Genomic DNA, 136,315 nt, shown 5'->3' with positions numbered 1-136,315 from the left:
GTGTGAGTGATTTTGCGTGTCCAAGCGTATATTTCTTTTATTACTGGAGATAGCAAAAAAGTGGAAGAAGCAAAAATTCTCTACTTTCAATTTCGGATAAAGCTACATATTAAAAAAAATATAAATGTCATATAAAAACAAAAGAGCATCAGAAAATAAATTAATTTTTTAAATAGAATGGTTACTTTGTTCTGTATTATCATTGAATAATAAATCTGAATCAGATTTATTATTCAATGGTATTATTCTTAAAGAGCTTGAAATTTTCTTTACAATGATATCAAATATGCTATAATTGGCTTAGAAGCAATAGCTACAGTAATGTGTTGAGAATCAATCGCGGTAGCGGTGTAAATTTAAACAAAAACCTAAATTTTACAACAGAAAGAAAAGAAAACAAATGAAAAGCAGTTACAGAAATAATTATTATAACTTACGACAAATTTAAACACATTGGACTTGCTTCCTGTGCCATTACACATTACATTACACCTCTTAACATTTATCATTTGTGTAATTATTATTTGTATTGTGATTCTTATAAGTCATATTGGTCACAACTGATTTTGTGACAGATATGACAATCGAAAAACTTTGTTTTGTTTTTTTTTTAATTTCCACAGTTACTGCGATTGGTTTTAAAAACATTACTGCAGGTAATTATAATTATAATCAAAGGTAATTACGGTTATAAATTAATCCATTTTAAGACTGTTATAAATAAATAAACCCACGCAATTAAATTTATGTTATATGGGTCCGACCCGACTCAAATGACCGCCAACTCGAGGTAGATAAATTTGTTACGAAAGTTTCTAAAAATTTTAGTACCTAATCTGCTATCCCATCAAGAGTTTAAATTTTGCTCTATTCAAAATGTTCAATCCAGAAACCCAAGAGTCTCAAAATAGGCTTTCAAAATTTCACAACCTAAACAGATTCTTTCGCGTTTTGAGAGTAACAGTTGTAAAACCAAGACCGTTTAATTAAGCTTTAAATATACTTAGTGCTCGGCTGAAATTTTGAAAATTAGAACGGCCCAACCAATGTAGGAGAAAAAAAGTTTACGCTAAAATGCCAAACTATTCCGACCACGTTGCCCTTTAGAAAACCAATTGAATATTTAAGGATGTCTGATATTTCGCCCCAACATTAATTTTCACTCAGCACTCACGTTGAAACTTGTTAACATTTAGAATTAACCTGCAAACTTTCGCCATTACGAGCCATCTATGTGGCAAATTAACATTCGACGAGAGCGTTCGTGCGTATAAGAGAACGGGAGACAACGCGAAAATAACCGAAATTGTTTTCTATTTCAGAGTTGGACCTGGATTTTCTGGAACGAAGACAGAATGCGGGTCCAGCTTCAGAGATCGTCCAAAATCCTAAAAGTCCGATTGAAATTAGTCCCGAATCGGTCGACCGCGTTAAGGTTATCGTGTTGGGAGCGCCGGCCGTTGGAAAGACGAGCATTATACAGGCGAGTGATTTATTTATATTTTTTCAACCGACCCTTTTACCTAATTCACGTCCACTTATAATCCAAATGGAGTCATTAACGTGATTAAGAAATTTCAGGGTGGCAGTTTACACACTCGCCTGTTTTCCAACCCCCAACTTTGGATTGGTGCAAATTTAACTCGCGAGGCAATTTTTTGTTTTCCCCCTATTTTACTGTGTCCACTTACTTCAACTATAAATAAAACATTTTTGTACGCATTCGATAGCGAACTAATGGAATTTTTATGTTTTATTCAAATTCCCTCTTGAATTTCAGTTATTTTCTTTTATAGGAAAGAATTTCATCAGATTCCTTTCGGGATCGGCTAATAAAAGATTACACACAAGAATAAAACCGTGAAAGTGCCTGCGAAAAAATGGTATCGTTCGTTCACTACTAGAATGAAAATCAGGGAAACAAGAGATTGTAGTAACTCGTATGGTTTAGATATGTGCGAACTAAGCATAAGTGCAAACCACGGAAAATTCCCTCGCATTTTTATAATTCCATTCACATCTATTTAGTAGTAAGCGAAACATGCCAATTTCAGCGGATATAAAAATGGTAAACAATGAAACTTTTTGCGAGTTACTCATTTAGATGTGGCAAACTCGTATTGTGTCACCATGCGTTGGAAAGCGTTGTGCATTATATTTTTTCGCATGAGCACCTTTAATTGAACTTGTCGAGACCGAAATGATGTACTACTAAATTCATTGCAATTTCCAATTAGGCGGAAGGAAAATCATTACGTTCCATCGAAAACAGGGCACTCACAGCGAATTGTCGATTTCTTTGACTCCCCGACATTTCAATCACTTTTTTAACAAAAGCTTTCCATTAAATAAACCTGATTGTCTTTTGCGCGACACCGCTGTTATTTGTTTATTTTCTCTTGCAGCAATTTGTTTGGAACGACTTTTGCGAGAACTACGTTCCGACGGACCGAAAACACACCTACTATCCGTCTGTTATTACAAACGAACGTCTGTACGAGATAAAAATATCGGATTTGCCGGTCATCCCTTATTTCCCGGTCAACTCCTACTACGAATGGACCGATTATCGCTACTACGGGCTACGCGGGGCGACCGCATACATTCTGGTGTTCGATCTTTCGAACGTCGAAACGTTCCAATATATCAAAACGCTCCGAGAGCAGATTTGCGAGAGCAGAAATATGGCCAACGTGCCCGTCTTGGTAGTGGGCAACAAGGAAGATCTCGTACTGACCGCTGAGGAATCGGCCTCGTCGAGCGGCAAGGCAGCGATTACTAGCGGGCACGATGACAAGCGACGAGACATCATCAATCTGGTGAAAAAGCATTGGAAATCTGGATACGTGGAATGCAGCGCCAAATACAATTGGAAGGTGGTCGGTGTCTTTAAGGAGTTAATGAATATGATCGATAGCATCGAGATCAGGGACCAGAGCCCGATGCTCGATAACATACAGGATGCCTTGGACCGTAATAAGTGTTCTGTGCTTTAATCAAGATGTCTGCCAACCCGATGCTCAAAAGTTACGGATGAGTGCAATAAATTAAGTTATTCGACAATCTATTGCTCATTAGATGCATACAAACCGTAATTCTTTTCCATTATATGTATTAATTGTTAAATAAAGCAATAAAATGTTTAATAATTGACCCCTTCATTTCAGGTTCTCGAATCTTTAGTGAAAAATAATATAAAGCAGGTATCGGTGTCCGAAACTGGATGGAGACCATTGGGATCTCGCAAACCGTAAGAAATACGATTAAATGGAGGCAAAGTTGCACATTTTTTGGCCGAATCTAACGCTATTTAGGAACTGAAGGAATTCTAAATACTTTCACACAAACGCTTTTTTCTGTGTGACTTTATTTGAAAAGATTTTGGAAAACGGGTCCGTTAACTTGGCCCCCGTGATGGCGCTAGCTTTAATTCAAATGACGAAATTGAGTGCATAACCAGATGTACCGAGTGGCACAAATAGTGCTTTTTTACGCGATCCGAGTGGAGTTCACGCGACATTAGTTTACCCTGAGGTTCACATACCCACGACTACAGTGACCTCTATCCGTGACCGCCCATTTTGTATTGAAACATAAATGTAATAGCAGTCCATATACTGTATGGTCTAAGTGTCAAACCCAAAGCGACATTTTGTTACTGAGACAGCCCACTAAAAAACGTCACATTCGCTTATACACGGTATGAGTTTTTTCCGATGTTTAGTATGACCAAAAAGAGCAAAATTGTAGCGTATCAAATAGTTGTATTTTAACTCATTTGAGGAATTTTCGTTTTCTTTTTTTTGAAATTGTATTGTCCGTTTAAAAGAGAGTATTTCTATAATTGAGTCCAATTTTTGTTAGTTATAAGGGTAGGTTCAGTATTTCGTAAATCCAGATTTGTTTTATGATTCAATTTTTGTGCAAATCAGTGATGTTCCTCACCTTATTTTAACAAGCTCATCACTGGTAGGTTATAATTCGATTTGATCCGCCACAGAAGTTGTCAAGGAAATCCTCATCAGTATGAATGCAGATCACGCACTGGGAACAATCATCAAAATTAGTGACTCCAATCTAATTATAAAAGACGCGTTCGTTTATGAATCAATTATAAACCAACTCGCCAATTATAACTCACCGACCTTCATTTAATAACCGTTAATCGACTGTGACGCTTCCTCATAGTTTGATTCGCAGAAATCGACTCGCTTCATAAAACCAGTAAGGCTACGAATTCATAGTCTTAACAATTAAATATGAAGTGAATTTATCGATACTGAGAAAAACACTTAGAAGAGTCATAGCAGTCAGTCTTACATCACCTATAAATGATAAAACGTTGATCTTCCTATTAGTCACTATTCACTATTCACTTTTCCCCCACTGATAAATACATGCTTAAAAAAGGAAAAATCCTACCTTAATAAGGTTGCTCATCTGAAACAGAAAAACTTAAATTAAAAGTTTCGAAATGATTTAAAATCAGTCAAAAGATTGAATGATTAGTAATTAGATTTTGAATTTCTGACAATTAAGATCTAAAACCAAAAAACTTACCCTTATAACCTTATTCACTCGGAATCGCCTGGGTTCACGATCACGGGCTACTGGAAGACGGAAAGGGAGGAGCGTTTTTTTCAAAACTCAACAAGTGCAAAATTGGCGAACACAGAATAGAGCAAAACGCAATACAAACCGTGTTATAAGCATTCAAAATATGTACGGTTTTGCAAAACTCAACAAAACCGTCAGGATTTATCAGTGGCGAAATTGACACCGGTGAATATGATAAGCATGTCCAAAGCACATCTGGAAAAGTCGTAAAAACCAAACAAAATAAACTAGGTATTTTAGTGGTCTCAATAATCCACCAATAGTTAAATGCCCTCACACAGTTTTGCAAAAAACTGGAAAAAAGAAATGCGTAGGCGACGTAGAAGGTAATTTTTCTTAGTACAAACTACAAACTGTAGTGTTATTTTTTACAGATTTTCGGCATCATTGTCTGTCACAAGCTTCTAAAGTTGATCAAGATCGTTTTCTACTGAAATACATGGATATTTCTATTCCCGTACCTACCTCGAAAAGGAAAGTAGTGTAATGACCATAAGTCAAAATCAGTAGTAGTGAAGTATAAAATACGAAAGCTCAGTGGTGTGGTGAAAAAAGCTGTGCGTGAATATTACAGAAATTTTCTACATGGTTATTGGTTAATAACACAAGTACCAAATACATTTTATGTGCAACATCTAACCGTTTAGCTATTTTGGAAAGATACTTTATGCATACTGATGAGATGCCTCAAGAACGACGAGGGGGAGATCGGTCAAAATTACAAGACAAACAAATTTAGGATTCAGTTAGAGCTCAAATCAAATCATACAAATGTCCCGAAAGTCACTCTAGAGCCAAAACATGTAGGTCATATTTACCACCAGAGTTAAATACAGGTACAGCTAATGTAGAAGCAGTTTTGTAACAAACACTCAGGCGCGCAAACATGCTCACTTGCAGAAGTTAAAAAAGTGTTTTATACAGACTTTAATCTTGAATTTGGGAATCCTCATACTGACACTTGCTCCACTTGTAACAAATTTAAAATCTCCATTAAAACTACCAAGGATGCCACCGAAAAAGGAAACCTTAGAACACAGTTCAAACTTCATGAGTTAAGTTAAGAGCAAAAAGATTTTACGACAATATGAAAAGAGAGTCTGCAGATACTACAACAAAATCGTCTTAGACAGGCAGCAGAACCAACCTCTACCAAAACTTTCTGTCGGAGTCGGAGAGGTATTTTTCACAGGTATGGATATATAATCTTACTATTATGATTCACAACCAAAAACAAGACAAAATGTACATTTTTCATTATGTGTGGCTTGAAACAAAAAGTGGAAGAGGAGCCAACGAAGTCGCAAGCTGTGTACAACATTTTTTGGACCACTTGGAAAAAACTTTGGAAATTTGCTAGGTTTTAAGCCAGCCAAAATAAAAATGTAATCCTAATGGGTACACTAACGAATTTCATTGAAAGATCTGAAAAATTTTCAAAGATCTAGCATATTTTCCCTATCAAAGGACACAGTTATATGTCAGCAGATCGTGTATTTGGTGACATGGAGAAAGAATACAGGAAACTAGAAGAAATTATATCACGTAAAGAATATTGTGACATACTTGACAAAACAGGACAGGACTGGATTGTTAAAGATTTAAAAACTCCAGCGAAGAAAATATTCAAAACAAAGTTGCCATTTAAATTATCAGAAGCCAAGGTTATTCAGTACCAACGACTTAGAGACAAGGTGGAAATTTCAGTTTCATCAACGTACTCTGGAAGTGTGGTGGAATGCGAGGTTCTAAAAGATAAAATAAAAAATTCTAGTTTAATGGAAACAGCACAAATTTTGCCAAAGTGAAACATGGTAAACGTTAAGAAAAGGGGTAATGTTAAGTCGCTCTTAGAGTGTGTCGAGATACCTGAGCATGCCAAAGCAATTCTATGACGAAGTAATGGAAGCAGAAAATTCAGGCAATGACAATAATGAAGACAACCTCAATAAACAATATGACGAAAGACGAGAAAAACGCTCCTCTATTATGTTGTCCAATTCCAATACCAGTAACTGAAAAATAGAGAAACAGATGTAAAAAATAAGTTATTAGCAATTCATATTTTGAAATTACTTGGTTAATGTTTACGATTTTTTTAAGTGTATAATCAATAATTGCTTGCTTTAATTTTTACGCCAGTTACATCAAACTTTAGGTTGATTTTTTTTACAATAATAAATTTATAATTCTCACCTCGTTCACGTGAACCGCGTTGGTGTGATTGTTCAACAGCATCGACGGTCGACGTGGACCCGATCTGATCCATCGCGGAACTGGATTCCCTGGTGGGACACGGTCAACTCGCCAAGGGCGACTCGCCACCGACCGACTAGCCAATGGGACAACTCGCCAACGCGACAACTCGCCAACGGGACAACTCGCCAACGCGACAACTCGCCAACGGGACAACTCGCCACCGCGACAACTCGCCAATGCGACAACTCGCCAACGGACGACTCGCCACTGCGACAACTCGCCAACGAAATATTTTTCCCTGTTTAATGTGTCATACAAATGCATCCCACAAATGCAATAGTCAATTTCCCTAATTTTGTAAAAAAAGTTTATCGAAAAATTGTAGACACGACACCATTAAACAAGGAAAAATATTTCGTTGGCGAGTTGTCGCAGTGGCGAGTCGTCCGTTGGCGAGTTGTCGCGGTGGCGAGTTGTCCCGTTGGCGAGTTGTCGCGTTGGCGTTGGCGAGTTGTCGCGTTGGTGAGTTGTCCCGTTGGCGAGTCAGTCGGTGGCGAGTGGTCCGGTGGCGAGTCGCCCTTGGCGAGTTGACGCGTACCGTATGATTGTCGAACATGGCCCAGACAGTCTCCGGTTTGATCTAATGCATCGCAGGGAATGTTGGGGACTTCAGCGTCTGAAACAATCGAAGAGACCAGTAAGTAAATTGGTTCAGATGTGTCTTTTCAACAATATACGAACAGCACTTACCTTCATCTCAGCGGATCTTCGTGTAGAATAATAAATTATAATATATTATAATGATATTCTAAACACGAAGGTCAGCTAAAACAGTTATTGTTGATGTTCCTTTTCGTTTCACTTCCACTATTCACTCCCCCCCCTCTTACATAATAGAACATGCCATAACACCCATGCATAAAAGAAAGATCCTACCTTTATAAAGCCGCCCTTATGTAATCTGTAACAAAAAAAAACTTACGTCAAAATGGCGAAAGAAATGCAAGAGTGGAAATTATATGCAAAATTTATCAAAATAGTATAGTAAGGCCGATTCTGACTCACTTCGACCTTCAAGGGGGCGCTCAGAACTCGCCTCCGCATTGTTGACCTTCAGTGACCTTAGTTCAACCAAGAACCCTAGTTAGTTTGGACAATCATGCGCAAAACTCAAGGTCAAAGTGAGACAGAATCGGCGTTATTGCACTACTTGGTGTCAAGGTTTTTGATGGGACAAACAAGCCTATAATAATAAACGGTCTAGATCAAATGTTGAACAATCGAGCAAAATTGATTATGTAGGTAGATTTACTGATAGAATTAATAGTTATAATTTTGGTAGGGTATTTAACTGGAGGAGGGGGCGGGATATCATCACTATTAATATGCACTGATTAAATCGTCAAAACTTACCCTTTAGCCCTATGCATTGAGGTTTTCCTAAACGGGACCGCCAGTCAATCACTGCCGACTCCTACCAAGCCTCCTCATCTTCATTGTCTCAACTGAAAAATGAAATATTAAATGTTAATGTCTAGGCTTTTTGAGTACAACGAAATTAAAATGTTACAAAATGTAATCAATCTATTCATAATAAACCATTTTGGTCTCTCCCTAATTTTGAACGTTTATTCTACATAAAATTTCTAAAACTTTAAGAAGAAAAGATTGTAAAACCCTAAAATATTTTTAACCAAAAACATTGCTGTTTCTCAAAATCCGAGAAGATACTTAAAATCTTTTTAAAAAAAGTCTAAAATCATTTGCATGGTGCCGAAGAAAGTTTTTCATAATTTCCTTGTCCGTTCTACGCTTTCGTACCAGTCAAATATTGTACAGCTTTTCGATAAACTTGTTTACATAATTAGTCCTTGATCATTATAACATACATTATACATTATACATACTGAGAAGGATAGATACATCGTTGGTTTCACTCAAGGAGTATATCTTGTAGCAGTGTGTATTGTTGGTGGTCTAACCAATTGCAATAACACTGAAATACCAATTGACTACAGAGGAGCCTAACAAAAAGGCTTGTAACAACTGTGTATTCAAAAAATCATAGTTTTATAACAAATTTGTAGGAAGACCTTTAGCTTTACAAAAGCCTTTATATGATTTCAAAAACGGTTTTTAGAAAAACCTCTAAAAAATAAGTGACTGACTTCTTCGGAAGAATATGCCTAGGAATATACACGTATATATTCAGTTTTTTTTTGTAAATTTTCGTTTAATTAATCGTTACAACGAAATTCTGGTTCATATTTGAATGGTTCTCGTTTCAAATGTGTTTCGCAATAAAGGAAAGATGCAATTCTTTATGTTGCTACCGTTTTTTTTATTGCATCTATGAACTACTTAAAAACAACTATTAAACGTACATTTTTGCAATAAAACTGTTAACTGTCAATGAGAAATTGTTATATTTTGTAAAGAAGAAGTTTTAGACTTCAATCAACATATGTGGGACTGCCGATACGTGACGCGGAAACTAATACTGGTCAGGGGGGTTTAATATAAAATTGACACCCCTGATATTTATCGCCATCAGTACGCCACTGCCGAGTTGTTCGTTTATCATACAACTCATTACTTATACTGTGACTCATATTTATCATCAATATTTACTTTGCTTTATAATAATTATCTAACCACTTGACCACAGCTTACTTACTATCTAAGTAAGCTGTGACTTGACCATTTGACTTTTAAGAAAGGGCAATGATGGAAGAACCGGCTCATAGCATTGGAATAAAAACGTGAAAGACGATTAAAAGAGAAATTGGATACCAAGCTGGATCCTCGACTGAATCAGATGGGTAAGTGGTAAGTGCTAAGCACAGATGATCTTGTAAGTCATCTTCTTATTTGACCTGTCTAGGGCCCAACCTCGCGGACTCCACTCAGTCCCAGCCAACTGCACATCCAAGAAGAAGATACAACCGATAGGTACCAAGTAAAGTCGTGTTCGTTTCTTGTGATTAGATCAGTATATCACTTTACTTCGATCGGTGATGAAAGCAGGCCTGGTTCGTGGTGGCCCTTGGCTGGATGATGGATTTGAGCCCCCCCCCGTGGGGTCCTCTCACCGTCAAATTTGTCTATTTGCTCCATGCAACCAATGTGGTTTTAAATAGTTTTAACTTTTAAATGATGTGGTTTAAGTGATTTGTTAATGCCTTCATACGAGCAGCAAATTAACATTTATTAATTGTTGTATATCTACGTGAAAGAACATGTAGTACTACTTAAGAATGACAAGAACTAAAATAGAACAATAATTCAAAAGAGAGGCCAGCTACGAACAAGACAGTGAAAATCACAATGCAAAAAAACAATGCATTACAATTATAAGCAAAACTGTCCTTTGGAGGCCCTCGGTCGCCGACCAGCCGCCCTGGTCAGACTGAACCCGGATGGAAGTGATTTGATTAGACCTTGAATCGAACAACGAAAAATAGTTACCATGGAATACCCAAACGATTGTACGCGTACTGACCTGGATGCAAAATTTACTATGTTCACTTTGAAGTGATATTTCAGTGGTGGGGGTGTACTGATTGAAGCAGAAACGAATGCTGTACGATCACATTTAGTTAGTTAAATCGATACAATGAGGAGAGACGAACACGACTAATGTAATCTAAACAACATCATGGTCACAACAACGGCCGGTATTACAGCATACCTGCTTAACTACGTTGTTCATTCTTTGCAAAAACATCCAATCACAAGCCTTAACAACATTGTTAGTTGACAACAGTTAAGTATGCATTATAATGCTGTGCGATCAAAAATGAGTTGCTGTCAAGTCACCTTTGGAATTTTTGTTTACATGAGAAATCGTACTTAACGTGAACTTCCAAAGGCGACTCCACAGCAACTCATTGTTGATCACCCGTACAGGCCGTATGTGTAGTGTAGGAAGTTTTTCTTGATTGACAACTTCGGCATAGGAATGAACAGCATGTCGACTGTTTCAAGTGCGCCAGCTATATGATCAGAACATGGCCCATCTACTCTATTTTTGCCATCGCCACAAGCTGATATTCGGAAACTGGTGCGTTACAATGATGTGTTTTTTAAAATTAAAACTTGTCGCAGTGTTTTGCAACCGATAAATCCCTAATTTTGTTGTTGCTTTCAGTAAATCTAAATACTCTTAAGCGTGTCTTTTTACTATATGACATCGCCACTGAGCTTAACGTCTGTTGGTCGCTAATGCCATCGTTACATTAATAACTACGAGGAAACTTTTAAAAGTCTACGTACTTACCTCAAGTCAAGATATCCATGAAATCTAAGAGCTCTTGATCTCAGATCGAAACAATAGCACAAAACGTTGTTTTAAACGCGACGCGTACCGCAGAAGCAAACTTATAAAATGGCCGCAATTTTCTTCTGATAAACTTTAAGGAACAGTTTAGGGTTATAGGTACTCAGCACTGAAACTAATGATGTGCTAAGATTCCCTTGTGGGTATCACTATTATTTTTAAGGGTTGAATTGAACAAGACACGTCCGAAATGCATTAAACGCGAACGCGTCCCTACTGTACCAACACGCAAACGCCGATTTAAATTCGAACTTACGTTAAGGTGAACAAAAGTTACGATTTTCCTTTTAAACACCGATTTATTAATTCACGGACTGAAACGAACGACATCGCAGAGTTTTTTCCGCCTGTTTAGTTTGTTGAAGTTTATTTTAATTTCGCACTTCGCAAATTGGAAAGAAACCGAAAAATTACATGAACGCCAGAAGTTATCGTAACGATAAAATGGTGATACTCACTACGTAAGTCGTACGTGAGTCAAATCAAATATCAAAAATTTGTTTGAATTAAATAGATAGAATTACACATACATTTTTATAATAAAATTAATTAAATTCAAATGCATCTACAGACTGCGAACTGTGAATTAAAATTTAAAATTCTCGCTTCTTTTCGTCTTTTTGGCGTACCTCGATTTTTCGCCTACTATCCCTCTGTCGCCATCTACCGGTGTATCATACGTACTACTTACCGATTGTTTTTAAAATCTTTTGTTTATTCATTTAAAACAATGATCTTTGACAAAGGTAAAATGATCAATCAGAGTACTTAGTTGAAACAAAGATTATGATCTTTGGTTCAATCAAAGTTCATAATTTTGAACATTTCCCGTTGTTTCTCACCTTCGGTTCAGGTTTTTTGTATCGAGACTCCCTTATTGTTTACGACAATGATCTTTGGGAATTGCAACAAACATGTGTCCAAAATGTAATGAAAAAATTCCTTGTTTACGGGGAACAAAAGAATTTTGTCCAATATACATATTGTTACAGTCATCCAAAAAGTAATGAGAATTAAAAAAAAAGGAAATTTTTGACTAATAGGTGTAGCGCATGGAGGTGCTTTACATTCACTACGTCTTTATGTTTGTTAGGCGTACCTTTTGAATTAAAACATAGGAAGGGCACTTTAATGAAACCAAGGTTTTATAAAATTATCACTCGCATTTACTAAGTAAATAAACCGATACAACGAAATATCGAAGGATCCTCTATTACTATCACTTTTTAACAACATTTATTTCAACCTTGACATATGGTCAACAAAAATGCTTCAAATTCATGTCTTGCATTTGAGATAATCTTTTATTTTGTAATGATATTGATAAGATCTAGGAAAACCAAAGCAAAATTAATAGAAAAATAAGTACTCTATTTTTTATGAAGCTTTATTGTCAACAACTTATTGAAAGCACTTTACAAATAAGTATATTATTTGTACAATAAAGGTGTAGCTATAAGTTAAAATTAAAAACTTTAGAGATTGCCAAAAGAGACCTTAAAAGTTTGAGAGATTTCAACAGCTCTAAAGAATTTAGAGAAGCTTAAAAGGTGACAGCAACATTAGCAGATAATTTTAAGAGGGCTCCTAGAGAATGGAATTATCGAGAAATAAGCAGGTGAGGAATTTAATGCTATGCCGATTTTTTAGGCAAAAAATGCATCTGCTACACGTAAGTTGCTGAGGCTATTCAAGGCTTGAAACTCTCTACATGTACTGCATACGTACGTAGATCACCTTGTCATTTGTTATAGTGAGTCATATACGTGTAAACTCTGAATTGAGAATTTTTAACGTTTATTTGGCAATGTGGAACTTTTTCAAATTGTTTTAAGAATACAGACTTAAGCCTCCACCTCTGCAATTCGGCATTAACATCTTTAAGCCATGTAATTTTTTTAATTAATTAAAGCTAAGGCCTAAACCCATTGGTAGGAATGTGTATCTTTGTGTCAGTACCTATATTATTTCCTTCCGTAAAACGTTGAAATCTCTGGAAAGGTGCAATGGTTCGTCTACGCCTCTGCATTTTTTTGTTATTAACTCCTCTTCTGTAAACTATGTAAGTTTCGCAAAATATTAATGACAATTGACTTTAACTTACACTCCAATGACCACCAATGGCAATAAGACAACAAATTTTACGTAAACAATTTATTTCAATAACAACAACCTCTCGACCCATAAACAAAACAAAAACGCCCCAAAATGAGATTCATGATTCCGTAAGGATGATAAATGCAAAAATCAGTCATGTGCACTTTGAACCCGTGTACAGTGAACCAAAGCACTCTAAAGTTCATCTTTCGACTTAACGGCGAAGGAATGTAAAATATTAATACGCTGCGAGAGCTCCTCCTTTTTGGTTTTATTGATCTTGCCCTCCTTGACGATCTTGTTCAACCGTAAGAGTTCTTGCTGTACAAACTGGGCACCTTCGCCAATAATCTTCTTCATCAACTTTATATAAATCATTGCAGTGGAGCCCTCCTAAAATATCCACCAAAGTGTATAGGACAGACTAATAAGTTGACTTACCTTTTCAGTCTGGAGCATAGCTTCCGCTTCTTTCAGTACCTCGGCCTTTTTTGGGGCAGCCACAAAGGTTTTTGCCAACTTGTCAAAGCTCTGAATGCAGCCCGGAAGTCCGATATAAATATCCGTGTTGTCTCTAAGGAAATGTCTAAAATCGTCTATGACCCATTCCTTCTTCGCCGGGAAGGGAATTGGATCGCGTCGCCCGTCGACGAACAACAGAACCACGGGGAAATCTTCCTTGGTAATGCCGTACTTTTTCGCCAGTACCTCGTTGTTTTTGTCGCCGTAGTCCTGCACCCCGACACGTGCCACCAACAAGTCTTTGTTCGCTGCTACATCCGAAGATAGTCGCGAGTAGACGTCTTCTTTCTCACCGTAGGGGTACGAAACGTCGAATTTGACTATTACCACTTTGAATTTTGTTATAATCTTGTCGAAATTATATTCATCTAACGATACGCATCCCTTGCACTCATCCCCAAATGCTGTGGGGGTTAAAATTAGTGTGAAAGTCAGTAAAATATAAGTAAAGTCCATTGTTGATATTTGCACTGCAAGGGAACCGGTGAATTTTGTTTTTTAAAGCACTTTTGTGAATGTGACACGTCAGTTGTCCATTTTCTGCAGAGACCTATGTCTCTGATTTTCTGTCACAATTGCATGGCGGCATGCGATTGGTTCATTTTTCGACCGTGTATGATAGGTTGGTGGCCTACCATCCGGGTGCATAACATTCTGAATCGGGAAAGTGTATTTGTATTTTCTTTTTTACTTTTCCATAATGTATTAGAATTGAATAAGCATAAGGTGCTTATTCAATGGTATTAGGTAGTTTATGATCCGTACTAAATAGATAATTTCGTTGAATTTTCGGGCACTAGTGCGCGAAAATAGATTCTCGTCGTTCGTGTTTTATTGGGAAAACAAGATTTAGAATGAAAGAGTGCAAAAAATCCTATACATCATTCCCTGTACCTTTGAATATAAAATTAGTATATTCAAAGCCTGTACCAAAGAATAATGACCATAAGAACTTTGTAGTCGCTAAAATGCTTTGAAAATAAATCAATAAATAGTTTTCCGTGTAATTTTTAACCTTATTAGCTTGACACCATCCATTATAGGTTTTTCATAACTTGACGCCGATTTTGCAGGTAATAAGCTAAATTTTTCTTATAGAACGTGGCCTGTAGAATCCATAATTTTAAACAGTTCCAAGATTGGGCTACTAGTTCAAAAGTTACAGCCCTTTGAATTTTCTTTCGAAATTGGTTTCTAGTCTATAACTTTTGATTGAGAAGTCTAATCGAAAAAGTACGAATTGTTTTGGATTCTACGCACCAAAATTAATAAGAAAAAGTGTTTTCCCGAGAAATTTTGGTGCAGTCGATTTTTGGTAAAAAAGGAAGGTTAATCACTGCCTTTTTTTGAGCCCCGAAGAAAAAATGGTCTCGGATCGACCCGGAAAACACATTTTCTTATAGAACGTGGCCTGTAGAATCCATAATTTCAAACAGTTCCAAGATTGGGCTACTAGTTCAATAGTTACAGCCCTTTGAATTTTCTTTCGAAATTGGTCTATAACTTTTGATTGAAAAGTCTGATCGAAAAAGTACGAATTGTTTTGGATTCTACGCACCAAAATTAATAAGAAAAAGTGTTTTCCCGAGAAATTTTGATGCAGTCGATTTTTGGAAAAAAGGAAGGTTATACACTGCCTTTTTTTGCCCCAAAAAAAAAATTGTCTCAGATCGTCCCGGAAAAAAATGTTTCTTATAGAACGTGGCCTGTAGAATCCATAATTTCAAACAGTTCCAAGATTGGGCTACTAGTTCAAAAGTTACAGCCCTTTGAATTTGTTTCTAGTCTATAACTTGATTGAGAAGTCTGAATAAATGGCAGTTCAAAATGTACGGAGTCTTGCAAGATCTGTAGAGCAATTGTAGTTTAAAGGCCCGGTTTTTGAATAGATAGATTAAATACAATAAGTACTAGTGCGCCATCTCCATGGCAATCGATACACTTTCTATCAATTATAGTTTTAGAAGTCTAGTTGAGATGTCGCCACGCACGCACCTTCTTTTAAAATCTTATTTTAATTTATGCCATTAATAGCAACGTTGCACTTATTATTCCTTAAATGCAGTGCCGTTTTTAAGTTTTTCGGGGCCCTGGGCCATTCGTTCGTGGAGGCCCTCCTTACCCTCAATAAAAACGGCAGATTGGGGAGATTCAAGCAAATCCCTAATTTGAATATGGGCACTCGATATTTGTGTAGCCTGGTTTGTAGGCAACACATCATGCTCAATGAACAGAAAACATTTATTTTGCAATTCGCAACTTCTTATGCATAGGAGTTTATTTAAAGCCCTTGGAAGAACAATTTCAATAACAGGTACATTAAACTGAACCGTTTTACAACAATTTTCACACGAAGATCGCACAAACAACACATTTTTTCACGATTGCAAACTGCGTAACACTTTTGCCTTATTTCGCTGCCAATTTCACTACCGTTTCTATAACCGTAGTTCTATCAAATAAACTCTAGGCTCAATTCTTTACAGAATAGCTTCGCACCATCGCCAGCTGCTGCAATCATGTAATCGTTCCGATTTTAACCTTGAGAAGTTTGAATTGCATTAGAATGGGTTTTCTGCGAGTTCTCCATGGTGTCCTCCTGTTTTGGTTACAAAGCATTTCACTTTTTAATTTGTGTTGTCTGAATTCAATGCTAACGTTTCTCGTCCATCGAGAACTACATGTCTTCGATTGCACGACCCAGAGCGGACAGTATCATATTCCGCAAAGGTTGTGTCTGCCGTTTTCCTGTCACTCCCAGTAGCCAGTTCCCTAATTTAAACCTGTAAGCGAGAAAGGAATGATAACAAAGTTTAATTTTTGACTATAAAATAAACAAACATTCATTATGCATTTGAGGTTAAAACTTCATATATCTATGGTTTTTAAAATCTGCGCTCTGACATCTAACGTTTGTTTCATAAAGTACATTACAAAATTACTGTGGCGACATCTTTGAGGTCTAAGTTCCAACTAAAATAATGTTGGTAATAAAGTGTCCTGCATTTAGCGATAAAATGTAGTCCCCAATAATAAAGACCGATGTCAGCACAATGTATTCTGCTTTGATTCCAAAAACCTCAGGCAAGGCTATAAACATTTTGGGATTTGTGCCTTTCGTTGTCAAAGGAGTAAACCACGAAACTCTAAAATTAAACACGCTCCTGTATGATAGCCTATTCCTTTGCGTCATAGCGTTTTTGGAATGCCAAAGGACAGGGCGGGTAAACGGACGGCCTTCCATATACCTCTTTGGTATACCTAAACCTAGATTTTTGACGATTTTAATAAAGTATCTGTTCGCAATACACGAGTTAAATCGCCATAATGGGCTACTAGTTCAAAAGTTACAGCCCTTTGAATTTTCTTTCGAAATTGGTCTATAACTTTTGACTGAGAAGTCTGATCGAAAAAGTACGAATTGTTTTGGATTCTACGCACCAAAATTAATAAGAAAAAGTGTTTTCCCGGGAAATTTTGGTGCAGTCGATTTTTGGTAAAAAAGGAAGGTTATACACTGCCTTTTTTTGAGCCCCGAAGAAAAAATTGTCTCAGATCGACCCGGAAAAAAATTTTTCTAATAGAATGTGGCCTGTAGAATCCATAATTTCAAACAGTTCCAAGATTGGAACTGCTGCATTTGCAGTAGCACGAACCTGTGCAGGCGTGCAGTTAATATACACGAAGATTATCGCAACCAAAAGTTTTGAACAATAATTCAAATTTCTAGATTTCTACTTTTACTTTTATATAAATACCATGCGATCTAACGAGTTTCTGTCGAGTCGCCTTTGGAATTGTTGTTTACATGAATTTCCAAAGGCGACTCGACAGCAATTAATTTTTGATCTGTGGAGCTAAAGCAACAATGTTCAAATTAATATGACAGCCAGATTTTTATTTGTTTCAAGAAGTTATTTTGGTTGCAGGCGTCTTTCGGGAGATTTTTTATCATGTAAAAGTAGACATAGGAAATCCCTATATCTACTTCTACATGAATATCACTGTAGATAAACTGTGCAAAGTTTGAACCGAATCGATCCAAGCACTTGGCAGTTATCATATTCACGAATAGGCAGACAGACGGACACCATGGAATAGCTTGCATCGCTTTGCTCTATCGCTTAATAACTGAGAAACAATTGGAAATAGAATAAAAAGCTTTATTGATAAAATGATAATACTTAAATCGAATACAGGACTAAATTACTTTAGTTCATCTGCATCTACCGGCTCATTCACTTGCAATTGATACGAAGTAGCATTTTCATACGCCTTTCGAACGGCTTTCCTATCAGTTGCTTTCTTCGATTCGTTTACTTTAGCTTCGTCACGTTCCTTGTCGATACCAAGAGCTTCCAACTTTTCAGCAGGTAACCACTGCCATGTCCTCTTAGCGTCAAAAAATAATACTAAATAAACATGCTCCGTATGATTAGAATGTAATGCGAGAACCTCAGGTGAGGGCGTCGGAATGGGAACGCCGCGATATACAAAACCTTAAAAACAAACTGCGAATCTGCTCGAGACATTTAATCAACTCACCTTTGGGAACCTCGGGATCGATAATTAGCGCAGGATACCACGGATAACCTCTGCACTTTGCCCATACCAGCTGCATAGGCTCGAGCGTCAATTTTTCGGCCGAATTTTCATTACTCTCAATGCCCGACATGTCGGTGACGCAAACTGAACTGGACGAATCCTCGTCGGAGTCTATCTCTGATGACTCACGCGAGTAGCAAGTCGACAGGCTGGAGCTGTCGCTGTTCTCGTCCCCGGAAGTTTGGTGACCGGCACGATAAATTCGGAAACTATCGGGCATTGAGGAATTACCGTTTTTTGAATCGACCAGTTGGGATTCGGGCTCGCTCGCGCCGCGACGAGGTCTGCCCTTTTTCTTCCTATAAGTTGATCATTTGTCAATTTTTTTGGCTACTGGCTGGTGACATCGTACCATTATGCTAGCTAAAGCGAAGTCTTATAGACTCGGTGTCGTTTCTCTCGATGGTTGTGAGCTAGAGAGTCTGCAAAGGATTCGCAAAAATTATAGCTTTTAGTTTCAAAGATAAGTATAACAACATCAGTTAAGGATGGGTTAAATTACATTTTTCTGTGACCAGCCTCACTTCTAATTAACCGACATTAGTGATGGGATGGAGAGGCGGTCTTCAATTTCCACTTTTTTTTTGTCTGCAAAGACAGTGAACGTCCTTAGAAAAAGTGCAAGATCTACAGGGACATGTTTCTTAGCTCACAACCATGGGGGGGCAAATAGAACCGAGATTTCTATAAGAACTTGTATTGGCTCATGAGGCAAAAAGAAAAGAGACAATGGGCCCAAACCTTTTATTTAATGGGTCGGTTACTTACGGCTTTGACTCTGTTTGCTGCGTTTCCTCCTTGTCCTCTTTCTCCTCGCTCGGTTTCTTTAAGGCAGCGAGTGCCTTCCTCGTGAAAAGAACTGCAGTTCGGCGATTAACCCCGCTGGGCGAATTGGCTAGAAGAAGCACAAACGTATACTCGCAATAACACTAAAAGATGGCGTACATGTACTGGGATTCGACGCCTTTGGGTCGATGGAGTCGTTATCGCCATCCGATTGTGAACTTAAACTGTCAGTCGTGATTAAGGTTTTTTTCACTTTCGTCAGTTCGCTTCGGATGAGCTTCACGCGTTTGGCGCGAGCTAATCCGTGCTTCAAGGCTTGGCTTTTGACGAGCAGATCTTCCAGCTTTGTAAAAACGTCCGGCCCACTCTTTCCCTGCGAAAAAAAAAGTGGTGCATTACCATCTCTGTGAAGGGAAGCCTAAAAATGTGTCTGGAACAGTTCGTTGTTGAGCGAGGCGAGAGGTGCATTTCTGTCAAATAGGTTGCAAATGTGCAATTGTCGATGGCAAAAGTATGGTAACGATCAAAAATGCTGTTTCGCTATAGGCACAAAGTAATTGTGCATTTGTAGGTATCATTATCGATATATGGGCTATATTTTTTGTTATAGAAATTATAGTTTAAAAATGGCTAAAATTTATTACCCCTTCCAACATTTTTAAAGAGGGAATCAGCACAAATGTCCAGTGGATTAATCTGTATGCGGCTTGAATGACTGAAAATAACAGCCGGTGCACCGCTGATTACGGAGAGACATCTACCAGAGAAGACTTAATAATGTGCGTGATGAAAATATATACAAAAATCGTGCGAATACGGTCCCTTAATCAATTCTCTTCATTTTCGCGTGTTTAGTTTTTTTGTTTGGTAATAGAAGAATAAAGATTATTATTTTATTATTTTCGTTTACTGATTTTTATAATTATTACATTAATTGACTTAAGATTTTATAGTTGTATCATTGGCTGTAATGTAGACTTCGTATTATCATCTTGGTATTATTATTATTAATTCAAATTTCATTTCTTTAAGACATATATCGAATTATTATTATTATTATTATTGGTCAATCCCTATACATCACGAACATGCAAGAAAAATCAACATCAACTGTAGTACATTCAACTAAGAAGTATATGGGCTCAAACGAAAGTAAACAACAACATTATTTATTAATTTCTTAAGAGTCACTACAAATGCATTCGATAAACATAACACCGCATTCCGTTGGTCCACCACAAATATACTTCTATTTATGTACAGTTAGTGTTCAAAACCTAAAAGTAGGTTAGGTGTGAAAGAAGACTAAAAAAACTACTCAAGCATTTAACAGTCCTAAATACCTGCAGATCTTCCAATTCTTTATCGATATCGGATGCCAGCGATTCCTCGTTCCCCACGGATGACGCCTGTAAATTTTCAATCGGATTAACTAGACCGGACTCCTCGAATTCCTTTTGCGCCTGCCGGAAGATAGCGCCGCACTGATCGCGCATTTTAATCGCCGCACTACAATCGCGACTGTTACCTTTGCATACAAACATACAATTCTTACCGATAGAAGACAGTGTCTCGGTTATTGTAGGCGAGGCAATTGGCGATCATCAAATCAAAATCCTTTTCCATGGCGGTCAAGTTGGGGTAGTTGCCCACGTCAAGTTTGACGCGCATCGTGCTCAAATCCATCGGATCGGATACAACCGATAGGTAGTCGGGCACCTCCTCGAGGTCCACGGGCTCACTGAAGATGTCATTCGTGTCTTTGGCCGAGATTAAATCGAGAACTTTTCGCAAGCTCGCTTGCAGTGGGCGCAGCTCGACGTTCAGACAACGCTCCGTCGCTTTTATATACTCAAGCTTGAACTTCTCGCGCTTGCGCACCAACTCGCACAGCAAACGCGCGCGCTCCAAATCTTGTCTCAGGCACTGCCAGTACTTCAATTGTCGACACAGCTCGATAATATCCACGCTGCCAGTATTCGAATCTCTCGGCCCACCTTGCGCGCTCTGCAATCGTCGCAACAGAGGCACTCCGTTGCGATATTGACGCTTTAACGTCCAATACGCGATCAGTCGCTGAATAAACTGAGACTTTTTCGTTATCGTCACCAGAGACGCAATCTCCTGGATGCGTTCCGGCGGAATCGTCGGGATAAGTATGATAGGCACGAAATTGCGCTTCTTCGCGAGAAGCTTGCGGACTTGCTTCATCTTCTGCCTCGAGTCCTCCTTCACGCAATCTAAAAAACGCGATTGTACCACGCGAAGCATTTAGGAACAGACGTTACCGGTATCTGAGGGGGCGTGCACGTCACAGTAGGCGGTTTTTTGCACCAAAACCGGCTGCGCATCGCCCGAATCTTTCACCGTGTCCATCTTCATGTACAGGCCCGCCTGCTGGGCGCAGGTCACGTGAAAGGCGGCGTAACAATTTGTCTTTTGACACTGTATGCAAGCGCCCACGCCTTTTTGCTTGCAAACGTAGCAGGAGAGCTTCCATCGGGCCGGAGGTATTGTCTCGATCGAATCTGGAAATATAAAGAGGGTGAAAAACAAACTCAAATCGACCCTCCTCTCCCTTCCTTTTGTTGTAAAAATATGTTTATTCTACTGAGAAGTGTGAATTTAGCGCTTAAAATTTTTGGGGTTTTGTTTTTCAGATTGAATTGGCTCCACTTCAACCAAGCAGCCGTTATCTGTTTGTGTGCCTAACTCAATCGATCACACACGGATCGATGGCATTGCGGTTGCCTTTTATGAGTTCAAAATGTTATCGCCAGTACTCAATCCCAATGCGATTGATTACTTCGCAATTGCTTTTGTTTTAAATCAAAATGGAGGTATACAGGGTGGTGACTTGCGTCGCGCATCATAGGGAATTCAATGTAAAATTCATAACATGCCATTATTGGCTCCCCAAATTATTTTAGAGAAAAAATGTATTAAGGTTTTTTGTAGAAAAAAATTTTTTACGTCAATCAACCGTATTAGTTTTCAATTTTTTGCATAATAAAGACGGAAAATTGGATAAATAAAACCCGCATCTTTTTCAATAATCTGTGATGCCATGGAATTTTATAATACAAAAACTACGCCAATATCCGTCATGCCATGGAATGTCTGCTATAAAACAAAATACAAATCAAATTATATCAAAAAGTATTATATTTGTAACAGCAAATTCAACATAAAGAAAGACCAAATTACTAAAAACGGTTTCCTAATATAACAATTTACAATAAATGTTCGAATAAGTCACCATTAACTGCAACCAAGTCGATCATAAAATCCATTTCGAACTGCTGATAATTGATAACTTTTGGATATCTTTTTGTTTTAGAAAATTCCATGGCATCGCAGATTATTGAAAAAGATGCGGGTTTTATTTTTTCAATTTTCCGTCTTTATATGAAAAAAATTGAAAACTAATACCGTTGATTGGCGTAAAAAAAAATTTCCTACAAAAAACCTTAATACATTTTTGCTCTAAAATAATTTGGGGAGCCAATAATCGCATGTTATGAATTTTACATTGAAATCCCTATGATGCGTTACGCAAGTCACCACCCTGTATAATCCGCCGATAAGTACGGCCGCCGAAAAGTGTTCCCGCCGAGAAGCCTCGTTCGCCGAAACGCAAAGAAATTTGCGAGCGATCGCGCGTACGCTGTTTTTGCGTTAGTTTTTCTAGTTGTATTATAAATTGTGACCCCCTCCCCCCACTTTTTTGACTGAAATACACGCTTTGAAGCACCAGGAATCCGATTCAAACACAATCTCAATGATGTCGATTGATCTGTCTGCCTGTACTCTCATTTCCGGCTAAACGGTTGAACCCAAATTTTGTACACCGAGTTGTACACCTATTCTTAGACATCAAATCTGTGTTGGCCATAGCAAATTTTGTTAATGTTGAAAGATGTAGCATTTTTAACAAGATACGAAGAATCGCATATGATTTTCAGTAGGGGAATTTGCCACTCGCCAGCTCGCATTCGGAAACCAGACTTTTAATCCGGCTCATATTCAATAGCCCTGATCCTTGAACACGTAGAAATCAATTTGCGAAAGTTTGACATAGCTATCTCTTTTATTTCTCGAGTTAGGCGAGGAACAGAAGGACAGACAGATGGACACAACCGTCACATAAGGGGAATTATTTTCTTTCGAAAAATTCCCCTTATACATAATTCTCAATTAACTATTATTATGAAAAAGTCAAAAAGAACGCAGGAAATCGTCAAACTGTGCAACATTATTAACCGGTGGTTCATATTTTTATTCTAGCCAAGCAAGAAACGTAATTAAATCGTATCAAAAATCACAGCCAAGGCTTACCTATAGGCTCTAAAAATACTGTATTGGCGAACCGAACCTCGGGTATCCACAAGGCGCACACGACGTGCGCCCAGTGTCCCCGATCGGTCTGCTTGAAGGCTCCTCCCTGATTGGGGCAGAGGACGCAGTCGACCGCTCGACTGGGCGACTGCAAGCACCGTCTACACAGCCACTGACCTTCCGGAATGTAAGGAACACCGTAGCAGTCCTGGTGGACCGCCAAGTTACACATATCACAGAAGAGTATGACGTTCGTGTTTTGACATTCTCCATCCATGCAGATGCAACACACGGCGTCATCGTCAACCACACTACCCGTCTGTCCGTTTACAGCTGCCTGAAAGTACGACTCCTTCTCCAAACGGTCCATCAGCAACTCTAACGAATCAACAGATACCGGTGCCAAACCTTGCGCCTCTCGTTTCTCGTTCATTATACTCAACCATGCTGTGTCTTCCTCGTCAACGTCGTACTCCACCTAAAATTCTCCCTGAGCATAAATTAGCGACATACAAATCTACCTCGCCGTCTAACTCCTCCGCGCTCTTCTCGATAAAACGAATGTATGCGTTCGGACGTGGGGGCGCATCGCAAATGTTATAATTGTCCAGTTTCTTAAATACTGCTTCTGGTAGCGAAATGGATGGCTCTGGTTCGAAGGCCGGTTTCACATCATCGTCCGGGAAATCCTCCTTGGAATGGACATCCAACGATTCGTTGATGTTAATACGTACAATTTCACCATTTATTTCCAACTGGATAATCTTTTGTGCCTCATCGTAAGTTAGGGGTTCGGGAGCAGTAGGAAGGGTCGGTTGAGGTATGGTCGCTGTTGTTCGTGGCCTGCCTTTCTTGTTTTTCGACGTCTGTGGTGTAAGGGCTTGTGCGTTCGGGTTGTTGTGATCGAAGCTCTTTAAGTGATATTGAAGTCCGCAAACGGACTTGTAGGTGCGACAACATTTTTCAATGGGACACGTGTAGGGTGGACCGTGATCTGCACGTACTTTTCTGCAGTGTTCTAAAATATCGAAGTCTAACCCCATGGTTTTAGAGGTTAGGTCATGATGTCTGTTTTTATTGTACTGGAAAGGTAATAAGTTTTTGAATAAATTACTAGCAATTAATCTTGAACAATGCACATTCTTCGTAAAATCACGTTTATTTGCTATTTCTAGAAAAATATAAAAGTAAACAGTAAATCAGCAAAGCCATATGAGACATCCCTACAGGACTTTACTTATACTTATTTTTGGGCGGGAAAGTTATCAACACATATATACAGTATGTGTCAAATTACAAGTGATTGTGATTTAAGTAATTGGTTTCAAAGTGGTAAACGAATTTTCCAAGCTTGGCTCGTTTACACAGCGCAGGTGGCAGTTGGGACGCTCCTACAATAAGAAAATCGTAGTAGGTGAGTACCCCAAAATCAATACTCGACTAACTTACACCGATTTTCCTTAATTTAACATTCAAAATGTCCTGAACTGAGATGATCGGTTTGGCAACTTCGAGTGTGTTCTTTTTTTCCTTTACCTCACTCTTCTGCACAGCTGCATTTGATTGTAGGGGTGGAGGCGGCGGAGGTGGAAGCGGAGGAGGTGGAGGTACCGATACGATTTTACTGTCACGTAGGTCACGCTTGACGTTCACGTTGGCCTTAAAGTTCTGCAATTCTTGATTAAGCGATTCCCAATTCTCTTTGTTCTGCTCTTTTATCGACAGTATGTCCGAGCGTAAGCTCTCAAAACTGCTTATTAAGGCTGTAGTCTGATTAAGATAAGTGGCGCAATTGCTGCAGTTGACGGGTGTGGATTTACGTGGATAAAGCGAAACCAAAACCCGTTGAATTGTATATCCGAGCCACCTGAAGAAATCGACGATTTGGGTAGGTAATTGGTCAAAGTACCTCCCATGATGGTGGTTCTTAATCTTGGAAACAACACGTGCTTTAAATGTACATACCTCGCAAGTACGCCTAACTGAAACACGTTCCAGGTGGTAAAATCTTAGGGAGGGGGGTTTGTAATAAAGCAATGCTGATGACGACGATGTGGTACAGTTACGTTTCTTAATCCTCTTCGGGAGATCAGTTTGTATACCAATAGAATGTGAAAAGGCCAGATTGGGACGGAATTCCTCATTATGGACTGAACAGGACTCCTCTTGGTGCTCATCGTCAACAGGGATCAATTCGCTTTGTGCATTTCCGTTTAAGCAACGGACATTTGTTGATGTAAATATCTTCTTTAAATCCATGTAGCTTACGCTAAAGTGTGGCTTACAAAAATACGCTTTCTGTGTAGCCAAGAAGTTGGAATCTGTAACTTTAACTTCGCTGCCCGATGAAAAGGGAACATCTTCCTCGATTGTTGATTGTTGACTTTCACGTTTTCTGCATTCCCTTTTATTTGCCATTTTATTGTTTAATCATTTAGGGCCACTGTAAAATTACATTTATCAATTAAATTGAGATTCGTGTAAAAAAGTTGTAATGACATTTTCAAATTTCAGCCCTCTATTTTGGCAAAAAAATTACTATTCCTACTAACACTAGAAGGGAAGTTTTGTTTATAACCGGGTAGGTAAAACCAAAAATTTACACACATAAAATAGATAGCGTCCCCATTTGATAAATAGGTATACATTACTAATTTATTGATTAACTTAAATACGAGCACGTTGCATTTCTTCGTTCAAGAAATACTCTTGAAGATTGTTCAATTTGTTGATGTACTCCTTTTGTAGCTCGTCGGTGGGGGGTAGCGTGCCTCCTAATTCTTTCGGTAGGTATTCTTTCGAAATATGATTCGCGTGAAATTCATCCCAACTCATCCCAGGTTTGTGACACCTCAACTTTACGATTGAAAGTTACTATACAAAGAACAATCTTAACGCACAACTTACTTTGCTGAGAAATACTTTATCGGCGAAGGGTCGCACTAAAACCAGTATCTTCTCGAAGAAAAAATTTGTGTTGAGGCAGTGAATTTCCTTGATCGCGACTGGCGTTCCACTCTGAAAATACTCAACGCTTGTCTTCAGAGTGAAGAATTTTAATTTGGCGAAGTGCCACATTCCTCCCTATAATCATGCTTGCAAATATTGCCGAGTTGGTTATACGAATCATACGTTTTCCATGTTTACAATTAGTTTTATGCCATTGATGGGTTGATGGTACACTTCAGCTTCAAACACCATAAACAGTCCTTTAAAAAACTCGTCCAAATTAAACTTTCTGTAGTCACCGTCAATCAGAGATACGTATATTATAACGCAGCCGTCTTCGGTTTTCTCGGGCATACAACAAACTTGGCTACGACAAAGATAAGAATCAGAGACAAACGGCACTAAAATGATAAATAAATTTGGGATACTATATTTTTCTAAACTTTGTACATGGTTCCACTGAAACGTGGTGAGAAAACATCAAAATCCTAGTACCTACTTGGCTTTATAATTTGAAAAACCTACCACGTACCTATACTGATATATACTCTTTTGTTTTACTCACAAGACATCGTAAAAACTTTGGTCCAATTTTCTTTTGTTGAACACTTTAGGCAGGCTCCTTTTGCAGTGGTAAGAAATCTTGATCGCTGCTTTCGCTCGTTCCACGTCTTCTTCCTCTTTAATCAGAAACAATAGAATTTGTTCACTCGTAAGAGGGGGCAGCTTTTCTTCGGGTAGCCATTTCTTCAACCGCTTCACCTTTTCATCTGTACCGCCGTATTTCTCCAATTCTTCGGTAGTAAAGCCCAGCACCATAGCGATAGTGTTCCTTGTACTTACATTTAAGTAAAAAATGATTAATCAATCAATTACTTTACTTTATCTAGACGTAATTGTAGATATACCTACATTGTACTTGTATTTATGATAATAAGTGCTCGTTATTTTTGCTATCGTATTATGACCGATACTGGAATCTAGGTGCTTAATTGGGTATTGATTTAATTCGTTGTAGGTCTTCAATTTAAATGGTTTTTGCAGATTTATTTAGATTATCTATACATGGTGCTCCAGGTTGAATAAGAGCGCATGGGAAATTTTAATACTATGAAAAGGCAAATAAAGATCTCTGCCAGTGCCAGGCCAGTTAAAAGCTGTGGCAGAAAGTTTCATATGAAACCTATCGATAACATAATCCAAAAATGATAATTATTTTTAATTCGCCTGTTGACAGCAGTATAAGTGTGTTCATGGTGGATTTCTCCTATTTGTGCTTGATACGACACTAAAATATTACTGTCGCAACTCGCAATTGCATATTTTATAGTGAACCCTCTAATCCCAAGAAAAACAATGATGCATTGTAATAATTAGAAACGTAAGCTTTCTTGAGACAGCTGCAGAATTCTCTACGTATTGTTCTAAAACATGCCTGTAAAGTAAAATACTATGTGTTAAGGTTGGTTCATACTATAATATAGCTCATATGATATTTTATATGTATGCTGTGGTATGTTGTATGAATGTTTTGTATCTGCAAAGGTTTTACTTCAAAACCCAAGGCAGCCTTGAACCAGAAAATTATTACAGAGAGGCGACATAAAGGACATGGAATCGCTACAATGCTACATAAAAATTTAAATATTAGCTAGTTTTAAAAATTGTACGTGGATGATATGCACCTTTATTTGAGAGATTATACTGTCACCACGAATGATAACCGACAGTTTTCAGTACAACAGTAAAATGTGAAAAGTAAAATAAGTCACGTCATGTCACCCAAATACAGAAACGTTTCAATGGCCCATATGAATAAAAATAAGCAAATGCTTATACTTGCAAAATTCAAAGTAAATACTCGTAACTGCCCCTTCATACTGGTCTGTTTAGCAGCGCTGCACTGCGTCCTGCCCTGCTGCTCAGCAGCGCTGCTAAGTCGCCCAGTGTGAAGGAGCACTTACGAGTATTTACTTTGAATTTTGCAAGTATAAGCATTTGCTTACTTTTATTCATACGGGCCAATTTCTCGATTTACTTAGGATTTGTCTTTTGACTGTCGTAATACAAAAAATAATATAAACACAAATCCAAACGATTGTTCCTCATCATATCACAAATTGAGAAATTGGTAGGATAGTGAAATTCATCCTTCAAAATCATTTCGGGGGACAAATTTTATACAGGCGGTGTTTATCTGTTGTAGTATTAACAGAGATGGTATGGGAACCACAGACATGCAACATTTTTAGGTTAAAATGTTTTTATCCCAAATATTTCGGATAATCTAAGTTAAATGCCCAAAAAAAGCGAACAAATGTCTGCCAGCTACTATTTCGTAATTGTAGGCCACCGAGATAATCCTATCTTCGAAGTGGAATTCACTAATGTGAAGGAGCCGAAGGTTTGTACCCATCTTCGAAACCGTTACCAAGTATACCGGCTTTTAGAAGGAAGATCATAGACATTTAAACCAATTCATCGCGCACGCCGCCCTAGATTTAATAGACGAGCACAAATGGAAGACACACAACATGTATTTGAAGTCGGTCGACAAATTCAACCAATGGTTTGTTTCAGCGTTTATAACGGCCAGCCACATACGTTTCGTGATGGTGCACGATAACAAGAACGAGGATGGCATTAAGAACTTTTTTAATGACATTTACGAATTGTATATTAAGCATTCCATGAATCCGTTTTATGAGGAAGATAAACCAATCAAGTCGAGCGTGTTTGAGAAGAAGGCACAGTTTTATGGCAAGAAATACTTGTCGTGCTAGTAGTTTTATTATTATAGTAATTGTATTGTATTGCACGTTTAGGTAAATAAATGAAAAACACTTTTTCATTCTTTAATAGGTACCCAAAGAGAAAGGCTTAGAAGTAAAATAGGTTCAAGAATTTCTCGAAATAATAAACCAGAATGAAAGCATGACAGAATTCTGGTCTTTGAAATGCTCTGTGAAACGGAACACTCGAAAGGTTTTGTTTTCAAAGCACATAGAAAGGTTTGAAGGCTGACGAAGATGTGGAGTGGTGGAAAATGCTAAAGTGTTTCTAGAAACCACCTCTGAAGGCTCTGACAGTTTTCTGGTCCAACCTTTCTATGTCTCATGGTAAAAAGTGCTCAAAGCCCCAGAAAGAGTCTTAACGGATATAGGAAAAAGTGTATAAAGAATTGTGGAAGAGCTTGTAAGTATGGTCTTTCCATTTCTCTTTAGACCCTTATTGTTACAGTGAGTTTTGTAGGCTGGCTTAGTTCTACAAAGGAGTTAAAAAAACTAGAAAGAGCACAGAAGTCTTGTAAAGCCCTAAATGCTTTATTGGAAAGTGTTCTAAGTACTAGATCCTTTCCAGTTCTGGACTGGGCCTTACAGGTCCTTTCGAGATCTAGCTTTAGGAAGGGTCACTAGCAGGCTTAAAGTTTACTGTTCGTACGTATTTAGAGCTCCCAAATCATAAAATAAGTGTAAATGACTTACTAAAACGTATAAAAGATAAAAGAAGCGGTCCAGATTAGGAGGTCAAGTTTTTGGCAGATAGGGATTATCTGTGAAAGTATTAATTATGTAAATTCAAAACCCATTCTATAAATTGCAGCTACTTTCTTTACACTAAAAAAAACAGAAATAAGTTAAAATTAAAGAATTTATAGTCACTACATAAACCAAACTTAATTGGTGAAATTTGATTTGATTACAGTTAAATCAAGCTTCATTTGTTTATCACCGCTAACTTTAAACAAAGATAGGTGAGCAATGTAATACTAAAAATAGATTAGTGAGCTATTTGTGATCCGATTTCAATTGCAAATGGAAGCAAAATTTCGATTTACAGCGACTGACTTAATCTCAAAGGGGCGCGTCGATGCTGCCAACATACAAAGCATCAAAGAATGGTTGGCGTCTGAAAATCTCCCACGACTGAGCGATGAACTGATATCGCAGTTTCTTATTTCTACCTGTCACGATGTACAAATGGCCACGGTAACAATCAAGAATTACTTCCGGATCAGACAGTCAACACCCGAGATGTTTTCGGAACGTCATGTAGAAAAAATGCTACAAGTGGGGTAAGTCCAACCAATCTGGAATTGTTCATCGGCAAGATTTCGTAGATTCTACTGCGTGTTACCGAGACGCACGGCGGATAACTGCGCGATAATTGTGGTAAAACTACGCGACGGTGACGCGCGAAAGTTCGATTTTACGGAGCATCTCCGACTGATTTGCATGGTATTGGATTTGGTCGTGTACGAGGATCCACCCGACGGTCTGATCAGCATTTTGGACTTGCAAGGGAGCAGTTTGAGGCACCTTACTTCGATTAGTTTACGATTGGCCGCCACTTTCGCCGCCTACGTGCAAGATGCGATACCGCTCAAAGTGCGAGCCGTACATCTAATTAATGGGGGCGCGGTTCTCCACACTTTGTTTACAATGTTCGCGCCGTTTCTTAAGGCACAAGTTCGAGAGATGGTAACGTCCTGCAGAGAGCTGGAAACTAGTTACTTTTTTAGTTAGCATAACAATAAAAGTAGAGGCAGGTCTCCCTTAGATAGAAATCGCATGCAAGTAAAAGCTTCTAGTTCCCAATTCACGCATAGAATTTAACTTAAAATAAGCAAGCGCAAACGGAGGAGGACTATATCCAGATACACCTGGCTATTTATGCACTTTTAAGAATGAAATTTAAAATTATAATTGCTTGTCAGTAATTCAAATACAAAATTTAACTTACAAAAGCAGTGGCGCCGCCAGAAATATTTTAATGGGTGGGCCAACCTGGGACGAATATGTTTTAGGTTGGCCCATAGGTCATTTGTGTAATGTATTCAAATTTTCTTGGAGCTTTAACACCCCTTAAATTTGTAAGTTAGCCACGCCCACGTCTGTCAGAGCACTGTTTTCTGAATGTAAATGTCTTTAATCTATTCTATTTTAAACTTCCTTGCCTTCTTTATTACAACAAATAACATTTGGAAAAATTGATTTTAAAAACATCTTACTCTATACCAATAACAATAATAATTAAAAAACAAATTGTGAAAAGTGAATTTGATTGAATATTTGGAGAAATGGGAAAAAAGTCAAACGATCCGCGTACCGATTCACGGCGCAATTCGCAATCTGCTCACGAGAGCGCTGATCATTTTTCAAAGGGGGTCGAGCAGAACTACCCCTTGGCGGCGCCATTTGTATAATAGATAAGTTTTTGAATTTATTTGCTTGAAAGAGCCGTTTTAACCACTATTCCCTAAAAAAATGTTAGATCATTCCTAGAAGTGGTGGTTCAACAGGTTTTTTTAATAAATATAGTAATTGCTAGGTCGATCACTGATGAATTACCAATTTCAGATACATTTGCAAACAATCGGAGAGGAGTTTCATACAAACTGGATTGAGAAAGAGTACCTACCGGGGGAGTACGGGGGCTACTTGGCACCTATCGAGGTTCACTCTGACGCAACAATTGGGAAATTGAGTTTAAGTCAATGCTGAATGTGTTTCAAATTCTCTAATAAATGTAAACAAAGTACGAACAACGTAATGTAATACTGTAAATCAAGAAAAGGAGGTAACACTGATTAAAATACCGCTCGTAAAGTTTTTCGTACGAAATCTGCATTGCGAGAAAGCAGCAGAGCTCGCAGCATTTTCTTTTGTTTCGTCACAGTTTCCAGCTCGGTTGCGATTTTGTGCGCGGAGGCGATTATTTCCTTAGGTAATCCCGCCAACTTCGCTGCGTTGAATCCGTACGATTTTGGACAATTTCCCTCCTTTAGTTGGTAGAGTAAGGTAACGGACATCATTGGGTCATCCTCCTCCTGCTCCTCGGTCATGCAGGCCTAAAAACAATAATGAAACACAAGAACAGGAAGCGGATACCATACCATGTGTCCCAGTTGAATGTTTTCGTAACCACTGTAAAAGTCGACGAGCGAGTGGTAGTGCGTCGAAAATATCGTGCGACATTCCATGCCGATCAGTTTTTTCACGTATGCCGTCGCGATGGCGTTTCCATCGTGCGTCGACGTTCCGCGCCCGAGTTCGTCAAGGAAGAGCACAGAATTGCGTGTCGCGTGTCGCAATATTGAGGACGCCTCTGATAATTCAACGAAAAATGTCGACTGTCCTTTTAAGATATCGTCATATGCGCCAAAACGTGTGAAAATGCGATCCACCAGTGTGAAAGTGCAACTCGCTGCCGGAATGGGACAGCCCTGAAAAGACAGTATATAACGCGATATCAACCTTCTCTTTTATTATGCGCAGACTTGAAAAAGGGGAATGTTAAAAGTCAACATGACATGACCTTAAACGGCCATTTAAGAACTCTCAAAGAAGCCATGGAGGAAATTTAGCTGTGAAAAAAGAACTGAAGAAAAAAAAGCTCTAAGCCACTTACCATTTGCGCCATTATAATTATTAAAGCGACCTGCCGCATCAGCGTGGATTTGCCACCCATATTCGGACCGGTTAGAAGCATAATTTTCGCCTTACCCTCGATGCCCAATTGAGTGCTGTTTGGAACAAAATCCTCCAGTTGAATGTTCGGATGGACGCCGTCCTTAATGTCAATGAAACCTCGCTCTTGGAACGGTAAGACGTTGGGGAAACATGTCGTTCTCGAAACGTTTTTGCCATACTCGGCGAGGCCACATAGAACGTCGAGCATCATCAGGCAATGGATGACCTGTTCCCATTTAACACGGCTGAAAGGTGTGGTAGGGAGATTACAAAATGAGAGCGGATGCGTACCTGTCGCTGAATTTCTCGAAAATTCGCCTGTTTAAGTCTTGTACGATTTTGTTCCTTTTAGTTTCGGCACGTATCATATCGACTAAGATGCCCTGAAGTTTGTTCATTTAAATATAAATACTTAAAACAAAAGTGAACAACCTTAGAAGTTGCAGTAGAATAACGTTTGAAGCCTTTCCGCGCGCCTTCCAATTGAAATTCATTGGTGACCTTATGCGTCCTGTTTTCTGGTATTTCAATTTGAAAACGTTTGTTATCTTTACCCACGTAGGATACCTAAAAGACGCAAAGAGTTGAGAAGAAATAGTACAAGATCGACAAATTAACCTCGCAACGGAACATTTGTTTGAGGTCCTCCAGATAATCAGACGACCGACTCGATATGTCGGCAATTTCTTGTTCGACCCCGTCGTAATCCTCCTCTATGCCTTTTTGGGGAATAATTTTACCTTGATTTACCGCGACGTTTTGATCGAACGCTTCCTGAAGGCAGAAGTTTAACATTGCGTAACACTCAAAGATGTGAAATACCCTGAAATACTGCAGCAGGCCAGTTACATCCACAAGCTTGCCTTCGGGCGGATGGTGCGTTAACTTCTTGATTAGCGGCTGCGTGCATCCTGTAATACAGTTTTGTATTGGCGCTCGCGCGATTTTCAGTGGTGGTTACCTTCGAAGAGACCCATAATCTCCTGGGCTTTCTCAAAACCTTGTATGGTGTTGATTAAATCCAAAATTTTGCGCTTTGAATAAGTATTGTTTTCGTACAAGATGGCGCGGCTATCGGGGTGATTAGTTAAGAATCGGTTTCCGAATGTATGAATTCTAAAATGGTAGCGCGATTTAAAAAGTGAACATTTTACAATGTACGCCCTGTATAAACAGCATGCAGTTTGAAAAAAGGGCATACTTAGAAACGAGACGTTCCAAATCGGGAAGCTTTCTGAAGATGGCGCGTACTGCCTGGCGAACTTCGTCATTTTCGCACAACTGGTGGATCGCGTTTTGTCGTTCTTGTATTTTGTGTTCTTGACATAACGGACGACAAATCCACTGCTGCAGAAGTCTACCCAAAAATATTCAGTTAGAATCAACTGCGCTGTTTAACTAAACATTATTTTGAGATGTTGATTATTTGCGTCCTGAATAGTAGGGAAAAAGCGGAGCGATCGCTAGACAAAAAACCAAATCGAAACACACAAACAAAAAGCTAAACTTACAAAAAACATAGCCGATTAAGAAAAAAGAGAAAAATCTACGGTAATATAAAGAAGGTGCAGGAGAAAAGGTTGGGAGTATTTGTGGCTTCACAGTATCGCGTCTACATGTCCAAACCGTGCATTGTGAATAGTAATTTTAAAAGCGTTTATTGAATTGGATAGAGAATAATTCGATTTCGCCATTGAATATACCTATCCAGAAGGTGCCCTTAAAAAATAATTAGAAATACCGATTTTTGCCGTCGCCTCTAATTTCCGCATGTCTATTCCTATAAATTAAATCTTCCAGAGTATCTTTTCCATTGTGACATTATCACTATCATCCTTCTTTACAATAATAATAATTAAGTAGATAGGCGCCACCTATGCCAGGCAGTCCTGTGATACATAGATAGGTGGTTTAATACGTCGGCCAGCATTCGCGCCAGGCGGGGGGGGGGGGGGCTCAAGCGTGGTCTAAACTCATTAAAGGTCATCGTGGATGTTGTCTACTCTGCAGGTCTGTTTAAAAAAACGGACCTGTTAAAAAACAGGTCTGTTTTACAGAATCCGATCGGTTAAATAAAAACAGGTCTGTTTCTAATGATTCTTTTTTATGAACAGAACCTATTTCTGCGTGAAAAGACATGTTTCTGATGAACAGACCTGTTTTTTAACAGGCCAGTATAGACGACAACCACGATGACCTTCAGTGAGTTTAGACCACGATTGAATCTCACGCCTTGCGCGTCATGTGACTGTCTCGCATAGGTGGCCCTCTATCTACTTAATTAATTAATTAATAGATACCAAAAAATGTCGCATAAATTTAATGAACGTATATAAAGTGCGCGCGCGTGGTCGCGGTGTAAGTCGGTGGTTAAGCAATCTGCGCCAATGGGACGCACGCTTTATGTATGCCTATAGTACAAGATCCCATAAGGCCAACCTTTGCTCATCTATTTACCGAGTGAAATACATTATTTGGCAATCTTAATATGTAAACAAACACATTGGAAATGGGTTGTCTAAAAAAATTAAGGCAAGACTACCCTTGATTAACTTCATGTAATTAATATTTCTGTCTGCTTCTGTCACATGGAGAGAGCGCACGCGCACTCTCTCACATCGAGGCGTACACTACGATCAGCTCTTATGCTGCGTCCTTGTCTTTCACCTGGAACAATACACGTTTCTCTCTTGTGCGCTACTTAGTACTTAGAATTGTGACAACCGAATTGGTTCGTGTGAAAGAAGGACATATCGATGTACGAGAGTGCACATGCGCTCTCTACATGTGATAAAAGCAGATAGAAATATTAATTACTGTGGTCACCGCCACGTGGCACACCACTTTTAACTACTTTCCAAGGTCATCACCAGGTGACCTTGAAATGGTCCAGGTTCGGCCCTATACAACTACTGAACAGGATACATTTTATTTACAGACAGGCCGTCGATATGTTCTCAGTCACGTTAAGCATTTAACTTAAGACTAGTTTGCAGATTAGCAGACGCGCATCCTACAGCTCATAACAAAATAATTCCACTCTAAGTACTTTTCAGGTACACATTTTCTATCCGCAACGATTAGTTGCTTACCTTTTCCCAAAGCTAGTTTCACAATAATCCAGAGTCTTCTGCAGCGTGCCTTTCTCACCTAACAAGTTCAGATTTTCGATTGTTATAAAGTCCAAAATCATAAAGGCTTGCCGATCAAGTGCCTTATCGCTTGTTTGATCGGCCGGTTTATAAATATGGAACTTCTTCATAGATAAAACTTTAATATCTAACTCCGAGTCTTTCAAATACCACACGCAGGCCCCTAACGCTTTAAGAGCCAGCTCGCAACCCAGCTTCGGTAGATGTCCGTCGACGAATTCGGCGAGAACCGTCGGCCATTCGAAGTCATTGTTTTTGTCACGAAAATAGCATTCCTTCATCAAGAGATCTATGGTCTTTTCTGGAGAGAGAAACTGTGTGCCTGAGGTTAGTACGTCTCGTTTGACACTGCTGATGGTTTTTTTCAATACTTCGAGTGTTGACCATTGAAAACCACGGCGTTCGAGTAATATCTGTAACACCATGTAAGCGAAACAAACTGCTTAACAGTGAGGGAGAAACCACAAATGAACAAGTGGTTTCCCTCTTGGCTGGCAGGTACGTACCAAAGCAGGCCGATACTGTGCGAATATTCTTAAGAGACGTGAGCAATGTTTGTCGTCTTCAAATTGTCCTAAGAAAATGTCCCCCACTGATGTGTCGACAAAGCAAACGCCGAAGGCACTCCCTCCGTTTATCGGCTGCAAAAGAATGCTAAGACTATGAATGACACTCACTTTCAGCAAACCTTCTCCGCAATCGCCAAGAGGTAGCAGGACAGCGACTGCTTCGCATCAGTCATCTGTGCCCCGTACAAACACGTCGCCTGGGTGGTTATTTCACAAATTTCACGCCGAACAACCCGATCGTATTTCGTCACCTTGTGCCCTCTGCACCGATCATTCATCATCTCCGGTGTTTCAGTCTGCTCGACTCTTGCCACCTTAAAACCTTGCTCGATCAGCGTGCTCGCCATACGTCCGTAGGCCACCTCAGGAAAACCGGAATGTGCAAACTCGCCACCCTAGTGAAACAACACTTGTAATGAAAGTGTCACGGTACAGTTAAAGCGACTCACCTTGACGAAAGAGAAGTTGAGATAATTAACGCCGATCACTGCATCCATGTGATAGAACTCATAGAATTTGCCGATTTTAAAAAATAGAACGGTATCATAATGTTTACTTTTTAAAATCCACCATTGACGCATTGCCGGCGTTTGTTTATTAAGGAACTCTTGGGGCACGTAAAGGGTTTTCTCATCGTAATCAGGATGATCGGACCGATTACCGTTGATGTCACGTATTTTGTCCGGTTTCAAAAATTCGAGACGTTCGTGAAACCACTGCGTGTCCGATGCGAGACTGTTGACATTGTCATCTCGCGACAGCGACCTGTTTGACTTTTCAAACGTGAACAACTGAAGACTGCCTTCCTCCTTTGCAATTTTAGGCTTCTTCTTTGTCTTTACTTCGGGAACCGAAGTTTCTGTGTCGGAATCGCTATCGAAAAGAGCGGTACGATTTCTTTTCCTCGCCAGAACCGGCGTATCATCTTCGTTGTCTGTATAATACGAAATGAATGGATAGCGGTTTCCAATTTCTACTTACCACTACCAGAACCCATTAGGTTAGACTCCTTTGTAGAGTTTCCATTCTGTTTTTTAGCAGATGATTTATTGCCAGGAGACTGGAAATAGTTAAAAAGGGTGTTCGACTGCCCTAGACTCGAACGTTTCGACATCTTTCTAAATTATTAATCGAAAAACGTCGTTTAACAAATAGTGCTTAAGAAAAATTTTAGCGGGCATTTACAATTGCATGAAGTTGGCTGTAATAAACCACAAAAAGTCACAGGAGAATCAACGTATGCTAGTGACAAATTAAAATAACATTTTGACTTTATATACAGGGTAATACAAGTAGGATGTATGCACGGATCTTTAAAAAAAAAAATAGGTCCGTGGATGTATGACATCTGTATTGCAAGATTGTAACAATAAATTTCTCATTTATAACGTCAGTTTAGTTTAACTAACAGATTTGAGAAACACGATTGATCAATTTTTGAAATATTAGCTAATCAAATACTGTTACTATATAATCTGAAATGTAAGCTAACATTGTACAACTGAGCCTCAGCATGCAATTTATTCGGAGAGTAAAGTTATTGAGGCTACCAGGCTTTAATGGTTTTGCCTCATATAAAAAGTAATATCTGTCTTAGGCCAATTACCAAAATCATGTTAATAAGCTATGACTGGTACATAAGACAAAAAGTAGTTTCAAACGTAATTCAAGTCAAAGTCGATATCAGTTTGACAATAATTTTTTTGTTAAGTGTACTGCACAGAGGAAATAGTAGTTATAATAAACGTTTTTCGTGGAAATAGTATGCGATATTTGTTTTGCGAGCATTTTAAAGTCTTTTGTTAAAACCTTTTTTAATTCTTTAGAATATTTCCATGGTCAACATGATTTTGCTACACGGATTTTTTGCCGAATTTTTGATAAAATAATGAGAAATTGATTGGCCTTATGTGGGATCTTAAGACTATTAAAAATGGTTGGTTGGTATAAGGTAAATGAGGGAATTGATTTTATTATAAAGTTGGAGGGAATGGAGTTTGTTTAAAATTTAGCAAATTTAATAACTTTTTTTGGGGTACATTATAATCGTCGATAATAAATAAAATCAAAGAAACGCCGTAAGTTGAAACTGTTTTTAAATTTGACAGTTTACAATGTATAAGTAAAACCTGGAAATACAATATCATATCGGATGTGATGCACAAATGTCGTATATAACTACGACATAAATTAAATAATCGTACCATATAAATGCTAGATTAACTTAAGAACACGAAAAATGTTTTAAATCTTACAATTTTTCTATTCTAATACAGATAGGTAGTAATAATGTCCACAGAGAAGGTTACAAGGATATTTCTTCAATTACTGGCAAAAATATAAAATCGTTAAGTACCCAGCCTGTAGTATCGCTACCTAAAAACATAAAACGAGGCAGTTGTATCACGGGAATGTATAGTAAAGCAATTATCTAAAAACAAAATTGCGAAAAGTATAAATAAAGTCATTCTCTGCTCTTAACGAAATAAATAATAAAATAATACTGCATTAACGTTGTCTTCTAAGAACTTGGCAAGTTAACCACGATGGCAAATTACAAGAGTTGTACTTATATACATTATTAGTACATGTGGTGTGTGCTTTAAATTGACACTATACAAGTAGGACGGTAGGTAATTCCTTCCTTTACACGACAATTTTGAAACCCAATGGCTGCAGATTCCCAAAAAAATTCATTTACAACAACATCGAATATAAAAAAAGTAATGGAGTCAATTATATCTACTATATACAATACAAATGTACACTGTCTACGTGTTGTTTCTTTAATCGTACACACACTAATGAAAATTAAGCCAAGTACCGCACAAAGATCCTTAAAATATTTGTACATAAATAATCGAGGCAGTAAACGACCTTTGTGCGGTAAGTCAATCGCGTCAGATTCAGGTATCGCTATAGTGATTTAGTTCGTTGTTTTGACGCTTGGATTTCTTAGGCTGCTCGTCCTGCAAGTGTCTAAATCTAACAAAACCCTGGTCATCGACGAGCATTGTGTCTGAGATCGGGTGGCGCGCCTCGTTACCGCCCGGCAAAGTTTGCACGCCGATGTGAGGACGCGCGTGGTTTTTCCTCGCGCGGCCCGTCGATCGCCGACCGGAAGTGTTTGAGTTTTTCGATCGGCGTTCGAAGTCGTTTCGTTCAAAATCATTACGCGCATATTGGTTATCGACCGGTTCGCTATAGACGTTACCCTCGGACTGGTAATCGTCATTGTTGTACTCCTCGTACTTCGGTTTCGCGTAGTACTTGGCGACGTCGTAAGTTTTCCGCGCTGAACTTCGCTCGTTTCGCAGAGAGTTCTGCCCGCGCTCGAAGTGTCCCGAGTTCGGTTGTCCGAAACTGTTCAAGCTGGTCTGCTCGACGCTCGGACGCACGCGATCTACTTCGAAACGCTCCGATCCCCACTTCGGCCTCTCGAATCGATCAAACTTGCCGCTCTCGTTATCGCCCCCGCGGTAACGCTCCAGCGTCGATTTTTTATCGAACGAGTCGTTCTGAAAGGTATTTTTGAGAAGATTGGGCCTTTCGATCGTTTCGCTCGGGCCGTGGTCCATTATCATTTCGTTTCTACTGTAATTCAACGCGTTCGGATTCGTGGTGCAGTTGTTCGGAAAAATATTGTCGGTGCTCGAATCACTCGTCGTACAAGGGAAGAGCGGAAAGCCGACGGTCTGCTTCTCGCGCTGTGACATTTTTAAGCTTACGACGACGGCTAAAAGAGTGATTATGCATATCTCCAAAACCCGCACCGACAACTCGAAGCCCCACAAGATCCAATGCTGTTTGATGTCCGAGCTAAAGTGATCGACCTTTATGAAGAAAAGCGCGTAAAGATGCACGAAGCCGAGCAAAATAAACAGCAACGCGACCGCGATTGTAATATGCGACGCGTAGCTGATATTTTGGGTGCACATCTCCGATAAGTTCTGCGTCTTTTTCGCGAGCACATTTTTAATTATTTTGTACAGGTAGAGATAGCTAAAGCCGAGCGCCCACGTTAGCAGTACAAAAACGGGTTTGCAAACTATTAGGCTGGCACGATCAAAATGGCCCATGATCTCGACGATACTCAAACAAAAGCACATGAAGATGTGCATTGCGGCGAACACAACGAGAAATACTGGGCGCGTCTTCACTTTTAGATGATTTAAGGTGCGCTTCAGCAGAAACAGAATTAATATCGCAAAGGTCGTCGCCAACAAGCTCAACGGGAAGTTGTGCAAAAACTCGTAGAGAAAAATATTGAAGGACTTGCCGACATTGTACGGATCGTAAGTCAGGTAGAAGATTCTCAAGACGCATATCACGGTCAGCATCAGGTGAACCGTGAGGAAGTAGCTTTTCGAGAACATGTGCGGATCATTCTCGTACCTAATCAGTTTGAAGATGGAGAAAACCGCGAGCAGTACGTACAGAAACACGACCAAGTAGACGTGAACGTTCCAGCAAACCAGCCACACCTTATCCGAGTCGACCTTTGTCACGTTGTTCTCCTTCGCCTTCACGTTTGGCAGATTTATGACGTCCGAGTTTTCGGTCGTTGTCTCGTCCTTTACTATCTCCTTGCGGCTGGTGACCCCTTCGGGTTTGTCTGGCGGACGGCTCTCCTGAGAGACTGCCGTGTCTCGCTTGTTATCGTCGACCTTTGTACTCTCCTCGAATTCCTCGCGCCGAAAATCCTGCATCTTTGTGTTGCCGCGCACGTTTTCCGTGACGGGTGCGCGCGGCTTGTTCCGCTGCTCGTTCCTGTGGTGAATTAAGGAGGTGTCGGTGACCGTTTTGAGTAGTATCTCAGGAATCTCGTCGTGCCTCCCGTTCGAGCCGCTCAAAATCCTAGTGATACTCGGTATGTACGCCTTCTCGTATTCGAAGTTTGTCTCGTTGACGTTACGATTTAGGCCGTAGAACTCGCTGTTTTGCGACGGCGTGTTTAGAGTTTTCTTACGTTCACTACGCGAGTCGTTCTGAGATTCGTACGTTTTCGTCTCGGTCTTCTCGACGTTGATGGGCTTTCGAGGTGACAAGTCGGGTCGATACGGTATTTGATCCTTGTTGGGAGTGAGCGACGGAGGTGGAATTGGCCGTCGGTTGACGAAAGTGTCAGAGTTCGTACCTCGCAGTGTCGGTTTATCCGCAAACGGATGTAGAAATTTGTCCGGGAGGGTCGGCGTGAAAAACGCCCTACTCGGCGGTACGTAGCTGGGGATGTCCTTACTGTATATCGACTTTGTAGGACGCACATTTCGAAGAACGTTGTAATTTGTGGTCGTCTTGTAAACATTTTCTGTGACCTGAAAAAATGATCAGAAATTGCAAACATGTCCTGTACAAAAAAATTGTACAAAACTACCAAAATCTCAAAAAACAAAAAAAAGCTATAATTGCAAAATCTAGATATCATAATTTGTTTTGAAGTGATTAAAAACAAAAGCTTGAATTTGTTGAAATAACAAATGAACTGTTTTCTGCCGTCACCAAAGTTTCCAGTTTTTTGTTGTAAATTAATTTATGGATTTAAGCACAGGCCATATCTATGGAACCGTTAATTACACAAAAAATGGTACGGAGAGCTAAAATCGGTTCAAAGTAGAAAACGAGGTAGTGAAGGTACTTGGAATGGTGCTATAGAGGACAAATCCTTGTACTCCCTGTGGCTTGCAACTAAGCATACCGAAGCAGCAAACAAAACTCCTTCTCCCATTCGCACAATTAAAAATCGCTTGGACATATGGAAGAAACGAGATCGCGAGCAAGAAGAGCAGGTAGTTTGTAAAGAAGCAGTTGTGGGCCATCAAAAAACAGTGCATTGTTGGAGTTCCAGCGCCACTTAAATCAACACAAGAAAATTGGGACATACATATCTCAAAAACGGAAGTTATGAGTATTATCTGCTATTCTCGAGTAATCTTTAGTATTATCGTATTACAGCCAAAATAATACCATTATTGTATTATCGTGTACAAAATTTGAGCTTGAACCCACCCATCGTGTGTACCATTTTACACTGCCGACATTTTGTTTCAGTGTGCCGCTGGCAGATGGTAAAATAAGAAATTAATTTTCTGGTTTGTTTAGGAACTTTCTCGGTCTCATGTAATTTTTTCGTATCTACGACCGTTATCGAAGAAAAAAAAACCAATTTTTGGTAGTTGGCTAAATTGAAGTAAAAAATTTAAAAACGGTCCAGTAGGCTCTGGATTTATGTGGATAACCTCTTGTTTTTATTAGTTTTGACAGTTCGCATTTGAAATTGTATCTTGTGGTTGCATATGCAATCATAGGCAATCGTGAAATTATAAAACCCCTACTGAAAATCGTATGCAATTTTTCGTGTCATGTTTTTAGCAGCTCCAGTTGATGAGCGACTACAACTTGAAATTGAAAGTCTCACTAACTCAAATTTCCCGATAAGACTCCAAGTTCTCAAAAACTGGGATTTTTACAATCTCAGACGTTCAGGTAAACAAATTGTTTGAATTTTTAGCTTAGAATGTGCAATTATTATTCATTTTTCAATCTTAAAATTAGAATTGCAATTGAAACACATAAAATTTCGAAAATTTGAAAGATTGAGCAGAATTTCAAATGTAATTTACTTACTTCCTGATGGGGTCCCCCCAAATTGTAATCGGGCCGCAGTCGATCATTGTTGTAGCGATTCGGATTATTGTAATTTCTATTGTTGTTATTTTTAAGGATGTCGGCGGCAGGAGCAGACGTCGGTAGTCCGTGATCTCTCTCCAAATCTGAACCGTACGCTGGATTACTGCGCGCCTCCTCATCATAATCGACCGATTCTCCTTCGGAATTCTTGATATCGACCCGTAACCATTCGTCGCTGCCATCACTATATCTGTACGTCGTTAGCAAGGGCGTTGCTAACGTCGTAATCAAGTAGCTATTATCTGGTATTGAACGTTTAGTCGTGCTCCCGTAGGCAACTTTGTTAAAAACGGCCGCGATGCTCTGCTCCAGATTGATTTTATCGATCAACTTATCGCTTTTGTCGTATTCGTTTGGATACGCCCACGCCGCAGCCGGGCAATAAACGAGACAACCCATAATGAATAATTTACGATTACTTAGGCATATCCGCAGAAAAACTAGCAAATATAGGCACATTCGAGTTAACAAATACATAAACAATCTTATAATTAGCCTTAAACGCGAAGTTCTAGGTCGCTCGCACAAATCACAGATTAATAAACTGCCTACACTAAAACGATCGCTAAAAAAATTATCGTCGGCACCACTTTTGCTGCACCTCCGAGCTGCCGCATCATCCTCGTTGAATATCTTCACACATTTTACTAGTTCGCCCGTATCACTTTCGAACGGAACACACATTTTATTTATGAGACATTGCGTCAACAACTGCAGATTAGAACGAGCCCAAGAACGCGACTTACCCAAACAAAATCGGAATGTAAAAACAGTCTTGTCTTGAAGGAATCTGCAAAGATAAGCATTGATTAGAATTGAAAAAAAGTAATGGGAAAAAAATCAAAAATATGGACCACACTGAATAGTGAATACATTGTAACGTATACGCCCAACAATTTAGTGGCCTACTTACAATTTAACGCTTTGGCATAATAACTCGAAGAATTAGGGTGGATTACTTACGTAAAATAATAATAAATATCACAAATTGTAGGAAATCGGTGTAAAAAGAAGAATCCAGCTGCCAAAAATGAAATCAAATCTGTTGACAACTCACGTCGTCAACACTACAGACAAAGAAATATTCACATTTTTTCGTCAAATTTTTCACGTAAAAATAATTTTTAAAACTCTAACTTTACTCGCGGCGCACTTCCGCCTTCCTGGACCGTTCATTTAAATCGAAACTGCGTCCCGCGGCGTATTTTTTAATAGAAAATTCCTCAAAAATACCCGACTACTTCGGTGACTTTCATTTGCACAGACGTGCGGCCATTTTAACACTCAAAGCCAACCTGCGTGAAGATAGCCGGAGAAAGTCGGTATACTCATTTCAAACTAGCGGAACTCAAAACGTTGTGCCGCTTTATAAAGATTGGAGCAGTGTCGCCAACTTTGGCGCGACAGCGTCACCAGGATAATTCAAAAAAATGGTGGGAGAGTTTTTTCAGGGCCCAATTTGGAAAAATCCCAAATTTGCATGAATTTCGCAATTGAATTTTTCAAGGCGCACCTTTGAAAATACGAAACAATTGTGCTAGTTTTATTGGACACCTGCCATATCATGTGAGTGAATGTCAATTGTCATGTGTCAGTGGCGGAGACGTGATCACTTCGTGCTCATACGGCGTAGCGTTCTTTTGCAGACTAGGCCCTAATCGGAAGGTAAGTCCTACAATTTTTCACGTATTTAACAGCCTAATCTTTCCAATTTCGCTAGCGACTATTTTCGAAACTTAAACTAAGTCGAATGGTAATTTCGTGGAGAGATTTGGCCGTTCAAAATGGCATTATGTAATTTTGTAAGGTTATGACGTAGATATTAAATCGATCAAGTCAAGTTTTGACCCATTATGTAACAGTAATCCCATTACAGTACGCAAGATGTTCCAGTCAATGTTACAAAGGGTGATGTGTCAAACACCGGAGGACACCAAACCGTTCGTCCCCCAACAAGGCCTAGTCAAGTCTCTGGTAGCGGGTCGTACAATAGCCGCAGCGGCTGCCGCCGGTCCTCCTAATCCGGGCGAAAGTTGCGAGTTTGGATCATTTAAGTACTTCGGTCTCTGTGGTTTAGGAGGTAAAAACCGACAACGTACAAGTAGGAAATTACTAATGGGAAATTCGCAGGTATTTTAGCATGTGGTACGACACACACATTTGTGGTACCTCTTGATTTAGTAAAATGCCGTATCCAAGTTGATCCAATCAAATACAAAAGTTTATTCAGCGGTTTGGCAGTTACACTACGCGAGGACGGCGCCAAAGGTCTGGCCAAAGGATGGGCGCCGACGTTTATCGGTTACTCCCTTCAGGGATTCTTCAAATTTGGCTTCTACGAAGTCTTCAAGGTCTTCTATACGGATCTTCTGGGTGAGGAAAACGCCTACCTCTACAGAACGTGGCTTTATTTATCTGCGAGCGCAAGCGCCGAATTCTTCGCCGATATCGCACTGTCTCCATTAGAATCGGTCAAAGTAAAGATCCAAACTACGCCCGGTTTTGCAAACACAATGCGTGAGGCGTGGCCTAAGATTATGGGTGAGGAGGGTATGAACGGATTTTACAAGAGTTTGGTTCCGTTATGGCTACGACAGATTCCGTACACAATGATGAAGTTCGCCTGCTTTGAAAAGACCGTAGAGCTATTGTACAAAAATGTCGTGCCGAAACCTAGATCCGAGTGTACAAAGGCCGAGCAGCTGGTGGTGACGTTCGCCGCCGGTTATATTGCCGGTGTGTTTTGTGCCATTGTCAGTCACCCTGCCGATACTGTCGTCTCAAAATTGAACCAAAAGAAGGGGGTGCCCATCTCGCAGATCGTTAACGAAATTGGATTTATGGGAATGTGGAAGGGATTGGCCACAAGAATTGTGATGATCGGTACACTGACTGCACTACAGTGGTTCATTTACGATGCATTTAAGGTATTCCTAACTTAACTCGGGCGCCGCTCAGTTTTTTACATTTTTTGCTGTAGGTCGCCACACGTATGCCACGTCCACCTCCGGCAGAAATGCCAGAATCGCTGAAGAAGAAGTTACAGGCGCAAGGAAAACTATAAACTCTTTCCACGAATGTAGTGAAATTATTACAGTATTTGCTTTAGGAGCAATTAATTATTATGTTTCTCTTAATGTGTCTACCATTGCGTTGTACAGAAGTTTCGTCTTAAATTAAACTGTTTTAATTAATAAATAGTTATTTTTATCAAAAATCTGTACTGAGTACTTGCGGTAACAATAGTGGCTGGTGCTTTCCGGTTATGGCAAAGCTAAACTCTACAGTCCTTAAACATTTCTACGTTGCTAAAGATTCTAATACGAGTTATTAGATCACCTCTAGTACTTCAATTTGTAGTTTATGTATACGCACAACCAAAACAAGTTGATCATATAAGACTAAAAGCTCCCAAGCCCTTAAAATTATAGATCAAAGATTATGGTATTTTGAATAATATACAGGCCGTTCCACCCAAGTTCTTGGCCCCCAATTTTACAATCCTTTAACAAAAGCAGTGAAATTTATGGATATTTCTAATTTCAAATATTGCTCTTCAATAAATTATATATATTGTATTTCAGATAAGATTGCTAAAAGCTACATTTAAGGGTAATTCGAGATTTTGTTATTCGATTACATTTACGTGGGATTTTAATACTTGTAACACATCAAAATTGTTTATCACTTTAGTCTGAATGTTTCATACAGAGGAGGTAAACTAAATCGCTTTCAATAAACCCCACATTTGATTACACTTCTCGTTGTCGTGCGTACGTTTGTGGGCGAAATAGTAATGCTCCATCACAAACTGCTTCTGACAGATCTCACATGTAAAGCTGTTCTGTTTCGAGTGTATCTTCTTATGCTTGAGCAGGTTGTCGTTGCGCGAGAAGCTTTTCTCACAGATCGTGCACGTGTAATTTTTCTGTCCACTGTGTGCGACCATATGTCGTAGTAGGTGCTCTTTCCGCAAGAAAGATTTGTTACAGTTCTCGCACACAAACGGTCTAAAACCGGTGTGCAGCTTCATGTGTTGGTAAAGATGCTCGCGCCGCTTGAACATCTTGCCGCAGATGTCACACGAGTGACGTTTCACCTCAGCCGACATTAAAAACTCTGAATTAGTGTTGATCAGCTCTGTACTGGCTTGCTTTGAACTACCTGTGTAGGCATATAGGTCACCGGGCGGCGGCTCCGGATTGATATTTGGGACGTTTTCCGCCGCCGAATTGAAATGTATTGCATCCGAGTAACTGGAAAGCTTCTGTGCGCTATGTACGTGAGTGACTGGTGTTGATTGCAACACCAGCGGTTTCGGTGGAAAATTTAGTTTCGGATCGGCTGTCAAATCAATTATTGGAATGTCAGTCTTTTCGGGCATCTTTGGCCGCTTAGTTAACTTACAAATCTTCTGACCCAGCGTTTGCTTGACTAAAGCGTTAACATCGACACACGGAGCGATTGTGACAATTTCGCCGTTCGAATTAATTGTAACATTGCCGACATGATCATTATTATCCTTTGGTAAATTGGATACGGCGGTTTTAACGGTGTTCAGATTGTAAATTATTTGTGGCTGTGTCAGTTTAGCTTCTTTGGGTGGAATCTTTGGTTCTGGTGGCTGGGAAACAACCGTAGGTAAATGCAGCGTGTAATACGGTACCGTGTCCTGCGTAACACAGCTGCCTAAATTAGTATTTGGTATCACGCTTATATTATAATTTGTCCCGACTGTGTTGCAAGCTGCAGTTTGGGATGCGCTTACTTTCGAGCTTGTGTCTTTGATATACACCTAAAGAAACAAGATATATACACGAAAGTCGACTCATTAGAGTACCTTTCCTGACTTTTTAAAGTCATCGGTGTACCTAAAATTATTGAAGTAGCTAGAAAGCATTGTCTCCGAACTGTAGCATTCTTTACGAAAGAGACAACACTCCTCCAGCGAACGTAAGCATTGAGAACACACCACTTTGGGCAGGAAGTCATTTTCGCACACCTTAAACATGAAAAGTGTTTGGCAGCAGTTCACGAATTTCGCGCAAATACCTTCAGAGACAGGCAACTTTGGATCTTGTTTTGAAGCTGAATTTTCCTACCCTCCTCTTGAAATATGTGGGTCTTATCCTTCTGCTGATTAGTTGCGCACAAACGACACAATTCGTAAAAATTAACTCGTTTATATCCGGACATTTTAGATTAATTTAAATAAATAATAAAAGTTGCCATAATATTGTTTGTTGATAGTTGTCAAATATTACAGGTTGCGACTTTACCATATTTCGTTCGACGAATGTTCGAATTTTGATTCATTCGTCGAATTTGAAGATATTTTTAATTAAATTGTGCGTGGTGTCACATAATCTTTAAATCTATGCATGTGCCTTTCGTCACATTGTTAAATTATTAAACAATTCGTCTGCATCAGAAATAAGAATTTACACCGCACTGAGTGCCAAAAAATTCTTAATACTCTGTATATTCGAATCCATGAGTACAGTTTCATCGCAGTGTAGACACAAATAGACTGTGGTTTCATCGAATACTTGGCGTGGTGCTCAAATGACAGAATTTGAGGTTAATAATGTTATTAACTTTTGTTTGTTATTTAATAATTAAATTATAATTTATTATAAGAAATGGAGGCGAATTCGTTAACGGAAGTGACGACTTTGATACGAGAATGGGAAGACACCGAAAATCAACCAGGCTATAACCCGGTACCGACACTTTTAAAGCTAGCCGAAAAGATCGAACAAGAAACGGAGAACTACTCAAAAATGGATCCAGACCCTTTTGACGAACGTCACCCTTCTCGCACCGATCCAGAATGCAAACTCGGGCAAATCCTAAAAGCATTGTTTCGCAAAGACAACTTCATGACTCGTCTAGTGAACGACTATTTACGCGACACTTACTACAGCCGTTTGGGTATAACAAATAGAAACGTAGATGAATTGAACATCGCCGCGTGCCGACTTATGCTGGACATTATGCCCGGTCTAGAAACTTCGGTAGTGTTCCAACCCGACATGGACAGCTTGATCCAACGTCTCATCAAGTGGTCAACAAACTCCATTGAGCCTCTGCAAAGCTATGCGACCGGTTTGCTCGCTGCCGCGATGGAAATACCGGAAATAGCGACGAGATATCGTGAACAGAACGGTCGACTTGTCCCGCTGATGATTCAACGTCTTCGTTCGTTCCAAACTGCTGAGCCCCATGTGGGAATCGCACGTCCTTTTGCGCATCTATCTTCGATGAAATCTCCCCCCTATGTGCATGATTTTGGCAAACAGTTCAAAACACCACCAAATGGTATGTATTGTTACCCGATAATTAGTCAAACAATTATTTGTGAAGATCAAAAAGACTATTTACTATAGTGGAATTCACATTCTGATGGCAATGCACCGGTATAGGATAACAGCATTGCCATTGTAGGTTTTGCTAATTATAGTCTATTGCACAAATAATTTAAAACATTCGGGGCCACTTTGACATCGATATGACACAAACATTTGTAATAGACTTTGGGAACTGTACATACTCTCACATAGAAAAGCATTGCGATATCTCAGTAACACTGTCATCTGAATGTGAATTGCACTATACTTTACAAATTTGTACGGTACCGATGTATCCGTGGAGGATCTTAATTTTTGACAAAAATTTCGGAAAAGTGCAGAACTTACGCAGTTTGAGATACTTAAGGATTTTTCTACAAATTTTGAAAAAAAGAAAGATTTGAAATTGCCATGTAAGGGGAAAATAATTTTGCCAATGTGCAATAGGTGGCGTATGCGTTCACTTTTAAAATCACTATACAGCATGGCAAGTTGACGGCGGGATATAGGGAAATAACATGGGAAAATACATTTTCGGGAGTTCCTGCTCCCCATTTCATCCTACAGGAACATTAGAAACATCCTCGGATAGATAATTAAAATATCCATCGGATAACGTATAAATACGCAACTGTGAGTCTCATACAAGCTAAAAATTAAATTAAAAATCCTAAAAATTGGTAAAAACTGGTTGGCCATGGAGTGACATGTCGCACTTACCTACTACCCACTACAAGAAATCGTTCCTTTGACTATCATCTCACTTCTACCACGAAAGGGTGAAATAATTACACTATAAACGATTGCCTATCCTTAAACTTAACTAATAAATCTAGAACTTCGCCGTGCACTATTCCCAGCATAAAATGATTTTACCATTTACAATAGAGACCTTTTCTTCTGTAGTGTAATTATTATTCATGTTGACATGTTTATTAGAGATCACAGTTAAATCAAAGAATTAGGTAACAAATGCGGTAGGTAGATCATGGCCAACCAATTTTTACCAACTTTTTGGATTTATTAATTTAGCTTTTATACTTTTCAAAAAGGGCTTAGGCACGCTTTTTTTGTGTGTATCTAATGTCGATTTTAATTATCTATCCGAGAGTGTTTTTTTTTAGGTTTAAATGGGGAGCAGGAATTGCCGAAAATGTATTTTCTTTATGTCTCGCTGTCAACTTGCCACGCTGTATAGAGACAGCGTGGCCATGTGAACCATAGTTTTTCCTAATTTATCATTGAGCTGATTGGTTTAACTGAATTGGTATATTTTGCTATTATCCTTTTTGCACTGCCTTCGCATCGTCAAAAGACGCTTGTGGAGGTCTGCTCCTATCACATTTAGAGCGCGCGTGCGCACTCTCTCACCACGAACCAGAACAGAAGGTACTTACGGTTGTCGCAATTTTAAGTGGTGTACTAGAGCGAAGCATGTGTATTGTTCTGTATATTATAGAGAAGGACACAGCATAACAGCTGCTCGTGATGTATCCATCGAGTGTAAGAGTGAGCTCTCACCACGCGATAGAAGCAGATAGAAATATGAATTAAATTAATTCATTTTTCTTCAGGTACAATCGAGTCGAGATGTCACGACGACGACGAGGAGCGAAGCAGTAAACGCGCAAGATTGGATTATAATCTCACGCCGCCGAGTACGAGCCCGTTGCGCTGTCCGAACAGCTTCGTACCGGAGAGTAGTAACTCGTCGTGGGCCGAGCTGGAGAGTTACATGATCGGCAATCTGCAACTGCATCCGCCGACGCTCGCGACGAAACGCATACTGATCCTGCGCTATTTAACGCCGATGGGGGAGTACCAGGAGTTCTTGGGACACGTGTTCGAGCACAACGTTCTCGAGCTTATTTTGAATTACGTGAACGTGAAGGAGACGAAGGAGGCGCGACTCGCCTTCGAAGCGCTCAAGTACTTGGCGGCGCTGCTGTGTCACAAGAAGTTCTCAATCGAATTTATACAGGGGAAGTACCTCGAATTTCTGCTGGACGTTCCGAGGCCGTCGATTGCCGCGACTGGAGTGTCAATTTGCTTGTACTACTTGGGGTATTGCGAGGAGGCGATGGAGCGCGTTTGTCTGCTGCCGAAATATGTCGTTTGTAACTTGGTGAAGTACGCGCTCTGGCTGTTGGAGTGTTCGCACGATTCGGGCCGATGTCACGCGACCATGTTTTTCGGGTTGACGTTCCAATTTCGAGTGATCCTGGACGAGTTTGACGATCAAGACGGTTTGCGAAAGTTACATAATGTCATTGCGACGTTGCCGATTTTGTGCAACGAGGAGAATGTGGCCGTATTGAATGAGGATGCGGAGTGCGCGGCGCGCCAGATAGTCAGACACGTCTGCGTTGCCTACCGTCGGTACTTAGAGGCGCATTTGTATATAAAGGTAGAGCACTTGAGGCGTTCGCAGATTCGGCCGAACGATCGAACGGCCGCGATCATCCCGGCGCAACCGAGTTACAAGGCGTGTAAGTCGTCGCCTGACGAAGTTCAACAACAGATAGAGACGCTGCTACAACTGATGCCCTTCCGTAGCCACTGGCAACCTGTCGATTATCTACACAAACTTGGGGGCATTACTTTGCTGTTGAAGATCATCGCCTTCGCGTACGAATGGAATTACAGTGGGCGGGCTGAGACGGTGCGTTGCGCGTTAGACGTGTTGGCTATCGCTTGCGTAATTCCAAAGGTGGTATTGCTCTTTTGCGAACGCGTAGACCTTCCCGATGATGCCATCATCACCGTAGGTATCAATATCATCTTGGGAGCGGCCGATGGGGAAATCGTTGCCGATCCCGATGTTCAAAAGGCAGCCTTGAGAGTGATCGTAAACTGCGTTTGTGCGCCAATTCACCGAGCGAGTGCGCCGATTTCGCGATACTCTGCGACCGGTACGATTTCGCCCAGCAAGAAGACCAAATTCAAGAGTTCCGAAGAGTTAATACAGAAAGTGTGGTCGACCGTACGCTCGAATAGCGGTATTATGGTGCTGCTACAGCTCATGAACGTTAAGACGCCCATTACGGACGCCGATTGCTTACGAACTCTCGCCTGTAAGGCTCTAGCCGGTTTAGCACGATCCGAAACCGTCCGCCAAATTGTCTCCAAACTTCCACTTCTAACCAGCGGCCAACTGCAGACGTTAATGCGCGACCCCATCCTGCAAGAGAAGCGCCAGGAGCACGTCTACTTTCAGAAGTACGCTCTGGAGCTCCTCGAAAGGCTGTCGGGCAAAACCAAACACTACGGTAACGAACTAGAAGTTTCGTTGGGCAATATTCACCGAGCCAACATAGTCGCCCAAACTAAGATACACTTCAACGACAAGCAACTTTTACAACTAATCCACCAGCACCTACTTGCACAAGGCTTAACGGAAACTGCCACGTCTTTGCAGAAGGAAGCGCGTCTGTCGAGCTCGGTGGCTACAAGCGTCAATCATCCACCAAACAAATTTCGTTACACGGCAACTACGCCTAATCGCTCCAGGCTTTCGTTATCGTCACCCGCTTATAGAATCACCACAAACACCTCCAGTACCGACAGTTCCGCCGTGAATCACAACGGTACCGGTAGCGCTATACGGATTAAAAAAAAATCGACACCTTCCTCCCCCCACGTGAATTTAATACCAAAACCTCGTCTACAGAAACAGTTATCGGCGGAGCCTCTATTAAAAGTCCTAAGTCAACCGAGCGAAGATTCCCTCGGTGCTGATCATCCACGAATCACTTTGGACTCGATCATTACGGAATACCTCACCAATCAGCACGCCTTGTGTAAAAATCCTATGGCGACGTGTCCACAATTTAATCTTTTTGTCCCGCACAAATGTCCCGATCCCAAACCAAAAATACAGACGGCCAGCAACTTCGCTTTGCGATCAGTCCGCCGTCAAGTTGGTTACCAATCGAAAGCGCTCGATCGTAAATTCATCCACAGTCGCTTCTGCCCGGTGCAGACCATACGACTTCCAAATGACGACGGCTTCTACACGTGCGTGCGCTTCCTCCCGGGCGACCAGAGCATCGTAGCGGGCGCCGACTCTGGCGACATTCGCATATTTAACATCCACACAGGGAACGAGGAGGCGTCCTTCTCGGCGCACGACAGTTACGTCCTCCACACGGAGCCGAGCCGCGACGGTCAATTGCTAATCAGCTGCTCCACCTGGGGCCGACCTCTCTCCGCTCTTTGGTCGATGAACGGTTACGAAATGAAGCACACGTTCGGAAACGAAGAGTACATGGAGTTCAGCAAGGCGATACAAGACAAACTGATCGCGACCAAAGGCGAGGCGGCGACAATCTACGACATAAACACGGGAACGGCCATCAAGAGCTTAGTGCCGACCGTCGGAAATCAATACACGCGAAACAAAGCAACCTTCAGCCCCTACGACGATCTGGTACTGTGCGATGGCGTAATCTTCGACGTTAATTCCGGGAAGCAAATACACAAACTCGACAAACTAAACCAGACACAAAGCGGCGTATTCCATCCGAACGGTTTGGAGATCGTCTCCAATACTGAAGTGTGGGATATTCGCACCTTTCAGTTGCTTAAAACCGTGCCGATACTGAACCATTCGCAAGTCATCTTCGCTCCGATCAACAACACGATTTACGCGATCTCGCTGGAGCAAGAGGAGGACGACGATCAGACATTCGAGACCAGCTTCAAAACTGTCGACGCAACCGACTATTCGAGCATCGCGACTTTCGACGTCAAGCGCAACGTGTACGATCTTGCGGTAAACCACTTCGATACCCAAATCGCGATCGTCGAAAATTTGGGCGTCTATCACGCGCCCCAGGAGTCGGTCGTGCGTATCTACGACGTCGGTCGCAAGCGGGACGACGAGGACGAACAGGAAGAGGAGGAGGAGGACGACGACGAGAACGATATGGACGGTTCCGACGAGGACGGGTCGGATAACGATACAATACCTTTGAGCACGTCCCAAAATGATAACAATGGTAACAATGAAGGTGAAGAGGACGAGGATAATGAGAGCGATGGTAGTTGGACGGACGCTTTGGAAGATGAGTCCGATGATTCGCATGGAAGCTACTCATCCGGTTTAAGTGCCATTGAAGATCTACTTTTTGATTATTAATTGTAAATTAATTTCTATTGTAATGTTGTGTATAATATTTCTTATTATTTATAATCATGAAATACAGTAGTTGTAAACTGGCAAGTAATTTCTACTATTGCATTTCCCCTATGCTGAAAAAACTCATACGTAGCTTACAGTAACTAGGCGACGAGCAGACAAGCGGGTTTGTGCTATGGCCACAGTAGTATACTAGTAAACGGGCATGGTAAGAGACATATATTTAATATTTCCATTACCTGCAATAACCCCCCTTTGGTTTCAGATTTTGGGGTACTTTTCATTTTTTTTTGCTCGCAGATAAAGTTACCCCGATCAGGAACATTAATCAGATTTTACCGCTTGGGCGGTCAAAGTGTTGTAAAAAGCTGGTCTCATACATGCTGACTGTGTAAACATGCGTTTATCAGTGAAAAGATAAAAGTTGAGGTCATTTCATACAAACTATTAAAAATCATGGCGACTACACCACTTGTTTTTATGGTAACACTTTTCGGATTTGGTAATTGCGATTTTACTTTTATAGGAAATTGCCCGGCAGCAAATCCAATGGTTGATTTCGATGTGTTTGAAGTGAGTTCTTTTAAAAACCTACGCCATTTTAATGATGCAGATAGTTTTTAGGACTATGGTACACCATTGAAAAATCCACATCTACTGTCCCTTGTCTTCAGTACGGTATACTGGAGAACCGAGAACGACGGGGACAGTTTCAATATTTCGAAATCGACCTAGATGAGAAGTCGCGCCACAAGTATAGAACCAGTGAGCTTCTGGTGACAGGTCTAAACAGTGGCACCATGCTTCTGCGACAACCCAGAGAGCAGCAAGCGAGTCACTTTGTTGTACTTGAGACGGACTACAAAACCTATGCCATCACCTTGACCTACAAACAAGTGGCATCTGCGTGTAAGCTGTCTGCAAAGATTCTGTCACGGAATCCGGAATTGGACGAGAATACGATGGAACAGGTCTGTAAATGTGTTAGTGATCTTGTACTTTCTGTAACTATTTTACAGATTAGACATTTACTTTCGAGTTATAATTTAACAACATCGGTTCGTTGCTACGAACCTCCAGAAACTAGCACCGTCGAGCCGCCTACTACATGGAAATATCCCTTCATACGCTTTTAGGATTGTGATATATTGTATCGTTCCTCAGAATACTTGTAGAAAAGGAGGAGGCAATAGAATGCTAGACGCCACTAAAAGCTTGTTTCGGACCCTTCTGTCTTAATTGCCACCTCACCTAAATGATGTTTCACAATGGGAATAATGCTCTTGACAAGTCAACAAAATGTAACTTATCCAAAATTGAAATTCGAGGTTGCGCGTTTCGCATTCCTTTTTTCCTACGCATTATAAGATATTAAAACAATTTTTTCGATATGTATTTTGTTCAAAAAAAATATGACTGTGATGGCATTGTTTAAACAATGACCAATTTCAGGTGTAATATGTACAACATAAAAAAAAAGCCCCACGGTCTTAGAACAAGAAAAAGTGTTTTCCCGAGAAATTTTGGTGCAGTCGATTTTTGGAAAAAAGGAAGGTATTACACTGCCTTTTTTTTGCCCGGAAAAAAAATTGTCTCAGATCGTCCCGGAAAAAAATTTTTCGTATAGAACGTGGCCTGTAGAATCCATAATTTCAAACAGTTCCAAGATTGGGCTACTAGTTCAAAAGTTAAAGCCCTTTGAATTTTCTTTCGAAATTGATCTGTAACTTTTGATTGAGAGGTCTGATCGAAAAAGTACCTTTATATAGAGCGGTCTCTGTTTTTGCAGGACGTTTCAGATCACTGGAATAAAAGTGTTAGAAATCTCTGAAAAGAAAGAAGAAAATCCTATAGAGATTAAAGCATCTCTAAACTCAGAAATGAGTCAAATGTTCTGGTAAGACAGTAGAATGTTTTGGAAAAAAGCAGTGCGTATGTGTATATACCGAAACACAGGATTTTCGATTGCTCTGCAACACCCTCGAAGGCTGCGATTTTTAAGCTATTTAGGGTATGTGCATTGTATATAGAGATTATATAGTTCTGTTAGGGTTTTAAAAGCTCTAGCTTTTTCTTAAAGTTTACCTAAAAGCAAGCAATTGCTCTGAAAGTCACTTTTTAGGAAATCGGGACCTCTCTTTCAAATAAACCCGCGCAAAGTGTAAGACTACTTTCACATTGGCGATTTTAGCAGTCTAAAGAAGTAACGAGACCATGTGCTACCTTGTTTAAGGGGGGGGGGGGGCTTTAATCGTCCGAATGGTCGGCCTTTTTGTAAAGAGCCCTCGTGCTGGGGTTATTAAAAGAAATCTGATCAAAGGAGGTTATAAATTAAAAGTGGCAACTCGGTGTAAGTTCCGCAACGTTGTATTCTCAAACCGTCGTTTTCGTTTGACAGTTGACGATTTCTTCCTTCTACCTTCTGCAACTTTTGGTGTGTTTTAAAATGGCAGCGATAAGTTTATTAAATCCCAAAGCCGAAGTGGCCAGGGCTGCTCAAGCCTTAGCCGTAAATATATCAGCAGCGAAAGGTATACAAGATGTAATGAAGTCAAATTTAGGACCGAAAGGAACCGTGAAAATGTGAGCACATGACTTTGTTTTATGCGATAATCCACTTATAATTCATTAACGGCTTAATTTATACCTCGGCAGCCCTTAACTGACCCAAAAACAAACACTAAAATCGATTCCCTTCCCAAGATATCGTTTTTTTCTCAATCTAACCTCACTTTTTCATAGGTTGGTTTCCGGTGCCGGCGACATTAAAATAACCAAAGACGGCAACGTTTTGCTGCACGAAATGCAAATTCAACACCCGACAGCATCGCTCATAGCGAGAGCTTCGACCGCTCAGGACGACATGACCGGCGACGGTACCACCTCGACGGTTTTGGTTATTGGGGAATTATTGAAGCAGGCGGACATTTATGTCGCTGAAGGCTTACACCCACGGGTTTTGACCGAAGGCTTTGACAAGGCTCGATTTAAGACACTGGAAATTTTGGACAAGCTTAAAATACCAATTGGAATTGGCCGGGAAAACTTGTTAGATGTCGCACGGACCAGTCTTAGAACTAAAGTGCATACGGAGCTGGCTGACGTTTTAACTGAGATTTGTGTCAATGCCATCCTTGCAATTCGTCAGGAAGACAAGCCTGTAGACTTGCACATGGTTGAGTTGATGGAAATGCAGCACAAGACGGCCACCGACACTCAACTAATTAAAGGAATTGTGCTCGACCACGGCTCCCGACATCCTGATATGCCGAAAAAGCTCACCAATGCCTATATCTTGACATGTAATGTTAGCATGGAATATGAGAAGAGCGAGGTGAATTCGGGATTCTTTTACAAAACTGCGGAGGAACGCGAGAAGATGGTTACAGCGGAAAGGGCATTTATCGAGGAGAGAGTTAAGAAGGTGATTGCGCTTAAGAAGAAGCTTTGTGACGGTACAAATAAGTCGTTTGTCGTCATCAATCAGAAGGGAATCGATCCGATGAGTCTAGACATGCTCGCCAAAGAGGGTATTATTGCTTTACGTCGCGCTAAGCGGCGCAATATGGAGAGATTGGCATTGGCATGTGGGGGCGTAGCCATGAATCATTTGGATGATCTTCACGAGTCTCATTTGGGATACGCGGGTCTAGTCTACGAACACGTTTTGGGCGAGAACAAGTTTACATTTGTCGAGGAATGCAAAGTGCCTCAGTCGGTTACGATCCTAATGAAGGCACCCAATAAGCACACACTAGTGCAGATCAAAGATGCCGTGCGTGACGGTTTGCGTGCCATTAACAATGCGCTCGAGGATAAGGCGATCATACCGGGTGCGGGTGCCTTCGAGCTGACCGCCTATAAGGAGTTAATGATATTCAAGGATTCTGTAAAGGGGAAGTCGCGATTGGGTATTGCCGCTTATGCTGAGGCTTTGCTGATCATTCCCAAAGTTCTGGCAGTCAATTCTGGATTTGACGCCCAAGACACGATTGTCAAGTTACAAGAGGAGTCACGTTTAAATCCCGAACCTGTAGGATTGGATTTGAGTTCGGGCGAGGCGATTAATCCAAAGCAAATGGGCATATACGATAATTACATTGTTAAAAAACAAATTATTAATTCGTGTTCGGTAATCGCAAGTAATTTGTTATTGGTGGATGAGATCATGCGAGCTGGGATGAGCAGTCTTAAAGGATGATTCTGTCATTAATCTCTTTGTATTAGTATTTATAATTTTTGTTTACAGCTCGTTTTCTACTTTCTCATAACATTCTCATACTTTCTCTGCTTAATAAATGCATTTAACAGTCTTTTATTCTTCTAAAGATTGTTGATTTAATCTTAACACTTTTGTCAAGTAAAGCGGGCACTTAAATGATTACTTTGGAGTTATAATTGAAATTCTGACAGGAACGCCACAAACCTAAAATAAGGACGATGTAGTTGTAGTAGTTCGAAATATACAGCAAAAGTGTTCCTTTAAAATTCAATTGAAATCCTTTCTCATTTGCAACGGAAAGTTTTTTCCGAGGTTACTGTATTGAGTAGCATTTTTTATTACAAATCAATGCGTTTGTTTTGTCCCTCTACTTCTGAAAATTTGGTAATTTTTATTTATCAATTGCGTTTTTGTTACCCTATATTGTCTATGACAACTGAAAGTGAATATAAATAATTTCAATAGTTGGTGCTGGAATTTCATCCGGCGCCCCTACTGCCTTGACGCCTCTATGCGCCGCACACATGGGCGGATTGGCCCTGACAACATCCTAATTGTGTGAGAATATCTATCAGGCAAATTTCCTGGAAATTTTGTCCGATACGTATTACTGTACGATTGGGGCGTTGTGCGCGGGTCCACCACTCTGTTAAAACCACCTCCACCACCAACTTTTGAGTTTTTTGTGTGCCATACATCGTGGTATTGGTAATAAAAAATGCTACACAATGTACGGAAACAAAAAAGTTGATGATTTCTCCGAAACCACAAGTTGTATTGAAAATTGCTATCTTGTAGAGCTCTAAAAGTGGCAATGAGAAAGTGCTCTTTAACTTTTTGTATCTGTTCAAGTAACATCAGAAAAAAGTAAAAACGAAATTGGCACTGTTCTGTTTCTGTGGCATATCTTCGGAAGTAATCAAAATGTGCTGGATTTCTTTAAGGCACGACAGTAACTGTTTAATTGCCCAAGTTTCCCCTAATTTGACCATCGTATGGTCTATGGTTTCGGTGATCCCCGTGGTAGACATCCGTATCTTGGAAACAGTGTATAAAATCAACTAAAATTGACATTGCCAGAGAGGCAATATATGCTAATAGACAAGAAACTGTGACAGCAAAATTATTATAAATCTTAATTCACATTTACTACATTTCTTTAAGGTTATATACATTAGCTACATAAAAATTATTAATATCGTAATACCATCACATTGATAAAAAGAAACTTATTTACTTGATAAATCTGTGCTCGATTTTCTTGCTGTAGACTTCAAGGTCTTGTTTAGCAATTCTCTTGTGCCGTTAAATGTAAACTGTACATCACAATTACTCAGCGGATGAGCGCTTGGAGTTAGGGGTGTTCCGATACCACTGTCGATCGAACTTGTAGGTGATGTTTTATTACCATAAACGGGTAATTTTTCACAAAGTGGTAAACTAACAGATTTTTCGTCCATTTTAAGGAAATTGTACTTGTTAATGTCGGTGCAGTCGGAAGTGCTTTTTAATTTATGAGCGTCATTGCCGAGACAATCTTGAATTTTAATGTCAACCAGGGGTTTGATCTGGTTAAGTGAGCTCAAAGAGAATGGTGCACGTGATCGGGCCGTTAAGCTATTTGAACGTAAAATATCTGACTCTTGAACTCTCAGATCTTTCGAGATGATTCTGCCTGTGCTCAGTGATTTAATCATTTTATCTTGGGGCGATTTGATAATGCGCATTCCATTGTTTTTCTCATTCCTGCGCTCTTCTGCGAAAGTTAGCTGAGATAAGATTCGACGGACGTCATCGGGAATATCCACGTCAATCTTTTGCTCGATCACTGAATGAATAAAAGCGCCAAGCGTTGTAATAGTCACTTCAAGGCCACGGTTTTGCACCTCCAGTCTGTTTATTGACGCTTGCTGAGCGGAACGATTCTTTTCCAAGCGCTGTATGTTACCAAGTGTAAGTTCTAACTGTGCCATTAGTGCTCCATTCTGTTCGGTAAGTGTCTTATTTTGAGCTTCCATTTTTTGTAAGGCCTCGACTTGAGGTTGAACAGATGCTAGCTCCTCCTGAAGTACCTGATACTCCACCAGGTATTCGTTTAGTTGTTTCGATATGTCAGAGCTGACCACCTAGAAAAAGACAGTCATTGAAAATAAAGAAAACCAGTTTGTCTAAAAAGCAAATTTAGGAAATAATCGCATTTCGTTTACGAAAAGAAAGTAATCTTTTGATTAGGGCGTAGGTAAATCGATTGATTGGTTAAAGCAGCTTTACCTTTCATACCAATGTAACACCTATACGGACCCATATATCTGCAGGTAGGTATGTATCAAGGTGCTCATTGACAATGCTGTACAAAAATTTGCTGTGTTTTAGGGGGCGTCGAATTGATTTGTAAATGGCAAGTAAGTACAATAGTAAAATTTTGTGATGGATTTAACTGCCAAGTGAAGAAAAAGGAAATCTTGTACATTTTGAGATTAATTCGGTTAAAATTTTACCAACTGCTTAATAGGTAACAGCCTCGCCTATTGTCAACGACTACGGCGACGAACTTTCGGTTTGGTACTTGTTCTCTGTTATTCTAGTGAGTGAAATGTTTTAAGTACTTACTAATCATTGATGGAACCGTTTGGTCATAATTATTTGTGCATCAATGTATTGAATTTAAACTTCCCTATCATTCATTTTTACTGATTGTTTCAAATTGACTAAACTTACCTCCTTCATAACTTTTTCTAACATAATCTTGTCGATTGCTGGTAACTTTAATTTTAAGTAATTCATGATTTCCTCAAAACTGTCGCACATCAGTAATTCCTCCTTGTGTAACAAAAGTAATGCGAGTGCGACTCGAAATATCACATCTGTATTTTCTAGGAAAAGAAAATCGAATACCCTAGTGACGAATCCTAATGGAAACTGAGAAGCAAAAAGCGTTAAAAGCCAAGGCGCCGCATATAAAGTGGGCGCAACTTCGTAAAAGTCAAAATGTTGATATAAATCGGGTAGTTGATCGCGTACCAATCTTGATAGTTGATACAATTTCACCTGCAATCCGATCATATCTGGTAAATACTGATTTCGAAGTCCCCTTCTAAACATTAAGTGACGAAGCAGGAAGAACGCCTGTGATTCTTCCATCTGAAATGGCAAGGTTAGTTTGTTAGTGCATTCTGTATTTGACACACTCACATGTAGGAGCAAAACTCCTGCGACAAAACTCAAGCCCTGGCAATATCCGACTTCGGGATCCAACAAAGAATATGCTTTCAATAAGTTGAACAAAGCCAACTGGCCTGGACCTAATGAACTACTGTAGTACGAGTGAGATGGAAACGTGCGCCCTAAAACAAATGCAAGTAGCATACCCAAAATGGAGTCGTATCTATACCTAAATCGATCAAAATTGCATGTTGATGAGAGGTAAGTTGCTTCAGCAAACTTTCATATTGTATATTATAGTTGGGAAATTTGTTTGTGTCTATCGGAGCAATGTTAACGCAGTAATGTTCTGCGAGAAAATGCCACACTTCACCTCTTTTACTACGTGGAATTCCCCTCCGAATCGCTTGAAGTAATAGCTGATTATCGGTTTTAACTGTGACCCTTGTCTCCTTATTAGTGATCATATCCCAAACCTCGATCACTTCACGCTGATTCAACTTCAATTCATCATACTCCAATTTGATCCTTCTCACTGCATTTTCCTCTTGCTTAGCTAGAAACAATGAATTAATTGTAGTTTTCTGATTGTTTGTCAAATATGGAAAGCTCAAGGTGGCCTAACCACCCATAGAGCTTTGGATAGTGATAGTCTTTTAGGTTTCTCAGAGCCTTGTAGGGCGTTATAGCGCATTTTGGACTTGTTAAACGCCTTCCATAAACTCGTTAGTTATTTAGAGATTATGAGATAGTTCTATGTCTGTGCCAGAACTAGAAGGAGTTGGAAGTAGATACACAGCTCTGGCAAAGACCTAGAATGGTATTAAAAAGTCCTAGAAAGAGATTTCTTTTAAAAAGAAAAGGCTTAAATTTCGAATTTCAAACACCATAAATTACATTTGGAGATTAAACATGAAATGAAAAATTATCGTATGCAATAATGAAGTTTGACACATAGCAATCTAGGGTGTTTCAAGTTTAAATGTCATTACTAAAGATGAATGCAGCAATTGTTTTTTACTCTCCTCACTAAAGAGGAAAATCACATTTTCTTCACAGTTTTAATCTTCTGGCGCATGTGCGTAAATTTCAAACATGTAATTTCAATTACCAAAAATCACGGCACGGATAATCCGCTGCCCAGATAAACAGCACACGGTTAATCGTGATTTTACTGTACTAATATAACAACAGCATGAACTAAACCTCCTTATGTGAATCAATAAATTTAGTTTAAGGTTTGGCAAATATAAACACTATTTATTAGATGGCCAAGATTTTACTACTAATCACCTTTAAGCTTGGCATTTTCTTTTTCCATACGAACAAGAAGAATTGCTTGATGTATGGACTTCTTCCACAACATTCGTAGTTCCTCCTTGCTACGTTTCTTCAAACAAATCTCTTGCTTGCTAGGAGTTATGACTCTTTTAAACATCGCCTGTCGCCACGACCCAGTGTCTAGCTTAGGTGAACCTTCTTCAGGCACAGTCAACTTGGGACTACTACCAACTTTAAAGAATCTAAAAAACGGCATCAATTTTGAAGGTCATGTTTGCTAACTTACATATCCATCATTGGCGACTTAAGGGTTTTGTCAGCTAGGTGCCGTTCAGGTGACACCAAAATTTTGCTATCCTTCACACTCAAACGATCCTTGAGATCATTTACCGAGCCAATAGTTGATGATCGCGAACGAAAACCATCGGAGTCATCACTCACATGAGGAGAGGCCTCCTAAAAGCGCAGCACTATTTTTTGCTTTCACACCATAAGACTTACCCTACTCAGCGAGTGAATGGGCAGAGACATATCTTTAAGTACGCTTGATATATCCTCTCGAGACGCTTTACGTTTAAGAAGATTATCGAATGAGTTTGTGAGCGTTCTCCTTGCCTTGGTGAATATCGTGCTTCCTCCCAAATACTGATTCAAAAATTCAGACCTGAAAACGAACCATTTATTATTCATAGAAAGTAATAATGTAGGGACATAAACTAAAGTCCTTTCATGCATCAAAGTGAAACTGCTGATAATACCGCAAACTACCAGCGGCTTTATCTAAATCTCATACACATTTGAAACATGAATCGATATTACTTACTGGTCAAATAAATTGCTATCTAAATGATCAAACTGTCAGTACCAAATTCCATTATGAAAGCACCTTTGGCCCAATTCTGCTAGTTCTCAAAATAGTTAAATAAAACTCAATTTTCTAATAGTCAAAAATGGGCACCCTGTTTTTAAAACTTTGGAATATATTGTTTTCATAGCGCGTGACGTCATCAGAAAGTGTGGTAGTGAAGCCTCTCATGCACTTTCGATGCCCGTAGGATATTGCGGCTTTTGACGGACTTTTCCTATCCAGAATACATTTCTGGCGCTACCATTGGATTCCTCGGATTAAAATCATGCGCAATTGACACCCAGATTCTCCTCTCTATAGGCTATATTTAGTTATTTCAAAAATTTTACGATTAATCACCCCCACCCCTCTAAAATCTAGCCACACGGAAATGTCACGTGTTCTTCAGGCCAAATCGTCTAAATATTTCTAAGGAACAGCTGTACCAAATGGCACCTTGGTATCACAAAATGCGTATCTTTCAAGAATTGCTGTTATACCTACCGCTAGTATACTATAAGTAACAATTACGTTCGTAATTAAAAAAAGGTACAAACCTATTTTCCGCGGTGTCGTGTACATGACGCCCCTGCTTCATCTCACAATGGGCACGTAACAGCATCATGAGAAACTCGTTTTGTTCTCGAAGAGAATCGGTTTCGGCACCTCGAAATTTGGTAAGAATAATAGTTTGCTCCTCCTCTTCTAGCGTTTCTAATTTACGTAAAATAGCACCGTGAGTCTTTCTGTCGGTCAAATGCTCGATTTCTGCGCACAACTTGTGATACCACACCATTGGACAGTGTTCGCACGAGGTAATCACTGGACGAATATACTTGTAATCCGCATTTGTCAAAGCTTGTGAGATTGCTACAAAGTCGCGGATTAGTAATAACTACGGACTCATAAGTACAGAGGACATACCTCCGACAGCCTCATTAGCAACCGACAGTGAATCGCACTTAAAAACGTACCCAATGTATGCGTTGGCCGTGTTAACTTCGCGACAGATAAAGCCGAAATGTGTCGGATTAAGTATCCCCTAAAACTGTAATGATTACACGACGTTAACAATTATTTTATACCTTGGCACACGTTGTGATATCACGATTTTGCTTATGAAGCAGAACTAGTTTTCGATCAGGACTGATAAGTCGTAAGTCACCTCGGCCAACTTGCAACACCATGGTGCGATTATGATCGTCGAATTTCATCGAATACTTAGCCGAGGTTGCCTCATTCTCATGAGGATGTGCAGCATTTTCGCTTGAATCTGCAGTAGTCGGGATGTCATCCGCCATGGAATTTTCTGAGAAGCTTCTAGTTTTAAATTTAACACGTTTTATATGACAAAGAGGATTAGGACTGACATTATCACAGATTTCCTCGGGAGATTCTTGACATTCGGTTACACCAAGCGGTAGCGATGGCTTATCTGGTGTTTCGGACAATGGCATTTCTGCAATTTCCGGACTTTTGACCGATATGGAAGATAGCGTTGACGAACGTATAAGATTTGGTGGAAACTTGGTGGTCTCTGTTACGTTTGTGCTGTTGTAATTAGAATCCTTAAAGAATTGATATCGGCGGTAACAATATGAATATCAAATAGTATACACTTACAATTGAAGATCGTCTCTGTAAACCGTCACCGCGCATTGTTTCAGGCGAACCATGTAATCTACTTCGAATCTCTTCATCGTGCGCTTTAAATTTCTCAAGTGCATCGTCGATAAATGTGTCAGGTACCTTTTTGTTCCACACTTTTATTTTACCAATATACAACACCTATAATTAAAGAATTCATTAGAATTACTTATACTGAATAAATACTAAGTATAGGTATCAAGTGATACAATCGTTTAACCAAGGGGGACTATGAGAGTTCAATCTCGTTCCGAAATTGAAAAAAATTATAAAAATATACATCCTCTGAAATAAAATCGGGGCGTTAAAAAAACGACATGGACATCGAATCAAATTTAGAAAAATTGTTTTTGGGACATATTTAGGTACTGTTTACTTTTAAAAAACCAAAAAAAAAAAACAGAAAGGACATTCATCTTGAACCCTAAAGCTGTAATTATTTTCCCATTATCAATATATTAGAAAAAACATATCCTGTATGTAGGTATGTATATAGGTAATGTATTTTCCCAAAAATATAAATTCAAACATAAAATAAAATCACTACAATTAGTGAAGATGAATTTAAGCTAATCAAAATGCGTTTGAAAGCATTAAGTTTGTCGTCACTCCTATTGCCTTGAACATTATTGTTGTAAGTGAATGGATTATGCCAATTAGTAAAGATATATCAAAGAAATTCCCCTTGTAATAGAAGCATTCTGCATGTCCTGTATGTGGAACCATTGAATAAAATAGCTAGTGTTTTGATTCAATGGTGGAACTTATTGTCCTAGCGTCTTACCTCAATGAAATTACTGGAGCTAGGAGAAATGTCTATGCTAAGTGACGTCAAACTGCTAGCGCTGCTTAAGGATTTCGTTGGTGTTGTATTTTGGTTGTCCTTCATTTGTTGATATAAATCAGCAACCTGCAAAAAGTGAAATGTTGATCAATGGCACCTTGCACGTCGCGGCGGGAATTGCACATACAGCTTTGCGAAAATAGGACGCATCACTCTGTGAGGATATATAAGGGCTGTATCGAAATGGCACGTGATTCATCTGTTAGTACAAGCGAAGTGTTTGTTAAAATGAACCGATTCTGTCAAGCCGATATACTGAACTAACATCAATTAATAGAAAAGTAGTCGTCGAAATCTAATTTTAACTTACAATTAATATGATTGAAGGCAAGATTTTTCATTATGACGTCCACATAACAGTTACCTACATTTAAAATCGAGCATGAAATGGAATGATAGGTATATAATTTCAAACCCTTTTCCAAATTAATGGTAAATTCTTTTGACAAGGCGATGGAACAACAATGAGTAAATATGTATAATAGCGCTCCATTTATATCTGACCTTTTTATGCGTAAATTTGAAACTGATTTACAAGATATGACTTATTTTTTTACCCTTGTGATACCAAAATGTGTGCCCCTAAGGACTTTGTTGCTTAACTAAATTCAAAATATGTATGCTTCATTTCACTTTTTGGTTCCTAGATTAATTAATTTTCTACTTTAACATCAAAATTACATTAACGAATTGCGCGTATTTGTATGTTATCTTTCAATTATTGTTAGCCGATGACGACAGCTTTGCAGGCTTTGCTGTTTGAAATTATGCGTTCGATCTTTTAATATATTATTGTGTTTAATTGGCGTTTTGTTTTACTGTTTGTAACCCACAGCAATTACTGTGCTTCCCGTGTGTATATACCTAAAGTTACAGTGAAAAGGAAAGAGCAAAGAAAATAGTTACCCCACAATACAGGCATTAGGTGTACGTACAGGGTCTTCAAACTTAAGTCGGGTCTATTGCCAACTTGCTAATTATAATAGATACAAGATTTTAGTTACACTGAATACTAGGTGAAAACAGAAAAACAATTGACAGTCCATTCTCAAAATATCGACAAAAACGCAACGCCCTCATTAGTTCAACAAAAGTTGTTATGTCAGATTGTTCTAAAGTCAAAAATAAGGAAGCTATTGACAACTTTGATTCAAAGCTGGTTATTATCAGATGATTTAAAATAAACAATCAATAAAGTCGTCAATAGATATTTCTCTTATTTGTCAGTTTGCAATAAACAAATATTTCTGAATCACAGCCACGTTGGTGAAATATAAAAATTTTCAATAGCTTCCTTATTTTTGACTTTAGAGCAACGTATCGTATAGTGGGTGTTCCATTAGAAAAAAATGCGACTGTCAATTGTTTTTTTTAATTTTTACCATTGTAATGAGCTGGACCCTTAATATACCTACCCGCATGTATTTAAAATGTTTATAAACACGATTTTTTGCTATGAAACGGAAATATGAATGAAATGGTACCGACATTTTATGGGGCATGCGAACGGCATATTAAAAACAAGACAATTTGGCACCGAGACGATTAATATATATGTCATTAACGTAACATAGCCGCATTATTTGACAGTGACCTGATGATGGCAGGGTAAAGATGGTGAAACGCGAGCCCTTGGAGGTATTTCTGCATTCAATTGAAAACGAAATTGAAAAACACGACCTATACACACTAAATTAACGGGTTCTCTGTTTCCAACATAATTAATTAACACAAAACGGACTTACTACAATGGAAAATACGACGATAACATACAAGCTGCGTTTTAACACTTTAGTCTATAAATAACTGCGGCGCACGCCTCATAACAATTTTCTAAATTTAATTACGGTAAAATTTTTATGTTTCACACACTATAGTATTTAAAAAATCTACAAAATCGAAGGCCGCTCTTTAGTTGCGAAATAAAGGCAAATGACCAAAACCGCCTGAATTTTATTATCATGACGACATTCAGGTCACCAGATTTACTCGCGACCCCTTTTTTTCAACCCCCATCGGACACGCAAACTAATTGCACTTAATTGTCACGTACTCCCTTCTCCACCCTCTCTTTGACTACTAACCGCAACATTTTTCGCTAGAATATCAAAAGTAACTTCCTTGGCAAACGTTTTAGACGGCTATTTTAATCGCCGTTCTAGTCATTCATTTTATTCTGCAGAAAGTAATTGTTTATCCTAACAAACGCGTAGATTAACGCCAATCGATAACAAAGTTCACCTGTTGGTAGTAGGTGGTGGACGTGGGGTTCGAGATCAATATAGTGAAACTTTTTCTCGAAGGGAAAGTCACTACATGTTTTACTGAAACCACTTACAAATCGTTTTGTCAGGACTCAGCAGTCGCGAAGAGGGCGAAAATATGTCGCATTTAGATATTCCAATTTAGTCCCTTCGGAATAATTAACATTGACTGTACGCCAAATGTTACACATAACACATCTCAGGTCCGCCTAGTTGGTTTAGCAACCAAACGATTTTCCTAATCACAAAATCACTCCATCACTCCATATGCCAAAATTGATATATTTACTTTTCTTACTTTTCGAATTCTAAGGTAGAACTTAAAAATGAGTAGCGGCTGGCGCTGGGTCGTCTTTGGAAGTTCAATTTCCCATGTAAACAAAAATTCCAAAGGTGACTCGACACCAACTCTTTTTTTTTATCGCATAGTGTATCATTGTGTGACATGGAAAATGCTACACCAAGAAGGCTTTGGCAACTTGATCGAGAAAAATAAAAGATGACGCTTTTTAATTTTTTTTTATGGTCTCAATAGGCGAAAAGTCGGGAGGGAGGACTGATATAAAAGCCGAACACTGGCCTCTTCCAGTCGGGGTATAATTGAGACGAACGTGTACATTATTTTGCTGGAAAAGTGGAGTACACAGCTCCCCAAGAAACGGCTTAAATGGAATGCAATTCGACTTGAGTTACTTTTCGTATCTAGAACATGTAATTTTTTATGAACACAGAACATTAAGTTTCCAGTTTCGTGCGCTTCGAATGCGCCATTAAGGAACGAGATCATTATTCTTCCAGCATCTTATGATCGGTTCCTCTCGCTTTTTACGATAATCTTTGGTTGTAAGTTTCCAGCTTCATTCGAATAAATTGCTTTGTTTAAATAAATACATGCCTTCCGAGTATAAGTGAAAATCAATACGTTAGGGGAAGTAATTGCCTTTCCATTACAGAAATCCCTTCAAGAAAGGACAAACTACATAAACTAAAATATGTATTTGGGTTGGGTAGGTATAAAGTCAACAAAGTTTTATCGATCCGACGATTAAACAAAAATGTACATTTTGTGTCCGAAAAGAATGCTGCCAAGCTGTCTGTCTCACACTTTCAGTTCGCCTAACACTGGGTACGTCCGTGCGCACCCAATAATAATTATGTACTTACCTACCTGTTTCAACAGATGGCATTTTTCTCACGTAGGGCGCTATGTATAGTTAATAATGTATAACACGTCGGCGGAGAGAAGGTCATCCATTGCTAACCAGAAAAACAGAACCGTGCCAAAATAAATGCAGGCCAAAAACTCGCACATTCGCAAACAGTCTTTATTGTCAAACGTACAGAGCAATATGTATGCGAACATCCGGTCATTTTACAAATTTAGAAATTTAAATTAATCCCTAGGTACAACCAAAAATGGGTGTATCAACAATTTCGTGTACTTACTCGTACCTACATGAAATTATTCAGGGAATAACGTTAATGAGACCTAAACAAATTTAGACCTAAGGTGATTTGTTGGTAATTTTCGCACTGAATGTGGTCCTTTTTCCAATCTGAATGTACTTTTTCTTTTTCCTTTTGTACTATATGATGTTCATTGGAAATAAACATTATTATTATTATTATTATTATTATTCTAATTCAACAATAAAACTATCATAAAAATACAGGTGGTGGACCCAGTTGTGTGTGGTACCTATTGCTTCTGGGTTACGGGACAAGCGCTCGGCTAGTTAATTCTGATGGTCCATGGCGCAGTTTTCGAATGAGAACGTGCATTTTTGCATCAGCATCGCCCACACTGTCACTTTGCTTCTGTCGTCCTTTGTCCGGTCTATCCATTGCAGGGCTCGACTGTCGGTGCGTAAGGTGAAGCGGCGATCTTCGAGGTAGGTCTATACCATTTGATTGCCCAAGTTAGTACCTACTAAACACCCCTCTTCATTTATGGGTACCTGGCCTGAGCTGAGGTCTGTTTTGTACTCGCGTAACCGATGAACTAGAGCCAAATTCCCAGCCTCAGGAGCTTGTGTAGGAAAGCAAAGACTTGCTCAACTCAAGTGGTTGGTGGTAGCTGCGTATAAGTCAGCCCTTCGGTGGCGTCTAGTACACGAGTCAATCAGTGCTTTTCCTTGGGGGTACAACTCCTATTGGGTCGCTAACGGTAACCTTCTTGGTGTTTTCTTTAACTTTGTTAAAGTCAATCATATGAAAAGCACATTCGGGACGTTTCCTTGTTATGCCATGCCAGGTGGTCATTTGAGACCAAAGCAACACAGAAGGGTGTAAATTATAATTAAGAAAATCTTAGAATAGAGCAGAATATTAAAACACCTCATAAAACATTCAGCACATAAAACGTGCTAATTGAGTTGCCGCTAAAATAATTGGACATTGTCACATTTAAATTTGTCTCATAGGTTTTTTAATGAATTCGTTCTCATTTTTTTGATATAAAATTTTAACTTCACTTAGTAGATATTTTACATTTACATAAATAACAACATCAACACTAAAATCGTGTGTTTTAACGCAATGATTGAAACGATAACCTTTAACGCCTTCTTAAACTTTTACATAGTTTAGATAAACTCGTTAGTGCTCACTTAAATTATGTTCATTAAACTATTGTGCTTAATATTACTCTGTCGGGCTCTCGCTTACGCAAAGTCTTGGAAGCCGACCGTTTATCAGAAGATACGCCAGACGCCAAAACTTGGTCAGTTTCTAGCCCTAATCGAAAGTAATCGATCGTCGAAACTTAATCTTCAATATGGCGAGTTGACTGTTTTCGCCCCAACGAACGAGGCCTTCGAATGGTATTCCGGTAGACAGTTGAACGATGTCATCAATTATCATATGGTATGGTACGCCAAGGAGACCAAGGATCTGGAAGATGGATTTCTAACAACCGTCGCAGAGGAGAATCCCCCTGTTTGGATAACGAAACTAGAGGACGAAACTTACGTGAATAATGCGCGAATTATACCCGACCTCTCCGACTATCGCTCCGAAAATAACAATGTTCCAAGCAAATCGCAAGTTCTGCATGTAATCGATGAGGTTTTAAATCCGATTGTGAGACGAGCGGCGCTTGGAGTCGAAAATCCTACAGCATTCGAGCTACTCTCGCGCACTAAACTGTGGGATTTAGGACACCACAAAGTAGATATTTTTTACAGGTATGACGTGAGTAATTTAATTGGTCAGCTGAATCGGAATTAGATTCGTAAGTACGGCATCAGGATAGCCATACCTACTATGTATCTCGATTTACTCACACTCATTCACTTTCCTAAAAATCCATCTCCATCCATCATTACAACCCAAAAAGATGTTTCTGAAGGCACTCAAATATTAGAAATTGTTTAAGCAGTACCGTAGATGTATAAGAGCATGAAACGTCCGATAATTTGACGTAAATTACACATTATGTAAGAAGTGGACCATCGTACTTAGGAACTTAAATTGCCAATAAACATTTACCAACATTACTATACAATAGCATAAACTAACTGGTAACATAATGATCTTTACAGGAAGGTCCTGATACATCGACAAGAGAACATCCTGAAAGGGTGTGATGGTTGTACCTTTTTCATCCCAGTAGATGAGGGTTTTACAGACTATCGCCAGCAACTGTTTGACGTCAACGTGCTTGCCGCACATATTATACCAAAACGTGTGCTATTTACTCGACCCGCACCTAAAGACTTGCCCTTCGAAACTCTAGCCGCTGGTGACGATCTCTACGTTGTAATTTTACTATCGAGGAGCGAAGGTAAACTGTTTATCAAAAGCCACACGTTAATCGAAGACGCAAACCACCCGACTGGAGAAATTATAACAGAAATCGTCATACCGAATATTCCGGTCAAAAATGGCGTGGTACATCTCATAAAACGACCGTTAGTGGTTTTTGATCGCAAGCTCACGATATTTCCGTATCTGAGCATTATGGATAAGGTTATGACGGACATCTTTCTAAACTACTCCTACACTTTAGGCGAGCTCACGCAGTTCAACAAAGTGCTACAGAGCGACCAACTCATGACTTACTTTATACCGCGCGACAAAGCGTGGAGAAACCTACAAAATTTCCTGGGGCTCAATCGTACATACTTTGATCAATTTGTATTAAAGTACGGTAGATCGATATTAAACCGCCATCTTGTGACGTCGAACGTCTCGTATAGCATGGAAGACTTTTGGAGGAGGACCAACCACACCAACACGGCAAATGTGAACTTACCGACCCGTGGGGGTATATTACGAGTCGGTGTATTAGAGGTTGACGGACAGTATACCATCTACTGGAGGAATAAATTTATACCAGTACATCGAGCAAACTACCTGTGCAGCAACGGAATCATTCACATCATTGACGATTTATTTGTCAACGAGGAAGACCTGCACGTATCGGACATCACGGACGATCCCAGTGATACGAATCCCCTTAAGTTTTTAAACATACTCATGCGTATTACATTGTAATATTGCGAATAAAAGACTGATTGCACTTATTTTTCTATTTCTGCCATTGCTGAAGGTCACAGCGTCGGTGTCCAGTTTTTACTTACCTATTGATTAGCTATGAGATTCGTGCATAAGATGTGTCATTGTGCCAAAAGAAGGCAGTGAAGGAGTGTGTGTGGGGGAGAGAGAGAGAGTGTAGTTAAAGAATACCCATCCATTTACCCTCGGCATGCATCATATTGTAAAGAGATGATTTGTAACAATAAGTTAAAGTCCAACGCAAATTCGTACTTACATCAGAGGCCTTCAATGCTTGGAAAAGGTAGCAGTACAACAGTTGTTCCCCATCGTCGCGCACTAAATAGAGGAAAGTGCACGGATCTATGTCTGCCTGTGAGAATCTTGACATATTTTGGACGTGATGTGAGAATTGTAGCTCGAAATCCGAATTGTACGCCTGAAGAACGCCATCTTCAACACCCAAGCTGACCTAGAATTAAAAGAGCCGGTGAACATATTTGTCAGTACGGATTCTTAAGAAAAACAACGACAAATGTATCCATAATTATAATTCCAAGGCTTTTAGTCGTCATTTCCTAAAATGATATTGACAGCAGATACATATAACAATCGCAAACCTTATTATTTACCATAATGTTTCCCATGCGTGTAACTAATTGTGTCGTTGTTTATATGTCCATTTTATAATATCAGATCGTTTTGTGTATACATTTTCTACTTCGTTACGATGTGTAAAAAGAGGCATCCGCTACTCTACGGGCATGCAAAAAACGGAAACATCTAACTATACACTGAATCCAAAATAAGAATGTCTATCATGTGCACCTCATAAACCATAGAAAATACGATGATGGTCAAATTAGGGAAAATTTCCGCAATTAAACACTTAAACTTTTCTTGGAAAATGAAAAATTTGTCAGATAGTACAATACGTATTCTGGCACGATTAGAGCGTTGTACGTGGATGCACCGTCCTGTTGAAACCAACAGTTTCCAACTTTTGGTTTTTTGTGTGCCATAGATCATCGTACCTATGCTATTTAATTGCGCAACTTTACCCTCTTTTATGCCATACTAATAAGGGAAAAGCAAAACGCACGCGTGCTTCTGGTTTTCAAATGGACAAAACCACATGAGAAAACAAAAAGTACAGTTGCATTTAGAGACTGTGAACGAAATAGTCATTTTCACACCGACTTGCTATACTTTTTCCGACCCAGTAAGTCGTTTTATTCTTGAGGGAATACGATTTTCTTACACGAATGAATTGCAAATTTTAAATTACTTTTCTAGTCTAACTAAAACTGCGTATAATATCGCAATAAATCGATTCCCATTAACTTAAAAATGTTCCCCGTCCCTTAAAATACTATAAAAATATGGAAAACGATTTTTAATGGTGACGTGATAATAAAACGTTTATTCAAACTGATAAGATTTTAACTACAGCTTTGAAATCCAAATACGACAATACCTACGTAGGTAGTGAATAAATGTTTGATGTTATTCTTTTGTTATGATGGCATGGGGTAGTTAACGGCTATTATCCTGCGCATCTGTACATATTAGCATTTAATAACGCATTTTAATGCTGACACATATGACTGGGGCTGTAGTTTAATAGTAGAGTTTGAAAAGAATTCAAGTAAAAACTTCGTGGCAACGTGTAGTGCAAACAACCAAAATGACCAACGGATTAGCAAAAATGTGCAACGACTTGCCTAAACTGTATAATTTTGGAGATGAATATATGGATTTAATTCCAGAAGGAAATGGTGAGATTTTTTTTAACTAAATTTCCCCAATTTTGAAATTAGCAAATTGTTCGCTATATTTCGCGTCACACTGTTTGTAACATTTCCTACAATATACGCGAAATTCCAAGAACTATAATTTTTTCCAAAGCATTCTATATTTTTTTTGTAATGAGCCATATTAGAACTATGCTGAGAAGTTGTGCGAAAAAGCTTACTTTAAGAATCGCCCATAAAATGTACCGTTTGCGATAGACGAATATCTTTGGTATCATATTTTTCATATTTTCCTAAACAATTTTTAATTTAAAAAGGGAAAGAAGACTTCGAAATTAAAAAATATCTGAATGGCTTTTGAGTAGCAATTAATGATTTTGGTTAAATTATGTAGTTAATTTATTATTTTATTTTATTTTTGATCTTTATTTTTAAGCGGGTGGGGTTTCCGCCAAGGCGAAGATATATCTATGTTCACTGAAAAAGCGCGCATCGGACGCAACGCATATACAAATTCTATTTCAAATTTTGTTAGCAAACTAAATTGCCTTTTGTATGTCAAACAAAATAGGAGTTTACTTGCATATGACCTTACCAATTTAAACAACTCAAGAAATTTATATCAAAGCTCTCAGTTCTGAAAATGTTCAAGAATGGATTCTACACGGAAAAGATTCTACACGGAAAAATAAGGGTGGTTTGATAATTACATCCCTAATATCTAAAATGAAGTGGAACGAAACTAGAATTTATGCAACCAGCAAGCAACATTTTTCCACTGTAATTAGATAAAATTAGTGTACTGGCTCGGTTATGAGAAGTTAGTCCAGTTTTCCAGTTTTCATATAAGTCATCTAAATGAGTCAAATATGTAAATTATAAATTGTCACTTGTTGTGTAACGAAAGAAGAAAGTGACATTCCGTTTCCGTGTTGTAATTTTTGTCAGTTAAAGAGATTGTTGATGTTACAAATAGAGCCTGGCCACGCATTATTTCGTACAATTTTTGAAACTGGATGCTTTTAATCAAGGTGGTCGCAGACGGAAGGGATCAGTTTTCCAATTTTACTGAGCAAATTGAAATAACATAAATTATTAAAGCGAGCTAGCCGTCGGTTTGAATTAATACGATTGACTCCGCACTCCACTAAGGCAATCTGTATCGTCACTAAAACGTTTCGTGTGAAGTAGCTGTAAAATGTACGTTAAACCTTCATGTTCTAGACCCAGAGACGAAGAAGGGTGAAATTCGAAAGTTAGGAAAGATGCTTCGAGACGAACACATAACGATTGTAACTACACAAAACAAGCCACTACACTACGTAGTAGAGGATAGTAACGGACAGTTGGTTGGGAAAGGGGCAGCTTTCGATTTACTTCACTACATCAAAGAGCAATACGAATTTAATTACACTGTAACTCTGTACAAAGATCAAGGTTTGGGAAACAAGAACGCAAGTATTATCAGAGAACTCGGCGAAGGCGTAAGTAGCAGAATTCAAATGGTCCACGTCGAGTAATATGTAGCTTTCGTAGCGTGCCGATATAGCAGTAGCATTCGTGCCGATACTTCCTGGAGTGGACACTGCATTGGACTATTCCCCAATCTTAGATCTTGGAGAATGGATGTTGTTAATGAAACGGCCAAGCGAGTCCGCAACCGGTTCAGGATTACTGGCACCCTTTACCTCTGACGTTTGGATCTTAATTTTGATATCACTAATCTCCATGGGTCCGATAGTGTCGCTCCTAATACTCTGGCACAAAAAGCTTTGTCCGGGAGAACAGAATCTTACGCACAGTCTATTCGAATGCGTCTGGTTCGTTTATGGAGCGATTATAAAACAAGGCTCGACCATGTACCCAACTGCAGGTAAAGACTCTCCTGTACGTAGGATCGTAATTCGCCTTGTTTTACAGACTCGACCAGGTTACTCTTTGCGGTGTGGTGGATTTTTATAACAATACTGACCGCCTTCTACACAGCTAATTTAACCGCTTTTTTAACCATTTCCATGTTTACACTACCAGTCTCGAAAGCGGAAGACATCGGCGCGAAAAAGTACAGTTGGATTGCAGACGATGGCGGAGTAATTCAATGGGCCATGGATGACGTAAGTATAGTGATGTGTCGCGACATACGATTCAGATATCATTCTCGTGTAACTAGGTCTTGCAGAAACCTTTGCACAATTCGATACCAATCTACAAAAACGATAGGGATGCAAAGGTTATCATGGAGGACTATGTGAGGGTTCAAAATTATCTATATATTAACGATAGACTAATTCTGGAGGATATGTTGTATAATGACTACATGAATCGAACAAAGAAAGACGTTCCGGAATCTGAGCGGTGTGTCTTTGTTATAACGAAGTGGCCAATATTAACTATCGAGAGGGCCTTTGCTTACAAAAAGAATTTCAAATACAAACCCCTCTTTGATAAAATGTAAGTTTTTCATAGCTAGTCGCTCGATGCACTCATCCCACTTGTAGATTGTCACATTTGGTCGAGAGCGGAGTAGTGAAGTTTAAGATGCAAGAACATTTACCAAAGGCGTCAATTTGTCCCCTCAACCTAAAATCGATAGAGCGACAACTACGAAATACCGATTTTCTTCTAACATATTACATTATTTCCTGCGGATTTGGATCATCTTTGTTATCTTTCCTTGTAGAGTCGCTGATTGGTTATCAGTACAAAAAGAAACTGAAAAAGGCCAAGGCAGTCGAAAACGATGATTTGACAAGCATGCCACCCCTTCCCCCTCCATACCATACCTTATTTCAGGAACCATTTAACTACCCGTTCGGTCAGAAGGAAAATATAAATGGGAGAGAATACTGGGTTGTACCTTCGGATCGTGGCAAGGAAATTGTACCCGTGCGAGCTACATCCGCTATGATGTTCCAATACACGCATTAAACAGTTGCTCTTCTTCGACATTTTTTTTTTCATCTTTTAATTCGGTGGCGCACCAAACTTCTATGAATACAAAAGTCGCACAGTTTTATTTAGTTTGGAGTGAACATAAAAACCTGCTCAAATATGGTAAGTTTCATCGCTTTCCCTAACATACCTACCTATCAATATGAACGCATGTTGCTACAACTATGACATCAAAAGATCCTACGCGAATCATATAGTATGTAGCATACATAATACTGAAATTGACCCGCATTATAAGAGATAATGTTTGTTAGTTTTACAATAGGCTCATTAGGAACAATCTTACGTTTTAAGTTCGATTGATCTATAAAGGCCGAGTTATGGGATGTACAGACGGACAGATGTCGGAACATATCTATGGATTGTTCACAGGTTTTTAGGAAGTAATGCAATAATAGCATTTTTTTAATTTGTAGATATTAATTTATAAGTAAATAATTTCATGTGGGGAGTCCAATTATGGTGCTTTCCAACTTTCTAACGCATCAAAACGAATTACCTCCGTTATTAAAATTTAAAACGGTTCTAGGACATGGAAAACTATAAACATGTAGAATCTACATAGTTTCCACGAGAGAAGAAATGAATAGAATTAAAATTAAAATCCTCTTGGCGCTGAAGATACTTTGTTTAGATGAACTAAATAAAACTGTAGTTACTTATTTGGGGATGCTAGACTTTATCTCTCAACTTTATAAAACAAATTTTGTGTTGAAAGTAGGTATTCACGAAAATTATGCATTTTATTCCATGTTATAATTAACAAACATCAATGGTCAATGTGTAAAGTTAACGGACATCATAAAAATCCATTTATACTAAGAATCTCGTTACAAGTCCAGAGCATAACCGACGTAAGTTATTTATTGACGAGCAAATATTTGCTTAGGAGGATAAATAGGGCACTTCGTATGTCACAATACAAAAAATACGTATGTACATATAGGTAAATAATCGCGTTCTCCGTTGTGGTGGACTCAGGTTGGTGGAGAAATACTTATTATCCTGCGCACCCCAACGCATTTGTTTTAGATATAATAGATATACAGTAAAGCGGGGGACAGTCCATTGGGGGGTTTTCGTTAAAGCAAAGTGTTGTTCTAGAATTGCTAAAGGTGTTCTGGTGTTTAATACAGTGTGTTGAAAAAATAATGGCATTAAACAACATATTGAAAACTATTTGTCCAGGAAACACCTGTGACGATCTGAAAAATGCACCAACTGTTGACAATCGCTATGAATTTACTCCACGTAAGATGCTTATTAATTGTTTCATTTTTACTATAATAACTGCAACCCGGCATAGAATTGAAGGGTCTGATTGCTTGTTTTGTATATTGTTTATATTCAGTTAGCACTTTCTATTGGAGAGCTAGAGAGAAGTTTAGATAGGGAAATATAAACAGTTTTAGAATTTGAAAAACAATTTATAAATCTGGAATTTGTAAAGCAAAACATTATGGGCTCTTTTTCAACGAATGTCACGACTCACTATATGCAAGTAGTAGGTAAAATCATGATTTTTATTCATTGTTAAACTTTTCAATGCCTATGACAATAATATTGACAAATTGTCCTTTCTTTTGCATCTTTTGTTTCCTGTTAAAAAAATGAAAATAAAAAGGTACATAATAATTCATTTCAATTCAAGAATTAGAGATTGGAAATAAATGCTTTGACATGATTTAATATTCGTTCTACTCGCATAAAGATTACTTATTTTTTTAGAAATGGACTAGGTAACGTCTAATTCTAGACGAAAGTTTAATCAGTAAGCTCCCTGTTCTGTTTCTTCTCAATAATTTTTGATTCATATCAAATCCTGTATGTAATACTCTATACTCGACTCTATACAAACTGAAGAGACTGGTCGAACCAATCCATTGTAGAAAACAAAATTCAAAAAACCTCTATCCATTCTCGCGTTATTGCACAAACAGACAGACAGGCGCGCACGGTTACATAACAAGCTTTTCAACCATGTTTTCGCTTCTTAATAAAACCTGCAATCCTTATTTAGCAAACCTTGCCGATGATAAAATTGTTATAAATGCATTGGGACGAGACCTCGTAGGACAGCATTTAACAATTGCCACCACCCAGGTACGTTGAATATACGCATACAATTTGAAGAGAATATTCAAGTTTTAGAATCCACCATTAAACTACGCCGAATGGGAGAATGGGAAATGGATCGGAAAAGGCATTGCGTTTGAATTTATCAAGTACATACAGGATCGATACCCATTCAATTATACAGTCACAGTACCTCCAGATATCGTTTTGGGAAATAAAACGGCTGGCGTATTTGGTTTAATGGGTGACCAGGTAATCGAATTAGAAACAGTTTTCATTTTCTTTTAAGCCGTATCGATCGTAAGCTAAAACATTTTCAGAAAGCCGACATCGCAGCTGCTTTTTTACCGAAAATTGACGCATACAACCACTTCGTGGACTATTCGCCGACATTGGACGTAGGTGAATGGGTCGTATTCATGAAACGTCCCATACAATCGGCCACTGGTTCTGGATTGCTGGCACCCTTTACCTTCGAAGTATGGATCCTAATTTTGATATTTCTGCTAGGTATGGCACCAGTAGTGAGCTTCTTCATTTTCCTTCATAAAAAGCTATGCCCGGGAGAACAAAACTTGCCTTCCCACATCTTTTCGGCCTTATGGTTCGTGTACGGCGCAATCGTAAAGCAAGGTTCCACCATGCTACCATCAGCAGGTAATATTTTTCCACCGTCGTCGGTAACATACACGACTTAATTTTAGATTCAACCAGGCTCATTTTTGCAACCTGGTGGATATTTATAACTGTTCTGACAGCGTTCTATACGGCAAATCTGACGGCATTTCTAACCCTATCCGTCTTCACTCTACCTGTGGCTAAACCGGAAGACATCGGAGATAAGGGTTACACTTGGGTAACAGATCGTGGTAACACGATCGAAGAAGCTGCCGACAATGTACGTATTTCATTTCGTCGACGCATAAAAATTAGAATGCGTTCATAGGTTCTAAAGGATGCACTAAAAGGATCGAAAGGCCACTACGTCTACGAAAGCAGAGACAGTATCGTTTACGACATTGTTATGAAGAAAGACTATTTATACCTCGGAGAAAAGCCTCAAGTGGATCACATCATGTATCGAGAATGGTTGGTAAGGGCAAGCGAAGATTTGCTCGAATCTCTACGGTGCGTTTACGTCATAACGACGTGGCCAGTTTTAGCACGAGAAAGAGTATTCCTATACAAAAAGGACTTCAAATTCAAACGTCTATTTGACCACATGTAAACAACATTCTTAGTTCTTATCTTTTCACTTAGTTCACTATTTCAGAATATTACATCTGATGGAAGGGGGATGCGTGAAATACAAGGTAAGATTTGGACTCCCAAAAGCTCCCGTTTGCCCGCTCGACTTAAAGAGTATCGAAAGACAGCTTCGCAACACCGATTTCCTCCTAACGTATTACGTGATCAGCACCGGCTACGGATTATCTTTTCTCTCCTTCGTTCTCGAATTCCTCTTCGGTTTAATCTGCCGCTCGCAACTTTACGTAAGGGAGGAAAAACCAAGATCGCCATTCCAGAGCACCTCGCCGACTTTACCGCCGGCTTACCATACACTCTTCGATGCGCAGTATAATCACACAAATGGAGAAAAACCTAACGGAAACGACTATTGGGTCGAGCCAACGCATCAAGGCAGAAACGTTGGACCACGACCATCTATTTTGATTCAGTACGCTCAATAAATCACCTTCACACTTCCTTGCACAGGTGAAGTGTGGATTTGATCACCATAATAATTTTTAAGTTTATATATGGATATTTTTTAACAAGCCTTTAAAAGTCGATGAACAATGTTTTCAGTAGTCCTTATGGCTGTGATATCTTCAATATTAAAAAAGAACCTTAACGGTTCACCGTATAAATTAAGACACAAATTACAAGCGCACTCAACAATTTAACAAAGTTTGAAGTCAAAATAATGTGCATTGTTCAGACGACAGTTGCAACATAGGTAGGCTCGTAGGTAGGTAACCCTATGACGTACCACAGAAAGGTTCAATGGTCGCCGTATTGTGCCTTTGGCACCAGTTTAAGCTTTTTCAGCAATTTGAGATTAGCGGTAACTAATCAGTGGCGCCTTCTTATAAATTTTAATAGTTTGGTAATTTTTGCACTATACGTTCCTGATGGTATTGTACCTTAACGTGTGCTTGTTTACTATTTAAAATTGCATATAGGGTTGGAATTGCTCATTAATAACCAATCCTCACGTATGAACCTATGAAAGACAATTTCTCTTATAGCTATAGAAAACAATGATGATCTCCTGCCCGACATTTATGAATTAGACTAGATTCTGTAAGTCACTTTTGAATTGTAATATCAATCTGTGTATAACTTTCACGTGTTTTGGAGATGAATTATTTGTATGCAAATAGATTTTGAATAAAAGTATAAAATCTATAGTCAATCATGCCCTGAAATGTACGTAACAAAATTGAGAATGGCATTGACAATCCAAAATGTCTACGTCATCGTATGATAGTAAGCATAAATTTCCTTTTCAAATAGATACGGGGGTATCTGATGAGGATGTGTGCAGAGCCACGGTAGCAGATTCGGACAGCTGTGAAAGATTAATAGACGATTATACACGTAACTTATTTGGAAACGTCGACTGCAAAAAGTTAATGTAAGAACAATAGCATTCTTGACTACCTAGTTAATATTTTTTTGTATAACAGAGACACATGTTTCTTGCCGGTGTGCCTAAGAAATCAAGACGAACTTGTCGCTTTTATATGTCTGCACGATCGTCCCAACATACCTAGTATTCCATCGAGTGATTGGACTTCTTGGGCACGAAATCTCTACAACTTAAAAGCGAGCATTCCCTACAACACACTATGGATTCATTTGGCTGGCTGGGACAATCGGTACACGTACACCTTTTTGTCGCCCATTCTTAGGCACACCTTTTTAACGTGCACATCTGTGGAGCACATTCTTCTCGTCATACCACCAAACACAACATATACTAGTTGGCTGGATGGGAAAGGCACCAGACTGATTCCTGCTGGTCAAGTCTAATAGTATCTATTAATTCAGACAGCTTTAAAGGCCGTTTTAGGTTTCTATGATGCAAATAAGGTGCAAACATTATATCTGATATTACGTCAACACTTTGTGACCAAATACAAAATTCGAAGAGCAGTAGAAGAGGATAATGACGACTTGACACCGCTAATTTACGCCAATAGTGCGCGTTTGCAAAATATCTATGGCGAGTTTTACATCGCCGAGATGATAACGAGACACCAAAATTCTGGTAGGCAGCTGATTGTTGCCGAATATAACGACAACGCTGTTGCCGTTCTCTGCCTTAATGAAGTTCTTAACGAACCATTGCTGAATGAAGAATTTGAATTGGCACCGTTCTACGGCTTAAGGAAATCGCACCTCGACGACAACGTGTACGACTTGATCCGGCCCTCTAGTATTACGGGTTTGTTGTCGGACGGTGCTGAAAGGTTCGTCCGTTTGCTCACCCATTCATCGTGATGACATTTAAATCAATTCCAGAGAACTCACATCGCTGGTTAATATATTACAGCTTGAAGAAGCAGAGGCATCGTACGGATCGAGTGTCGAACAGGAGGCGAATCACTCCGATGTAGACTATTTTATCAACGTTCCTTCCGTAGATCTTTCCACCAAAGCGGCGTCGGACGTTACACACTCTTCCAAGACAAGCAACGCGTTTAGTGGTATGATGCTGTCCTCAAACGACTACCAAGCACATTTATTCGCGGAAAGAAAGGCCGAAGTAGACTTGGAGGAGGAATGTACTCCACCGGGTAAGATGGGTCGCTTTCAAAGTGGCGCTCAAACAATTCTTTTAGAGTTCCCTCCCTTTACACGCATACCTACTCCAGTTTATCACGGAGATATTAACGCGTTTACACTTGAGTTAGCAGTGTCCCATCCAGATCACGAGTCCGAGACGATTCCTTTGCTTCTACAAGCGGCATTCGAATGCTTTCCTGAGAGAGATTACTGCATTCTTTCTATACCATCAACATGTCCTCCGTTTCCTTTGCTCAACTTGTTCGTCCGCGTTGCACCGCGTGCGACATCAACCTATCCTCACGAATTGTATTTACTACACAGAAACTCTGTCCTGAGCACTTTAGAAACACGACAGGCTGCTGTGCCCGATATCGAGGAAGTGCAAGAGTTCATCGAAAATATTCCGGTGGCGCACACCTTTATCGATAACTTCTTGGCGGCAATCTGTGAAGAAGACGATTTTGAGAGCTATCTTCTGACTTCGGAGAATAAAATCGTAGGGGTGGCGGTAATACGACAAGAGAATGAAAATGAGTACTTGAACAATCACTACAACGTAAACGAGTGGATCAACGAGGAGTACCACAAGGATGACGGACGGGCGTTGCTGATACATCTGGTGTTATCGCCAATTTTTCAGAGGCAGTCGCAGTTTTTTCTGAGGGAGATCTTGAGGTTAAGCGATTACACCGTGTTATTTTACCGCATATCGTCTGCCGATCTCTCGAGTGCAACACGTGACCGGCCACTTTGCGGAATACTCGACTATCTCTTTCCTTTGAGGCCTAGGCACTTACCCGAGTTTCCCAACATCAGATCATACCAAGAGTTTAAGGTGATAGAAAAGATTGCACCATTTACGGTCTACTTAACTACAATCAATTTGTGCACCTTGAGGTACATAGAAATCAACACTAAGATTGTCGTGATCGGTAGTAGTGACACCGCGCTGGCTTTCTTAATGGGATTAATTCACAGCCCAAGAACTTTGTACAAAGCGAATTTTTCGAACGTGACTGTTGTGTCGCCTCACGGACTCTCGTACGATAAACCAAATAAAATACTTTCTAGATTTTTTGTACAAAGAAGCACCTTCAACTATCAACACATACAGATGGACACCCTAAAAACTTACGTAAATGAAGTTAATGGAGTTTTAACTAAAATCGATAGAAAGAATAAGTGTATCGTAATCAATGAAGATAGCACACTGTCTTATGATTTACTATTTATTATGTGCGGCAAACAGTTTCAAAAACCAATAATGAGTGGCAATAAGAAGCATCCAATATCCAGATTTCCCGAAAACGTCTTCCTAATTAACACACAAATGGACGCAAATAACGCGTTGGGACAACTTAAACGTTTATCAATGAGAAAATGCAAGTCGGGTAAGTAGGTACATACGTCATAATCCTTTTTTTTTTTAATCCAATTGGTTATTGACATTAAACGTTAGACCAGAGTAAGTAGACTGCTATTAGCCTTATGTTTTCAAGATGAATTGTGTGTTAATAAACACAGAGATATAATAAAATCAATTTCGGTGCCATTTTGGCTCCAGCATAACTGACAGCACAGTACCATATTACCACAGATATGCACATCAAAGAACATATTGCTAACGCAGTACCATAAGATAATTTAAATGCATTGTATGCAGTGGCTTTGTACTGACATTGTGGCCATAAGGTGGTCATATTTTCTCCAGATCTGAATGTAAACACATGGAAGTTAACTGTTAAGTCTGTGTCTGTATATCTAGGTGTGGTATTCTAGAAGAATCCAGCGCTTCATTTATTCTGGAATGATAACATTAACGTTAAATTAAAATTTGTGACTTGACGAAATAGGTTCCTTTAAACACTAGGAATGTAATGCAGTCCATCATATGCTTCAACTTTGTTTAAATGTGTACTTTGTCTATTAACAAATAAACTAAAACCCCAGCTAAAACCCTTTTTGTTCTGATATAAAAAAAATATCTAGGTAGGTATACTATCTTAATAATGCACCCCAATCAATCCTTTGGCATATTTTAAATTGGGTTCCCCATGAAATGCACTGCGTTAGTAATCCGTTCTTTGTGTGTACCTACCTAATACTTATATATGTGATATATTACATACCAAGGGACAAAATTGTGTATTTTAATCTTAAGTGTGTATAGTTTCTTGCCCGACACACAGTTTAGGAAAAGAAGCATCAAGTGTAATACTACCAAAGATTATAGGAGGATAGTCTTTGGTAATACCTAAAACCACTCTTTGTTGCTGAGTATGGTACAAAGTTACGGCTACTCGAGAACAAACTTCTACCGAGTTTTGTTGATGTTTTGTTTTAGATAAAATTATTGTTTATGGATACGCAATGGAAGTTTATTGCTGCATAACGGCTCTTATCAAGTACGGTATAAGTCCAGACAACATACAATTCGTCGAATCTTTTCCTTTTCGCTCACCGGGCAAAATCGCAGAGCAATTAGAGCAGTTTAACGATCCTGTAGTAGGCGATACTGTTAGAACATCAATCGTACAGGAAGGCGTGAGATACTACAGTTCCTACTATTTTGTCGACTGGATCATTCACAAAGACGAGAACATTGTAACCACCGTAAAGTTTGAGTCGCAGCAGCGTCGTGTTAATTTGAGCTGCAAAGCTATGTTTATGTACAATGATAAACTCGTGAGTGGTAGGACATTTTCGGCGATCAGCAGTGCTGGTTTGGTTTTTGACGGGGCCTTGGTAATTGCGCCCGATTGTAAAACGAACGATCCGTTTATATACGCCGCGGGTACCGTAACAAAATACTCGAGACGATACTACGCCGACGATTTGGCACACCAATTTTTCAACTCTGAAGAGATCGGCACGAAGCTTGGCCAAAGCATTCGGGCAAAGTTAATACCTAACTGCGACGAGAAGAAATACGAAGATATACTTTTAAGCGCTAAGAACAGCTCAACAGTACCCCTCTACGAAAAACCACTCATCACCTTCTGTCGTTTGCCCAGAAAATTACGGTACCTCTCCGTAACAAATCCTGGAAAACAAATTCCGTGGGAAATTGGAATGGCGTCAGACAATTACGTATGTTAAAAAATATTGTGACTATACAAACACAAAAAGTGTATGAACTAATTTTATTCCTTACTCGTAACTATTAGACAGAGATGAATAAACGAGCGAGTTGGAGTAATAGTCCACATAACATACAAAATTGGTACATTATTTCGAATGTAAAATGATAAGCTTTGATGGACGCTCGCAAATGTACATCAAAGATTAAAACTTAAACTCGAGTCCATCTACTTTTTGCGCTACCGTACGGATACCAAGTAGCTCCCAGGTCACCCTGGACTGGTCACTATCTAACCTGAATAACTTGCCATTTGTTTTCCTACTTCGTTTTATCCACCTCGTGGATGTCAAAGAATTGTTATTTTGAGCATTCGACCAGAGCTACTCGGTATCTTCTTGTTCAATTTTATCGAATAACCCTTGGAATATCCGATAATTTGATTTCTTCACTACACTAGTTGTAGTGTTATTAACTCGTCATTACTGTGGTTCGCAGGGCGAAATTTTGGTTAGTGGTAATTGTGTAGACTTGGAAAGGCAAGGCTACTTCCGACTGCATCTAAACAACCAAGGAATAGTTGAAACGATCACTTGCCTCGCGAAATTTGTTGGTAGATTCAAATTGCACCTCGTGTATCTCTTTTTGTATTTACTTCTAGAACATCGATATCGCTAACATAACCAGATTGTGGGGAAAACATGAAAGGCTATTGAACAACTTGAAGATGCGCTTTGGAATGGGTACCGTCCAAGACCTGTACGAGTACTTCCGCGAACCATGGGCAAGCGCCATCTATCACGATTTTTATCCAAGTTTAGAACATCGTCTACATCACATACTTACCCAACTTACCGTAAATTTCCATTTACTAAGCATGTCAAATCATAAGCAATTTTTAGAGCAGTTCCGGCGAATTTCCCGTAGATAATTTCCTGAAGATATATGAAAATAATGACCGGAATGAGGTAACTAAATGTGGAAGGTATCCACCGCTACTTATTGATATTTATAGCGCAACGAAAGTGAAAATGAAGAAGGGAAACTTTTAAGTTTCATATGCAGGACACTAACAGAAGAAATCCTTCAATTTGTAAAGGATAACCGATCGTTCCTACCAATGTACGCGTATCCATCGTATATTAGGAATTGGTTAATTTCTTTCGAGAGAAGTCCACTGTTTCATGCTCAGTAAGCAAAACTGTAACTAGTTTTGTCTGATTTTGGAAATTTTTTTATAGATAGATGGTCCATTCCAGAGTGTATCGCAACATTTTGAAAATGTAACATACGTACCTATTTCAACTTTATCAAACCCTTATCAAACCCCTATGGAAAAATTAAGTTTTTGCCAGACAATGTTACCTATATAATAAAATATTTGATACCTATAATTTCAACAATTGCGCACTTTTTAACAATCTTCCCCCAGCGTCTCCCTCATCCACTGATAACAATGGATAAGACAACCAAATGTGGTCAACTGCGTTTCCTAATTAGATAGGACAATTGGTTACCTAGCACTTCTCTAACATTTATATTATTAATTGTACGATAACGAATTGAACTGAATTTTTAATTTGATAATTATACAGGGTCATTCTTGACGAGCGTCAGTTAGAAAGATATGGAAAACCTTTGAAAATGAAGATAAACTGTTAAGTTCTTTAAGGGTTTTGGCACATGATGAATTGAACTAAAATATTTTCAAAATGGCGCCACTTCCGGAAACACCGGAAGTAGCCATCAACTTTGTTATTTTAAATAGGGACCCCCTATTTTTTCTACATTTTCGGATTCTACGTCGAATTTGGAGTACAACGATACCCCATAGTTGACTCTTTGCTCCAAGGGCTTCGCCGATATTCAAGTTTTTGTGTCAAAAATTGAATTTGCGGGGGTAACTTTAAAAATTTATTATTCGAAAACGGTGAGAGATATTGCAAAACAGTTTTCAATTCTTTATTAAGGAAAGATCAAATTTTCTTATGGTATGCGTAACCGTCTAAAAAAGTGAGACTGCGTTACTTTTTCAAAGCTCTCAACTTTTAAACTTTTAAATATCCGTAACTCCATTTTTTTAAATGGCACCCCCCATTTTGTTCTTTACCCTTGTTTTCCTTTTTCCCAGACCTTTAATTTGATGCAAAATGTCAAAAGCTGCTTCAAACGGTTTCCGAGATATTCCATGTTTTAGTTACTTCTTGTGGAAAGTTGATAAAAAAATTAAATTGCTTGATGTTATTCTTTTGTTTTTATTATGATAATGTTTAAACGTCAAATTTTCGCTGCTTTTCCTGGCAGCTATTCGATTACATTCACCGTGTATTAATATTAAATTCGAAAAATCTTCATTAGTGTAACCGAAACGAGGCATTACTGACGAGAAGTATAAGTTCAAGCAACGAAAATTTGACATTTAAACATTATCATAATAAAAACAAAAGAATAACATCAAGCAATTTAATTTTTAGCGCATTTTTGAAAAAAATACGCTATTAAGTATATTCGTTATTGCTGGCAGGCCGGCTGTCCGCGTTAGATCTCCACAACTACAATAGCTAGAGACTTCAAATTTTCACTAAAAGCTTCCTGCTATAGTGTAGATGTGCAGGCACTAGTCTATTTTGAGTTACATTACTTGTGAGATCGATAATTGAAGAAAATAATTTCGATATGGGTTTTGGAGGTGCTATAATTTTACCGTTAGATAGCGCTACCAGTATAAAAACTTATTATTTACTTTGTGATTTGTTTTACAAAATGAAGACGTACCGTCAATTGAAATTAAATATAATTAATTATTTAACGCAGCCAAAATTACTCGTGAGATCGATAATTTTAAACTTCGCTAATAAAATACTGACCTGCATTACCAAAAATGCGCTTTAATCATGCACATGCTGATTTACAACTTGTTTTATCAACTTTCCACAAGAAGTAACTAAAACATGGAATATCTCGGAAACCGTTTGAAGCAGCTTTTGACATTTTGTGATTTTGCATCAAATTAAAGGTCTGGGAAAAAGGAAAACAAGGGTAAAGAACAAAATGGGGGGTGTCATTTGAAAAAATGGAATATTTAAAAGTTTAAAATTTGAGAGCTTTGAAAAAGTGACGTAGTCTCACTTTTTTAGACGGTTACGCATACTATAAGAAAATTTGATCTTTCCTTAATAAAGCATTGAAAACTGTTTTGCAATATCTCTCACCGTTTTCGTATTTTAGTTACCCCCGCAAATTCAATTTTTGACACAAAAACTTGAATATCGGCGAAGCCCTTGGAGCAGAGTCAACTATGGGGTATCGTTGTACTCCAAATTCGACGTAGAATCCGAAAATGTAGAAAAAATAGGGGGTCCCTATTTAAAATAACAAAGTTGATGGCTACTTCCGGTATTTCCGGAAGTGGCGCCATTTTGAAAATATTTTAGTTCAATTCATCATGTGCCAAAACCCTTAAAAGACTTATCAGTTCAGCTTAATTTTCAAAGATTTTCCATATCTTTCTAACTGACGCTCGTCAAGAATGACCCTGTATAGATACATATCTACTAATTTTTAAATTATAACAACAATTATCTACAACTTTTTCCTTTGTAGATTTCTTCGTCTACTTAAGTTTCTTTCTATTTTTGTTGTTGCATGAATTTAAAATCACGGAAATTAAAGACATTTTATGAAATTAAAACGCTTATATGGATTCATTGACGTTATTTTTAAGGGATGATGTGTTTAGACCTCGATTTAGACTGATTATTATTTATCAACTGTAATATTTGATATAATTAGTGTCCCAACAACTTTAAATAGAATTTGTCCAGTAACATGTAGGTAAATTTTTGCATATTTATAATAGATATTTAAGTAAGTACCTACTTTACAAGAAATATGCAAAATCCGAGGAAAAATCTATTGCGTTAGGCGAGGGGTTATGCTTATGGCTAACTTTAAACGGGTTGTATAATATTGTACAAGTGGACCGTATACTTACTCTTTCGTAGCAATCTCTTTTGCGAATTTCGGAAACTATCCACGGCAACATCGGATTCGAAAACCTTCTGTCCATAGCGGTAAATCCCATATAATGAACGGTGAGGAGTTTCATTTTTGTAATAATGAGTAGAACACACGTAAAAGCAAGTTAACGTTTCAATCAACTCTAAATGCTATCTGGGAACCGAGAAACAGAAGAAAATCGATGGGGCTTTTCCCTGTATCACCATTTTCCTCCTCGGTTTTCGCAATTGCACAATTTACCAAAAACAATCCACATTTTCGTTAGCACATAATTTAATCGATACCTACTTCTCACTGTCAAACCGCTTTGCACTTCTCGCACGTAATGTTAAAAATCAATAATCTTAGAGCAAACAATTTTTGCCTTCCAGCACGATAATGTTTCGAGTAAACAAATGAAAGTTGTTTACCGTTCAAGGTTAAGTTACATATTATTTATTGTAAAAACAAAATGACGAACACATAATTAAACCGGTATAATTTCAGGTTGCTTGTAGCATTTTATTTCAAAATCTGAACCTCTTCAACGTCATAGATCGTTTTTTTTTCCGCTGTAGGTACAACCCTTCTTGCTCCGAGGTACAAACGGCTGAGACGCCTGTGGGGCGTTCTGCGCTAACGCAAAGATCATACTTCTTTGGCTAACGGTATTCAAATTTCATAGTAAAAAGGTTGGCATCTAAAATCCACTCGGTCGGCGAAAAGAAAACCGCACAAAAGTGCTAGGGGTAATGGTAATACAGGAAAATTATCGAGTCCTCCTTTGCTGAGGGATATTAGATACCTCCACTCCACACCTGGGAGGGCGAATTAAAAATTATATATATATATATATATATAATAACGCCATCTCGTGCAACATATACATACCACTTGAACAGAACTTTTGACACATAACCTACCTACTTGAAATAATTTAGGGTTTGTTTGCAGTCTCAAAAAATGGATTTAGCTAAAATGTCCAACGACAAAAAGTTGTATTTGTGTAAATGGTATTTTAAAGGTAATTAATCATCATTTGTAACTTGGGAAGCTGAATCTTAATTTTGCAGTTGGTTTTGCATTCTTACCATTTCTATGGATGGTCAATGCCATTTGGTTCTTTACAGAGGCTTTTCGGAAACCGAAATATGAAGAACAGCAGCAAATAAAGCGATGTAAGTTACTATTATGTTTAAAATTACTAAAACCGTCACGTTTTAGACGTTATATTTTCCACTATTGGCAGTGTTATTTGGGCCATTATCATACTGTCGTGGGTGATCGCCTTCCAAGTAAATCGAGCAAGTTGGGGAGAATTTGCCGACAATATATCATTTATTATTCCACTGGGAGTACCCTAGTAATATTAAAATAATTTATTATACAGTATATACAATATATATATATATAAATGCCACACATTTAAAATATATTTGAGTCCTTTTAAAATGGATTGCTAATAAATAGAAATATCACATTATTCAATTCTAGCCAATCTTCGTGTCTGCCGGCATTTTATAACTTCGTGCTTAACCAGACGTATTAAAAATAAAAGTGCTAGTACGTCAGAAACCATCAGCATGTAGAACACAGCTTCCCAACCATACACATTTAAAAATCCGGCAAGTAGGGGCCCCACCGCAGCTCCTGCAAAGGTTGTTCTTAGATTTTATCAATAAACTCGAATGTACCTATAGATCCTGTTCCATCAATGATTGCAGCAACAGTTGCTAACGCTTTTGCGTTACCTTCCAAGCTAGAATGGGTACCTAAATCAGCCGATACTGCTGTCGTAATAAGAGTATATGGACCATTCACTAAGAGGCCCACAATTAGTAAAAGAAAAATGTTCACGCCCAAACTTGTCGATCCCAAAATTTGATACATCCCCATCTATAAAAACTTGGGCTACTGTCGAGGACATTTTATTAATCACTATTACCATTGGTATAGCCAAAATCAGCATACCAGTACAGGTTGTAGCCGACATGTTGGTGTAATCGCTAATTGATCCTGCCAAGATAGAGCCGATAATGCCACCAACATCAAATAATATGGAAAAATCGGCACTATCAGTTGCACCCATTGATGCTAAAACAGACATCTCAAAATGTTAAAACGACAGGATGAAACCTACTGGAGTGATTAAGATAGAGCGGTAACCAGTAGAGGAAGGTGTAGCTGACCAGCTTTGAGAAGAAAAGAGACAATGAAAACTCGATCACGCCCGGAATTTTACACGCCCCAAAGAAGCCTATTGCTACTTCATGTTGAGGTGCAACATAATCTCTCAGGAGGTGCACTCGTTCTGTATTTCGGCGTTGAACTTCCTATAAAAATCATTGTTAGTGAATCGGTACTAAAACCACTAGCCAATCTTGAATAAGAAAAAAAGCAAGTGAATGGTGACAATTTTCAACGCCCAATCACGCTTAGATGCCAATGACTATTGCTTTTAAATGGCTTTATTTCTCCACAATTATTGGCACCTAAGAGTTGACAAACGATAGCCTTTGTCTAATTTAATCAGGCCTCTATTGATAGTCCAGTCATATTAGGATATTACAATTACCTAGAAATAATTTCCTAAAACGGGATACATCTTTTCAGTTCTGATAACTTTTGTTTTTTCTCTAACGGTTAGGGAATAAAACTTAAATCAATTACAAAACTTGAATTTTATTTGATTTTTGGCAGTTAAACTCGGACATTACATTTACTTCCTTACTGGTTTTTGAGGAAATGTGATGACTATAACAATATAAGGTCAAAATCTTGTGATATATGCAGTATGTTCGCTCCCAGATGGGACATAAGTTCGGTATTATTAGCAGTATGGAATATACTTTACAACCTATTCTCATACCCGCCAAACATACAAAAAAATTTCATTAAAATTCAGTCAAGCCATTTGAGAGGAGTGCGACCACAAACACCGTGACACGAGACTATGTGCTTATACGAGGATTGTTCAATAGAAACATGTTTAATCTATGTAGCCATGACCTGGTCGTCATTGTAACCAAATTCATTTGTTTAGTTTGTTTGCTTAAGTAAAGCGTCTGTCATTCTAAACTGGGACTGCATTTGAAAATGGCATCCATGATAGAAAATCCATCCAAAGATAACTTGCGTGCCGTTATTCAGTTTTTCGCCTCTGACGGACGTCAGCCAATGGAATTTTATACGAGAATGAAAGCTGTATATGGTAAGTATAGTGATTTTAAAGTGCTTACGGATCAGCATCAAGAGTAAACGTCCCGGGAAGCTCACAAACGGTGTCACTCTTCTGCATGATAATGCCCGACCCGATGTAACCCAGGCGATTCAAGAACTACTCAGTCGTATGAAGTGGGAAGTGTTACAACAACCGCCTTACAGTCCCGACCTGTCCCCTTGCAATTATTATGTTTTTGGCCCATTAAGGCAATCACTAAAAGGACGGCGGCGGTTCAAATCGGACACTGAGGTAGACTTTGCGGTTGGGGAATGGTTCCGCAAAGAGCCGCAAGAATTTTACCAGCACAGAATTTACAGATTGGTAAAACAGTGGGATTCATCCCCTTACCCTTCAGATAAAATGTTCTACATAATTTAAACCTGCGGTATAAACGTAGAATCACTCCTCCTCACTCATAAGACCACTATTTTTGAAAGGTCCTTTTCTTTTCAAATGTGTAGCTAAATTATATTAAATGAATACCTCAAAATATGTTCAATCAAAAATTTCGAAGTTCAATTCGAGCTCCTTTTATATAAAAAACAGTGTGATAATCAACGTCAGTGGCAAAATCCTAATGTGATTTGTGTAGCTGTCTATGAATGTTTAATGAACAATTGTTTTATTTACATTTATGTTTTTTCGTACTTCCGGGACTAAAGTAACAACTTCACTCCATTATGACAAGTACTGAAGTGTCACTTTTTGTCCTGCCGGGATTAAATTTAGACGAAAATCCCGGAAAGATGTAATTACTAACAAGGCAATTTCAGTAGGTTGTTCCACATTTTGTATGCGGCACTACTTCTTAAACGCATCGTACTGCTGCTCATACAGTTTCTTGGATTTCGGTGGTATCAATTCTTTACCTACTTTAGCCGCTTTTTATCAATATCAAATGCACCTCTGTAACCCACCACCAAAATTATGACACTAGCAATGACAGTTTCCAAATTATTTTTGTTACCATGGCATAGGGATTGTCATACCAACGCAACGTTCCTATGGTAACTTGTTAAGCAGCGATTTTTTGAAAGAACGCGTTCTCTAACTCCATACATATTAAGTGTTTCAGTTTCGGAGGTACGAAAAATATCGTATATACCTTGCGACTGAAGTAGTGGTCTTAATCCCTCAGGTAAATTATGGCCCTCCCTTCGGTCGGGCCATAAACTTTACCTTCGGGATTAAAAGTACTACTTCAGTCCCGCGGTATATAATATACTATTTTTGTTATATGCCCCAAGATTGTCTTTCCTATTTTTTGTTTATTTTATCCATTCTATGTATCTTTTATATCTTGTGCAAGAGTTAATTTGTTATTTTTATGAGCATTAATTACCCAATGTAAATCATTTTAGAATTTTACCGGAGTACCTGTGTTTAAGGGTAATGTTAAACAAAATTGCAACCATGAACTTACAAAGTCGCAAGATGATGTGTAAGCCGAGATTAGAAAATCCTAAAAGAGTTTGATTATCATGTTTCAAGGTGAACAATTGTTCCATAGTAAAACTTACTTGCTCTCCAATGATGATATCTGTATCGTCTACTTCAGAATCAGACTCAGATGATGAATCCCTATTAGCAACTTGGTTCTGAAGACTTCTATTAAATTTCTAAAAATTCGTGTTTAAGAAGCAATAGACGATGTAACATAATTAAAGAAACTAACCCGTTGATGGGTTGAGGTGGCATTGTTTCTATCCTCATCCGGTAAGTAACATCCAACATCCGTAGGGCTTACAACTAGAAATAGAAACATTAAAAATCCTCCCAATGCGATAATTAAGCCGGGGTAAATGAACGATAACGACCAATCAGTTTCAACAAAACTAGCGGCAATTAATGAACCTGAAAATTAAAACTTGAAACATTTATATGGGGACCATACTATGACATCACCTAAGATATTTCCTACACTTGTATGAGAATTCCATATGCCAAATGTGAGGCCACGCTTACTTTTCCCACACCAATTCCCTAATACTGCTATAACACCGGGCCAACCGGTAGTCTGACAAATGCCAGCGGCTACCTAAAACATGGCAAGTAATTATTAGTTCAAAGTATTATGTAGGTACAGCAAACTCACTTGCACTAATAAAAAATACATAACATTATGTATGTTGTAAACTTTTGCGAGTCCAAATAAATAAGAAAAAATTCCAGACAGTAGCATTCCAAGTGATAAAAAATAACGTAAGTTGAAACGTTCGGCAATGAATCCTGACGCAAACATCGCAATCGCATATGAAAATAGAAATGCAGAATCGAGCTCTCCAAAAACTTCAGCCGCATCGGCATCGGTTCCATCTGTAATAATTAAGTAGTGACAATGACTAGACAGAGGTAGGTACGTACTAAACGGGATCCAACTGCTGCAATCATGCCTAGACGTATTTGTACAGTTTGGGTGAAGAACGGCCTTTGCAACTGATAAAGGTTTACGTGATAAATGATAACATGTGTAGGCAATGTAAGTCAACACCAGTACGCTGGTACGGTACCTGCTCAAGACAAGTGCATTGTGGAGATGTTGCAATTGATTCTTTGTACGTACCACAATTGTCGGTTACATGAGAAGTTAGGGCAAGATTTATCGGTAACAGTTTGTAAAAATTGTACACCTACAGGTATGTCTCTCATTATAAAAGATTCGGCTGTTCCAATTTGAAAATCAGTTATTAACCTCAAATGGTTAACAATTCGAGACTTCACCTAATATTTCAATCACTTCATTGTTTTTTGCAATTGTATTGTTCTCAGAAATTGTTATTCATAACTAATTGCCAACAGAAACTGTTTTTTAAATCCTAAACCTCAATAATTCGTAGTACACGTTGACTTTCAACATCCATTGCTACCACACACTTGCAGATGTGTTCCACACTGACTCCCTGTACTGCACAAACGCAAGCGCGCTAAAATTTGAATTTGCTTTAACGTGCCACCGTTTGTTTTGTTTATAATACCTGCTGACTTCCATATTACAAACCAAATGTCGCTGTATTTTCGGAAAGAATATGTTCTTCTTCTCGAATTAAAGCGTTCGGTCACTACTGTGAATTCCAGTTAAATACATTATAGCGCCAACTTGAAAGCAAACCTCCACTTTAGCTATCAGTCATGATCCTTGTAGTCTGGTTTTTTGTGATTCGTTCAGCACCGGACTCTCTCTTTACCATAGGTCAATGTTGGTCTGTAACGTTATTGCTGTAAGTAAATGTCATTAACTCTTTCTAATTAACTATTACAGTACTTACCGAAGCAGTTTCCTAATATTGTATCGCCTTTGGCATATTCTATGACCATGCACTCCAAATGTAGATAACAACAAAATTCATCTTTATAACATGGCATTTTCATATACCTACTACATATAATAGGTAAGCAGGTAAGCTAAAATTATCTTCAATTATTACGTTTGCAGGTTATGTGAAGGTATATTATTTACCCGTTACACTTGACAGCTTTACACAAATTCAAATTTTAGCGCGCTTGCGTTTGCGCAGTACAGGGAGTCAGTGTGGAACACATCTGCAAGTGCTACCACACCCCCCCATTCCCAACCAATCGGTTGTCAGCCAAGATTGCTTTTAATTGTAATAGAGGACACCACTCTACACTTTTTCGAATTTGCCTACGATTTTTCGACTAATTTCGGAATTTTAAGATGGCCAAATAACTAGCACGGCCAATTTGAAATAAGGAGTCCCCCCACAAGGTTCCATTCTAGTGCCTTTTCTCTTCAAGACATGCCCTACCATGCTAACAAAGCCCTATCAATATTTTTTGCGGATGGCACTAGGTACTCTGAACGTTTTGAGCGAAAGCGTTGACCTTTAAAGTTACATACATCCCTTGCTCAGCTTTTGAAAGGAACTGACTGGACTAAGGACTTACGGATTCACCTTGTTACTGCTTACGAGGAGAGAAAATGTCTTCGGTTTTCTCTACAGAAGCGATAAAGTAAAGTTCTCGAAAGTGAACTTTTCAATGGCTCCATTCTTTGGTGGCATTTTGAGTACTCTAGGATCGGGTTTAAATCTTTCTGGTCGTAAGAGTTTGTCCATTATCGAAGATTAAATTGCAGTGTAGATCTTCTGAATTAAGGCCTTAATCTACAAAATAATTTAACAATTTCAAGTTGGATAAATTGAAAGTATTATAACATTACAAGTCACATCGTGAAAGTTGGTTGCCTAATACTCAGGCGCGACGAACGTCAGTCCAATGCCACGTAAATTGATTGATAGCATATGGTTGTGGGTAGGTGGAACATTTTTGATACAACACGTAATTTGAATGAACTTTATGTGGAAGCCTTTAAACAATGCACTGAATTTTCGTAATTATTTTGTGTAAGACATTGTACAAGTGACGTCGATGGTGACGTCAACGTCAGCGAAATCTAGACGAAAATGTACGTACTACTTCAGTGGGCTGTAGAAAACTTAGTGGTGACGACCTAAGTTTAAAAATTTTGTGAAAATGTCGGGAAAATCGTATTCCGTTGATAGATTAGAACGTGTTGGTTATTATAAGTTGGAGAAAACAATTGGCAAAGGAAATTTCGCGGTTGTTAAGTTAGCGACACATGTTGTTACAAGAACGAAGGTACGTTTTTTGTTGTGTAAATAAAAACGTCACTTATGTGACGGCCTTATGCAGTTTTAATTCATGAAAATCTGATCTCTTACGAAATTTCGTGGGTCTTTAGACTGTAATTGGGTAGAATTTCCCTCCGTGTATACAGTGTATGTGTATATGTTTTATCGCCGTAAGTCGGATAGGTTAGGTTACATGTCAAATGATTGTCGTTTTAAGGACATTGTTCCGACTCTCTGTTTATGTACAACAAATACCTGACCTTTTTTCCTTTGATTTTGGCATGGTTTTTACAAGGCCAACTGGATTGTAACGTTCAAGTTGAGTGTTTTAGCAAAACTTTTCGAAAAATCGATAATTGGCGAATGACAAAAAGTAAACAACAAAACAAAATTTTTTTTATAATGTTGTCACAGGCGCGTGATAAGATTTTATCATCACTAGCTCGAGTATTTAATTTTTAAGCTAGTAAAATAATGGTACTAATAATTACAATGCGGAAATTTACTTGTACTTGTGTGTACGGGGGATTAATTAAAAATGTAAATGACTCCCGGTCTTTCCTAGCGTACTTAGACATTTGTTTACTTGCCCGTATTCTCGTCTGTATGTGAATTAAAGTCGTGCGAGGGCTCATTTATACATTTACTTAACTGTAACCGATTCAATTTTTGGGGGAAATTAGCGAAAAACCTTGACCTTGGATGTTGTGGCCGTGTTTTTGTACATAGGTACTAACATACCTATTGAGATTACATAGACAGGGTGGACCATCTTTAAAAGTTGGCGGTGTATCCGCACTCAGTAAGTAAATCTCGACAACTGAGAAAATCCTTCAAATGTTGAAATTAATTTGAGTTAATTATCTACCATACTCGTTCCTCCGAGCTCATATAGTCCTTAGCTATGCGTTGCCGAAACAGAATTCGAAATTCATTCTCGAGGAAGGACGGACAGACACAAAAACACATCGAAACCGCTATAATGGCTCAGCATAGGTAATAACTTACTAATAAATCAGAATCCATAAACCATTTGTTGCTCAAAAATTACCGCATGAAATTAAAAACGTTGTTCGTACTTTAATTACAACAATTTGTACATGAAGAAATAGTCGTATGTGTAAAGAAAAATTTTATGTAATAATAATTAATTTGAGTAACAAATTCTTTGCTCATATCTAGCTCCTAAGACATCAAAACTCCCACTGTCGCTTTCATTTATACGTGCTGTCGATTATTAAAAACTGTTATAATTTCTTTAACAACATAATTTTGTATTAAAATAAATACAAAGAGAAAATACTAACGCGTCGCTTACTAATCATTGGCAATATAAATGGACCCCACAGCAAGCAAACTCAAATCACGACATTGAATGTATGTACGTGCCTTCTGAAATATGTACTGTTCATTTGCAGCAACAAATTTGGACGCGACATTTGGGCTTTTCTTGTTCCCAATAGTTGTTTTTTATGGTTGGACCAGCTTAAGATTAGGTTAACCCCTTTTCACATTAGTTTTAATTTACGTTGTTCTAATAGGTAAACCAAAAAGAATAAATAAACAGCAAATTTTTGAGAAGGGCAACAAATTAGCGTATAGGAGGTGAGGAGGACTAATTGTTTTGGATATGTAAGAGTGATTTGTTTTGGCGTTGGGGGAGACATGAAAAGCAACTTAATTAAAAATAGAAAGAATCCAAATTTGAAGAGTCTGATAAAAATGAAACGGCTACAAGTAAGTACAAGACCTGCGAGAGTATCTTATGAGTTGTAGTGACCAAGTAAGTACTGACTGCGGCAAATGGGGCGTATTTGTATAGGTATTGCAGAGGGCTGGTTCACTCCTCACTTGTTTCTTATCTCTTGATCTCCTTGAAGCTACTTTTGCTTGGAGTTGTATTCGTTTGGGTCGAGATTCTAAATGCATTGCTGCTGTTACTCGAAGGTCCCTAGCTCTGTTTAGGTGGAGAAGCTTCAAGGGGACGCTTTATCTCAACAACGGGTTTGTGCAGTTTATCGGGATATTAAATAAACTATTGATCGCGTTCCATTACCTACTAAATAAACCGTCCTAAGCGTTGCGAAATGCAGGGTACATACGCGCTGCTAACCGAATTTTATCAATTAATAATAATCAATAAAATTAATTGGGACTTCCGTGGTGTATATTAAAGACGGTTTCCGTTCGTAGTTGAAGTAATAACGTAACAAATCACGGGCGTACGAATGTACCGATATTGCTGACGGCGATGCAAAACATATAATTTGTGAAATTCTGTCTTTTAGGAACTGTTGAAATTGCGAAAAAAAGGCACGGTCTTACATCTTTCGCAACAAAACGTTTTTTTTTAGTGGCATCTCAACAATGCACGATGCATACATGATGTGCGGTCGGCGACATCTGGGCGCCATCCCCGAGCTTGTTGATTTTCTGTTTCTTCCTATTTTGTTCTACAGTGTTGATTGGAGTCGTCCGAAAGATCTTGCACAACTCCTGCGTGAGGGAATTTTGTTTTTTTCCCTAGGGGCGAATTTAGCCATTCCTTGCAAGGCGCTTGGTCGAGGTGTAGTCAACTTCGGACACCCAAAAGGTATCTTCCTCTGCGAGTTTTGTCGTTTCTCGTGTGTCGCCAATAGATGATCGAGTTATGAGAAGTGCCCCAAAGATTGAGTACGATTTTGTGGACGGTTTTTAGCGATACTCACCAAAAGGCGAATTGCGGGCAAAAGGGACGTCGGAAGTGGGTACCGACAAAGGGAATGTGGTTGCTCCCGATAAAATCGTACCCATGGCGGAGGAAAAAATATGAGGAAAAGGACAGTACCTACTTAGTTTAGGTAAATTCCATTTCAATGACTGCATTCATACATTTAAATTAACTTTAAAGTGAAATTTGCGGTTCAAAATATTGACGAAGAATGACGATCGAAAGTTTCTGTGGAGGCATTTTTTTTAGATATGCAAATTTTTTTCTATGTTGGAATTGAAGTCTAAGAGATTTACTCCTACTAAATGTATACCTGACATTCTATTTCGGGTTGCCATAAATCCGAAATGTTTTTCTCTTTTGAGTTACATTCATAAAAGAATACGCTTTTTAAATGTTAAATTTGACAAATTCAAAATTCTCAAAACTATATTTCCAATTAATTACGCGAGAACAAGGTCACGTGCGACTCTTTCACACTAAAACTCGCTCCAAGTAAACCGATGCATACATACACGTGCACGTCAAAGACAACGTGACACCAACAGAATAGTCGTAATAATGCGTATCCACTGCTGGCGAAGGCTCGTCGGGTCAATTCCTTAAATTAAAGTTAATCAAACAATTGCAATCTCCATGATCTTACTCGTGAAGCCCTGTTTTAATAAATATTTTATTTCATGTCGGCTTTCAAACTTACAATAATTGAGTACCTACCGCCCCAAAATTCTCCATGACATTCTGGCTTGCCATCGAACTTTGTGATTAATTACCAAAAAATAAAACAATTAGGTACTATCGTAATCAAACCTATGGGGATTTATGTTTTAATGTACAACAGTTTTATTAGGTGCTATAATTCCGCTCTTCTGATACACAGTCATAGTTTTAACCACGGTTTTAACGCATTAAAAAATGTTGAAAGTCTGTGATTTTGAACTAAGCAATGGACTCGATCGTTTTTGCTCACAACTCACGTGGCCGACGAATCCTAATGCGATAACTAGCTCTCCTACTGCCATTAAACGGTAATTGTTGCTTGGCAGGGACAAACTTGAAAACCTTTGCCGAGATTGTTGTGCTGCTTGTGGACCAAAAATGCCTAGCAGTAATTGAAACGAGAAACGAAGTGAATTGGATCAGTTTAGGGTTTAGGGCTTATTACTTTGAACAAAAACTATTGTGCCATTCTGAAAATTAACTTTCTCATTTTGACTGTGGCCTGTAGTACAATAAACAATGAAATGAGTACAGGATGGCAACAACTTCAAATGTGAAAATGTTGACCACAAGACAACGATTACCATTTGATCTTGTTTTATTAATTTGAGAAAGAGAGAACTTGCGCCGCCCAAACATGCATAGGTATCATTTTTCGGTTTTGCATCCATCTTGGATTTTCCAATGCTATTGAGCTCCTTTTTTTGTAAATTTGCAAGTACAAATTGTTTATTATCGAGATATCGAGTATAATTTTGTATTGCTGTCTGTGTGCACGATAACTCTATTCGAAAATTACTATACATGTTCTTAAGGATATATGAGAGATCGCTATTGTTTTTCAGCTATGTAGACTAAGGTTCCAAAATAATTCTTGTTACAAAGAAGATAAGAATGTGCAGTTTTCTGTTTTAGTAAATATTCCTTAAACCTCAAACAACTTCTCTATTTGCGCCTCGATTTGCGCATTCCAAGTTTTTTGTTAAGATACTTACGAGGATACTTACTTGAAATTTTTGTATGTAATGTAGACACCTCGAACAAAAGTAAAACCTCGAGTAAAACTAATGCAGAATCAAAAAATTTGTTTTATTAAAGCCGAGATTAAAGCTATGCTGATCTGCTGGGACAGAATCAAACCCTTAAGTTGTGTTGTAAAAATGATGGATGCGTGAAAATCCCGGGATCGTTCGATATTCAATTGTATCGTATTTTTTAATTAATACATCCGTAATATTAATTCTGGTCAAATAAATTGGAAATTTGTTTCAGGTGGCCATAAAAATAATAAATAAGACTGCATTAGACGAAGAAAATTTGACAAAAATATTTCGAGAAACAGCCATAATGAAAAAATTGCGCCATCCGCATATCACAAGACTGTACGAGCTAATGGAGACGAAGCAAGCAATATATCTTGTAACTGAGTTTGCCAGTAAAGGAGAAATATTCGGTATTACTTCTACATGCGTAAAGCTCTAATTAATATTCTAACACATTTTAGATCACTTAGTTGCAAAAGGCCGAATGACAGAATCTGAAGCAAAAAGGATTTTTAACCAGATCGTTTCAGCAGTTAATTATTGCCATTCGCAAGGCGTCGTTCACAGAGATTTGAAGGCTGAAAATCTTTTACTTGATCATAATATGAATATTAAGGTATGGGTCGTCATGACTAAGGTTTGTTTGTGGTTAACAACCTTTTTGTAGTTGGCCGATTTTGGCTTCAGCAATCAGTTTACGGATGGTTGCCAGTTGTCCACATGGTGTGGTTCACCCCCATACGCTGCCCCCGAACTCTTTCAAGGATTTAAGTACGATGGACCCAAAGCAGATATATGGGTAATTACAAAAACAAATGCAATTATCAATAACCAGTATCGTATTCTTTGCAGAGTTTAGGGGTGGTGCTTTACGTTCTTGTTTGTGGATCCCTTCCGTTCGATGGTCCCACACTTCAATCCTTGCAAAATGTAGTTATCTCTGGGAAATTTCGGATACCGTACTTTATGTCACAAGGTAATTGACATTGCGAAAATCATATTTTTATGAAACATTTTTGCAGATTGTGAACATTTAATCCGTCACATGCTGGTAGTCGACCCTGATAAAAGACTGACAATGGCACAGATCGCAAAACATCGATGGTTAGCGAATCTACCGCCGGTAGATACAGGACCTGACCGAGAGATGCACTTAAACAAGACAGTCATTGAACACATGCTACAGTTACCGCAACTTAATCAAAACATGATCCTACAGGTTGGAAATTGTTGAAATCCCTAAATCCATCAACGACTTTGTTTTAGTCTCTCAAATCAAATTCATTCGATCACATTTACGCAATATATAACTTACTCGTCGATAAATTGCATCAACGAACCATCAACTTTCAATCCAAATTATGTCAATCATCGGATGGCGACGGCACAAAACATGACCTGTATTCCCGTTCGGGATCGCAAAAATTTAACGAGCGCAGTGACTCATTTAATGAGCAATTAGTCAGTCAGGGTCACAGTTTGTCTAGTGAGGTTTGTTGTACCACCCCACTTTTAGCATTTATCTCATTTGCTTAGTGCAGATGCGAACTGAGAAATTAGAAGAGCCCCAATCGGTCAGACGCGAGAGCTTTAATGAAAACTGTTTGCGAGAAGTGCGAGACGACATGAATGAAAAACGAAAGTTACTTTTGGAAGGTGCGTCTGAAGATATTGGTTCCCCCTTTGTATCCATATCTACCATACCGGCTGTTTATTTAGCTGGTGATGTTGATGGACAGCCATTTGAGAAGGTAACTTAAGATTAATTTGCACATTTGATGCTAAACATGCAATGCACTTTTTCAAACAAATACCGGTGCCATTTATGCTTTTTGAGTATTCCTTGTGCACTCGTGTCTGATATGTCAATTTCTCTTTGGATATCATTAAGCGATGCAGTTGGATTTGCAGCTTGTTCTTCAGAGTCTACCACAGGCTTGGTTTTTTGTATTTTTGCTTGAAACATACCGTTATTTCTGCAATTTTGCGGAAGTGGCACCATCTTGAAAATATTTTAGTTCAATTCATCATGTGCCAAAACCCTTAATAGGCCTTATCAGTTTAGTTTTATTTTCAAAACTTCTCCATAATATCTTTCTAACTGACGCTCGTCAAGAATGACCCTGTATATCACCTTTAAATATGTAACTAACATGCCTGAACTACTTGCTTAGTTTGGTGAGATGGAAATGGAAGCTGTTGAAGACTCCAGTGCTTTGACAATACCATCGACCACTTCGTCTACTGGTTATGGAAGTTGTTCGTCAGGTGATCAGTACCTTACTGTACGTCGGCACACTGTTGGTCCGGGCGATCCTGCACACGAACAAGTACATTTTTTCAATTATGAAATGATTGTTTATGACATAATTTAAATGTTGAAGGTATTGGAATCGCACTATATGTCGCAAGCACAACAAGATCCCAATGGACATGGCCTGCGAATACTTCCGAACACTAACTTACCACTACATTTACCCCTGTTGGCGCAACAAAATCCCCATTACTATAGTGGGAAGGATCCTCATTTATTGAAACCACCAACTGTGCTTCATGCAGCTGGTGGTTTTGGACGACGCGCTTCAGGTTAGCTTGAAAGCTTTATCGACTTTCTATTGAATTAAATTACACGAGGAGATGCCTTGCATGTATTGGTGGGGCGAAAATTATTTCAATTAATTCAGCAGAAAGTCGGCATTAAGAATCATGTACAATTGAATTTAATAACATGCTGATTTTGACGTAGACGGAGGCGCCAACCTGCATATGGTTTGGGACACCCCCGGCTCTCATGATCAACTGTCAGCAATGTCCACAAGCTCTAGTGGTAATCCAAGCATAAGTAGTGGAACGACAACTCAAACATTAGATACAACACAACCTGTCTTAGACGAACTAACAGATCCTTATGCCATTACAAGGTATTTGTTAACTCGCGGAAATTCCAAGAGGCACACGATGGCCAATCCTGAAGATGTGCATTCGTTACAGTCTAGTGCCACAACTGGTACACGTACACGGCGTACCGGTTTACTCACAGTCATGGAAAGACCACCAGGTACGTTTGTTCATTTGTATATTAATACATTTATGGTATACTCAATGTTTTAAATATTAATGGGCATTGGCGAAGATCTACTGTAACATGATAAGGTACAGTAAATGTTTTGATGTTAACATATATAGCACTACCATATTTTTGTTATAAAGTATGATTATTGCATTCCTCATTTCCGTTTTGCATGTTTTGCTAATGTATTCTGTTGCGATATAGAATGTGGTCTCAGTTTATCGCAATAAAAAACGTTTAGTTAAATATTATTAAGTTGAGGTCATTAGCAAATTGAAATTTGGGAGATTAACCATACAGACTGTTGGGTGAGCCTTCTGTATCAACTTTGAATAATAAAAAGCGTTATAATTAAAAATCAATCAAAATGAACTCACAAGATACAAATACCCGATGAACCCGAATTACTGATAGAAATCGGATTTCTGGGCACTTAAAAATGTCAAAATATACACTCAAAGTCTGCATTAATTTTGAGATTCAACCTTTTGAAATACTAAATAATAGAATTCAAGTAATTTATAATTTATCAGATTTACAACCCATATGAAAAATACGTTTTAAAATGTTACTCTTCTAAATTGACATATTTCACTATTAATCTTTTGATGCGCAACCCTGTATTATCGTTCCAATTGATGTTCTTCTACCATAGACCGGGTCGGTATTGGTTTTTGACCAAGCGTCACTTCACTTGTTTTCTATGCGATCATTTTCATTGAAACCGTACCGAATGGCATCCAATAAAATGTTGAAATTATATATCTATAACCTCATTGTGTTATAATTAGTAATAGTAAGGGAGCCCACGATGCTAAATGCGAATTTATTCGAGCGTCGTAGGGACCTTTTGAACTTTGTAGATTAGACGGTAGAAAGAAATATATGATGAGGTCTTTAGTAATGTATATGTTTCAACATATTATTGTAGTTAACCCACCTTACTCTAATCTGACGCTCTCAAGTAAATCCGAAAATTCCCTATTTTACTCCCCTACTATAACCTTATCTAATTGAATTGATATTTGCTTAGAAGATTGAAAAGTTTTTTTTATTTTGGTAGCTACTATGAATTGTGTTGCTCTGCTGGTTCTTTCAGTTGTTAGTTCTCCCGCTCGTTACCATTTATATTACCTTATCATTGATTTCCAACAACCGAAACAACAGCTATTTTTTTATTTGTATTTGTTAATAACTATTATTTTACAATGTGAACTGCTTTTATTTACGCTAAAATGTTTAATTCCGATTCTTATTCTTTGCCAACTAAATAAAAGCATTTTGTATTGTGCGCTATATTTTTTTTGTGTAGTAGTTGTTTAATTTGCATGCTTTGTTAGTAATATCACCCGAGCTAGTGATGGAAGTAGAAGCTCGTATGAGACGTAACTACATGCCGCCTATAATTCCCCAACGTAAACATTCTCGACAGTCGGCTAAACCCCACTTACCAACTGTACAAGAATTACAAGGTAAGTTCAAAATTGTAAGCTTTGATTTTTTCATTTTATTAGAGTGTTTTAATGCAAAATGTCAATCGTTAGGAGTGGATGCATACCCAAACTTACTTTCCTCCGTCTAACTTTGATACTGTGCGGATGTAAATAACTTAACCCAACATGAATTCAATGGTTTAACAAAACTGAGCAAATTGCAATTGACTTAGATGCTATTTTAACTGACAAAATGTATCCAGTAAAATTCATTACAATATTACATTTAGGGCGTGAGCAAAAATCATTGGAGAGGTTCAGTCCTGTGAGACGAGGCAGTGAGGGATCAGCAAGTGGCCAACGGACGCTCAGTCCAACAACACCTCAGCAAGAATGTCAACGCCTTCAAAGAGGACTTGCACCGCGTAGTAGTCCTCCTAGATCCATTCCTGGTACGTCTTTCAACATCTTTAGATTTGCGTGCGACTACATTGAGTGTTATGTAGGATCTCCAATACATCAAATAGTCGGTGACTCTCGCCATCAGATCTCAGAATCATCATCCCCTGTACATCAGTCATACGCCTGTACAACGGATACTAACACAGTTCTAGGTTTAACTCATGACAGTTTGGTTCATTCAAATTTGGGATACGATCCGAATCGCAGTTTTAGTAATAGTCCTTTACATTCCGGTAATATTTCACCGTATAGCAATAGCGGAAGCAATTTAGGTTCGCCCATACATCAAAATCTATATGGGCAAATGCCTAATTTAACAATGTATTCGGGCAACAATTCGCCTGTATTGACTCCGCCAGTTTATGTTGGTTATACGCAAGCAGTATCAGGTGCACTTTCACAACCTAACAGTATTTCCTCCATTACTCAAGGTAAACTTACGTTTTGCAGTGTATTTGCTGTAGGTATAATTCGTTTTTATTTAGGTATAAGCGGTTTGAATACAACCAGCACCGGTTCAATAACGCAAGGAACGCCTTCGACCAATCTCCAGTTGGAGCTCCGTAATCAATCCCAGACGCAGGATGACACAAAAATGGAGGTGCTGTCATACCAACAGCAGTTTTCTCAGAATTACTTGCAGAGTCAACCTAGTTACTTACACCAATCACCTGTACCTCACCACATGCATCATGTTTTGAACATTCATAATCATCGCAGCTTAACCAACTCGCCAATTAGTAATCCTGGTAGTCCTGGACTTGATATGATACAGGAGGAACTTCCCCATTTGCATAATCTTTCGAAAGCTGAGCCGCTACCACTTTGTCATCCCCAAATATCTGTTACAGATGTGCTAGGTAAGTCTGACAATCATTTTCATTACAAAATGAGTAGGCGAAACATAGTTACAGTATCATTAAAAATGATTATCGAATTAGGATGTCTTGAAATTGTAATTTGCGCTTCAAAATTGACACATCTTTACAAGTTGTCAGAGATCTACAAACCAGCTAGCGACCTCGGAAGCCAAATGCTCAACAGGCCTTACTTTTTTGCCACATTCAGAGGAAAACCAGTCGGGTGACAGAAAGCAGTTTGCACATCACCAGACGTATAAAAAAAAACAAAAGTAAAAATGTAGGATCATAGTCGCAGTAGTTTCCTGCATCATTTTGCCCTTGTCTATTAATTTACTTAACCAAAAAGGAAGTATGACAGATGTTATATATGAACGATTCATGTTGTGTGCGCAACCGCTTTCTCTTTCCAGCCTGTGACTGTGTTCTTGTCTTCAACGTTCTAACTGAAAGGTAGTAAACAAGTGAGGTGCACTTTGAACTCACTGAGTGTCGCTAAGCTCTCCATCTCAGATCTCAATGGAATTTCAAATGTTTCTATTGAGGCGCATTTTCTCTCAATAGTGTTTATACAGACATTGTATTGAAATGTTCTTATACTTTCAGTCTGCCACCACTTAGTAAACTATAATTTGAATTCTATTTTAGGTAGTGAGGTAACGCTTGTAGCAGGTTCGGATACCTCTGAAGATTCACTTGATAGTTTAGATAATCAGAAGGTACAAAAAATACCGTCGTTTATAATATCGGAACCGTTAGAAAATCGTCCGTCAATAACGCGTGGAATTGGACGAAAGAGCAGTGCGGAGAATGACGATACAAAATTTTTTAGTAAGGCAACTGATGCGGAAGGTACAAACGAGGAGTTTTTTTTAAGAAGAAATTCTGATAGAAGTTCTTGCTACTCTGATGATTCACTTTCAAATGACAGTCTCAGCATTGGTAACCAAAGTCCCAGCTCCAGTTCCAACAATACCCAAAGCAGCCATTGCCACCTAGATATGCGTAATCGACCAATTGATCCAAATTTTGAGAAAATGCAAATTAATCAGGAACTAGCCAATTCAGGTACTCAAAACTTTCAAATTTTTAAAAATCTTAACTTGGCTTTGGCTCATAACGAAGGTGAAACTAGGTTTATCGTGCAAAAAAGGGATAACAATATTAATCTAAAACTGCTGGATGGCGCTGCGTGTAACAGTCTACAGGATTTTGTTGGGTACTATGCGGAAGATGGGAAGATCTCCGAATTAGATCTTAAAGATGCATTCCAAAAGAATTCTGGCTCCTACGAATTGGAACTGTCGGAAGTGTGTTCTAAATTGGAGACCAACGACATTTTAGAAATAGTAAAGCGAACAATTAACGATCAAATTCCTCCCAAATTGTGTGTACTAAAAACATCGGAGGAAATTGCTAATAAACTTTCCCTCGAGTATGAAGGCGGAATACAGATCGAGTTAAAAATTATTGACAAAAGAAAAGATTCAAAGGGACTTAAAATGCGACGGATATCGGGAGACTATTTAGTCTATAATCAATTATGTCAACAGCTTATTTCGTGTATGACCGTTTCATAGTATCTCCTTAACCAATTGTAAATGCGGACGTTTTAGTTCGCACTTTGTGTTTTTTGTGACTGATCAGAATCCTTATGGATGTTGCAGACGTAGGCCTGAATTTTGCATTTTACTTTATATTTGCATAGAACCAAGAAGTTATGCAAATGCATGTTATCAGGAACCATGCACAGGTGGGAACTGATGAAATGCATTATGATTAATGATCACCAGATATATGAGAGATGATTAAAATTCAACATTATTATTTTTTATGTCTTCTGACCAACGACCACGCCAAAGAAATTTTAAATGCAGTACTCGGGTCATTGTTGAGTAGGTATCCTTTGATATGGTTTGAAATGTACAAGACGTCTTGTAGTTTTTGCATTTTCTATGATAGTGCAGAGTCTATTGAGGTTTTTTGGTTTCTAATAGAATGATTAGAACTTACGGAAAAATTTGGAATCACAGTGATCAATTATACAGGTTTACAACTTTTTTGACGTATTTTCAACTGGTTTTGAATTTTGTCACGCTGCATGCAGGGGCGCAGGCAGTGCCCCCCCCCTCCCATATTTTATATTGGTAGAGCAAAGATGCATCATTTAGTTGTATTTTGTTTAATTTATATGTAAAATTAATATTCTAACTAATTTTTTAATTATTTTCTTAATTCTCAAACCCAGAGTAAATTTGAATCTGCCTGCTCACGCCAAAATTAATATTTTACAAATACTACTGTTCATAAGGCTATTTACTGACAGTACTGAGGATATGCGAAAAAGTAAATTATTTTGAATTTACTGTTGAAAATTATTGGTAGTGCTGCTTGAAATTGAATTATCACTTTTTACCTTGAAGACGGTAAATCACCATTTCTAAAACTTCTCTATCAAAAATTTTGACACAATTTTGCAAAATGGTTCTCTCACATGCCATGTTGGGAGACGCAGTAAGGTTTTCTTGTCAAGGATAGGTAGATTTTCTTGAGGTGAACTTTTCAATCATTAGGTTTTTGGAGACAAAAATAGTTTTAGTTTTTAAATACCTACACATTCAGTAATACATACAGATTTCCTAACATTTGTTTAGGGGAGTTATAATTATATCTAGGAATATTTTTAGTGCAAGTAATCCTTACAGCTACATTAATATGGCTAGCTATATGTTTGCCTCGGACTCTGCTGTGTTGTATGTTTCTTTTTTATATTACTAAAATCAATAAATAGGTCGAAGAAGTAGCAAAGCATACCTATTCAACAAGAAGTATGTACTTTGATGTTGATTGATTTAAATGATCAAAAATGAACTTAGAGCTAATTTCCGAGAGCTCTAAATAGAGACATGAACTGGTCACTTTATTCCTTGGTAATTCATGTGGTGGGAGAGGTATGTAAAATTGTGATGTTTTTCAAGGAAACGTGTATTGTTGACTGAGAGCGTTTTAGTAGTTCAGTAAGTCCTAATTTCTTTCTAGTACTACTGCCATGTTTAATTTAATTGTGCAAGTATAGTTTTAGCATTCCTAATAGGTGTGAATGGATACATGTTTCACGCTAAAAACGATTGTTATCTTTTAGAGTAAGTATAGCTGATGTTTGAACGACTCAAGCAATGTGAAACAATTGTGGTTAGATCATCCAGTTTACCGTAACATCTCCTTATTAAGGAAAAGTTTTTGCAGGGAAATGTATAGTAAACCACTTTTGTTGTATCCCGTGGCAATTTGAGTTAACACATTTCTACGACTCTTGGTCAACAATATGTCAGTATAAAATACATTGTAAATATTTATGGCAGAACATTCCATTATTGGTAAATGAGCTGACTGAAAATGAATTCATAATTCATGATCTGATTATTATAATAATCTTTGTAAAAGTTGCTTTTGAGAAATTTTAAAAATGTGACACCTTGAAATAGGTGGGGGATCGAAAGCAACTTTGTATGTGTATCATAACTTAAATTTTGTATATAACAGAATTTTTTGTAAATATATACCTAGTTTTGCACAATTTGTAAATAGTTTAGTTTTAGTTCAGTATTTGAACCAGGTACACATGTTAAAAATTGTTTCCATTTTCTTATTGTTTAAATCAGCATTTTCGTTGAAGTAAAACTGTATATTTTTATAAATATTGTAAATAGTTCTTGAAGAGTTTTAACATTCCTACTAGGTAATTCTAAACAAAGATTTGTTATTGCAGTTTACTAGCACAATTCATTATTATAACTTAAGTAGTGTCAAACGTACGTATATCAATTTTGAATTATAGGCGATGAAATATATTCCGCTGATTAAAACTTGTTGGGTCGATTTAAATTACGGGTAAAAATTGTTTCATTTGTTGTGTTTGACCATTTTGGAAGCGGGACCTACACAAGATTTGAAATTATGTTTAACATCTTTTGTATGTAGTAGATCGCTTTGGCACCACATTTAAAAAAGTCTTAATAATAAAAGGTTGTATAAATCTTAGTATTTCTGTCAATTCAAATCTGTGATGTGAATAAATGACTGGACGAACGTTCTTAGGTTTTTTGTGGACTTCCTCGATTCTTCAGGGGTTAGTTTTTGTTGTCTTCATTATAGCAACTTCAAATACCAGCTTAACCAACATTTTTATGTTTGTGAACATGCTAGTAGATTTTGACTTAGGTCATTGGTTTTCTTGATTTTAAATTGTAGTAATTCAAGTGGGAATGGTATGGCCGCGGCCATTTTGCGGGGGTGACGGTCAATCAAGAAATTTTAATACATGCAAATAAATTGTTTTGGTTTATTTTTATTCTAAAAGAGTCAAGATTACTTTATAAACTTACATACATTATTGTCTTAGATTTAATCGTCCGTTTCAAAATTAGGGACTACTCACTTAGTGCTTTCCTGGTATTCTCGATCGATATGAATAATCTGTTCGTCTGTGTCTCTGTATTTCCTTAATTTTAGCGGTCGATTTCGCCCGCCCACAAGTTTTTGTTCGTAATATAAATCCCTGCTATGCTGCACCTAATAAAATCCCAAATTGCAGGTAATCCTTAGTCAACCCCAGTTCAGTATGTGATCATCTATCTATGACATGCCTGGTTATTTGTGCATTCATCTCCTTGAAACGTTAGGTTGTATACATTCCACATTCTGAATGGAAATATAGGTGGGCGACGTCCCCTTAGATTTCGTCTTCTAGTATAGTTGTCTTCAAAATAGTCCAGTTCTTCAGTTGGAAAGTTTCCCAAATCATCTAGTCCTGTATGAGGAAAGGCAGTGTATAACCTTCCTTTTTTGCAAAAATCGACTGCACCAAAATTTCTCGGGAAAACACTTTTCCTTATTAATTTTGGTGCGTAGAATCCAAAACAATTCGTACTTTTTCGATCAGACTTCTCAATCAAAAGTTATAGACCAATTTCGAAAAAAAATTCAAAGGGCTGTAACTTTTGAACTAGTAGCCCAATCTTGGAACTGTTTGAAATTATGGATTCTACAGGCCACATTCTATAAGAAAAATTTTTTTCCGGAACGATCTGAGACACATCAGACAGCAAAGTTAAAACGTGCTCCGATATTATCAACCCCAGCCGGAAACTAAGTACGCGAGCACTGAAAAAGAGATTGGCGGCCTTTTCACTGACGGCACTCAATCATTATTTTCTGGGGACTGTGATTTTGCAGACGATGGTATTAATGCATTGTCGATGCTCTAAACACCAACAGTATCTGGTAAAAGATTAACGCAATTAACCGGAGAGTCATTTACTCCATATACAACTTGATTTAAGGGTGATTGAATAATGGTGTAATCATTTACTACTGCGAAAATATTTTTGTTTTTAATGAAAAAGATATGTTACAATGTATAGTAAGCGCTTTTGTGGTTTAGTACTTAATTTGCGTAAAGGACTTTTTAAATCGACGAGAAAATTGTGCGATGTACCGAGCCAACGTTTTTCTCCAAGGGTCCTATTTGGTGCTGGCGATGCACAAACGCTGCATTTTTCTGCTAATGTAGTTACTTTCAAACTCCTTAACAACCATGTATATTTTTTCAATTGCTTTTTCAACGTCGTTTTCATCAATTTCCCAATGCAAAACTATTCGAACACATTTCGCATGCCGAACGCTTACTTTAACAATCACTTTGACAGTGTCAGTCTCTTTAACAGTCGCCAGTCGTTTGGAAAAGTCATCGGCTGACATTCTTTCATCCGCAACGTGAACCATTAAGATGTTAGTCTGTACCTTATCCAGATCTACTCTAATCAGTTCGGATTGAAGGCAATGTATTCCTTTTGCGATTTTGTAGGTGTTGTCGTGGTCGATCTGTAGTCTATCGATCATCTCATCAAATGCGACCAAACCTGCGGCGGCCACTATACCGCTTTGCCGCAGTCCACCACCGAGTAATTTCCGTATGCGTCTCGCGCTTTGAAGAGAGGAATATCCCGTTATAAAACGAATTGAAAAATGGGCGGAATGCCTATACTTACTGAGAGATGAATTTATCTGAACCGCATAGCATTGATCCCATTGGACAACCCAAACTCTTGCTCAAGCAGAAGGACACTGATGTCATGTCGCGTACTATACGACTGGCAGGCACTTTACTTTGCATCACTGCATTCATTAGGCGAGCACCGTCCATGTGGATGGGGATGTTGTGTAGCGATGTGATTGAGTGAAGTTGGTCTAGCCAAGATAGTGGAATAACCTGAAATAAGTACGTATAGTTTGTATTGAAGGTATTTACTACATTGTCAATCAATGCGTTTCCAAGTTGCCAGCAATGATAGAAATGAAGAAGGTCAAACTCACGACCACCAATGTGTAACAATATAGCGCACTTTTACTTCCTAAAGCCAAATTACCCCTGATCGCATAGTTCTACAAAATAATTTTTGGTGCAATTGTTATATTTTTATCAGGAATTTATGGTACACTGAGAATAATTTCCGAAATCTTTCCTAAATTGTGGAATATAAGGCAATGTATAATAACTTAGGCATTGGTACTACTGCATCTTAAGATACTTTAGGTTTAGCTTAGCATGTCGTAGGTTGCTCTTTCCAAGGCCAGCAAAAATAACGAAAAACATATTTTGATACTCTTATCACTCATAATGCATTTTAGTAGGTACAAAAACAAGGCATCAATTAAAAGTATATTAGGAAACTTCAAAATACAGCCCTCTGATAATAAGATAAACATATACCTACCTACTCGTATACCTATATCAGAGATTAACTCCAAATACTCTCACTGTATCATGATGTATCCAGAAAGAAAATGTTTTGATTTAAAAAAGGTAGCATATTTGATATTTTTAAATAATTGTTTTTGAAATGTCTATGCGTTGTCGTAATACCTATATAGATGGCATTTAAAATGTGAGATAACTTAATAATTTAATAATAATAATAATAATTTAATAGTAAAATGGCCATACAAGCATTCTTATAATTAATATATTACTGAGATTGGAATACAAGTATAATAATTTACATTTTTTTTCATAATTATAATTAATAAATTGTAGATGAAGACACTTGCAAGACAATGATATATAGATAGACTTGAGTTTAAGAAGTTATTAAATTACGCACCCATCAGGAGAAATTTTGTCATTTAAAAGTAGACATATAGAAAAATGATACACGTAAATCCCTATGTCTACTTTTTAATAAATAGCACTGTATATCGAGTATCGAGCATATTAATTTAGTTCATAACAGTTATCTGACTAGTATATTGCCTTTTGTGGTGATGATAAGAAAATTCGATCTTTCCTTAATAAAGCATTGAAAACTGTTTTGCAATATCTCTCACCGTTTTCGAATAATAAATTTTTAAAATTACCCCTGCAAATTCAATTTTTGACACAAAAACTTGAATATCGGCGAAGCCCTTGGAGCAAAGGGTCAACTATGGGTATCGTTGTACTCCAAATTCGACGTAGAATCCGAAAATGTAGAAAAAATAGGGGGTCCCTATTTAAAATAACAAAGTTGATGGCTACTTCCGGTATTTCCGGAAGTTGTGCCATTTTGAAAATATTTTAGGTCAATTCATCATGTGCCAAAACCCTTAAAGGACTTATCAGTTTAGCTTAATTTTCAAAGGTTTTCCATATCTTTCTAACTGACGCTCGTCAAGAATGACCCTGTATATTGGTGTACCACTGAGGATATTAGGTATAGCAAAGATCATACTACACTGATCTTTGGGTATAGGTAGGTATACTTATTTATTCCACAATAAATAGCATGTTGTAGGACTTGTAATTCTAATCTAATTCTAATAAAAGCAACAGTATTCCGCCTGCCGTGTCCTAAATCGAATGAATACTTTCACATAGTTTTAGGAGCAAACGCTACGTTTGATTTTCCATTATTGTTCTCAAGGAGGAGCCAGTTCTTTACCAATTTGTACCACTACTATAGTCGTAGGGTTTATAATGTTCATGTTATCAATACTTGCAGGAAACACGCATATTACATCTGTTTCGATCAGCGTCATCAATCTCTTTACATCCTCTGATTCCCAAGCGACTGGACCACCAAACAAGACACATTTTTCGTAAATCACTGCACTGTAGGTATATTTTGGTGATATTACCTACTAAACGTTCCAATTTCACTCTAAATATGCCAGCTTCGTGTTAAGTAGATTATTTATTACTGCCTCTATCCTCTTCCTAACACTGTCGGTTGAGTCTCATTTATCCATACCTACAGCTATGTAGACGATGGTGTATAGTACCTACATTTGACGCTTCTTTAATAAATGAATATATGTTACGGCGGATAGTTTGTTTTTAGAAAACGCGATCTTTTTTAGAAGTGGAGATACCTACTGCGTAAATGGTACCTACCCCTAATTTGCAAATAAATAATATACTCGTACTTAGAGAACAAATTGAAACACTATAATTCCACACGCAAAAATAGTTGATCGATCTGCGTCAGACCTACCTAAGTATTTGCTCCTTATAGTGTAATCGACATAAGTTATTGCGGTATTTTGCAATAGGATTACTGCCATTAAACATTGTGCAATTTGTTAATTAGAATGGACTTCACTTGATAAGGCGAACCAAATGATAGCAAGAGTTTGACATTAAAACCGAATATTTCCAGTTTCGAATTTGTTAACAGATACGAAAATCTATAATTAAATAATTAATACTTCAACAGACAAGTCGATAACCGTTTAACATGGCATTTGGGTTTTTGTAATAGTTCTTACCTGTCCCCCACACATGTTGTGGGTGTTCTCGACAAGAATAAGGGATGTGAAGGTCTCATGAAAATCTGTGTTGACTCTTATCCTTTTTCGAACTTCATCTAAGTCGAAAGTTCCGTCGGAATTATTTGTGACTAGGGAACACTGCGCACCTGCCAAGGAGGCAGAACCGCCTACAGGAGTGAAGAGTTAACATTTGGAGAATTCTGATGGATTTACCTTGTTCGTAGAGAAAAATATGACTTTCGTGACCGGCGATAAATTCGCTACCTCTCTGATTGCAGTGGACCATGACTACCAAAAGGTATCAAAGAGTTTTGTTAGTACCTACCTTCGTCGTCGTATTATACCTATCTCACTTACTCGCAATTAAATTAGCCATGGTGCCACTCGGTACAAATATTGCAGATTCCTTGCCCAACATTGCTGCCGCCCTCCTTTCTAATTCTCTTACGGTCGGATCTTCACCCATAACATCATCGCCCACCTCGGCGATGGCCATCGCCTGTCTCATCGCAGGTGTCGGCTTTGAAACCGTATCACTACGAATGTCAACAACGTGCACGCTGTACACTTCCGCATTACTTCCAGTTACAACCTGTACGACGGGCGGCATATTTATCACTTATTTTCAATTATGTGGCATGACTCCCTTATATACAAACTGCTCTCATTAGAAGTAAGGGGAAGAGGCACGGGTCGGCTGATCATTGATAACGGAACAAAATATTCCACTCAGTACTTTGTACCAACGACGATCTCTTACTTTACATAAGACAATCTTCCAAAATTGGCGGTGTGAATTTTTTGCGCTGTATATTTTGTTTTGCGGAAGGTTTCATTAAAAGCTGTGTTTGAGAAAGTTTCCCAAGAACTAAGAAGTAAAAAAAGTACGGTTTTGGTCAGAAGTAATGTCCCTCGATTATCTCAAGTGTAGCACATAATTAATATACCGGATCTCCTGTGAGATTTGAGCTTCTTTTCAACAATGTCTAAGATTGAAATGAAATTGAACTAAATCACGGAGAAGCTGACACATTGGTACTTTTTCTACAGTTGCAGTTTCTAAGGGAGGACATTACTTCTGACCACGACTGTACGTATAAATGACTAAAACAATCTGCAACGAGCACCAAAGACCACAGTCTTTGGGTGGTTCCTGTTTAAAAAAATGGTTAAGGACCAAACTTGTACACGGAGTAGGTACGTTTGTTCACAAATGACTGATTGTATATTTTAAAGCTGCACCACTTACTAATATGGTCACTAGATGACTAGACGATAGAACCAGTAGTTGCTGTTTGTAAAGAATTTCTTCGGAAAGCAAACTTAGATAGGTATTTCTAACCTTTATTTATATGCCGAATGACACGAACATAACAAATATTACTTAAAACATTTCTTACAATTACTCCTTAATTTTTAGAATCAAATTTACATATAAACAAATGTGACTATAGTATATAATATCCCTTTGACGCACAACAATTTTTTTTGTAAACTGAAATGGACCTACTTGAAAACCTTATCTAGGTAGGTACAAATGTTGCCTTATGTACAAGATCTTCCAATAGAGATTTGTATCTTCTATTAAACCGCAGTTTCCGAATATTTACAACAAAATGCTCGAGCAAGTCGAAATTGTATTGACCAGGAAACCACATTTGACCTTATCTTCAAGTGTTAAATTTCATCTGCTTACAGGGGTAGCCACCACATTAAAATGTATACTCTGTCTATATAATGGTACCTATACGTGTGACAAATTATTTGAAGGTGATTTCAGTTATTCGTTATGGTACCTATGCTACAGACCGACGTTTTTGTATGTGCATTCAAAAATACACATACAAAAAAGAAGTGCATTATCACTGCCTCCAGGCACAGTTACAATTTCGTTCGTCAGTATTTTGAGGTATGTTAAAGAAATTTTGGCATTGGCAGCAGTGGCGGGCACAAAAAATTGAAATAAGCAAATTCAAATTACTATAAAAAAAGAACACTGCAGCTCATCTGATGATCAACGACGCTACCCAGGAAGACGAAAACTTTAGTTGGGACAATCTGTATAAAATTTTTGTGGGGCTCGAGAAGCATTAAAAATTGTTGTGTCAAGCGATCATCTGGTAAGGTTATGAAGGTCTTTTTTTAACTTTTCTGCAGTGTACACATTACGTTTCGTCCATATTCTAAGAAGATAACAGATTTCGTCGGTTTTCATTAAGCACCATTATACGAATATACAATTGATTTCGTATCTCCAACTATGTCAATATCGCTATCGCAATCGCTCAAATCCGAATCCTGAGATTGGTGTAAAGATCTTGACTCGCTGTTTGATTTGGGTTCTATAGGAATTCGTCCCGAAAAATCCACGGGAGTATCTGTAATTACAAAAAAAAAATAATTGAAGAAGGTGAAGGTTTAGAAGACAACGCCCACCACCTTGTTTTGGTCACAACGTAACGTCCACGATAGTAACAGCCACTTGGTGACAACGTCCATTACAGTAACGTCTGCCACTTCTTCATCTTTTGGTCATAACGTCCTCTCAAATAGGTCAATTTTTTCACATTTGCCGAAAAATTAAAAAAATATAACTTCGTATTCAACGCCGTGTTGTATTACACACCAATTCGTATGATAAAACATGAGCGTCGGGACCCAAAGTCAGCAGTGAACAACGTAACCAGCGGGTACTGAAGGTTGTGAACAAAGTGGATGCTATATATGACCAAGATTACAAGTGCGCTTTCGACGTTGTGACCAAACTAAGACGGTGGACGTAGTGATTGGTAGTTAATGTTGATATTAAAATATTTTTTCAACTCCACTTCACTTCGACTCGATAGGTGTGACTTTTTTTCTACTGGGGACACTGGATAGGCCCAGTCGTATGCTTTGCGAGAAAATAAATAAAGTGTAGAACGATGCACTTGTATCGAAACCTATATCAAGTCGCCATCAAGTTGATAACCGACGATAAGGAATGAAAACCGAAATTCGTTCCATGAAAGATGTTATGCTGATTTAAGACTTCTCCAGAATTGGGTTTAATGTTATTCTCAACATCGATGTCGGAAGTAATAATTAGTGAAATTCGTGCCGGTCCTCGTGTTACAAATGTGTATACAAATATATGTGATAAAGAATGTTTAACTGTTAAAAATGAATATATTTAAGAACCGCTTAAATTTAGTTTCTCGTTCATAGTGTTAGTACAAGTGAACATCAATAACTTTATATAAATAAATCACGTAATTAAATTTACGGTACACACCCTGTTCCTATAGGTAGTCTGTACCACTTTAAAAATATATCGTGGTGGTTCTTTAGGAGCTTTGTATTTCTGCGGGGTGTTTGCAGCCTGTAAATAGGATAAGCCTTAGACACCCCTAATATGGAAAGTATAACATAACAATGCTACTAAAGTTCGTTTTTTTTGTGTTCCTTCCAATTTTGAGCACCTGAAGCAATAGTGCAGTGCAATTCGACACCCGCCACCCCTCCCATCTTTCGCCTCCGTCCCTGTTTCGCCGTTCTAGAAAATCAATGGGGGTTAATCGCTTAACACTTTAAGCAACTTAAATTGGTTGGGATAGAACATTTAATGTAATAATATAATCAATCACTCATTAATTAAACAGAGGCAACACAAATATAATACCTACATACGATATTAGTGAATCTTATTTGTAATTAGTAAGAAAAGGTTTAAGTTTGGAGATTAATTTCATTAATAGACAAAAGCAAATCCGATTTGAAAAGGAAACGATCCCAACGTTGACGTTGACTGACGTTAGTCTCGGTTCCGGTATCCGACTAGTCAGGAGGGATGTCATTAAAATAGCATTACATTGACAATTGCCGATTTCTACTGACATTCACTGACAAATTAATTCACAATCGCAGTAATTGATCAGAAAACGTTTTCAGGATGCCCAACATAGGAAGCTCTCTTGCACAGACGCGTCCACTTTATATGACGTAATTACGTTAATACCAAGCTGTCCTCAAACGCTGTCATTTATAACAATCCTTCATTTAGTGCATTTTTGTTAGATTGTAATTAAATTTTTGCCTTTAGCGAACTCTAATGAAGTTTCTGGCTTGCATACGTCAATTTATTTTAATAAACCGGGAAACTCATCGCAAATAGGAATCGAAATTTAATGATGAACTTTTAGTTTGTTAGCGGCTTCGTTCAAATGACCATGAATCATCAACCCTCCGACCAACAATAAGCGTGCTTATCAAAATTTCACGGCTTTTAAAAAGCTGTAGTGTATAGGTACCTATTGGCCATTACCTATACAAAAGCGCCAGGATAAGAAACGTATTCTTTGACGAACAAATTAAGGCAATTGCACATTTTATCCAAATTACATGCACTATTTTTACAGTCGAGAAGTATGTATTATATATTCTAATGGCGAAATATAATAGTGTGTGTGTGTGTGTGTGATATATCTATACCTACTTTTGATCATCGAACAATAGTTATTTGTACAACTAGTGATACTTTTTTTCACGAATTTGCAGTTTCATTAATGAGGGCGAAGCCCGAGTACATATAACATTTATACACCAAGGTAATTCTGCCCAACGATGAATCTCATCTTTGGGCATTCTATATAAATAGTTGATAAAGTATAGTGTGTTGTGTCCGATCTTTAAAAATGAAGATAACTAATTGTGTGTAAGTTATGGCAAATACATTTACCTGTTGCGGATTAAAGTGCATTCAGTACCTACCATTATGTTCTGAAAGCATCTTTCAAATGTTATTTCTAAAACATAATACCTAGGTAGTAAATATTGAAGGTACTTTAATCCGCAATAAATGTTTTTGCCATAATTTACACACAATTTGTTATTTTCATTTTTCAAGTTCGGACACCCTTAATGGAAAAAAAGCCCTATTTCTTTGTGCGGTGGAGGATAAACTATTATTTTTAAGACGCTGACCATATTGAATTAGTTATAACCTATATACAATATACATCTTGATTATATTTTGAAGCAACAAACCGTGAAGGAATCTCTACGTCTGTAGTAATTAAATTTTACCCGCACCGACTTGTATTATGTATGTTATGTACTACTACAACTACAACTGAAGTTGTGAACTTCGAAAAGCAGCGTCGTATGCATATCGAGTTAATTTCTTATGTAGCGTATTTGCGGTTATTGTAGGGTTGCAAGAGGTAACTCACTTATTCATGTTTCTAAGTGGCCGATCTCACCTTCTCACCCACCATCTTATGTTATAATTTAGTTCATTAAGTTCAGAATTTGCCTTAATTGATGTTTAAGAAGTTGTACAGTCTATGCAGGAAGGTATAGGTATAATAATGTGTAAAAGTAGTGTTTACCAGCGCTTTTCGTTTCCGATGGCAGTTGTTTATCTATGTTGGTCGATGAAGACCCCGATTTGTCTTCTTGTAGTTTCCGCATTTGTTTTTTGTGTTTCATGCGACGGTTTTGAAACCAGGTTTTCACTTGGGTTTCGCTTAAGCTGAGGGCGCCAGCTAGTTCTACGCGTTCCGGTGTTGACAGGTATCGTTGCGCTGCAAATCTTTTTTCCAATCCTGAAAGACTGCCGTCAGCAGTTTTCGGATTATGTTTACATGCCTACCTGTCAGTTGTGGGTCGCTAAAAACTGTTCGGGCCTTTCTTCGCCTGCAGTGTTTTAACGCGTTTAATGATATTTCGCTTGGACTGCTACCAAATAGTGCGGGGTGGAAGGGTAGTCCTGGAATATAAAACTGATTAGTATTTTAATGTTGCAATTGCTGTGCGTTTTCGCTCGACTCATTGTAAAAGAAAACTTGGGCGGACGAGTACAGCATATTTTTTCTATGCAGATTAGCAGTTCTAGTAGGGGAGCTAGCACGAAATCCACTGAACGAGAATGATCAAAATTTTAACCGATGGAGTTCCATTTTGCCCTATCAGAGTATGCTAAAATCGATCGTCTGCCGCCTCAGGCCATATGACTTAAGGCGCTGCGGGTACTTCTTGCGGTACCAATTCTGAAAGGTTGTTTTTCGAGAAAATAAGTTATACACCAAATGAAAACGTTGATAATAGCTCTTAAAAAAAATATTTAAAAAAATCGCCTCCCAGGTCCCTAGGTTTAGTTGGAAAAACTGCTGTTTCCCCTTAACTGTAGATTCATTAATCATTATACCTTACCATGTCAAATTGTGCCCGTAACGCTATGTAAGCGGAACTGCGTGAAACATAAAAACATCACGTTTTATTACGGCTCGCTAAGGTAGCTTTATTATGCCAGGGGGTGCGCGAAGGAGCACGGCCTACATACATATGAGGACTTCATACGCGACATCCAAGAAAGACGTTCGAGAAATAGAGCAATGGCCCATATGAATAAAAGGAAGCAAATGCTTATACTCGCAAAATTCAAAGCAAATACTCGTAAGTACTCCTTCACACTGGGTGACTTAGCAGCTCTTCTGAGCAGCAGGACAGGGCGCAGTGCAGCGCTGCTAAACCATGCTAAACAGACCAGTATGAAGGGGCAGTTACGAGTATTTACTTTGAATTTTGCAAGTATAAGCATTTACTTACTTTTATTCATGCGGCCCAATGTATCGAGCCATTGTTACTTTTCAATAAACGCCCATTGTCAATTGTTGTATAGTGTTTAATTTAGGGGTGTAATCCTTTATATCGTTAAGTGAATCTTTTACATAGAAAATAATAAATGTCAATTTAAAATATTCTCGTTCACTACGGCGCAGAAATGATCGTTTAAAATGCTTCAGAACAAACTATGAGGGAAACTACTGCCTCCCAAAGGAAAAATATAATGTATGAAAGAAGGTAAAAGTATAAAATATGGTGCAAGAACCAAAATGTACATACCGGGTGGTGCACGGTAAGTAGGAACATATAGGGATTTAACATGGGAAATCAGTTTTATGCAATATCCTGCCCTCCTGTACATTTTACAGAAAAAACTGTAGAGTTTAAAGTTGTTCAGAGTTAAAAGGTGCCTACAAAACTATGTTTTTACATGTGTTATTAAGCTTTTGGTATATCCGCAAATTTAAAAATAAGTTTCACCATTTCTGTTATTAGTAGCAATTCATAAAACAACAAAAGTCATGGCTATTGCTACTAATAACAGAAATGTTGAAATTGTGGACAAAACTTTTAGCACTACCTTTGTTTATTCACAAAGGCACTAACTACACTTTACTGCAGAACCTACAATCTGGTCGAATTTTCCTACAATCTTACGCGAATATGAAGAGACATACTGTCAGTAATGCGATTCCTGCAGTTTCTATCGCGACCTATTACACTACGACCACTGTTAACTCAAGACCGCAGCCAGACCATTATTGCGGATGGTGTGCGCTTACGCAAAGAAGTGGAACAAAATACATTTTTAGAATACGTACCTACTAACACTTGGATAACTGTATTCACCTACATACATATATTTAATTTACCCCTTGACAACGGCTATTACATGATGTAACTAAATGCAATGCACGGGTAAAAATTAAAGTACTTACACCTTTTGGATAACTTTATAGGGGTGCAATTTTGATTTCACTTTTCCAAAACTGGTGCTGAAGATCGAGTTCACATTGTTTTTTGTTCGGTTTACCGTCCGTCTATACATACAAAATTTAACGCAAATCTATAGAAAATAGGCCTAGCAAAGCGATGCAAGCTTCATAGGGGAATCTATGGTGTCCGTCTGTCCGTCCGCGAACACGATAACTGCCAAACACTCGGGCCGATTCGGTGCAAACTCTGCACAGTTGACATGTAACAAACGTATTGGAAGTGGGTCAAATTCAATGACCCCGTAGGGTCACACCGAGGTGCTCTGTCGCTTTTTTAGATCCGCTTTAGCGGTTTATGTCTGTTCTGAGCTCTTCGCAACATAGAGTTTTCAGATTTAGCACACTTTTTATAATATCGCGTTCACATAATACACAGGAGTGTAAAAGAAAGACTTACCTTGTGCAAGAAAGTAGGGGTGATCGGAAATACTTTTATACGGAGTACCTAGATAGGCTCCAAGTGCTCCCATCACCTGAATGTAGCCATTTTCCGTCGGTTGCAAATTCTGCACGCATCCATTTATATTCGGATGTAGATGTGGCTGGAAGTACGTATACCCGGATTTTTCACACCGCTTGTGCACATAACTTTTTTCATCCTCGCACTTAACTACTGGGCTCTGTTTGTAGGACGACGGATGGATCTCCTGATGGTCGACGAGTTTGGGACTTAATCCAATGTCGTTCTGATTCAACTTTTGACGATACAAAATATCCTCAATCAAAAAGGAAGTGCGATTCGAATAATTTGCCGTCAAATTCGGATCTAAGTCCTTACGCAGCGGTGAAAGGTCCGTTTCCATTTTCGCAAGGTATAAAAATCGACTTGTATAGCCAATGTGCGTCACATCACTTCTTTTGACGAAAACGCCGATACCAACACACGACGTGACAAACAATTACAATCTGGCGTATACGGGAGTCGTGATCCACTATCAGCTTGTTCCGCCTTCGCAAGCACTTCAACCCTTAACACGTGGAAATAAGGATTGAGCGCGAAGGTGGATAAATGGGGAGATAATATAGTATGACGAGATTGATTGGGCCTAATTGTATTTTGTAAGTTAATTACGGATGCTATAGCAATTGTTGGATTTAGGGTTCTTCGCAGAGTAAATGAAAAGGAAAATTTTTTCTTTGTTCGGTTAAAGTGGTTATTTATTTACGACTAAACTCAAACATGGAACAAAAATAGCATTTTAGTAATCAAAGTTATAACGTATACGTATACCTATATGATCATAAAGTAATAGTATTTAATGCCTGCTATGATGCGGTTGTCTTGTACCTAGAGTGTAATTGGAAGCAAACAAGCAAGTTGTGTATGGATTCGTCAATATAAAGCTGCTTATCACGCACTCTCGCTCTTCATCGAATAGGTGTATCAAAGTATACAAGCTATTCAGGATGATGCCCTTTTTTCACGTTTCACCACGCCATATGGCAGGTATCATAAGGGGTAAAGTTGCAGAATTTATGTAATAGGTACTTTTCGTAAGAAACGAATAAGACCAATGTTGTATTATTATTGTTTTTTTTATTTTGCAGGAAAACTATAGTAAAAATGGGAAGATTTAATTTATTGCAGCGTTGTTATACTCCAAAACTAAAAGTCAAGATTCCGCTTCTTTCAAAACAAAATTTCATATAGGTAAGTACAAATTCCTCCGTAAAAAGGTTGTTGGGGCATTTTTAATTAGTAATTTAAGAGTGATATAGCTTTTAATGTCATTGGTCATAGGTATGTATATAATTTCGCAGAATGGCACACATTTTTAGGTCGTCAAATTTTGTATTGATATTTTGCAATAAATACCTACATTTACTCAAAATCGTCCTGAAACCTTCATTGACTGACAGATTACCTACCATTAATCAAAAGTTCTATATAGGTATATACAAATTGAAATTTTATATTAAAAGACGATTTCGGGTAAAATTTAATACAAAACTCGTCAGTAAAATGTCATTACCTGACTCGGAAATTAAAGTACCTACTCGGCCTCACACTTCAATATTTTCTCGCCGGTAATGTATCATTTTCCTGGCTTTTAATGTAAATACCTATTAATGTTCAAAATGTGACAATCAGAAAGAAATTTTGCAGCGTAGGCACCTTACTGCCAAAGTTTGTGAAGTTATACGTACGTACATTTATATAAAGAATCGATCCCAAGTCCCAACAATATACATATGCTGAGATACGCGGATGTTATAATGAGAATAATACTACCAATCAGAAGGGGAAAGGTATGGAGGGAATACTATCTAGAGACTATATGAAAATCCACAAGGAAAAAACAAAAGTAATGCAATGCGAGAAAAGAGAGGATAGGATAAAGATAAAGATCCGAATAGGAAAGGACACTTTAAAGCATGTAAACATCTCGCCAGGAAAGGTTGCCGGTCACAGAACACTTGATCCCGGTCTACAATCTATGTTTTTCTAAAGATGTGAGCGACTTCCGGGATAGTATCGTGTCAATGTTGAACAAAAAGACTTTTCGTTTAACATTGGCGCAATCCTATTCCGGAAGTCGCTCGTAGATTGTAGATCGACACAAGGTGTGCTGTGACCGGCAATCTTTCCTGGCGAGAGTTATAAAGGAATTTTGCTATTTAGGTAGTAAGGTTACACAAGTTAATCGTAGCGAGGAAGATATAACATCCAGGATAGCGCAGGCTAAAAAAGCATGCTGTAGAGTGTAGTGTATTACAGTGTCGAAACTGCAAATAACGCTTAACGAATGTTTAGTGCACTTTCACATTCAAAAAATAAAAAGTGCACTTTTGCGCTCTTCATGTCTGTCTGTCTGTTTATCTGTCTGTATGTCTGTCTGATTCACAAAGGCTCCGGGACTACACCACTTACTGACTTGGTATTGGTGTCATTCGATCAGAAATTAAAAATTACTTCATGTTTGTATTCTCGTTAAGGCATGAAATGTTCATAAGGGCTATTAAAATCGAGAAAACAAATTTGATGTGCACTTTTCGCCTCCTGCTCACAAGCGGCTTAACGAATTTTTGTTTGTTAAATATTGCTTATTGTTGTAAGGTTGGATACAGAATTAAAAGAAATTGATGTAGGTATTACATTATGCGCCATCAGTTTACAATAAACTCATCGTAGTTGCGGTGCGTTTATTAGGTAAGTATTTTGTACTTCGAATAGCATCTTAATTTCAAACGCAATGAGAATGTGGCGGGTCTCGATGAGACACTTTCGTGCGGGAAGGTTAAGTTTTGAAGAATTTTTTTTAAATCACACTCGCTAAATGTAGGACTCGGATATGGGTTTATTTTATTTCGAATTCACGATGATTATTATGTTAATGGATAATGACACAAAGTTCCGGATAGGCGATAATAAGTATAGTAGTAGGTACTTTATCTAATTATTTATCCCAAATAAAGAGATGGATCCCACACTACGATTTTGTTACTCCAAAAAGAAAACGTCATGGAACGTCTCCTTTAAATGCAAAGTTTCCTTAAAAACGGCGACTTATATGCGAGGAGTCAAAGCTCAATTTGTAACTTGATAATTTCATAATTGAGCAAAATTAATAAGCTTTCAAGCTCCAGATATAGCGAAATTATTCCCTTCAGATCCACAACTTTAGGGTAGTTTAACTCCCCATTAAGGTGCAATAAACCTACAGATTACATTTCCATGGAAACGTACTTTGGGCGTAACGAGCGAGTCCAATCAGCATCCCGCACGGCGCACCCCAACCCCAACTAACCCCCTAACAATCCCGGTATTGTTATGCGAGCCAATGGCACAGCAGATTGTATTATGTCCTGATCCTTGTGTAGCTGGATAAATTGGGCATTTTACAGCAATATGCGGCGTATTAAAGCGGAAAAAAGTTTTGAATCGTCGATGCTTCGTTGCGAACTTATTTAGTGGGTTTTGCGTTAAATATTTAATTTCTAGTTATTTGCCATACCAGTACTAGAATCTAAATATCAATAGTGAGAAAATCACGCGAAAGAAACATAAAATTTGTTAAAAATGTTATCTGCTCTTCTTTACGAGAGTTATTTCATTTCGTAATGCTCGAGCACAGAAATCACGCAAAAAAGGAAATACTCATTGCAATTCTACATACAGGGTGTTTGGTAAACATGCGGCAAAAATGAAAGAGGTTAATGCATTGCCATCAGCAAGTCCATACGTGAAATGCATGTCGGCCATCTCGGCATTCGAATAATGAGCCATGATAGAGGATTTCACAAACAACCGTTTAAGTAATAAGGGCAGAAATTACACGCCAATAGCCAAACGTCAATAAATCTTGACAAACTCGAAACAAAAGATCATCAATGACAGATATCAGGGAATGTGATTAACGTTTTTTACTTGATAAGTTCAACTCTTCAAAAATCTATTTCGCCTTGTATCTTCGCAACGAAGCGTTTTTTCAAAAATCATCAAAGGATAAAATAACATTAGAATAGTCCAAGGAATAACCTCTTTAATTTTTGCCGCATGTTTACCAAACACCCTGTATAAATGCCATTTCAAGTATACGTATGTTAGCTTTGTATATATATATATATACTCACGTAGATATAAATTTAAATGGTAAATTATGAAATTTTCAAAAATCATAGCTTAAGTCAAATTGATGTATTTTCAATTTGAACATATGGTAGTGTAATATACAATTTGACTACAGCAGTTATTTCATTCATGATACAATCATTTTGTATGAAGAACCTTTGATCTTGATTTGAAGTTCACATAGTCTAAATCGAAGCATCCAGAACTAGGGATGGGCGATAACTGTTTTCACCTATCGATAAGTATCGGGTACTTACCTATCGATATATTTTACTTATCGATATGCCGATAATTATCGAAATATCGATGGTTATCGATATATCGATACCTATCGATAACTATCGATAACTATCGATATGTCGATAGTTATCGATATTATCGATTTTTTTAGCTCTACCTATTGTTATTCGATATATCGATAACTATCGATACCTATCGATATATCGAAAAAAATTCCCATGCCTATCCAGAACACTCAAATGAGATTAGGTACTACAGCATGATTATATTTGAGCGTAGGTATACACGGTGTCCATTTTTCGAATACCACTAGGGGGATCTCACTTATCTTAAGAGAGAGAAAGTTGGTTAAATGGGAGCAAAGTTGCCAATTTTCGTTCTGAATATAAGAATCTGGAAAGTAATTTGAAATATCTTCAATCGAAAATTTGGGAGTTACTTAGACTAAACATTTCTTGGTTTATAATGAAACGAAAATTTGTGATTTTCGTTTTTAATTTTTTTATGATAAACTAATCGTAGTAGACATTTCTAATTAACACATTATTCGGACACTTTTTAACGGAGATTTCAAATATGGCAAATATCTTCTAGTCGCATGACCACTTTTCAGCACTAACAAAAATACACCAAACAAAACTGAAAACGTTACTTAGACTAAACATTTCTAGTAAATACTCGTAAGTGCTCCTTCGCACTGGGCGCACTGCAGCGCTGCTAAACAAACCAGTATAAAGGGGCACTTACGAGTATTTATTTTGAATTTTGCAAGTAAGTATAAGCATTTGCTTACTTTTATTCATACGGGCCAATGATTAAAAAACTTTAATTTAACAGTTTTTAGATTTCATAATACACTTGCAATAAATATACCTTGAGAATCTGTTGGATTCTTAAAGGTAAATGTTATACACGAAATGAACATCCTAGATTTCAAAACAAATAAATATATTTGAAGATTTATGTAATCTTATAATATGTACAATATGCTTTTTTCTGTGTAGGTAGAGGGAAGTTGGAAGAAGAAATCTACTTGCTTACAGCCTAGTCTAATACGTTCTGAACTCACAGTGAGATTTTCTTAAAACCGAATGTAATGCTATAATTATATACATGGGGTTACAAGATTAATTACCAACATTATTTTAGAGCAGAGTATAGAGCAAACTCTGCCAGAAGTACAAGTAAACAATGGAGTACCTACTTTTACTTAGGTGCTTTACAGCAGGAATTTCGGATCCTCGCATCAAAGCCACCTTGGGGTTGCTGCTGAATACCACAACTACATTGAAATTTACAAAAATAGTATTTTACATTATTAGCCAGGTAAGTGAGTTTTTACTGGCGATAGGAGAAGTTGACTGGCGAGCCGTTAGGCGAGCCTGTCATCTCTTAGAGCCAGTAAAAACCATTACCTGGCGTATAATGTACAATATTTTATTTGTTACTCATTTGTAAACAATATTAAACGTAAATAATTAGTTCTTAAATTGATCTTGAAAAAATGTCTAAAATATCATGTTATCCATGTAACAGAGACTTCGCATTAATTCTGGCCAATGAAATTACTAGATTACTAACTTGTAAAATTTTTACAGGTCTGCTGTCAGTTTTACAAGTCAGTAGCGTTTAAACATGACGTTTACCCGTTTGCGTTTTGTCTTGTTAATCAACGTTTACAACTGAGTAACAAATAAAAATCGTTTCATAATTTTGTACTTATTTTCGACTAATTTTTACCGCAAGCAACAAGTTTACCACCATTTTTCAACCGTTAGGGCTAAGTCTACTTTGGGGATGCAATTTAACACCACAACTCCGAGTGTGCAGATCCATAAAATTCTTTGTACCTACTTAAATTTTGTACTTTTCTTCTTGTTTTGTACCGATTTGTACCGTAAGCATCAAATGTTGTACCATCACCACATTTCAATAATTGTTAAATACGAGTAAAGTTATATTGTGTGTGAAAACGGTCACTAAACCACCCACAAGCACCTATCCAGCTAGCTCAAGTAAAACACAGGTATAAAACAAAGCCTTTACATTTCAAGGAATTAATTAACAAATGCAGCGATCGTACAAAAAAAACAAAAGTTGGAAACTGTTGGTTTCAACAGGCCGCTGCATCCACGCACAACGCTCTAATCGTGCAAGAATATCTATCGGAAAAATTGCCTGGAAAATTAAAAATGTGTTCGATAGGGAATCTCGCACGATTAGGGCTTTGTGGGGAAGGTGTACCATCCTGTTGAAACCAAAAGATTCCAACTTTTTTTTTGTGTACCGTAGGTATTACAAAGCAGTTGTCCGGAAAGATATCCAGGTGTGAATGTAAGAGTTGTACTTTCATTTTACAAACCATTTTCTGAAACACATTTAGAAAATGCTACACAAGCTGTTTGAAGTTATCAGCTCTAGCGTTTCCCAGAAAGTTTGGTCTCTGATATGGGGTCCATCAAAGAGTTTAGCATCGCTAATAGAAGAAGACTTGAGAGCTTTCTCTTCTCGTTTGATATACTGATGCACGCTCTACGGAGGAACTTCCAAAAATTACCTGCTTCAATAGAAACGACGTTTTTTAAAACGTTAACGTTTTTCACACGGCTCATTCGCTGACATTTATAGATTCAGGCACAAAAGGCGTGTAAGTGATTTTTAACGGTTTTCATTAAAAACAAGTTGTAAATCAGCATGTGCATGATTAAAGCGCATTTTTGGTAATGAAGGTCAGTATTTTATTAGCGAAGTTTAAAATTATCGATCTCACGAGTAATTTTGGCTGCGTTAAATAATTAATTATATTTAATTTCAATTGACGGTACGTCTTCATTTTGTAAAACAAATCACAAAGTAAATAATAAGTTTTTATACTGGTAGCGCTATCTGACGGTAAAATTATAGCACCTCCGAAACCCATATCGAAATTATTTTCTTCAATTATCGATCTCACAAGTAATCTAACTCAAAATAGACTAGTGCTGTGCCTGCACATCTACACTATAGCAGAAAGCTTTTAGTGAAAATTTGAATTCTCTAGCTATTGTAGTTGTGGAGATCTAACGCGGACAGCCGGCCTGCCAGCAATAACGAATATAATAGCGTATTTTTTTCAAAAATGCGCTAAAAATCAAACTGTCTGTTAGGTCATTCAACAGGTATCTTCCTAGCTTGTTCAAATTACACAATTTAGTTTTTCTTTTATTTTTAAAATTTTCTTAAGGCATGATGTGACTTGACAAACTAAATACAAAAATTAGAATTAAATGAATTAAACAATTACCGACTAATTTTACCTACAATAAGTAGCCACCACTAACAATGACAAATCCAAAAAATGTTTCCCACTCTGTGTCCTTTATGTCATCAGCGGCGCCGCCAGAAATATTTCATTGTGTGGGCCAACCTGGGGCCAATGTATTTTAGGTTGGGCGATAATTCGATAGCTTGCATTTGTAGGAAGAGATAAGTAATATAAGTATCAAACATTCAATTTAAAAATACGCAAATTTATTTATTGCACATTGTTAACTTGTGTTTTATTATTAGGGCAAAGGTAGGAATTTGCTCAACACGTTAAAACATTAAAAAAGTGATACGAGGTATTATACATATTAGTACCACCGAGTGAATACACTATTTATCACTAACCAAGCAATAGTGTATTATTTAAATGTAATAGGTACCTACTATTGTAGATAAGTGATAACGAATGCAGAAATCAAGTGCAATCTTACTCTATACCAACATATTAATAAACTCTAGGGTGAGTTCTTTCTCATTTTCACTATTGGGATCTCGTAAATCGTAAAAGATACAAAGTCGCTTAAATGGGCAAAGTTAAATAGAATGATATACCTACTGATTAATTTTCCAATTCAAAGTTTCCTGTGTGGCTCTACAAATAGCGAAGTTGTGGTTAAAAAACACGAAACTTTGAATGGGAAAATTAATCAGTATATCATTCTATTTAACTTTGCCCATTTAAGCGACTTTGTATCTTTTACGATTTACGAGATCCCCATAGTGAAAATGAAAAAAAAAACTTCCTCTGCATATTTTACACATTTGGAGAAATGGGAAAAAGGTGAAAGGATCCTCGGACCGCATTCACGGCGCAATTTTTTCAAGGGTGGGCCAAGGGGGAGCCGAGCAACATTACCCCCCCCCCCTGGTGGCGCACTGCTTTATGAATAGTATTTACCTATGCCCGAGATATTCTATTTTCTCTTGAAAAACGTATACATTCATTTTTCTGAAGTCTTAATCCAAGTATCATTCAATCTCATACCAATATTAAGTCTAATTTAGGCCATTGAATAAACAATTTTATTCAATGTTTAGGTATAGGTACGTTTCTTGTCGTGTTTCCCTGTGATCAAAATATCGTCCATAAAAACAAAAACTCCGGTCAGGGTTTTCAAGGGGTGAAGTCAATCATATACCTACCTACCTATCTCATATTACCGCTTATCATTTAAGGGAAAGGTTCTTTGTGCGATAAGTGCGACATTTCAATGATACTTACGTACGTTTACAGCGAAAAGATGAGAGAACTTTAGGCTAGATGTAGAGGATCAAGTTAAGTGACATCTTTATGAGGCCCACATTTTGAAGAGCCAGCTTACATCCGCGTTCGATTTTTCCTTTTTCCTTTATGTAAACCGAAGATTAATAAGCAAATTACTAATAAAGCGATATTATATCTGACATTCTTTAATGTTCTGGCATTTATCATAACATTATGTGGTGGCCGATGTATTAACGATTAACCTTTAGATATTCTGACATTAATACTTCACCCTATTTGTTAATCGAATCGTTAAATCCCTAATCGACCAGAATATGCTTTTCTTTGTTACTGGTGTATGAAAGGCCTTTTGCCGCTCTCGATAAAATGCTTCTTTAGTTTATCATTCACGATCATTGCTATAAAGGTTTTTTCTTTGCTCAGTTAAAAGGTATTACAAAATACACTTGTATAAGTGATATATGTACATTAAAGTTGGAAGGATCGGAGCTTTTTAACAGTACCTACGTATGTCTTACTATTTACGGCTTTACAATGTCACCGTCTTGACAGTTTTTCGTTGTTATGCATGAAAGTGCCTTTATCTGTGCCCGTATGTAAAAGTACTAATGAGGTTCTTCAGCTTGTCACTTTGAAGCGAGGATCTCTAACAAAGCCGGCCATTCTGCAGATAGAGCACGATCTGTGCACTGAACGAGGGTGGGAACTGTAAATTAATGCAAACACGTGATAAATATTTAGAACCCCATTTAGGTAGGTAACTAATGTTCATTGTAAATTGATGTAATAAAAAAGGAAAACTTGGCGAATACAAGGTTAGGTTTTTTTTCCTTTCGAATGTCTATCCCGCAAATTGACTGTAACGAATTCTATTCATCTCTAATTTTTCCAATAATCGTGCAATTTTCGTTCAACATTAGATAGTCAACAATAAATATGAAAATCTTATCGTCCAAAATCACAAACAATATCCGTCCTTATATTGAATGAAGGGTATGTATATAATTTCTACATTTCCAATAACATGGTCCACCTAAACTGATCTAGGGCCTTTAATCTTTACGATAAGTCCACCCCCTTCATTTTATCGCATAGAATCTTACAGTGCTCAGGTCAGAACCAAATACAATGTTTTACGCGATTATTCGTTTTCTATTTACTGCGGTAGGAATTTTTTGAACTG

At 38.2% G+C, this 136,315-nt stretch overlaps 21 protein-coding genes and 4 long non-coding RNA genes across 36 annotated transcripts; 12 read left to right on the top strand and 13 right to left on the bottom strand.

Annotated features, from left to right (window-relative positions):
- Positions 1–1,232: 1,232 nt before the first annotated feature.
- LOC116162371 (ras-like protein family member 10B) lies at positions 1,233–3,161 on the top strand. Its single transcript, XM_031475985.1, has 3 exons — positions 1,233–1,260; positions 1,323–1,483; positions 2,406–3,161. Exons 1-3 carry the CDS (start codon positions 1,233–1,235, stop codon positions 2,994–2,996), a joined length of 780 nt encoding a protein of 259 aa, XP_031331845.1. The 3' UTR covers positions 2,997–3,161.
- Positions 3,162–7,661: 4,500 nt separating this feature from the next.
- Positions 7,662–11,563, bottom strand: LOC116161756. The gene is made up of 3 exons (XR_004143423.1): positions 11,096–11,563; positions 8,230–8,321; positions 7,662–7,777 (listed from the first exon to the last, which is right to left on the bottom strand). It is a non-coding gene; the product is annotated as an uncharacterized LOC116161756 (long non-coding RNA).
- Positions 9,294–10,985, top strand: LOC116161755. Of its 2 annotated transcripts, none has more exons than XR_004143421.1 (2): positions 9,294–9,638; positions 9,701–10,985. It is a non-coding gene; the product is annotated as an uncharacterized LOC116161755 (long non-coding RNA). The 2 variants fall into 2 exon arrangements; XR_004143422.1 differs by having other exon boundaries at positions 9,294–9,645.
- A 1,731-nt stretch (positions 11,564–13,294) lies between the features above and the next one.
- LOC116162123 (endoplasmic reticulum resident protein 29) lies at positions 13,295–14,351 on the bottom strand. Its single transcript, XM_031475656.1, has 2 exons — positions 13,694–14,351; positions 13,295–13,645 (listed from the first exon to the last, which is right to left on the bottom strand). Exons 1-2 carry the CDS (start codon positions 14,228–14,230, stop codon positions 13,448–13,450), a joined length of 735 nt encoding a protein of 244 aa, XP_031331516.1. The 5' UTR covers positions 14,231–14,351; the 3' UTR covers positions 13,295–13,447.
- A 3,572-nt stretch (positions 14,352–17,923) lies between these two features.
- Positions 17,924–26,127, bottom strand: LOC116161370 (peregrin). The gene is made up of 10 exons (XM_031474701.1): positions 24,953–26,127; positions 24,025–24,894; positions 23,504–23,981; positions 21,454–21,693; positions 20,721–21,405; positions 20,509–20,674; positions 19,325–19,538; positions 19,148–19,274; positions 18,320–18,678; positions 17,924–18,273 (listed from the first exon to the last, which is right to left on the bottom strand). The coding sequence occupies exons 2-10, from the start codon at positions 24,544–24,546 to the stop codon at positions 17,981–17,983; spliced, it is 3,084 nt and encodes a 1,027-aa protein (XP_031330561.1). The 5' UTR covers positions 24,547–24,894; positions 24,953–26,127; the 3' UTR covers positions 17,924–17,980.
- A 47-nt stretch (positions 26,128–26,174) lies between these two features.
- LOC116161375 (alpha-tocopherol transfer protein-like) lies at positions 26,175–27,519 on the bottom strand. The gene is made up of 4 exons (XM_031474707.1): positions 27,018–27,519; positions 26,636–26,819; positions 26,411–26,587; positions 26,175–26,354 (listed from the first exon to the last, which is right to left on the bottom strand). The coding sequence occupies exons 1-4, from the start codon at positions 27,269–27,271 to the stop codon at positions 26,325–26,327; spliced, it is 645 nt and encodes a 214-aa protein (XP_031330567.1). The 5' UTR covers positions 27,272–27,519; the 3' UTR covers positions 26,175–26,324.
- Positions 27,520–28,653: 1,134 nt separating this feature from the next.
- On the top strand, positions 28,654–29,298 carry LOC116161376 (probable trafficking protein particle complex subunit 2). The gene is made up of 2 exons (XM_031474708.1): positions 28,654–28,856; positions 28,903–29,298. The coding sequence occupies exons 1-2, from the start codon at positions 28,749–28,751 to the stop codon at positions 29,233–29,235; spliced, it is 441 nt and encodes a 146-aa protein (XP_031330568.1). The 5' UTR covers positions 28,654–28,748; the 3' UTR covers positions 29,236–29,298.
- Positions 29,299–30,245: 947 nt separating this feature from the next.
- LOC116161374 (alpha-tocopherol transfer protein-like) lies at positions 30,246–32,064 on the top strand. The gene is made up of 3 exons (XM_031474706.1): positions 30,246–30,527; positions 30,573–30,933; positions 31,813–32,064. Exons 1-3 carry the CDS (start codon positions 30,268–30,270, stop codon positions 31,954–31,956), a joined length of 765 nt encoding a protein of 254 aa, XP_031330566.1. The 5' UTR covers positions 30,246–30,267; the 3' UTR covers positions 31,957–32,064.
- LOC116161368 (probable DNA mismatch repair protein Msh6) lies at positions 31,958–38,405 on the bottom strand. The gene is made up of 14 exons (XM_031474699.1): positions 37,628–38,405; positions 37,096–37,580; positions 36,766–37,041; positions 36,584–36,718; positions 36,018–36,490; positions 34,127–34,282; positions 33,887–34,041; positions 33,748–33,836; positions 33,544–33,699; positions 33,358–33,492; positions 33,217–33,308; positions 32,864–33,170; positions 32,349–32,678; positions 31,958–32,303 (listed from the first exon to the last, which is right to left on the bottom strand). The coding sequence occupies exons 1-14, from the start codon at positions 37,758–37,760 to the stop codon at positions 32,043–32,045; spliced, it is 3,183 nt and encodes a 1,060-aa protein (XP_031330559.1). The 5' UTR covers positions 37,761–38,405; the 3' UTR covers positions 31,958–32,042.
- A 320-nt stretch (positions 38,406–38,725) lies between these two features.
- LOC116161369 lies at positions 38,726–44,627 on the bottom strand. The gene is made up of 3 exons (XM_031474700.1): positions 44,297–44,627; positions 43,271–44,123; positions 38,726–41,961 (listed from the first exon to the last, which is right to left on the bottom strand). The coding sequence occupies exons 2-3, from the start codon at positions 44,015–44,017 to the stop codon at positions 39,553–39,555; spliced, it is 3,156 nt and encodes a 1,051-aa protein (XP_031330560.1). The 5' UTR covers positions 44,018–44,123; positions 44,297–44,627; the 3' UTR covers positions 38,726–39,552.
- A 211-nt stretch (positions 44,628–44,838) lies between these two features.
- On the top strand, positions 44,839–46,531 carry LOC116161373 (phosphate carrier protein, mitochondrial-like). The gene is made up of 4 exons (XM_031474704.1): positions 44,839–44,998; positions 45,210–45,413; positions 45,464–46,260; positions 46,314–46,531. Exons 2-4 carry the CDS (start codon positions 45,218–45,220, stop codon positions 46,395–46,397), a joined length of 1,077 nt encoding a protein of 358 aa, XP_031330564.1. The 5' UTR covers positions 44,839–44,998; positions 45,210–45,217; the 3' UTR covers positions 46,398–46,531.
- Positions 46,532–46,855: 324 nt separating this feature from the next.
- Positions 46,856–48,586, bottom strand: LOC116161372 (zinc finger and BTB domain-containing protein 20-like). 2 transcript variants are annotated; one of them, XM_031474703.1, is made up of 4 exons: positions 48,386–48,586; positions 48,174–48,335; positions 47,741–48,128; positions 46,856–47,677 (listed from the first exon to the last, which is right to left on the bottom strand). In XM_031474703.1, the coding sequence occupies exons 1-4, from the start codon at positions 48,527–48,529 to the stop codon at positions 47,055–47,057; spliced, it is 1,317 nt and encodes a 438-aa protein (XP_031330563.1). In that variant the 5' UTR covers positions 48,530–48,586; the 3' UTR covers positions 46,856–47,054. The 2 variants fall into 2 exon arrangements, with proteins under 2 accessions (XP_031330563.1, XP_031330562.1); XM_031474702.1 differs by having other exon boundaries at positions 46,856–48,128.
- A 250-nt stretch (positions 48,587–48,836) lies between these two features.
- On the top strand, positions 48,837–54,907 carry LOC116161092 (protein mahjong). The gene is made up of 3 exons (XM_031474301.1): positions 48,837–48,913; positions 48,974–49,654; positions 51,258–54,907. The coding sequence occupies exons 2-3, from the start codon at positions 48,976–48,978 to the stop codon at positions 54,821–54,823; spliced, it is 4,245 nt and encodes a 1,414-aa protein (XP_031330161.1). The 5' UTR covers positions 48,837–48,913; positions 48,974–48,975; the 3' UTR covers positions 54,824–54,907.
- A 304-nt stretch (positions 54,908–55,211) lies between these two features.
- Positions 55,212–56,211, top strand: LOC116161093 (apolipoprotein D-like). The gene is made up of 3 exons (XM_031474302.1): positions 55,212–55,396; positions 55,441–55,794; positions 55,843–56,211. Exons 1-3 carry the CDS (start codon positions 55,280–55,282, stop codon positions 55,957–55,959), a joined length of 588 nt encoding a protein of 195 aa, XP_031330162.1. The 5' UTR covers positions 55,212–55,279; the 3' UTR covers positions 55,960–56,211.
- A 993-nt stretch (positions 56,212–57,204) lies between these two features.
- Positions 57,205–59,139, top strand: LOC116162337 (T-complex protein 1 subunit zeta). The gene is made up of 2 exons (XM_031475953.1): positions 57,205–57,406; positions 57,566–59,139. The coding sequence occupies exons 1-2, from the start codon at positions 57,270–57,272 to the stop codon at positions 59,022–59,024; spliced, it is 1,596 nt and encodes a 531-aa protein (XP_031331813.1). The 5' UTR covers positions 57,205–57,269; the 3' UTR covers positions 59,025–59,139.
- Positions 59,140–60,167: 1,028 nt separating this feature from the next.
- On the bottom strand, positions 60,168–91,864 carry LOC116162335 (TBC1 domain family member 1). Of its 4 annotated transcripts, XM_031475947.1 has the most exons (14): positions 91,241–91,864; positions 73,865–74,059; positions 66,767–66,892; positions 65,959–66,123; positions 65,421–65,903; positions 65,260–65,377; positions 64,893–65,205; positions 63,990–64,152; positions 63,775–63,944; positions 63,501–63,730; positions 62,437–62,763; positions 62,238–62,389; positions 61,764–62,186; positions 60,168–61,171 (listed from the first exon to the last, which is right to left on the bottom strand). In XM_031475947.1, the coding sequence occupies exons 1-14, from the start codon at positions 91,352–91,354 to the stop codon at positions 60,275–60,277; spliced, it is 3,876 nt and encodes a 1,291-aa protein (XP_031331807.1). In that variant the 5' UTR covers positions 91,355–91,864; the 3' UTR covers positions 60,168–60,274. The 4 variants fall into 4 exon arrangements, with proteins under 4 accessions (XP_031331807.1, XP_031331809.1, XP_031331810.1 ...); XM_031475949.1 differs by lacking the exons at positions 73,865–74,059; positions 91,241–91,864 and adding an exon at positions 68,572–68,912; XM_031475950.1 differs by lacking the exons at positions 73,865–74,059; positions 91,241–91,864 and adding an exon at positions 68,421–68,555.
- Positions 62,330–83,010, top strand: LOC116162338 (glutamate receptor ionotropic, delta-2). 4 transcript variants are annotated; one of them, XR_004143533.1, is made up of 8 exons: positions 74,476–75,365; positions 76,566–76,825; positions 76,878–77,214; positions 77,262–77,455; positions 77,512–77,792; positions 77,840–78,395; positions 80,314–80,396; positions 80,445–80,498. XR_004143533.1 is itself a non-coding variant. In XM_031475955.1 (8 exons), the coding sequence occupies exons 1-8, from the start codon at positions 79,445–79,447 to the stop codon at positions 82,903–82,905; spliced, it is 1,590 nt and encodes a 529-aa protein (XP_031331815.1). In that variant the 5' UTR covers positions 78,266–79,444; the 3' UTR covers positions 82,906–83,010. The 4 variants fall into 4 exon arrangements, 3 of the variants coding, with proteins under 3 accessions (XP_031331816.1, XP_031331814.1, XP_031331815.1); XM_031475955.1 differs by lacking the exons at positions 74,476–75,365; positions 76,566–76,825; positions 76,878–77,214; positions 77,262–77,455; positions 77,512–77,792 and adding exons at positions 80,690–81,026; positions 81,074–81,267; positions 81,316–81,593; positions 81,643–82,047; positions 82,890–83,010 and having other exon boundaries at positions 78,266–79,544; positions 80,445–80,621; XM_031475956.1 differs by lacking the exons at positions 74,476–75,365; positions 80,314–80,396; positions 80,445–80,498 and adding an exon at positions 62,330–62,468 and having other exon boundaries at positions 77,840–80,278.
- Positions 70,402–72,176, bottom strand: LOC116162342. The gene is made up of 2 exons (XR_004143536.1): positions 72,061–72,176; positions 70,402–71,982 (listed from the first exon to the last, which is right to left on the bottom strand). It is a non-coding gene; the product is annotated as an uncharacterized LOC116162342 (long non-coding RNA).
- LOC116162339 (fasciclin-1-like) lies at positions 71,682–73,612 on the top strand. Its single transcript, XM_031475957.1, has 2 exons — positions 71,682–72,275; positions 72,633–73,612. The coding sequence occupies exons 1-2, from the start codon at positions 71,707–71,709 to the stop codon at positions 73,585–73,587; spliced, it is 1,524 nt and encodes a 507-aa protein (XP_031331817.1). The 5' UTR covers positions 71,682–71,706; the 3' UTR covers positions 73,588–73,612.
- Positions 91,865–92,113: 249 nt separating the features above from the next.
- LOC116162340 (gamma-secretase subunit pen-2) lies at positions 92,114–92,728 on the top strand. The gene is made up of 3 exons (XM_031475958.1): positions 92,114–92,269; positions 92,319–92,423; positions 92,470–92,728. Exons 1-3 carry the CDS (start codon positions 92,209–92,211, stop codon positions 92,607–92,609), a joined length of 306 nt encoding a protein of 101 aa, XP_031331818.1. The 5' UTR covers positions 92,114–92,208; the 3' UTR covers positions 92,610–92,728.
- On the bottom strand, positions 92,610–97,379 carry LOC116162336 (glucose-6-phosphate exchanger SLC37A2). Of its 2 annotated transcripts, XM_031475951.1 has the most exons (11): positions 97,032–97,379; positions 96,833–96,978; positions 96,564–96,784; positions 96,374–96,506; positions 96,144–96,322; positions 95,989–96,087; positions 95,892–95,930; positions 93,386–93,578; positions 93,191–93,339; positions 92,940–93,141; positions 92,610–92,895 (listed from the first exon to the last, which is right to left on the bottom strand). In XM_031475951.1, exons 1-11 carry the CDS (start codon positions 97,115–97,117, stop codon positions 92,726–92,728), a joined length of 1,617 nt encoding a protein of 538 aa, XP_031331811.1. In that variant the 5' UTR covers positions 97,118–97,379; the 3' UTR covers positions 92,610–92,725. The 2 variants fall into 2 exon arrangements, with proteins under 2 accessions (XP_031331811.1, XP_031331812.1); XM_031475952.1 differs by lacking the exon at positions 95,892–95,930 and having other exon boundaries at positions 97,032–97,378.
- A 120-nt stretch (positions 97,380–97,499) lies between these two features.
- Positions 97,500–98,788, bottom strand: LOC116162341. 2 transcript variants are annotated; one of them, XR_004143534.1, is made up of 4 exons: positions 98,649–98,788; positions 97,735–98,592; positions 97,578–97,684; positions 97,500–97,530 (listed from the first exon to the last, which is right to left on the bottom strand). It is a non-coding gene; the product is annotated as an uncharacterized LOC116162341 (long non-coding RNA). The 2 variants fall into 2 exon arrangements; XR_004143535.1 differs by lacking the exons at positions 97,500–97,530; positions 97,578–97,684 and having other exon boundaries at positions 97,817–97,870; positions 97,926–98,592.
- A 39-nt stretch (positions 98,789–98,827) lies between these two features.
- Positions 98,828–113,472, top strand: LOC116162334 (serine/threonine-protein kinase SIK3 homolog). Of its 2 annotated transcripts, XM_031475944.1 has the most exons (16): positions 98,828–99,088; positions 103,784–103,964; positions 104,016–104,170; positions 104,222–104,353; positions 104,407–104,530; positions 104,577–104,773; positions 104,821–105,045; positions 105,096–105,305; positions 105,729–105,884; positions 105,939–106,140; positions 106,301–106,612; positions 107,965–108,096; positions 108,348–108,509; positions 108,564–108,950; positions 109,005–109,379; positions 110,028–113,472. In XM_031475944.1, exons 1-16 carry the CDS (start codon positions 98,963–98,965, stop codon positions 110,957–110,959), a joined length of 4,008 nt encoding a protein of 1,335 aa, XP_031331804.1. In that variant the 5' UTR covers positions 98,828–98,962; the 3' UTR covers positions 110,960–113,472. The 2 variants fall into 2 exon arrangements, with proteins under 2 accessions (XP_031331804.1, XP_031331805.1); XM_031475945.1 differs by lacking the exon at positions 107,965–108,096.
- A 1,285-nt stretch (positions 113,473–114,757) lies between these two features.
- LOC116162333 (probable low-specificity L-threonine aldolase 2) lies at positions 114,758–118,834 on the bottom strand. The gene is made up of 5 exons (XM_031475943.1): positions 118,545–118,834; positions 118,401–118,475; positions 118,185–118,354; positions 115,430–115,650; positions 114,758–115,365 (listed from the first exon to the last, which is right to left on the bottom strand). The coding sequence occupies exons 1-5, from the start codon at positions 118,795–118,797 to the stop codon at positions 114,903–114,905; spliced, it is 1,182 nt and encodes a 393-aa protein (XP_031331803.1). The 5' UTR covers positions 118,798–118,834; the 3' UTR covers positions 114,758–114,902.
- A 724-nt stretch (positions 118,835–119,558) lies between these two features.
- On the bottom strand, positions 119,559–126,679 carry LOC116162332 (brain-specific homeobox protein homolog). Its single transcript, XM_031475942.1, has 4 exons — positions 126,186–126,679; positions 123,820–123,936; positions 123,557–123,772; positions 119,559–120,565 (listed from the first exon to the last, which is right to left on the bottom strand). Exons 1-4 carry the CDS (start codon positions 126,589–126,591, stop codon positions 120,402–120,404), a joined length of 903 nt encoding a protein of 300 aa, XP_031331802.1. The 5' UTR covers positions 126,592–126,679; the 3' UTR covers positions 119,559–120,401.
- Between the last annotated feature and the right edge of the window lie 9,636 nt (positions 126,680–136,315).

This window comes from Photinus pyralis, unplaced genomic scaffold (genome assembly GCF_008802855.1).
Source record: "Photinus pyralis isolate 1611_PpyrPB1 unplaced genomic scaffold, Ppyr1.3 Ppyr1.4_LG10, whole genome shotgun sequence".
NCBI classification, from domain to species: domain Eukaryota; kingdom Metazoa; phylum Arthropoda; class Insecta; order Coleoptera; family Lampyridae; genus Photinus; species Photinus pyralis.
This window is presented reverse-complemented; position numbering and strand designations above follow the sequence as displayed.

Bases quoted from the DNA above. Each gene is read 5' to 3' on its own strand.
- LOC116161372 (XM_031474702.1), bottom strand. From the start codon at position 48,529: ATGTCCGGATATAAACGAGTTAATTTTTACGAATTGTGTCGTTTGTGC. The intron at 48,336-48,385 runs GTATTTGCGCGA...TTCATGTTTAAG, and splicing joins AAAGTTGCCTGTCTCTGAAG to GTGTGCGAAAATGACTTCCT. The intron at 48,129-48,173 runs GTACTCTAATGA...TTGTTTCTTTAG, and splicing joins ACTTTAAAAAGTCAGGAAAG to GTGTATATCAAAGACACAAG.
- LOC116162332 (XM_031475942.1), bottom strand. From the start codon at position 126,591: ATGGAAACGGACCTTTCACCGCTGCGTAAGGACTTAGATCCGAATTTG. The intron at 123,937-126,185 runs GTAAGTCTTTCT...TTTATATTCCAG, and splicing joins CCCCTACTTTCTTGCACAAG to GACTACCCTTCCACCCCGCA. The intron at 120,566-123,556 runs GTAAACACTACT...TTGTAATTACAG, and splicing joins ATCGGAAACGAAAAGCGCTG to ATACTCCCGTGGATTTTTCG.
- LOC116162123 (XM_031475656.1), bottom strand. From the start codon at position 14,230: ATGGACTTTACTTATATTTTACTGACTTTCACACTAATTTTAACCCCC. The intron at 13,646-13,693 runs GTAAGTCAACTT...TGGATATTTTAG, and splicing joins CTATGCTCCAGACTGAAAAG to GAGGGCTCCACTGCAATGAT.
- LOC116161369 (XM_031474700.1), bottom strand. From the start codon at position 44,017: ATGTGTGTTCCGTTCGAAAGTGATACGGGCGAACTAGTAAAATGTGTG. The intron at 41,962-43,270 runs GTAAGTAAATTA...TCATTTTTTCAG, and splicing joins TGGGGGGACCCCATCAGGAA to GTCACAGAAAATGTTTACAA.
- LOC116162333 (XM_031475943.1), bottom strand. From the start codon at position 118,797: ATGCCGCCCGTCGTACAGGTTGTAACTGGAAGTAATGCGGAAGTGTAC. The intron at 115,651-118,184 runs GTAAGAACTATT...TACTTATTTCAG, and splicing joins ACAACATGTGTGGGGGACAG to GTTATTCCACTATCTTGGCT. The intron at 115,366-115,429 runs GTAAGTATAGGC...CTCTCTTCAAAG, and splicing joins TCAGATAAATTCATCTCTCA to CGCGAGACGCATACGGAAAT.
- LOC116161374 (XM_031474706.1), top strand. From the start codon at position 30,268: ATGGAAGCAAAATTTCGATTTACAGCGACTGACTTAATCTCAAAGGGG. The intron at 30,528-30,572 runs GTAAGTCCAACC...AAGATTTCGTAG, and splicing joins GAAAAAATGCTACAAGTGGG to ATTCTACTGCGTGTTACCGA. The intron at 30,934-31,812 runs GTAACGTCCTGC...TACCAATTTCAG, and splicing joins AGGCACAAGTTCGAGAGATG to ATACATTTGCAAACAATCGG.
- LOC116162338 (XM_031475954.1), top strand. From the start codon at position 75,275: ATGACCAACGGATTAGCAAAAATGTGCAACGACTTGCCTAAACTGTAT. The intron at 77,215-77,261 runs GTAAAGACTCTC...CTTGTTTTACAG, and splicing joins GACCATGTACCCAACTGCAG to ACTCGACCAGGTTACTCTTT. The intron at 77,793-77,839 runs GTAAGTTTTTCA...TCCCACTTGTAG, and splicing joins AAACCCCTCTTTGATAAAAT to ATTGTCACATTTGGTCGAGA.
- LOC116161373 (XM_031474704.1), top strand. From the start codon at position 45,218: ATGTTCCAGTCAATGTTACAAAGGGTGATGTGTCAAACACCGGAGGAC. The intron at 45,414-45,463 runs GTAAAAACCGAC...GGAAATTCGCAG, and splicing joins CGGTCTCTGTGGTTTAGGAG to GTATTTTAGCATGTGGTACG. The intron at 46,261-46,313 runs GTATTCCTAACT...TTTTTGCTGTAG, and splicing joins TCATTTACGATGCATTTAAG to GTCGCCACACGTATGCCACG.
- LOC116162371 (XM_031475985.1), top strand. From the start codon at position 1,233: ATGTGGCAAATTAACATTCGACGAGAGC. The intron at 1,261-1,322 runs GTTCGTGCGTAT...TTTCTATTTCAG, and splicing joins AATTAACATTCGACGAGAGC to AGTTGGACCTGGATTTTCTG. The intron at 1,484-2,405 runs GCGAGTGATTTA...TTTCTCTTGCAG, and splicing joins GAAAGACGAGCATTATACAG to CAATTTGTTTGGAACGACTT.
- LOC116161093 (XM_031474302.1), top strand. From the start codon at position 55,280: ATGGCGACTACACCACTTGTTTTTATGGTAACACTTTTCGGATTTGGT. The intron at 55,397-55,440 runs GTGAGTTCTTTT...TGATGCAGATAG, and splicing joins TTGATTTCGATGTGTTTGAA to TTTTTAGGACTATGGTACAC. The intron at 55,795-55,842 runs GTCTGTAAATGT...ACTATTTTACAG, and splicing joins ACGAGAATACGATGGAACAG to ATTAGACATTTACTTTCGAG.
- LOC116161376 (XM_031474708.1), top strand. From the start codon at position 28,749: ATGCCCAAAAAAAGCGAACAAATGTCTGCCAGCTACTATTTCGTAATT. The intron at 28,857-28,902 runs GTTTGTACCCAT...ACCGGCTTTTAG, and splicing joins CTAATGTGAAGGAGCCGAAG to AAGGAAGATCATAGACATTT.
- LOC116161368 (XM_031474699.1), bottom strand. From the start codon at position 37,760: ATGTCGAAACGTTCGAGTCTAGGGCAGTCGAACACCCTTTTTAACTAT. The intron at 33,171-33,216 runs GTACGCATCCGC...CACACCTTTCAG, and splicing joins TTCGAGAAATTCAGCGACAG to CCGTGTTAAATGGGAACAGG. The intron at 32,304-32,348 runs GTATGGTATCCG...TATTGTTTTTAG, and splicing joins ACATTCAACTGGGACACATG to GCCTGCATGACCGAGGAGCA.
- LOC116161370 (XM_031474701.1), bottom strand. From the start codon at position 24,546: ATGGGGTTAGACTTCGATATTTTAGAACACTGCAGAAAAGTACGTGCA. The intron at 19,539-20,508 runs GTATTTAGGACT...TTTTTTTCGCAG, and splicing joins AAGAATTGGAAGATCTGCAG to GGAAAGAGTGGGCCGGACGT. The intron at 19,275-19,324 runs GTACGCCATCTT...TGCTTCTTCTAG, and splicing joins GGCGTCGAATCCCAGTACAT to CCAATTCGCCCAGCGGGGTT.
- LOC116161375 (XM_031474707.1), bottom strand. From the start codon at position 27,271: ATGGTGCTGGGCTTTACTACCGAAGAATTGGAGAAATACGGCGGTACA. The intron at 26,588-26,635 runs GTATGATTCGTA...GCATGATTATAG, and splicing joins TAATTGTAAACATGGAAAAC to GGAGGAATGTGGCACTTCGC. The intron at 26,355-26,410 runs GTAAGTTGTGCG...CGTAAAGTTGAG, and splicing joins ATAAAGTATTTCTCAGCAAA to GTGTCACAAACCTGGGATGA.
- LOC116162336 (XM_031475951.1), bottom strand. From the start codon at position 97,117: ATGAGAGACATACCTGTAGGTGTACAATTTTTACAAACTGTTACCGAT. The intron at 96,979-97,031 runs GTACGTACAAAG...TGTCTTGAGCAG, and splicing joins TCATGTAACCGACAATTGTG to GTACCGTACCAGCGTACTGG. The intron at 96,323-96,373 runs GTGATGTCATAG...TTTAATTTTCAG, and splicing joins AAGTGTAGGAAATATCTTAG to GTTCATTAATTGCCGCTAGT.
- LOC116162335 (XM_031475947.1), bottom strand. From the start codon at position 91,354: ATGAAACTCCTCACCGTTCATTATATGGGATTTACCGCTATGGACAGA. The intron at 63,731-63,774 runs GTAAGTTAGCAA...GCCGTTTTTTAG, and splicing joins AAGTCGCCAATGATGGATAT to ATTCTTTAAAGTTGGTAGTA. The intron at 62,187-62,237 runs GTGAGTGTGTCA...TTGCCATTTCAG, and splicing joins CAGGAGTTTTGCTCCTACAT to ATGGAAGAATCACAGGCGTT.
- LOC116162337 (XM_031475953.1), top strand. From the start codon at position 57,270: ATGGCAGCGATAAGTTTATTAAATCCCAAAGCCGAAGTGGCCAGGGCT. The intron at 57,407-57,565 runs GTGAGCACATGA...ACTTTTTCATAG, and splicing joins CCGAAAGGAACCGTGAAAAT to GTTGGTTTCCGGTGCCGGCG.
- LOC116161092 (XM_031474301.1), top strand. From the start codon at position 48,976: ATGGAGGCGAATTCGTTAACGGAAGTGACGACTTTGATACGAGAATGG. The intron at 49,655-51,257 runs GTATGTATTGTT...ATTTTTCTTCAG, and splicing joins GTTCAAAACACCACCAAATG to GTACAATCGAGTCGAGATGT.
- LOC116162340 (XM_031475958.1), top strand. From the start codon at position 92,209: ATGGATTTAGCTAAAATGTCCAACGACAAAAAGTTGTATTTGTGTAAA. The intron at 92,270-92,318 runs GTAATTAATCAT...TTAATTTTGCAG, and splicing joins GTGTAAATGGTATTTTAAAG to TTGGTTTTGCATTCTTACCA. The intron at 92,424-92,469 runs GTAAGTTACTAT...GTCACGTTTTAG, and splicing joins ACAGCAGCAAATAAAGCGAT to ACGTTATATTTTCCACTATT.
- LOC116162334 (XM_031475944.1), top strand. From the start codon at position 98,963: ATGTCGGGAAAATCGTATTCCGTTGATAGATTAGAACGTGTTGGTTAT. The intron at 105,046-105,095 runs GTTTGTTGTACC...TGCTTAGTGCAG, and splicing joins GTCACAGTTTGTCTAGTGAG to ATGCGAACTGAGAAATTAGA. The intron at 108,951-109,004 runs GTAAACTTACGT...GTTTTTATTTAG, and splicing joins TATTTCCTCCATTACTCAAG to GTATAAGCGGTTTGAATACA.
- LOC116162339 (XM_031475957.1), top strand. From the start codon at position 71,707: ATGTTCATTAAACTATTGTGCTTAATATTACTCTGTCGGGCTCTCGCT. The intron at 72,276-72,632 runs GTATGACGTGAG...TGATCTTTACAG, and splicing joins AAAGTAGATATTTTTTACAG to GAAGGTCCTGATACATCGAC.